General features: G+C 32.9%; 10 protein-coding genes, 1 long non-coding RNA gene, 1 other non-coding gene and 1 pseudogene across 16 annotated transcripts; 5 read left to right on the top strand and 8 right to left on the bottom strand.

Moving 5' to 3' along the window:
* The first annotated feature begins 4,521 nt into the window (after positions 1–4,521).
* Positions 4,522–9,365, top strand: LOC129881960 (transcription factor MYB57-like). The gene is made up of 5 exons (XM_055956071.1): positions 4,522–4,636; positions 4,930–5,059; positions 5,163–5,263; positions 5,858–5,950; positions 9,064–9,365. The coding sequence occupies exons 1-5, from the start codon at positions 4,522–4,524 to the stop codon at positions 9,363–9,365; spliced, it is 741 nt and encodes a 246-aa protein (XP_055812046.1).
* A 1,216-nt stretch (positions 9,366–10,581) lies between these two features.
* On the bottom strand, positions 10,582–16,202 carry LOC129882050 (probable pectate lyase 12). Of its 2 annotated transcripts, none has more exons than XM_055956172.1 (4): positions 15,845–16,202; positions 13,128–14,043; positions 11,953–12,155; positions 10,582–10,849 (listed from the first exon to the last, which is right to left on the bottom strand). In XM_055956172.1, the coding sequence occupies exons 1-4, from the start codon at positions 15,976–15,978 to the stop codon at positions 10,642–10,644; spliced, it is 1,461 nt and encodes a 486-aa protein (XP_055812147.1). In that variant the 5' UTR covers positions 15,979–16,202; the 3' UTR covers positions 10,582–10,641. The 2 variants fall into 2 exon arrangements, with proteins under 2 accessions (XP_055812147.1, XP_055812148.1); XM_055956173.1 differs by having other exon boundaries at positions 10,582–10,846.
* Positions 16,203–26,324: 10,122 nt separating this feature from the next.
* On the bottom strand, positions 26,325–28,383 carry LOC129882048 (uncharacterized). Its single transcript, XM_055956171.1, has one exon. It carries the CDS (start codon positions 28,303–28,305, stop codon positions 26,443–26,445), a length of 1,863 nt encoding a protein of 620 aa, XP_055812146.1. The 5' UTR covers positions 28,306–28,383; the 3' UTR covers positions 26,325–26,442.
* Positions 28,384–33,757: 5,374 nt separating this feature from the next.
* LOC129882043 (protein NUCLEAR FUSION DEFECTIVE 4-like) lies at positions 33,758–35,400 on the bottom strand (annotated as a pseudogene).
* LOC129882044 (uncharacterized) lies at positions 34,263–44,624 on the top strand. Its single transcript, XM_055956168.1, has 13 exons — positions 34,263–34,349; positions 39,785–39,922; positions 40,357–40,438; positions 40,723–40,799; positions 41,714–41,829; positions 42,264–42,372; positions 42,483–42,599; positions 42,688–42,779; positions 42,983–43,049; positions 43,254–43,335; positions 43,478–43,569; positions 43,794–43,937; positions 44,274–44,624. The coding sequence occupies exons 2-13, from the start codon at positions 39,788–39,790 to the stop codon at positions 44,418–44,420; spliced, it is 1,260 nt and encodes a 419-aa protein (XP_055812143.1). The 5' UTR covers positions 34,263–34,349; positions 39,785–39,787; the 3' UTR covers positions 44,421–44,624.
* Positions 44,625–45,642: 1,018 nt separating this feature from the next.
* On the bottom strand, positions 45,643–50,741 carry LOC129882045 (ACT domain-containing protein ACR10). The gene is made up of 6 exons (XM_055956169.1): positions 50,296–50,741; positions 48,641–48,856; positions 48,389–48,494; positions 47,250–47,586; positions 46,571–46,855; positions 45,643–46,042 (listed from the first exon to the last, which is right to left on the bottom strand). The coding sequence occupies exons 1-6, from the start codon at positions 50,447–50,449 to the stop codon at positions 45,905–45,907; spliced, it is 1,236 nt and encodes a 411-aa protein (XP_055812144.1). The 5' UTR covers positions 50,450–50,741; the 3' UTR covers positions 45,643–45,904.
* Positions 50,742–62,383: 11,642 nt separating this feature from the next.
* On the bottom strand, positions 62,384–67,943 carry LOC129882046 (uncharacterized). Its single transcript, XM_055956170.1, has 4 exons — positions 67,827–67,943; positions 67,647–67,724; positions 67,456–67,554; positions 62,384–62,737 (listed from the first exon to the last, which is right to left on the bottom strand). Exons 1-4 carry the CDS (start codon positions 67,827–67,829, stop codon positions 62,657–62,659), a joined length of 261 nt encoding a protein of 86 aa, XP_055812145.1. The 5' UTR covers positions 67,830–67,943; the 3' UTR covers positions 62,384–62,656.
* Positions 67,944–68,234: 291 nt separating this feature from the next.
* On the top strand, positions 68,235–69,316 carry LOC129882047 (uncharacterized). The gene is made up of 3 exons (XR_008765714.1): positions 68,235–68,270; positions 68,477–68,683; positions 69,282–69,316. It is a non-coding gene; the product is annotated as an uncharacterized LOC129882047 (long non-coding RNA).
* A 1,757-nt stretch (positions 69,317–71,073) lies between these two features.
* On the top strand, positions 71,074–82,848 carry LOC129882042 (uncharacterized). Of its 2 annotated transcripts, XM_055956165.1 has the most exons (14): positions 71,074–72,227; positions 74,137–74,212; positions 74,307–74,396; positions 74,468–74,512; positions 75,534–75,614; positions 76,312–76,369; positions 76,473–76,531; positions 77,006–77,116; positions 77,206–77,342; positions 77,491–77,530; positions 78,011–78,073; positions 78,452–78,642; positions 81,600–82,092; positions 82,498–82,848. In XM_055956165.1, exons 1-13 carry the CDS (start codon positions 71,728–71,730, stop codon positions 82,084–82,086), a joined length of 1,938 nt encoding a protein of 645 aa, XP_055812140.1. In that variant the 5' UTR covers positions 71,074–71,727; the 3' UTR covers positions 82,087–82,092; positions 82,498–82,848. The 2 variants fall into 2 exon arrangements, with proteins under 2 accessions (XP_055812140.1, XP_055812142.1); XM_055956167.1 differs by lacking the exon at positions 74,468–74,512.
* Positions 82,849–83,221: 373 nt separating this feature from the next.
* TRNAY-GUA (transfer RNA tyrosine (anticodon GUA)) lies at positions 83,222–83,305 on the bottom strand. The gene is given in 2 exon segments: positions 83,222–83,257; positions 83,269–83,305. It is a non-coding gene; the product is annotated as a tRNA-Tyr (tRNA).
* A 6,965-nt stretch (positions 83,306–90,270) lies between these two features.
* Positions 90,271–93,838, bottom strand: LOC129882041 (probable xyloglucan endotransglucosylase/hydrolase protein 32). Its single transcript, XM_055956164.1, has 4 exons — positions 93,528–93,838; positions 93,344–93,444; positions 92,063–92,280; positions 90,271–91,236 (listed from the first exon to the last, which is right to left on the bottom strand). Exons 1-4 carry the CDS (start codon positions 93,733–93,735, stop codon positions 90,870–90,872), a joined length of 894 nt encoding a protein of 297 aa, XP_055812139.1. The 5' UTR covers positions 93,736–93,838; the 3' UTR covers positions 90,271–90,869.
* A 17,506-nt stretch (positions 93,839–111,344) lies between these two features.
* Positions 111,345–129,660, top strand: LOC129882039 (uncharacterized). 3 transcript variants are annotated; one of them, XM_055956160.1, is made up of 17 exons: positions 111,345–111,459; positions 111,594–111,722; positions 113,426–113,471; positions 113,562–113,731; positions 113,867–113,984; positions 114,083–114,165; positions 116,220–116,279; positions 116,480–116,737; positions 117,726–117,822; positions 118,167–118,217; positions 118,349–118,429; positions 121,813–121,884; positions 123,674–123,736; positions 126,852–127,004; positions 128,897–128,954; positions 129,040–129,092; positions 129,178–129,660. In XM_055956160.1, exons 2-17 carry the CDS (start codon positions 111,622–111,624, stop codon positions 129,253–129,255), a joined length of 1,542 nt encoding a protein of 513 aa, XP_055812135.1. In that variant the 5' UTR covers positions 111,345–111,459; positions 111,594–111,621; the 3' UTR covers positions 129,256–129,660. The 3 variants fall into 3 exon arrangements, with proteins under 3 accessions (XP_055812135.1, XP_055812138.1, XP_055812137.1); XM_055956162.1 differs by having other exon boundaries at positions 111,366–111,459; positions 111,597–111,722; XM_055956163.1 differs by lacking the exons at positions 113,867–113,984; positions 114,083–114,165.
* A 501-nt stretch (positions 129,661–130,161) lies between these two features.
* On the bottom strand, positions 130,162–131,595 carry LOC129881958 (pentatricopeptide repeat-containing protein At2g22410, mitochondrial). The gene has a single exon (XM_055956070.1). It carries the CDS (start codon positions 131,593–131,595, stop codon positions 130,162–130,164), a length of 1,434 nt encoding a protein of 477 aa, XP_055812045.1.
* Positions 131,596–144,179: the final 12,584 nt, after the last annotated feature.

The following is a 144,179-nucleotide window of genomic DNA, read 5'->3' as shown; positions in this document are numbered from 1 at the left end:
ATATTAATGGGCTAATATACACGAAAAATGACAAAATCACCTATTTTCGCTCGTGCAGCCTTAAATGATATGAACGTACCATGGATCATGACGAGGTCGCAATTAATGATTCATCGGGTACCTACAGAGGGTCCTATAATGGTTTCTGAGAAAAATTCATAGGAAACTGGTTCACCAAAATAATCGTGGGCTAACACACACGAAAAAATGGCAAAATTATGTAATTCTTCTTATGCAATTCCTAAATTCTATGACGCATCACAGATCGTGTCGAGGCCGTACGTACTGATTCTCTAGGTACCTACAGAGGGTCCCATAAAATATTTCGAGAAAAATCCATCGAAAATGAGCTCACCAAAATATTCTTGACTAACACACATGAAAAAAATTATAAAATCGTCTAATTCTGCTTGTGCAGCCCTTAAATTCAATGAACGCACCGTGAATCGTGTCGAGGCCACACATACTAATACCTCGAGTATATACGGAGGATCTCATAATGGTGTCCGAGAAAAAATCCACCGGGATGCCAGTTCACCAAAATATTCGTGGGCTAATATACACGAAAAATGGAAAAATCTTCTAATTCAGCTTGCGCGGCCCATAAATGCTATGAATGCGTTGTGGATCATGTCAAGGTCGCAAATACAGATCCTTCAGGTACCTACGGAGGATTCAATAACTATTTCCGAGAAAAGACCACCAGACTTCCACATACGAAAAAATGACAAAATCACATAATGCCGCTTATACGACCCCTCAATGCTATGAACGAGCCATAGATCATGTCGGGGATGCACGTACTTATACCACGGGTACCTACAGAGGTTCCCATAATTGTTTTCAAGAAAAAGTCACAAGAAGTGAGTTCACCCAATTATTTATTGGCTAACAAGAAAAGAAACAATCGCAAAATTCTGTTTGTGCGGCCCTAAATGCTATGAACGCATCGTGGATCAAGATGACGCCTCACGTACTGATATCCCAGGTACCTATGGAGAGTCATATAATGGTTTCCAAGATAAAACCATTGGAAGTCAGTTCACCAAAATATTTATGGGCTAACACACACGAAAAAATGGTAAAATCGCCTAATTCCGCTTGTGCGGTCCCTAAATGCTATGAACGCTCCATGAGTCGTACCCAGGACTCACATTCTAATCCTTCGGATACCTACGAAGATCCCATAATGGCTTTCAAGAAAAATTCACCTGAAGCCAGTTCACCAAAATATTCATAGGCTAACACATATGAAAAAATGGAAAAATCGCCTAATTCCGCTTGTGCGACTTCTAAATTCTATGAACGCGCCGTGGATCTTATCGAGGCTGCACATACTGATCCTTTGGGTACCTACGGAGGGTTCTATATTGTTTTATAATAAAATCCACCGGTAACGAGTTCACAAAAATAATCATAAGCTAACATAAAACAAAATGACAAAATCGCCTAATTCCGCTTGTGCGATCCCTAGATGATATGAACACACCGTGGATTGTGCCGAGGCCACACATAATGATCCTCCAGGTATCTACAAAGGGTCCCATAATAGTTTCCTAGAAAAATCTATCGGACCTCCAATTTCCCAAAATATTAATGGGGTAACACACACGAAAAAATGGCAAAATTACTTAATTCTGATTGTACGACCCTAAATGCTATGAACGCGCCGTAGATCTAGATGAGATCACACATACTGATCCCCTAAATACCTATGGAGGGTTCCATAATGGTTTCAAAGAAAAGTATATCGAAAGAATGGCGAAATTGCATAATTTCGCTTATGCGAACCTTAAATGCTATGAACGCAATGTGGATCGTTCCGAGGTAACACATACTGATCCCTTGGGAACCTACGGAGGGTCCCGTAATGGTTTTCGAGAAAAATCTGCAGCACCGCTAGTTCACCAAAATATTACAGCTAAAACACACAAAAAAATGGGCAAAATCGCATAATTTTGCTTGTACGACCCATAAATGTCATTAATGCTCAATGGATCGTGTCGAGACCACATGTATTGAACCCACTGGTACTTACAGAGGTTCCTATAATTGTTTCTAAGATAAATCCACAGCAAGCCAGTTCACCAAAATATTCATTGACTAACAAACAAAAAAAATTAAAAAACATCGCCTAATTCCAGTTGTGCGGCTCCTAAATGCTATGAACGTATCGTGGATCATGAAGAGGCCGCACATACTAACATCCCAGGTACCTACGTAGTGTGTCATAATTGTTTCTGAGAAAAATCCACCAGAATTCAGTTCACCAAAATATTCATTGGCTAACACACACGAAAAATAGCAAAATAGCCTAATTTTGCTTGTGCAGCCCTAAATGTTATGAACGCACCGTGAATCATGCCGAGGACACACGTTCTAATCCTTCAGATATCTATAGAGGGTCTCATAATGGTTTTTGAGAAAAATCCCTCGAAAGTTAGTTCACCAAAATATTCAAGGGCTAAACACACAAGAAAAACTGACAAAATCGCCTAATTTCATTTGTGCGATCCCTAAATGCTATGAACGCATTGTGAATCATGTCGAGGCCGCACTTACTGATATATGAGGTACGTACGGAGGGTACCATAATGGTTTTCGAGAAAAATCCACTAAAAGTCAGTTTACCAAAATATTCATGTGCTAACACACACGAAAAAAGATAAAATCGCCTAATTCTGCGTGTGCGGCCTCTAAATGCTATGAATGCGACATGGATCATGCCGAGGTCACACATACTGATCCTCTGGGTACCTACGGAGGGTCCCATAATGATTTTCAATAAAATACAAAAAAATTGACAAGGTAAATTTTTTATTTATTTATCAAAAGACGGAAGTCGGTTCACCGAAATAATCATGGACTAACACACAAAAAAATGGCAGAATCTCTTTATTCCACTTGTGCAGCTCGTAAATACTATGAATGCATCTTGGATCGTGTCGAGGCTGAATATACTGATCCCTCAGGTATCTACGGAGGGTTCTATAACTGTTTCTTGAGAAAAATCTACCAGAATACCAGTTCACCAAAATATTCACGGGCTAACACACACACGAAAAAATTATAAAATCACCTAATTTTGATTGTATGGCGCTAAATGCTATGAACACGGCGTGGATCGTGCTGAGGACGCATGTATTGATACCTCGAGTAGTTTCGGAGGGTCCCATAATAATTTTCGAGAAAAATCCACTAGACCGCTAGTTCAAAATATTCCTGAGCTAAACCACCTGGAAAATGGCAAAATCGCCTAATTCCACTTATGCGGCTCAAAAATGCTATGAACGCACCGTGGATCGTGCCGATGCCACACGTACTGATACCTCGGGTACCTATAGAGGGTCTCATAATGGATTTCAAGAAAAATCTAGCAGACCGCCAATCACCAAAAATTCATGGGCTAACATATACAAAAAAATGGTAAAATCGCCTAATTTCGTTTGTGTGTCCCCTAAATACTATGAACGCGCCTTGGATCGTGCCGAGGCCATACATACTAATCCCCTGGTACCTACGAAGGGTCCCATAACAATTTTTGAGAAAAATCCACCGAAAGCCAGTTCACTGAAATAATCGTCGGCTAACAAACACGAAAAATGGCAAAATCGTTTAATTCCGCTTGTGCGGCCCCTAAATGCTATGAATGCGCCATGGTTCGTGATGAGGCCGCATGTACTAATCCCCTGAATATCTATGGAGGGTCCTATAACGGTTTTCGAGAAAAATCCACCAAAAGTGAGTTCACCAAAATATTCATGGGCTAACACACATGAAAAATGACAAAATCGTCTAATTCTGTTTGTGCAACACCTAAATGCTAAGAAAAGTGGTCAGAATCATCTGGAGGCTATGGATATGGTGTACTAGGTCATTATGGATGGTCTTAAAATTATTGGACCAAAAATAATCAGTCGGTAATATTCCCAAAAGTTCATTGAATAAAATAGACTAATAAATTAAAAAATTCTTAATTCATATTTCGTGATCCCTAAATGCTTAAATAATAGGTGTGGATCCTCTAAGGGTTGTGGATATAGTTCACTAGATCATTACGGATTGCTCTAAATATATTGGACCAAAAATAGTCGATCAGTAATATTCTCAATAGTTTATGGACTAATACACACGAAAAACTGGAAAAAAAATACGGAAAGGGTAATTCTATAAGTGAGATCTAGAGAGAGTAAGATGTACACAGACCTTATCCCTACTTTTGTGAGGTAGAGAAACTGTTTCTGGTAGATCCTTGGATAGGCATAATATAAAATGAAAACTGAAAAATCATTTTCTGATGACCTAATATATCTAAATCCAATGGTGCTGTTGCCACAAATTAGCTAGTGTACATTATCCACCTACTTTTGCTACGTAATTAATTTCTGCATACATTTTTGCTATTTTTATGTGTACTGTACTATTACTACTAGTATAGTACTATATAAGGAGTGTCATTTTCTCAAGTTTCTGCAACCATAGCACACATACATTATGTCTTTCAAATTGCAACTTATAACCATGCAAGAGGAGAAATTACGAAAAGGGCCTTGGCTCGACGAGGAAGACGAGAGACTAGCGTATGTTATCGCCATTCTAGGCGAACGTCGTTGGGATGCCTTAGCAAAAGCTTCAGGTAATAATTAATCCAGGCAAATTTCACATCGACAAAATACGTACGTGACAAATTAGGTGTATAAGGAAGTCACTTATATAGACCTTAGTGACGCACTTTAATTTAAAGCCACACCACGTGGTCCTAGTTAGGCCCAAAGGGACATTAATATCAATAGTAGTTCGGATTGTTGCATATATAGCATCAATTTCTTTTATTCGGGATATTTACACAAATAGCATGTTAAACTTACTGTTTATTTTTTCTAGTCGATATATGTAATTTCATGGTGTTCGAAATATGCTTCCATGCAGGGCTGAGAAGGAGTGGAAAGAGCTGTAGATTGAGATGGATGAACTACCTTCGACCTAACTTAAAACATGGTCATATCACTCAAGATGAAGAACATCTAATTGTTAAACTTCAGAAACAATTAGGAAACAAGTAATTAATTCATTAATCTCCTTAGTAAATTTTATGTTTTAAAAAAATATTTTTCTATTTCACTTTACTTATTGAATTTAATGTTTCTAACTTAATTTAACAGATGGTCAAAGATCGCTAAACATTTGCCCGGAAGAACGGATAATGAAATAAAGAATTATTGGAGAAGTCATTTGAGAAAGAAAGCACTTGTTTATGAACAAGGTAAAAAATATTATCCACCCTATCCATCTTTTTATTTACAAAGAATATAAATTATATACAATGATCATGTAAAGAATCTTTACACTATATTGGTGTAATTTAACCTTGGTAATGATAGGTTATTTGTCATTTAATATTTCATATTTTAATTTATGTGATGATGTTTAATCGGCACACAATTTAAGAAGGATTTTTGAGATTGGTGATTTAAAATAAGTTATAAGTATTTAAGTTTGGATATAAATCATCCCATCAAGGATGAAATTGGAACTTTAAAGTTAAATATATTACTAATTGTATAAATGTGTATGCCATTCTCTCAAACATGTTCTGAAACACGACTTTTTTTGAGTCGAGGGTCTATCAGAAACAACCTATCTACCTCATAATGATAAGGACAAGGTCAATATATACTCCATCTTCCCCAACCCCATTTATAATATTACACTGATATATTATATTGTTGTTGTACAAAAAAAGGTTTCACACAAATTAAAATGAAGAAAGTATAAACTACCAAATAATGCTCAATTAAATAGAATTATCTGTCATCATAATGATCTGATTGTATAAATATTTTGTTTTATTTAACAGAATGCTTTGGAAGCAACAGTAATTCAGAACAAATATCAGCATTTGGGAAAGATGATGATGAATCCTCAAGATTATTGGATTGGATAATACCTAGTTGGTCATATGAACAAAGTCAAATGGAACATCACATGTACTTTTGTACAATATTTAACCTATGTTCTTGTAATTCCTCTTCTTCTACTCAAGATGAAAATATTAGTAGTACATGGGATGATACTCCATCATCTTCTATTTGGAAATACTAGTCAATTGAAAGAAAAAACAAAAGAGCTGAAATTGTATAGACAAGTATGTGAATAAATGTAATTTCTTCATTTTGAAGGGGAAAAAAGATGTTGAGGCAAATATATTTGAGTCAATCTAATTATTCATTGAGTTTAACTTCCATATAGAGTAGTAATTGTTTGTTACAATATAATATTGCATCACCTAAAAAATATAGTTAACTATCATGACTAGTGAAACTGAGAAAGTAGTTAATTACTTGGAAACTAAAGCAGGTAATTTGCACTAACATATTAAATCATAATAACAATGTAAAAGATAATTACATATTACTTTCATGACAAGTAAAGCATACTTACTTGAGAAATAAAGCAACATATTTAATTAGCACGACAATAGAGAAAAGAAATCTTTACACATACATAAATTTTGTTGGTTTTCATGTGTAGTACATGTTGATTTTTCTGAATTTGTTTGACAGATTCTGTTTGACTTGAAGTTTGATGTGTTCATCAAAAATTATTTGATAATCAATACTTATCATGTTCGTCATGATTAGCATTATTTATTTTTTGTTATTTCGGGGTCATGAAACCCGAAATCATAAATTTTGTTCGCTTTTCGTGTAGTTCGTATATGTTGATTTTCTTGAATTTTATTGATGGACTCTGTTTGACATGAAATTTGTTGTGTTAATTGAAAACGACTTGATGACCAATACTCATCATATTCGCAGAGAATAATATTGTTTATTTTGAAGTTTTGGGTCATAAAATTTGAATACATGAATTTGATTGTATTTTGTATATATTAGTACATGCTAATTTTCCTAAATTTGGTTGAAGAATTTAATTTGGCTTGAAATTTGATATGCTCACAAGAAACGGACTGATGATCAATAGTACTCACTATGTTCACTATGACTAACATCACTTTTATTTTGGCGTTTTGAGGTAAAAAAAAAGTAAATTCATAGATATAGTCGTTTTTTCTATGTTAATACATGTTGATTTTTCTACATTGTTAGACAGACTCAGTTGGCTTTAAATTTGATATCTTCATCAGAAACGGTCTGGTGACTAATATTCACCATGTCTAACATAACTAATGTAGGTATTTTTGCGTTAGGGTTTAAGAAACCAAAATTCATAAATTTTATCATTTTTCATATGTATTAGTATATGTTGATATTTTTGAATTTGTTTGACGAACTCTGTTTAATCTGAAATTTGACGTATTCATCTAAAATTGTCTGGCGACCAATACTTATCATATTTGTTATGACTAACATTATTTATTTTGACATCTGGAAATCATGACTCTTGAATTTATAAATTTGATCGCTTTTAATATGTATTAACACATTATTATTATTATTATTAAACTCATACTCATATTTCTAGGGAAAGGGGAAAAATGATATCCCACCTTAATAGCTTTGAATAATTAAACAAAATTAAACACTAGTTTAAAATATTCACGTTTTGTTTCTTTCGAAAAAATTGGAGATAATCACAATTTTCTTTTAATATCCCTTCATAGGTCATCAAGTAATGTAAAGTATGCAATCACCACAAATTGAAGATAATGTCATCCCAAAGATAAAGTAATCAAAATATACATAATTTTTTTAAAAAATATCATTTTAATTAAAATTCATTAAACCCATTGGATAATGATTTGAAATCAAATCCTTCCAATTAAAAAAAGTATATGATCTTCTTTATTCCATCTCAGTATGTTTAGTAAGCAAGTTAGACAATTTGGATATAAAGTGCAAAAAACAACTTGATCATGTCATTTGTCATTAACAAGTTATTAATTATTTCTCAAAAAAATAACAATATATAATTGCTGTTAACAATCCATCCTTTTCTGATTATTGCCGACGTAATTGATAACGTTCAATTACACTGATATAGATGATCGTTAGCAGTATATTTTATTCAATTAGGAGTTGTGATCGAACCCACAGAGAATAGGTTGAAACAAGTTTTATTAGCTATCACTATTCAGTCGTAGTTATTACTTCCGAAAAATAAACTTGCATAAAATAAAAGTGGAGGTTTTGGTTTTATTTTAAGAACAAATAACAATGCAAAGATAAGTAAACAAGATTTAAGTTGTAACAATATGAAGACTAGACTAAGGTTGTGTTCCCCATGACTTGTAAGTTAATAGGCTAATCGTATTCATGATATCGTTCAATGTATTGCATGCAAAATCTAGGCGAGTTAAGTAACGTCTAATTCATCTTCCGGTTATTCTTAGATGTATCTCATTCATCTCCTTCCGGTCTCAGAATGTATACTTCACTAACCCTTGCCCTGGAGTCCAGATCAGTACTATCTCCTCCCGGTCTCAAGTAACTTAGACGAAGTTTATCCCTTCTTTAGAAGCCAGACTCTTCGAATTTCTGTTGTGATATTCTTTTCCTAATCACTACCTCCCTCCCAAGCAAGCAATGAATACGGGCAAAATCTTAATGCGTGCACTCACTAAAAAAGACTTTTGAATGAAGAAATCACAATACATGCAAAAACAATTCACAAATCTCAATCCTACATTTGACTATTCTAGTTAAGTCGTCATGGTGACCACAATCCTAGTTGTGGGTTTAGCCTTGCATTATTTTGATGGATAACTCAATAAATAATGCTAAAACATGTATTATAAGGCTTACAAATAACAATGAATCAAACTCACAATTGAAGAATAAGACTTAGATTCAAATCAACAAAACTAAAACTCAAAGAATCTGAGTTGTATGTTCTTCCTCCAAATCTGTCTAATTTCATGTGGTTGATGAAAAATTCTTCAACAATGGAGTTTAGTTCGTGTCATGTACTCTATAAATAGCAGGAAAAATGCGTAAAAAGTATAGAAAAAGTGTACCCTACAAATATAACACAAGAGGGCATTTATAGAAACCTAAAACTAGTCCTAAACCAACTAGGAAAAGGAAACTTCATGGACTTCAGATTTCTCTGAGTGGGAGCCACCACGGCTAGTGGTGGACTTCCTTGGCCTTTTATGGCAGGCCAACCCACCACGGCACCCACCACGGCTAGCGATGAGGACCACGGCTTGTGGTGAGACCCTTGGTGGTTTTCTTGGCCATGTTGCTCTTGCGTTGGCCATGTTGCTCTTGCCTTGGCTCCTGGTGGTTGCCTTGCCCATGTCAAATCTTTCCTTGGCATTTTTATGGCTGGCCACACCACCACGGTGTCCACCACGGCCAGTGGTGAGGACCACGGCTTGTGGTGAGGCTTTCTTGCTGTGAGCCTTAGCCAAGTGATCGCGAAACCTTGCCAAACTCTGTCACTTTATCACTTCTTGTATATTTTATTTTCCTTGTGACCTTACCTCAACACCAAGCTACCAACATCTTTCAAGATCAATCAAATTTCTACATGACCCATGCCAAATACCACCAATCCAAGCGTGCTTCAATTTCCCCGAAAATGAACTAAAAACACATATCAAATTAACAAAATGCGCTTAAGAACTTACAATAACTCCTTGTTTTGAGTGTCGTAAATGCCGTATTTTAGCGACACATCAGTAATCATGAAAAATTAATTTTTTTAGAGACTGAATAAACTTTGATTATCATCCAACTCAACTAATTATCGTAAAACTCTTTTATTTCATAAAAGTAAATTCTTATTCTTAAGAAGCAAGTAATATTTTCTATTAATGTGTTCGCTGGATTGAACCATTCTGATTCTGAATTATCTAAAGCTTAATTGTTTTCGAGGACTAGCAAAAAACATTCTTGAATTACAATATAATAATAAGTTGAACAGATAGATAGTATCACAACTCACAAACTAAGTTGCTTAGAAGATTATTAAAATGGTTATGGAGATTTCCATATCTAGTGATGACATTGTTTTTTCATAGCTAATCTTTATTTTTCCATTTAGGAACCATCTAATTACTACTTAGTTGGCATATAAAACATGTAAAATTTTATACTTATTTAATCCAAATTAATAAATATAAACTAACATATATACAATCGAAGATTGTGGTAAGATAATAAGTATCTCTTTATCCTTAATTAAAAGTGCAAGATTTATAGGGTTCAAACCCTGATAATAAAAGGACCATTAATTATAGAAAACATTGTACCTATCAAACTCAAAGTAATAATTCTCGTTGTAATTCTAAATTAATGAATATATAAAATACCACCTAAGGTGTAGTGAAATTTTACATACTCCTCAATCTTTAATTAGATAACTCAGGTAAAATTAAAACTTGATTAGACTCACAAATTAGGTGATAATGACTCATTATTATTTTGTCCGTCTTGACTCGATCTATATAATATTTGAGCAGAACATTTTAACCAGCTCATTTCACACCCGCCAAAGGGTCATTTGAGGGAATAATGTTGTAAAATTTTCTTGATTAAAGGGTTATGGGCGACAATTATGCCACCACAGATAAATTAAGTACTTCAAAACACATTAACAACAATTTCTAAATAGTTGCAAAAAAAAAGGACAATTTGTTTTCCTTTTTTTAAAATGTCTTAAATTTTTTAAAGACTACAATAAGGCTAACAAGGCCATTAGAAAATTAAATAGCAAGGAAAAATTAGGGTAAATTGTAGAGCTTCTAGACGCTTCATCACCACCGTAATCGTCGTCGGAGTCGCCGGAAATCGCCACGAGATCCTCCCCTCCGCCGTCGTCTCCGGCGGATTCGGTGTCATTGTTAGTGGCAGCAGTCCATTTTCCACTGTTGCTGCCCCTGCTAATTGTCAAAAAAGTATCCATTTTATTAAACTCAAAATAAGAATTATAGTCATAAAAAGCACTAATTCCTCTTACTATTTCTTTAACTACAGTATTCAAAATTTATTGATTATAGGTTTACTGAGTTCATATAAGGGGATTCAAAAAATAATTAGAATGTCATATTTAGAATTTAAACATGTGATCGAAAATAATTTTTGAACCTCCTTTGGTACTTATCAAAAGAAAATCTTATATTAAGGAAAACCAAAAACAAATTCTTTCGACCTATTTTTGTAGCAAAATTTTTTGATAAAAGGGATTAAATTAAACCTCTTTTCATCTTATTTTTATCGATTATAGAAGATATTTATCTTATCTTTAAAATTATATAGATTTCATATTTACAAGAGCTTTATAAATCTATTGAATATTTTGATGGTACAAAAAAATTCTTACACCACCGATATATATAACTTAAACAGTTTTTCAGTAATTTTTTTAGCCATCGCATAATGTAAAGAGTTAATTATCATTTTTTTTATCCTTTTTCAATTTACAAAAATTCCTCTAAAATATGGCAATTCGGATATATTAACTCAATAATCCGGATATATTCATTCAGTTTCAAATACATTAATTAAGTATCAACACATAACATTTAAAGCATGATACATTGAACATAGAGATAATTTAAAAAACAAAATTAATGTATTCGGATTACTAAATTAATATGAATTAATGTATTTGAATTACTGAATTAATGTATCCGAATGGATAAGAAGGAATTTTAAAATTTTTAAAAATGGGTGAAAATAATAAAAAATATGGTAAATAAGGAATTGTAATTAGGTAATTTCTAAAAAGTGGGGAGCATGTTCCATTTGGATTCTTGAAAATTCAAATTGATGAGACATATTTTCTTAGACATAATTCTTGTGTCACTAAGACGATAAAAGTACCCCAAATTATTAGTACTAATAATTATTTAACACAAAAGTCTAAGAGGGGACTATTAAAGTGTTGATTACTCTAATTAACATAAAGACAAAAGTGTACAAAAGAAAAAAAAAAGTGAAGTTTGGGGGGAAAGTGAAAAAGAAGGAAAGTAAAAGGAGTAACCTGTGAATAAGAACACCAGCATTTAAGGTAATTTGGTCAATAAAATCAGCAGATTTGGGCTCCACACTATAAGCTTTTTCATATTTAACTTCAACTTCATCACCAGAGGCCACAAAGTATGCTCCATTTGCCATTACATCCCCTTCACTTCTCCAATTCCAATTTCTCCATTTTCCTTCTTCTGTGTCCACTCTTTTTGTCACCTGTATTCAGTGATAGAGTCAAAAATTTTATTAAAATGCATCAAAATATAAAAAGGTGATTTATATATCAATCGACACCTCTTAGCATAAAATGACTCCACCATTGACTTTCGTTAATCAGAGATGGAAGCAAAAGAATTGGTTTATAGATTATGAATCATAATTTTTATTTATTTATATAACTATATACGAATTATTTGTAGATATTAAATACTTTCATGATTAGAGATAAAAATTATTAAATTCCGTCAAATACACAACTTTACATTGTGGTTCCACCACTCCATGTAGCTGTCCCCACACACATCACATCTCACATTATTGGGTATCCAATGCAACTTGAGCACAAAATTTAACTTAACTATATGAATCCTTAGTTATGTTGTTTGGACTATTTGAAAGTGTTGTTAAATTTATGTTAAATTCCCCAAAAATGTTATTTTTGAGATTTGACATGTATTCATCGATATTTTAAAAAGTTTGAGCACCATAATCTCAAGTTAATAATATATAAAATAAGACCAAAAACAAAAGTATTAGGCGTTTTTATATTTTCTACTGGCATAAAATGACTAAAAGAATGGAGAGCATGGGACCTAAAGTAGAAAAGATAAAATAAAGTATGTAGAAAATTTTAAAATCATGAAGTTGATAACTTTAAACCAAATACACCCAAACTTAAAATTCTTTTCCAAATTAGTACTCTTTATAATTAAAGGCATGTTGGCCTTATTTTATAGCATGAAAAATAGAAAGAAAAAAAAAGGATAAAGTACAATATCAAACCTAATATTACTAAGAAAAAAAAGACAAGCATAATGTTATATTTTGAATAATTAACTCGTTCAATCAATTGCTTAAATTAAAACAAGTTGACGACTACACAATTTACGTATAATATGTATATAACTATGTATAATCAGTATATACCGACTAGAGAAAATAAACAATTTAGGTTAAAAAAAAGTGTACCTCTTTAGCAAAAGGGTCAAAGGGTGCAATATATCTATTTCCTTGACTGTTGATAGTAGGATTTCCACTTCCACCAATTGCATACATTTCCCATCTTGTAAAATCATTATTCACAACATGAATATATCCTCTTCTACACCTTGGCATTCTTTGAATTAATTTCTTCCCAAAATGATTAAATGATATTGTAACTTGCATACCTGAGTCCGGCAAATAATCATCACTATGTCCCAATAACATTACCTCATTATGATGTGAAAAATGATTATTTGATATTGTTATCCCCGTTGAACCCATAACTACATCAATCAATCCATCTTTACAATTGGACAATGAGCAATGGTCTATCCATATGTCTCGGGACCCGAATATCGAGATCCCGTCCCCGTCCGACTTCCCTCGATATCCGAAATGTGACGGGCTTGAACGTACGTTCGTATCGCCCGATTGGTAACAATGATGTACGTGTATGTTGTGTATGATAACGTTGGAGATATATTGTAACGTTATGCAACCCCCACCCGTGATGTGCACGTTGACTCCGCGCCCGTCTAGGGTTTTGTGCGAGTTGAAAATTAACTCTTCCGAGAGTTTAATCTCCATATTAGCCGAGAACACGATCCATAACGGTTCCTCCTGAATGACTCCGTATCGGAGAGTGCCAGGTGGCGGGTTCACGGGGTCAGGGTCCGAGGAAGAGGTGACCACATAATAACGACCGCCTTTGCCACCGAGGGCATATTGCCCGAAACCAATGGCGCAATCGGCTAGTCTTTGGCGATTTAATTGCCAACTACGGTCACATCGCCAACAATCATCGATGGGGTTGCCGGTTTGGCAAGAGGATTGGTCACTGCTTGTGTAGGACAACATTTTTCTTCTTGATTGGAAAATTGAGAGTGATGCATTAACCTTCCTGCAACACATTAATGTAAAGAGTTATGTTACTATAACTTCTTGTCTATAAACGTGAAATCACGACAGTCAATGATGCACGATTTGAAATTCGTTGAATACTAAGTTTGTTCTCTATGATTTAGTGTGTACAAAGGTGAACTCATGACGTGCGTTGAACTCACACGTCGTGTGCCTCCACTATTGTCACTAGACCAAAGCCATAGGGACGAAAGGAGTTTTGACTTTTTACATATTGAAAATATAAATGACACAAGAAGTTACGCTAACAATGTACTTGTTTTTTCTTATGATGTGAGTGTATATAAGTTAAATTCCAACAAAAAAAAATTGAGTAAGAATATGGGATTGCACCTTATTAAAAAAAAAGATTTTTTTATGGACAATGGTGTAAATGAAGAAATTGTTTCCCTCTAGCATTAAATATGTTTGCACAAACATGGTAAAGAGTTATGAAACATTTAAATAAGTCACTAAACAAAAAGAGGAAAGCTATAAGGATTTCTATCTACGGTTGAAAAATAATAATCCAAAACTAGAGTGATTTGAGGGCCTACAAGTAGATATTCATAAAAGGAGAAAGTTATAAAAATAAAAAATAAAAAATAAAAGAGAAAAATAAGCAAGCAATAAATATCCATATTTACCAACATCAAGAACACTTTAAAAAGTTAATTAAAGCTCATAAAGCCAATAAGAAACAAGAAAATCCACAATAAAATACTATAAAGAATTAAAAGAAAAGAAACTCCTTTCTTAAAAGAAATCAAACTCCAACTAATTAAAGAAAAATTTGTTCATTATTTACAAAAGGTTCTTGAATGTTGAGGGTAAAATGTTTCTAACACTTTACTCTAGGAAAAAAAATGAAAAAGAACAAAATGTGGACTAGTAACCTATTCTTTTAATTTTTCACTTGGTGTCTAGTACTCGCACTAAAGTCTCGATTAATTTACCTTTTTACTGCCTAAGACTCATTAAAGACGGAAAACACTCCTTATAAAAAAACATTATGTACTCAAAATTCGAGAGCTCATATCCATCCTACCGCAACCAGTGGTTGAATTAACTAAAGTTCAAGAATGGGGAGTCCTACATTGTGGAAAACAGAACATGTAAAGAACAGAGGAGCAAGCAAACAACAGAGAAAGACATAAACGGCGGGGGCGGGGGGGGGGGGAGGTTATATATTAACCTAAAGGTTTTTCTTCTTCTTTTTTTTTAGTTTTTGGTCCCGTTGTTGGATATCCACATTGAATCCTCAATTAAATCAAATTTGCACTACATAAAACTCATTAAAAGGGAACCTTACTTCTTGAACAATAATAACTGCAACATTGTCATCATATCGTATTATCATGCCGGTTGTCACGCTTCATATGGAAGAAACAAAAGTTACTAAAAATTGTGTTAAATGACTTTCCATAAGCGTCATTCCACGTTCATTAATTGTGTCCTTACCATCACCTTCACCCAAGGACAGAGCCACATTGTGGCTAGGGGATTTGGTACTTCGACGAAAAATTATACTATTTTTATATGATTAAAATATTTTTTTATGTATAAATAGTAGATGTCAAAAATTTCGTGTGTGTACTCTTTCAGATTTTAAAACTCTTTTATTGAAAATCTTGGCACGGCCACTGCTTCAACCCCTCACCCCATAGCCTTCATCCCTACCACCCCCCACACCACCAACCCCACGCCCACCTCTGATTCAAGAATGGGGAGTCCTACATTGTGGAAAACATAACATGTAGCAAATATACAACATAGAAAGACACAAAACAAGAACATGTTACCTGTTAACTTCAAGAGCAACAGCTTCAGGATCAGGATGCTGACCAGGAAGAGTGAGATTCAAGAAATTCCCAAAACCAAAAGGAAAAAATGAAGTTAAAATCAAGAAAACCACAATGCAGCTACTTTGAAACATATTTTCTACAATAATAAACTGTATTTTTGAGTTTTGGGGGGTTAGTGAGTTAGCTGCATTATGGAGAAATTTGAAGTTTGAAGTGTGTTTTAGTGAGAAAATGGAGTGTGTATTGTAGAGTATTTTCTACTTTCTGACATGATTTATAGTACATTGTTTAAGAGAATCTCTCACCTGGATTCACTCATGATTTAATAGTGGAAAAGTAACAGAGTCTATTGAATTTTGAAGGTTTTCTTTCTTTTTCGATTAACGGTAAAGTTCTTTTTGTGTTACCATTTAGAGCAGTAAAATCAGGATAAATTGTTTTGATTATACTTGTATTTGAGCTCGTTTGGATGGGCTTAAAAAAAATAATTTTTATTTATGAAGTGTTTTTAGAACTTTAAAGTGCTGAAAGTTATTTTTATAAATAAATAATTGAGTGTTTGGATAAAAGTGATTATGTTGAAAATAAGTGTTTGAATTTGAAAAGAACTATACAATCTTGACTGCTTAACTGCCTTTCATTCAATCCCCCAATAGAGAATATATAAGAAAACTAATTATTTCCTTACAAATATGCTATCAAATATTAAGAAAAACTAATTATTTCCTTATAAATATGCTACCAAATATTATCAAATAACTATCAAATATATTATACTGCAATACCTCCCTCAAGTTGGAGCATGTGAATCAAAAAGGCCCAACTTGGAAATCAAGAAGTCAAACTGAGTTTTGCCGAGAGCTTTGATTGTATGTCGATTTTCGATTCATTAAAATTGTCGCACAGTCCCCGGATCGGTCTTGAGGGCCGAGAAAATAAGGAGAATTAGACTCAATTTTGGATGGTGGTGGAGGAGGTACGTCTTCACCAGCCATGAAAATTTACGATGAAAAAAAAACTTTGATGGGATGACCTTACTAGAAAATAGAAATTATATGGATAGGATCGGTTTGATGGCACGATCCTACTGAAATAAAAAAATAGTCACCGAAAAGATGGCACGGTGCTACGCAAATTGGATATGAGAAAGTAGTCACCGGAAAGATGCACGGTGCTATGTAAATTAGATATAAGAAAGTAGTCACCGGAAAGATGGCACGGTGCTGCACAAACACTAAGGGATATAGGGTTGACACAAAACAACCCTAGAAAGTCACCGAAAATTGACGCACAGTGACCTGTCTAACTGAATTTTCTTCCCTTGCATATGAGATTCATACATATAACATTGATCCTACTTTTGTTAACATAACCATGGGCCAGACGAGCAACATATACGGGTAATAGCCGTCCGCCAACAACGGAAGCTCTTTGATTCACTACCAAGATCGTAGAGGCTCTGATACCATGAAAAGAACTATACAATCTTGACTGCTTGACTGTCTTTCATTCATTCCCCCAAGAAAGAATATTTATGTGATGCAATATTGAAATAAGGAAACTAATTATTTTCTTACAAATATGCTATCAAATATTATCAAATAACTACCAAATATATTATATTGCAGTAGAATTTTAGGGTTAAAAGAATAAAAAGGGTAATTTGAAAATTTAGTTAAAATATAAGGGATATAAAAATAATTTCTATGGTCAAACAAAATGGCTTTAAACACTTAAAAAAAGTTAGAAATCCTAACATTTCATTTTTGACTAACTTTAAAAACTTTATGGCTTAAAGTTAGCATTAAGCAAACACGTTCAAAAGCTAAAAAGGGGTTTTAAGTTGGTCAAAACCAACTTAAAGTCCATCCAAACGGGCTCTTTATATGTCACATGTTCAAATGTCGTATCTATTTGTGTCATGATAGATAAGTTGTCTACATTTTGCTACTTTTTATCCTTTTTCCGAACTCTACATGAACGCGTGATGCTTTGAGCATCAATTTATATTACCTATCATGTTTGTGTCACAATACTCGATCAATCTATATTACCTTCTTTAGGGGTCGTTTGGTAGAGTGTATTAGAAGAAATGATGCATCCAATAATTTGGCGTATTTGCATATTTTTTCAACATATGTGTAATTAATGTACACTCCATTGTGTATTGTTAAAACAAGAAAATTCATGATATTAGTAATGCAAGGTGATTTAATGCATGCATTAGCATGGTTAAAGACATAATTGTCTCTTAAAATATTTTTACATTTTTGTTCACTATATTTGTAGAGGTTATTTTTGTAAATAAATATATTTTTTTAAAAAAATATATGCAATGTATGTTATTTTTAATACACCAAACCAAACAATACATAAGAATTAATACAAATATTACTAATACACTTTATTTAACATTATTTTTATATACCCTACCAAACAACGGTGATTTATGTTGGGGTTAATTAACAAGCTCTAAACTTTTTTCAAAAACTTTAGAATTACTTGAGAGAAATCTTAGAACTAATAGCTACGTACTCCAATTCCTTTCTTTTGTTTGTCTAATCCAATTTATAGATACGTTTAACATAATTAATATTGACTGGTCTAAATCAAGCTTCTAAGATTCTTCCTAAATGACGTTACACGATTAAGAATATTACTACAGGTTTATTATTTTTATCAACTTCTTATTGGAGATTTTGTAAGCACATTCAAGAAATTCCTCGTTAAACTAAGTTCCACATGGCCAAATCAAGTTAGTTCTTCATAGCTCATAATCTCATAGTCTATCTACAGATTAATTGTGTATTACTCATATTATTCGAGTTTTATAACAATCAAAGCTGGCAATTCACATGCTTCTATTACGTGTGTGGGTCTCCACGCTACAAGTAATGGTAATAAATCGGTTTGTATATGGGTAATAACAGTAAACTGTATCCACACCAACATTCTTTCATTAATAGACTTATCTCTTTTAAACTAACAACTCGATATCAGTTATTAGACTAGTTTAGGTCAAATATACTCTTAACATGATGTAATATTATCTGTTTTGAATTAAACACACGATTTTCTTGAAATCACCTCACATCATTAAAAGTATTACTTATTCACCAACCCAAATAAACCTACCCTCCCCCCCCCCCCCCCTCCCTTCATTAACCCAATCCAATAAAAAGAGTAGAACATAAAAGGATGAAAAAGTGTAGTCTCAACCTTCTTTTACATGAAATTTTCATACTTTATTGTCAATAAAACTGGTTTGGATAATGGGGGAACTAAAAAGTCTTTATAGTGGACAACTCAAAGTCCTAATTTGAGGGCCATGTATAACTGACCTATGTCTTTAACATTATTATTGTTATAATAATAATTTTACTTGTCACTGTCTCTCTAGGGATAGGAGACAGTTATGTACAGCAACTTTCTGGTATCATGGAAGGGTAAAATTCCACATAGTAGCCCATTTTTAGCTTTTATAATTAAAAATAAAAATATTAATATTATAGAATTTCAAATTTTATAAAATTCTATGATATTATTCATAAAATTTATGATAATGACACCTTTTTTTAAAAGTATGGCGGAAAGATAAAGACCACTTACCAGAATAATTTTTAAAATGTGTGATTTTTAATTTTTCATTTTCAGACTATCGATTGATTTACAAAAATAACGAAGGAGGTCGATAATTTTAAATTTTTGACCTCGCTTACATCATAATAAAACTTCAAGTTTACAAGTTTTGAATTTTGACTTTAAAAATTTGTCGTTAAGTAAACAAGGATCAAAAGTTCAAAAACATTCATTTTTAAGTTTCATTAGTTATAATTTCTTTGAAAAATAGGTAGTATGTGCTATATCTTTGTCTCGAGATTCATAGGGTAATTTACAAAAATGACTTTGAACACTTCACAAAAAAGAACCTTCTTTTTCAGCCTTTAGGACCGTAATTTACTCAATTCTTTGGTTAAAACTGAAAAGTTTCCCTAATTTTTGGCTCCATACCTTTTGGGTATTTGCACTTTTTACGTCATTTTTGGACTGGTCTTTAATTTTTATTTCTCTTGTGATAAATAATTTTTTTGCAAATTATAAATTTATATTTTTATATTAAAATATTTTACAATTTAAATTTGTGCTTTTAAAAAACGTATGTCGTTAGACATAAATTTGATTTTTATGAATAAAAATCAAAAATCAACTATTTAAAAGACAAATTATGCAATAAGTTTGTGCCTTTCTTTAAAAAAAATATATAACGTTATAGGGTCCTTATTCTCCCAAGAAACAAATTGATTGTTAACAAATTATGGCTAACACCCTAGCACTAACAGTAATTATTTTTAAAATTACTAACCTCCACGCCTGACATTTTTTTTATATATTAACCTCCCCTTTTTAACTTTCCATTTGTTTTTTTTATAATATTTTAATCGAATTCAGAATTTAAACACCATAAATTTAAATTAGTTTTCTTTAGCACCAAACTCCTTGCACTTTTGTAATATAGTTTTGAACAATGTAGGGTTCGATCGAATCTTTGGTTAGGGTTGAGCTAAGTTTATATAGAGAGAGTGTTTGCAAAAATAAGTAATTTTGATTCAAATTATATATTTTTTTTTAAAAATAATTAATATCTATAAATTATTAATTTAAAATTTGATAACTCTAAATGACTAGTCTGAAGTCTGAACTCATAAATTTTATTTCTCGGCTCTACCTCAATTTGAAAAAAATAAAAATAAATTACATCCGCCATAGAAGACGTTAGGACATTAAGGAAAGGTAATTATAAGTTATAAGATCCAATTTTAGATTAATTAAATCCAAATCAGTGATACTAACATGAAGAATGGATCATATATCCAACTAAAATTTGGAGAAATGAAGAGGAATCAAGAAAAGTGAATATACTAAATATTTAAAAATATTAATTAAATTAATCTAGAATTATTCAATTACATGAAAATTGATGTTTATTTTGTTATAATAATGGGGTGAATACATCTTATATTCACTTGTATTATGTATGATTGGTGCATCCATTTCATTTGTATACATAGTATTCTTAATTCTTCTATAATCTTGAAAATAAGAGTTACCATCTACAAGAAGTAAATATAAATATATTAGTAGTTCGGTTTATTTTTTTAATATTAATGGTGTATATGACTTAAATTAGGCTCGAGATTTAAGTTATGTACATTGTAATTAATTGCGGATTTAGGATTTTGATTAAGAATATTTAAAATTTGAAGTAGGCATATGAACTAGTCGAAGGGGTTCGACATTTACTCTCTCTCTATATATAAAATTATTTTAACCATATATAAATAGTATAATTTTCTGACGAATAAGGTACGAATAAACTCCCTAACCACAAGGTGACTCCGACACTGATTGCAATGTAAAAAATTTTACATTATCAACTCACATTAAACTGTCTTATTTTGAAAATAACAAATCTCACATTTCAATAAAATGTACATGTAATTCTCTTTTATAAGTAATATAATAATATAAATTGTGACTAACATTTCTTTGCATAAAATAATTACATATCCATTTTCAAGCATGAGAGGAGAGGTATATTCTTTTCCTATCAGACATTATAAAGTATCCAAACTTCTTTCTAGAAAACTTTAACTATTACTGGGCCCTTTATTTTCTAATTATTTATCATTTTCAAATCGAAGATATTATGTAGCTATAATTATTTGAGCAAAATTTAAAAATTTAAGTTAAAATATTTTTCACTATAAAGAGATACCTTTTTGTAGGATATACTAAAAAAATGTATCATAAATTAGTACTGGACCAGAATATTAATCCCGATATAGAATTTGATATTACATTTATGCATATATTGATTATTGTATTAAATAAAAACCAATAAAAATCTTATATCAAAATTTTAGTACTCCATCATTTATCACATACAGGATGGAGATTATTATTTAGGTGTCATTTCACCATGATAATTATTCATTTGGAGTTGGATTTCAAATTTGAAAAAATACTTCAAATTTATTTTGTAACTCCAAAATATAACTAAACATAATTTTATCTTAAATTTCAATTTCATAAATTTTAAATAAAATAATAAAAAATTAAAATTTAAGATCAAATAACTATTTAATCTTGAGATATACTTATTCCTAAAGAAACGACTCCCAAAGTATTTTGATAAATATAGTAAGGAAGTAGTCTGTTGTAGCCTCATGGAGCTATTATGACAGCTACTTTTTGAAGAAACAAAAAGAAATTCAATATTTTGTATAAATTAAAATTAATATATTATTTTATATGAGATAAAAATATAATAATGAATATACAAAATAATTAATACAAGTTTAAATAATAAAATTTTGCGAGACGCTACAATGTGAGTGTATTCTTTGTTATGGTTCTTAGACTCTAAATCTTAGCTCATAGCATATTTTTTCCAATAGAAATTTGGAAATCACATAAATTCTTTAGATATATTTTTAAAAAGCTCGAGACATTAAATAATATTTTTATCAAAGCTATCGTCTGACGTTCCAAACAAACAAATATATTGCAAGTGGTTTAAATCATTCTATATTCATAAAATATACTAATAATAATCCTCAAATAACAGAGAAAATTCGGAAAGATCGAATCAACAAAGAAACTTTTATTTCATCATTATTTTATTTGTGATTAGAGGCAATTGTCATCATTTTAACATTTATTGTAAAAACATAAATAACAAATCTCTAACCACCTAACGAACTCCTATGCTTAATTGAATGTGGTAAAAAAAAAATTCAACGTCCTCGAAGGTAGAGCTATTGACCAAATACATTGGATAAACGTAGCAAAAAAGGGTGATTTAGTACAGTGATAAAATTATTTTATTATTAATTAAAAATCTTGAATTTTAATTTTGAATATAAATTTTTTTTTGTTGGAAATGTTATTTTTGAATAGATCCTACAATGCATTTTTCAAATTTAATTGAAGTTCTACAAACTTCAAACACCGAATGAAAAAAAACAGGTAAACAAAAAAAAGAATACTGTATAGGGGTGCAGTACACGAAGACTTTTTGAGCCCAACATAAGACTATAGAACATGCTGTCCATTAATATCTTGGCTCGAAGCTCCTTTTTTTAACTTTGTGTCTTCATGGGTCCCTTCTCCTTTGACATTTTTTTTAATAAGATTTTAATATTTTATTCCTTTTAATTGGTTTATATGATTTTAATTTGATATGAAGTTAAAAGAAATATAACGGGTTAACCCGCTCTCATTAGTGATATTGTCCGTCCTGGGCATAGATCTTCGGGTCTTTGAAACGTGTTATTAGGATATAAGCTAAGATTTGAGTAACATCTTTACTGTATTTTTGTCTCCGCCATCCATTCCAAGTTTAGGAACCTAGGTAATAGTATCCCGATCAAAGAGCTGACGAAGGGGATGAGCGATGTGGGATTCTTATTCTAAGTTAGGGTATTACAAGTATACTTTTGAATTTTGTTGTTTTAATATTTAATATATGTAAAATATATTAAAATGTCCTTTAATCTTATCATTTTTAACATGTCATGCGAAAAATTAAACTAAATGTTAATTATCAAAAAAGAAAAGAGAGATTCTTTTTTAAATAAACTAAAAATAAATATAAGATAAACAAATTAAAATAAATGGAGAGTAGATAGCCTCCATGTGACCTATATGTCACAAATAGTTGAAGCAACCACTAATACTTGCATTATAATAAAATGTCTAGATCACACTTCTTAGAATGAAGAGGCGAATCTAAGATTTATAGAACACGTAGAAGAGAGGACGTAATGATTCATTTGGATTCAATTTTTGCAATCCCTTAGATATTTTTTGCTCTTGTGAGAATGTAGAAGCTTCTGAATATATTACACTTAAAATCAAATTCTAATCAAAGCTTTATAAAATATAATACAAGGTCACATGATACGCTTAATAATGATAAAACCCAAGTATAAATTCATGAGATTTGTTAAACTAAAATAGATAATATGTTACGGGCTTGGACTGTGGCCGTAACACTATCTCGTGACATCGCTTGTGACAAGGTATATATATATATATTCGATCCTGATTACGACCAAACAGATATAAAAGATACTGCAGTGCTCTAGTGTAGACATGACATTGATACATCACTATATTAGTGATGGTTGGAATAATATGTTCACATAAATAAAATTTCAATTCTTAAAAATTCTTAAAATTATAACAATAACTATAAGTGTAATTTATATAAATCTCATAGTGTTAAGATCTACTTTTTTCAAATTATATAAAACAAAAACTTAAAATTTATGAATTTAAGATACTCATTGAACTTCCGGATACATAGGGGAGGGAAGTATCCGAGAGGATAGAGATGTATCGGAGAGGGGATAGAGATGTATTAGAGAGGGGAGAGATGTATCAGAGAGGGGAGGAATGTATCCGAGAGAGGGATATGGATGTATCAGCGAGATGGGAGTGATGTATCCCAGAGAGGGATAGGGATGTATCAGCGAGAGGTGAGTGATGTATCCGAAAGAAGATTTTTAATTTTTTTTTATAAGATAGAGAAATTTTTAAAGATTACGATAAAATAAAATGTGTATTTAAATATTTTTCGTAACTATAATACAACTTAAACGGTGGTCCCAAAATCTAATATTTATGATTTTGTGCACTTTGCCCGTTGAGCCGGCCTTGGTAAAAAGTTCGCAAATATGGAAGGCCCAAAGAATGTCTTGTATTGAACTATGGGCTTTTTCCGGAACTAAAGCCCATTTACAGTCTTGATAGAGTTGGCCATCTTGACAAAAAAAAATGTTTTTTAGGCATTCAGCGGGTGGACATAGTATGGTAGATATCGAATTACTATATCAAAAACAAAAAAATTTAATATCAAGGTTAAATTATTACAATATTTGGTACAATATTCATTAAATTTTGACTATGTTTATCTTGATTGTAATAATTTTAGATGTAATTGATTAACGAATGAAATTGTTTGGTGATATTTACTCATCGAATATTGTTTAGAATTATACATTTTGTGTCCAATAGGTATATATTTCTAAAATACAAGTATTCCTAGCCTTGATTCATGTGTCAAAATGAAATTATCAAACCAAAGTTTAGGGGCGTTTATGTATTTGTCCTTTTTATTAGAATTAGTTCATTTTAAAGAGAGTGCCATATTTTTAAATTTGGAAACAATTTTAATTCTAAATTTTCTATACTTTTTAATCTTTAATGAGAAATTTTTATAACCAGACAAATGTTATGAAATATTTAAGATCACAATCAAGATAACTTTTGTAACCACAGATAAATGTTATAGCATGCTTAATATCATAGCCATAGACCATAGTCCAAGTCAAGAATGACATGTATTGTGCGCTTTGAGTTCTAGACCTACTCGAATTGTCTTTCGAGTTACGCCACATAGAATTTCAAAAGCATACATACTATATAAACTTGACTTATGACTTATAAAATTCTTCATTTTTCTCTCTCATTTTTGATGTGGAGTTTATAAAAGATATCCTATGCGCCTTGTCTACAAAGCTCATCAACTTAGAAACATGTCAATTAACTTGTCTTCATCCGTCTTCCCTTCGTCAAAGACGTTATATTTGATCAATAGGATTCATTTGCTTTTAAAATCAAGTGAAAGCTACTGAAAACAAATAGAAGCATGCATTGAATTGGTTGGTTTGCATTTCTCAGACACTGACATTTTTGAAGGGATAAAATTAAAATTTCTAAGAGAGTCCTTTTTGTCAATTTTTGCTCTATTATTAGCTTTTTTTTTTGGTGGTCATACATATCTTTTGGACAGGTTTATACATCATGGTGGGTGCCCCAAGAAAACCTATTTATACCATAATAATGTGCTCTTTTTTATTTTTCATGATGTATTTCGGTGGTGGCTTTGAAATTCTGATTAATTTATATTTATACTGTATAAAGCTTTTTTTTAAAAACATTTTTTATTAAGATTTTTTAGTGAAAATAATCTAAATAGTTGTCCGCCTAACACTTAAACTAAAAATAACAAATGGAAGTATAATATATAAATAATAAAGGTGAAACATAATGGTGTATGTAGACTAAAAGATGGTCAACTAAATACCCTTCATCAAAAAAAAAGTATATTGTATAAATAGATCAAAAAATCATTTCTTATACATAATATTAAATTTTGAATATTTTACTTAAATTAATGATTTCACTGCTGGAAAAATGTTCTTTATCAGGATTTTTTTGGATTTTTAACTCGGTATTTGTATCCATACGGTTTTGTGTCATACATGTAAGACTAATTAAAGATAGACACTCCTTATTATCTGGTTAATAAAAAGAATCATAGATTTAGAACTCATAAACTTAAAATTCAATCTCTGACTCTGACAGGAAAAAGACAAAAGAAACAAAAAAAAACAAAAAAACAAGAACATGTGAATAATCAGTAGTATATGTCTATTACTGAAAATGATACAACATATAATTCCTATGAGTCAATAATTGCTCATAATTATTTTTTTATCAGTATATCTACATAGTGATAAAATTAATTAAGGATTACCTATCTGTTTAGGATCATCAATAACTATTGCTTGTTCCCTAAACTTCTTATAAATATCACCTTTATAAAATTTCCTTGTTCTAATAACCAAAATTAAAGAAATAGCACAACTTAACAATGTAGCCCCAGTAATTATAAGAAAGGCCATTTTGTAACACTCCACTCCAATGCATGTTAAATCTTGACCAATTTCCCTTTTTAGCCCCTTTGCTAACATTTGCTTTGTAGCCACTTTATCATACAAATGTCCAGTCACTCTAACATTGAGCAAATATGCACCAACAGGGCTAGCACCACCACCAAAATTGTACAATGTTGAGTAGTATTTCAATCCGAATAACTCCGATATAATCGCGAAAATCAAAGGCCATTGAGCTCCGAAACAGAACCCCATTAGTATAGACGCGATGTAGAGGGAATTTGGGACACCAAATGCGATGAGTACATGGCCTGAGCACGAGAGGAAGAGGACTAATGTGAGCATCATAGGGCGCGGGAATTTGTACTTTTTTAGAAAGATTTCAGATACAAATCCTGAGACAACTCGTCCGAGGTAGTTCCAAATGCTTACTAGTGACACAAACGTTGTTATGCTTTTCTCAGGATAACCTAAGGCTTTTCCAATTTGACCTAAGTTATCGATAGCTGTCAATGTCCCTCCCACACCAAATGTGGTCACGGTGAATAGAATGATCATGTCTATGCTAAAAAGCGCTTGCAATATCGTATAATCCTCCCCTCTTGGTGGTGGATTGAACACATTACTAAAGCAAGAAGTTTGTTTTTCCTCATATTCGTTCTGACCTAACTTCTGGGGTTGAGTCAGTTCTATTGAAGATAAATTTTCCTCATATTCAGTCTGAGTTAGCTTCTGGGGTTTAGTCAATTCTACTGATGATGAATTTTCCTCAGATTCACTCAAAGCGAGTTTCTGGGACTGAGTCAGTTCTACTGAAGGCGGATTTTCACTAACCACTTTCAATTGAGAGTCATCCAAGGCTTGCTGCTTAACGTAACAAAGTTTAATTTCTTCTTGAAACACGATGATCAACGGGGCAAAGAGCAAAATCAACACAACGGCTGCACTTCCTGCATACTCAAACCTCGCGAAATTGATCCTGTTTTGTATGATGATGACTAACATGATAAAACCAGCTAGGCCAAGTGAAATGTACAAAAATTTGTACAATATTTTGGTCTCGTTGGCCTGTCTAACGACCTTTAAAATCCGAATGGTACGTAGAAAAATGCAAGAAACAACAGCAGGAAGCCAACCAATTAATAAAATCAATGACTTACCATTGTTACCATAAAAGGCATGGTACAATTGTGTTATAATTGCACCACTTAGACCAACAAATCCTTTTAATAGACCCAATAAACTTCCCCTGCTTTCTGGGAAATTTTTAACACAAGTGACTAATGCGCCAGTATTAGCAAATGTTTGTGAATTTGCACCAATGCAAATGTACAAACACATTTGCCAAATACGTGGTTTGGCTATGTGTCCTGTGACGCATAGCCAAATCATAAAATACCCAAAAAAGTTCATAATTGCACCAATGAATAGTACAACCCATGGTGGAGTTACCTCGTTGATTAGACCCGAAATAATCCCAACATTACCACCTAAATCTTTGAAGAAACTTAACAAATTTAATGTTGTTTGGTCATAGCCTAACGACGATTTGATTTCACCACTATAGAGGCCAAACATGTAGGTTGCACCAGCCATGGACATGATTAAAAGGTTCGCGAATACCATGAACCATCGGCCTATAAAGACATGGTAGCCAAAACTCGCCATGGAGTTGAGGCCACCATGTCCATTCATCAACTTAGTGTTCACCATTTCTTTTGGCTTATGATAAGGAAATGTATTTTGTGTGCTTTGATTTGGTTGAATGTTTTGTTTGTCTAAGTAAATGTTGAGTGCACTGTGGGACTTATATATATATTTGTTTGGTAGTGTTTTAAGGACTTATTTTTAAAAAAATTATATTGAATTTTTGACCCGCTTGCCTTAAAGGCAGATCTTTAAGATCCAGCAAACAAAATGATAAATTTTGTCCGTGGGACAAGTGAGGTCAAAAGTTCAAGATTATCTATCTCTAAGGTAATTTTTGTAAGGAAAAATTATTAGGAAAAACACTTTTTAATAAATAATTTAGCGATATTTTTTATTTATTATCATTTATAGCAATATATAACAATATTATGAAATATCTGTATTAAAAGTGAATTATGCATGCAATATAAATGTATTATAAGTGTTTTAAAATATATTGTACTTGTTTGGTAAGAAATTGACACAATGTATTATAAGTGTATTAAAGTATGTGATAAATATATTATCCATGAATAAAACTTGTATTATATGAGTTTTATAAATTATTCTCGCTAATATGTATTAAAATTATATTATAAGTGTTCAGCGAAAAAAAATATTATTGTTATAAATGATAAATATTTTTTTAATGTAGTACATTTATGTAAATTTTTCTTCTTGTAAATTACTTGTTCGGTACACGCTTTGGGCCTGACTAATTCGAATTCAGGCCACATAAAATTCATTATTTCTATAATTACTTTTATTTCAAGGCTCAAATCCAAAACCTCTTATTAATAATAAAAAAATCTTATTCATCCTATTATAACTCCGAGTGGTAGTGTTTAGGAATGGAATTTCATATCGACTTGATAGTGACCATCCTTTTTATGCTTTTGCAAGTGGAGGGGCCTTATAATAATGAAAATGACAAGCTAAATCTTCTCCATCTTAAGCATGTAAGTTAAAAAGGTGTAGTACAAAATGAGACGGTTCTATGTGTCCTTACACGTAATTATTAATTGTGAGGTGGATTCAAAATTTATAATTCTAGGTCAATTTTATGTTATTTTTATTATTAAATTATTGAATTTTAGAAGTTATGAATTTAAATATTTGTGAATTTTGTGTTGAAAGTATTGACCTCAGTTGAACCTAGTGAACCTATATCCAACCGCATAGCGACTTTTTCTATGTAATTCAGGTCGGGTTCATGGATAGGATATCCCAATTTTGGTTAAAATAGTTATAGGATTTTCTTATTAATTTTCTCGTCTTCAAACATTGTATGTCACAAATACGGAAACAAAAGCCCAAAATAGTCCCTTATCTTTGAGGTAAGACTCAAAGTCATTCTTGAGTTTTTACATGGAGTACTAATAGTTCCTCATGTTTGCAATATTGGTGCACTTTTGGTCCTCCCCCAAATAATAACTCCATGTGAGTGAAGGTGAGAAGAAGAACAGTTTATCATGTTCAGAAGGAATATTATTATAGCTAAACTAAGAAAAACTTGACATAATAACTCTATGAGAGAAGGTGAGAAGAAGAATAATTTATCCTTTTCAGAAGTAATATTATTATAGCTAAACTAAAAAAACCTTGACATATTTCTATTAAACAGAATAAGGAATTTTTCTTCTCACCTTCTCTCACGTGAAATTATTATTTCTACTAAATATATAAAAAGACAATTGAACATTTTATGCATGAAATTGTGGACAAAATCAATGTTAAAAAATAGGCAAAAGTTTGGGAAGGACCAAAAGTGCACTAATATTGCAAACATGAGGGACAGTGCTCTATATGAAAACTTAAGCATGACTTTGAGTCTTAACCCAAAAATAAGGGACTATTTTAAGCTTTTTCTCTCACAAATACACTTTCAGCTAAGAGTATATTTGGTGTGATATATCAATATTAAAGTGATTTTTCTGTTACAAAATAAAGAAAAGTGACTATATTACACTATTTTCAATGGTAGAACAACTTTTTTATTACAAAACTTAAAAAGTTGATTTGTCATATGATTCTCAGTAGTTAAAAGACTATATAAACAACAACAACAATAACAACCCAGTGAAATCCCACATCGTGGGGTCTGGGGAGGGTAGAGTGTACGCAGACCTGACTCCTACCAATGTAGGACGGCTGTTTCCGAAAGACCCTCGGCTCAATAAAAGCATAGAAAAAGGTCAGACAATAATATTAGAGTAAATAAGTAGATGACGAAAATGGTCCAAACAATAGTATAATCAAAGCACAAAAAACAGTAGATATTATTATTGGATAATAACATAAATACCATAAATAACATACATCAGAGTACAAGAAATCATAGTGCGTTAATACGCCTACGAATAAGGGAGAATAAAACCACTATGTACTAGCCTTCTACCCTAATGTGTGTCCTCCACACCCTCCTATCTAGGGTCATGTCCTCGGTAAGTCGTAAATGCGCCATGTCCTGTCTAATCACCTCTCCCCAATATTTCTTCGGCCTACCCCTACCTCTTCTGAAACCATCCATGGCCAGCCTCTCACATCTCCGCACTGGTGCATCTGGGACTCTCCTCTTCACATGTCCAAACCATCTCAGTCGCGTTTTCCGCATCTTGTCTTCCACCGAGGCCACTCCTACCTTTTCTCGAATAGCCTCATTTCTAATCTTGTCACTCCTGGTATGCCCACACATCCTTCTCAACATTCTCATCTCGGCAACCTTCATCTTTTGCACGTGGGAGACCTTAACTGGCCAACACTCCGCCCCATATAACATAGCTGGTCTAACGACCACTTTGTAGAACTTGCCCTTAAGTTGTGGTGGCACCTTCTTGTCACATAACACACCGGAGGCGAGCCTCCATTTCATCCATCCTGCCCCAATACGGTGTGTGACATCCTCGTCGATCTCTCCGCTATCTTGCATGATAGAACCAAGGTACTTAAAACTACTTCTCTTTCGGATGGCTTGGTCCCCGAGCCTAACTTCCGCGCCAACCTCTTGAGGTGTCTCACTGAACTTGCACTCTAGGTACTCTGTCTTGGTCCTACTCAGCTTAAACCCCTTAGACTCCAAGGTGCGTCTCCAATCTTCCAGCTTAGCGTAAAGACTATATAAACAATCAACTCGAAATATAGGATTAGATCTTATATATAGTATTATTAATCTCCTTGCTTTAATGCATCGGACTGTCTTTTTTTGTATGAATTTCTGATTCTGTCACTATTTTTGACATGGTGAGTGGGGTGGGTGGAGGGGGCATATATAATAGGGAAAAGGAAATCTGGTATATCTCTTTTTGAATTTGACTAGACCCTAAATTATATTTATCACGTTTCTTCATTGAATTATCAAGTGGGAGCACTATTAATATGTGTTCTTTTTACGTGTAATAACTAGATGATGGTATTTGGTATGTAGGAAAATTGCATCTCACTTTCCTAATTTGTTGGGTGGGTTTAACTAGATAAGGAAAACCTAATTTGGAGTTTTCATGATCAATCATTTTCCTTTTCCACTATAAAAGTTGTCTTGATAGATGTATTAAAGAGTTTATATTGACCAACAATATAGCATGTTTAAAGTTTTGTAGAGCCAGATCAAGTTGCACTTATTACAACCACAAAAACATAAAGTTGTAGTATAGTAATAAGTAATGCATTATTTTTAATCATAGAACTTATAAGATTTGAGCTTTGATTATGAAGTCAGACTTTCCGAACAAATTCAGATTAAACGAATGTCAAATCAGGTATCTGCGCCGGGTGAGAGAGCAACGAAAAATCGAGTATCCATCGCGATCAGGGGTGGAGTTAAAGGTAAGGAAGGAGGTAAACTGAAATTTCTTTGGACGGAAATCACACCCCCGGCCAACCCAAGCCTGCTACTAGCAAGGGCAGAGCTAGGGTACGAGAAGGGGGTTCATCTGAACCCTATTCATCGAAAAATTATACTCTTATATATACACTCAAAATTATTTTTTTATGTATATATAGTAGATGTTGAACCTATTGAGACAGTTTCTTCGTATGTTTACTTCTTTATATTTTAAATTCCTTAGTAAAAATTCTGATTCTGTCATTGATTGTTAATTTTCCTCATAGCCACATTAGTACGACGTCATGATCTCCTTGAGGTCCCCTCCAACTTAGCCCATTGCGCATGCTATCACTTGGTTTCAACTTTTGTCATATCATAAAAATTGGGACCAACAATAATGCTAATACTATGGTACAAACAATTTTACCAACAAGGATGGTGGTAGGTTTGAATATGATTCTTTCCCACTTAACTAAAACTTTTGGAATCAAGTCTTGTTAGAGAGCGCATCTCATTAAATAGGTCTTATGTGACTTGAATCTAAAATTAGTTGAGGCTCCAATACAAATATCAAATACTGACTTTGAGCTGATATTTGCGCCAGCATGACCTACATCCCACCAAGAGGAACAAGCATATCAAATCAATGTTTTGTATGCTAGTATGAATTTTCAAAATTGGAGTTTAATCGAATTTATTTGATGGGAACTTCCACTCAATTTGATGAAATTATACCTATATGATTTAATATCTGCCAAAAGAAAGAAATAAAAAGTAAAAAGGAGATGAATTTCATTATTCTTTTTCCAATATAGTGTCTGTTTCTCCCCCCCACCCACCCACCCACTCCCCACGCCCCCCCAACCCACAAAATACAAAAGAAAAAACAAAAAAGAAGACAAAGTCGATTTTCGGTAGTAGCATTTCTCGTGTAGTTTGTCTGTCGTATGATTTTTGTTACATCTAGCTAGTTATTTATTATATTTTGATTATCAAATTATTTGTTATTGTTATTACTCTTATTTTCTGAATGTTATGTTATATGTTCCCTATTATTTGTTATATCCTCTTTACTTGTGTATTCTTCTTTTAACTGTTTTGATGTGTGTTAGTTGAGCCGAGGCTCGTTTGGAAACAACCTTTCTACCTCCACAAGGTAGGAGTAAGGTCCACATACACTCTAACTCAATACCCGCTTATGAGACTACATTGGTTTTGTTGTTGTTGTTGTAATGTTAACTATTGAATTTAAGGTTAAAAAAACACGATATCCTACTTGAACACCGCAATCTAATCTATCTTATTTTTAAAAATTATATAACTTGTACCCAATTTTGACGAACATCGTAGATGTGGTGGCTTGAGTTTAGAAATATATGTCTGAAGTTTAGAGAAAAATGGCTAAATAGCAGCCATAAGTTTATCTGAAGTTAAGTTTTGTCAAATTTAATTTCAAAACCTCATATCTAAAATTATTCTAAAATAGATAGACGTACAAAATAAGCAAAAAATTAAGATTAATTGTGTTCACATGTGATGTGTTTGATAAAAATATGTTGCAACACATTTTTTTCAATACATATATCTCAATAATTTAAAACAATGATAATCTGCACTCATTTATTTAAAAATTTTGGATCGGCTTCTGCACGACAACACCACACCATGGTGTTCAATCATTTTCCCTTGAAGTGACAATAGTGTCATGTACTACTTGACTCTCTTCTTTAAATTTCTTGTATATATCACTTGCATAAAAATTTCTTGTTCTCAACACCAAAATCAATGAAACAATGCTACCTACAAATGTAACACCACTAATTATTAAAAATGCTTGTTTATAACATTGTACCCCAACACAATTCAAATCTTCTCCAATATTTCTAGTGAAAATTCCCTTAGCTTCTAATTGCTTCAATGCTTCTTTATCATATAAATGACCAGCAACTCTCACATTGAGTATATATCCACCTATAGGACTAGCCACAGAGCCAAAATTATACAATGTGGCATAGTACTTTAGTCCAAATAACTCAGAAATTATCGATAAAATTAGTGGCCATTGAGCTCCAAAACAGAACCCCATGAGAACAGAGGACAAGTAGAGTGAATTTCGAATACCAAATGCAATGAGAAGATGTCCAATGCATGAGAGTAGGAGGACGAGAGTAAACATCAAGGGGCGCGGGAAATTGTACTTGTTTAACAAGATTTCCGAGGCAAATCCTGAGGATACTCTTCCGAGGTAATTCCATATGCTCACTAATGACATGAACGTATTGATGCTTGAATTAGGATAGCCTAAGGCCTTTCCAATTTGGCCTAAGTTATCGATCGATGTCAATGTACCTCCAACCCCAAATGTTGTAGCTACAAATAGAATCCACATGTCAATGTTGAAAAGTGCTTGCAAGATTGTGTGCTCTTCACCTCTCTCTGGTGGATTAAACGGGCTCTTAAAGCATAAACTCCAATTTATTGTCGATGATGGAGGATTTTCCACTTGAATCGTTACGTTCAATTGTGAAATGCCACTAGGGACTAGTCCTTTTTTTTTCTCTTCCAAATGTCAAGTTCTTCTCTAATGACTAAAATCAATGGTGAAAATATTAGAACTAGAACAACAACACCACTTAAAACATACTCATCCCTATTAAAAGTGAACTTTTTTTGTAAAATGATCATAATGAAGATAAAAATAGCAAGTCCAAGTGAAACAAAGAGGAGATTATAGAACATTTTGACATCATTTTCTTGTTGAATAACCTTCAAAATCCGAATCGATGGGAGGAATATGCATGAGACAAGGACGGAAAGTTCTTGACACAAGTGACAGTTCCTCCAGTGTTTGCAAATGATTGAGAATTTGCACCAATGCAAATGTACACACACATTTGCCATACATGGAGTTTCGAAATTTGCCCCGTTACACCCAACCATATCATGAAATAACCAAAAAAAAATCAAGATTGCACCCATAGCCAAAATTGCCCTAGGTGGTACAATTTCCATGATTAGACCAGAAATTATGGCTAAATTGCCACTCCAATCCTTGAAAAAACTAATCAAATTTAGTGTTGTTTGATCATAACCTAATTTGGATTTTATCTCCCCTGAATAAAGGCCAAATATGAAAGTTGCACCAGACATAAATAGTATCATTAAAGAAGAAAATACCATGTACCATCTACTAGTGAGCAAATGGACGCTAAAATTTGCAATTGACATTACTTTTGCAAACACTAATTTTTGTGTGACTAAGTTAAATGGATTTTGGTTTGGAGTTTGGACTAATTAACATTGTAAAAACATATTATGAGGGCTTTTAATTTTTAATACTAAACATTATGTACAAAAATATTGTTTTAATACTAAACCTATAAATTATAGTCTTTGTAACAATTAGATGTTTGAGAATCTTATGCCGGCAGCTATATAATTGCTTGTTGACTTCTTTGCAAATACAAATTTACATAACTTCTATCCTTAATTAGAGGTGTTAGGCTCAAGTTCTGGAATAAAATCACCTTTGCTAGGAAGTGGTTAACCTTTAAAGTGAGACCTTCGGATATAAGGGCTCGAAAAAGTGAATATCGAACAACGAGCGGGACTTAATAAGAAACAATTTATAAAAATCTTATCAACAATCAGGGTAAGATTATTACGATTCACTCTGTGACACTGCGCATTTAAATTGTGACATCTTGATTATTGAGTAGTTGCTTGATCTAATTAATTAAATTTATTTCTGATAACTAAAAACTCAGAAAAGATTATCTTGTTTAATGCTGTTTGGGCCAATTTTATGGCCTGCAGAAGCAACAAAATATATTTTTCAATTACCAAATATTCAATAACTCTTCATATATTATGTTTGATATGAATAACTTATCATAACATAATAAATTACACTAAATGTACAACAAAATTGTATATTATTTACATGTGAAACATAGGTGCCGTTTGGCCCCAAGTTCCTAAATATTTTGGTAAGTTATTCTTGGGTGAAGTTTCACCATGCGTTTGGTCACAAATTTTTCTAAATTTTGGAGAAGTTGCAAAAAATATTATTTTGTACCTGTAAGTTCTAAAAAGTATTAAAAAATATCCATAAGTTTGTGTTATCATTTTATAATGAACATATTCCGTTAAAAAAAACCTTATAACATAATTGATAACAATCAACAATAACAAAATACCAATATGGGCAAGAGTAATGCATTGATCGAATTAAAAACAAATTATTCTTTTTTTTTCAGTCTTGTCACTCAAACTATTCTTTTCCTGGAAGGTAATAACTAACTATTCTTTTATAAAATCTTCCCACATTGTACGAGCAACCTCTTTCCGACAAACTTTCATTTCTAGATCAGATGACCAAGAAGATGAAGTAATGGAGTAAGTTGGTAGATAAATATTTAGTTGGAATTAATAAATGATTGGTGTTTTTATAAAATACTAACTCTCTTCCTTTTTACTTGTCAATTTTGACTTGGCACACCTATTAAGAAAACAATGATTGGTATAGTGAGTTTATCATTTTACCCCTATTAATTGATAGAGTTTTAAACATATTTATTCACTACATTTTTCAAAGACATTAACTCAATGTTAATAAATTGAGGGTATAATAGAAAAAAAATTGTCCTTTCTTGATTTGTCAAAATTGACAAATAAAAATGAAAATCAAATTAGGAAATATTTGACAAGTAAATAGAAACGGAAGGAGTATAAAAATTTGGAGTGATTTTTAACTTTTTAAAAGTTTCCAAGTTCTAGTTTTTTCTAGAACTTGAGAACTTGAGATTTTTGCCAAATATATTTATCATGTAATAACAAATTATATGAACAAACAGTAATTTTCAAAAAAAATTCAAATTTTTCCCAAAAACTACTTGGATAAAACACTTACTTAAATTCAGATCAAATTTAGCAGACTTTATTAGCTGCATGTGAAAATGGATAATGATCGCTACATAAAATGTCATATATGTTTTAGCTGTAAGTTTTAAAAGTATTTTTTTTTTCCTTTCTAAGACGTTGTGTCCAATAAAACATCGCAACATAAATTGAAATGGATAAAGTATTTTTTAAAAATAAAATAAAATTCACAAATAGTTATTATAAGTATCTTAATTATGCTCTTTAGCTATAAGTTGCCTAATTACGCTCCATAATTATAGTTTCATTGGCTATGGATATTTTTGTTTGTATAATTCGCTGCCAATATACAAACAGAGTAAGTACATATAAATTTTGCATTTGTACATTTTAAAAAATTTCAGAACTTATACAAATCAAATGTATCAACATCATAATTATATACAAGTTAGGGTAAGCATATACAAATTATGAATTTATACAATTAGAAACCGAATTATACGAATTCTTGATTTCTACAATTGGTGCCAAATTATACAAATTCTGGACATGGACCACGTAATTATGATTGTAAGTTAGTGATGAATGATAATTTAATTAAATTATAGTTATATTAACTAATTAACTAGTATATATTTGTTTATTCGCATAATTTTTTTTTATTTTTTTTTACATATATATACACACTTTTGGTCACAACCCCTTTGGTTTGCTCTTTTGTAGTCTATTTTGTTTTCACCCACTTTTTGTAGTCTATTTTGTTTTCGTCCTTTTGACTCTTTTACCAACCATTTAAAAAATAAAATATTGCAAGGACAAATAGATTCAATCACATAGTACAAAATTAAGGTTGATTTTAATGTATAATAATTTGATTACATGTGTTTGACCAACATCCAAAAGTTGTCAAAGAGTTGAAGTGGTTTAAAAATTAAAGTACACATAATAATTTTTGTGATTTTCCATTCGATATTTTAATAATTATATTGAAATCTGATTAAATTTAAATTTGTATCAGAAAGTCTGACATTAGAAAATATAGCTTGCTTTGACTCCATATCAAGAATTCAAATTCAAGATTTCTAATTATAGTGTATTTTAACTTGTCCTTCTAAACCAATGGCATAAAACCTAGTGTGAATTTGATTATGAAGGAATTCATTGTAAATACTAGTTTAGAAGCAGATCATTTGCAATCACGACTTGAATTAATTACCTGTGGTCGTAGAAATTATCACAAAACGAATAAATCCCTTAGTGAAATTCTCTTCATAAACTCTACCCGCCATCTCTTAGTGAAAAACATCACGTTTAATTTCATAACCGACAATCTTTTATATATATATATTGAAATTTTATCTTGAAAGGCGGGCCAAGTAATAAATAAATATGCTAATTAGCACCCCTTATGTGTAAACCCGATCATTTTTTGACTTCATTTATTCCGGAGAAAACTCTTGATTTGTCTAATTGATCCATTTCTTTGATGAATCATCAAACATAATTTAAAAACTTTTTCAACATTGGCACTAGAAAATAAAACATTTTATATAGTAATTTTAACTTTTTTTTGTTTACATAATCCATCCAAGTTAGAGGCTACAAAATTAAATTAAAAGGCCGGCTTGATTTTAGCCTTGTCCATTTCCCCATCAATTTATCTGTATATTTTATTATGGCTACAATTTCAAATAGTATTATAAATTCATGCAAGTTATTTGAAATTTAAAAAAGAAAAAAAAAGAAAAGTAAGAGAGTGAATTATATAGCTTTCATGGAGGATTCCAAGAAGTTAGAAGAAGGATTTGGCAATCAAAAGAAAAATATTAGTGAAGAAAATATTGATATAAATAGAGTTGATATTAATAATCAAGATTTGGTTAGCCATGAAAATGATCAAAAAATATTGGGTCATCCATTGCAAAAAGAGGAAGAAGAACAACCAACAATTAAGAAGGGGGGTAAAAGGGTTGCAACATTGGATGCATTTAGAGGCCTCACTATAGTGGTACATAATTTAATTTATATATGCTGACAGTATAAAATTATTTTTCTATTGTTTGGACATTTTAACGTGTTATAGCACGTAACCTATATTCTCCTTTTTTTAGATTACTTGTTTTATCTTTTTGTGAATTGTTGCAGCATGTCTTGATATTAACTTATGTACCCCCGCTATAATTTATAATTTTATAATGAAAAATCTAAAATATAAAAAAGTAGTCAAAATTTATCTTCGCAAATTCTTGATGATTTTCTTTTTTTAATGAAAGAAAATTTCATTTTAAAATCACTCGCCCTATATCCACCTCCAAAGTATTAACGGGAATTACATAAAGATGGACATATTAGAAGCAGTTCTAATAAAATCCCTGCCCGTAACTTGGCAGATAAAGAACATTACATATTATAGTGTGATTTTTTTCTTCATATTATCAATGTATAGAAGTCAAACTCCTCGACAGAGTACTTTTGAAGTTTTTCTCTTTGTTGTTCTTTTTCATTATTAATTGGCATAATACCATTTAACTTGGCCTCAACTGACATTTATGCCCTCTAATTTTGGTTGTGTACAAGTAAACACTTAAACTTGTACAAAATTGAACAAATAGACACATTCGTCCTACATGGTAATTTTGTGTCATACGTAGCGTCCAACGTGTATTTATGCCATGTAGGACGCATGTGTTTACTTGTTCAATTTTATACAAGTTGAAATGCCTACTTATTTACACCCAAAATTGAACGTCGCTTCGTAACACTAACTTCCCTCGGTAATTTTTTAATTTATTACTATAGTTGATGATATTGGTAGATGATGCTGGAGGAGCATATGCACGTATAGATCATTCACCATGGAATGGTTGCACATTGGCTGATTTTGTAATGCCATTTTTTCTCTTCATTGTTGGGGTTGCAATTGCTCTTGCCTTAAAGGTACTCACAATCTCACAAATAACCACTTTTAAGTTCTTGTAATTAAAAATTAGTCCCTACCATGATATTTCAAATTTCTCACATAAAACTTACTTCACAATAATTTGTGAAATTTAAAATTTTCATAATAATGGCTATTTTTCAAAAACGTGGCCAAAAAATGGTCAATGAATGCTATATTGGCAATTTCAGAAAACTACACATAATGACCTTGAAAATAGACAGTGTTGAACTTTTGATCCCCCATTTATTCCATGAGCAAACTTTCAAGTTTCAAGATCAAAAGTCAAAAAATAATTGTTAACTTGATGGTCAAAAGTTCAAAACAACTCGCCTCCAAAATCATTCTTGTAAATCACCCATTATATTTCGAAAGTGAAAGAAAATATTTAAATCTTGAAGTCAATTTAATGGAGCTATTTCTGAATTTCCAGAGAGTTCCCAAGGTTAGTGTTGCAATTAAAAAAGTAACACTAAGGACATTGAAGCTTCTCTTTTGGGGAATTATTCTACAAGGTATGAACTATAAAATTTGCAACTTCTTGTTTGATCAAACAAATTTTGATAATTTCAAAGACAATTTTTTAAAAAGAAAATTGCAAAAACTTTACATGTATATATGCAAGTAAAGAGTTTAACTTTCCATACATTGATTATGTATAAAGGTTCATGAAAATAAGACAGGTTACCTGCGATAATAAATTACTGTAAAATTCTTTAAATATTAGGTGTATATAAGTTAAGTCCAAACTGGAAAAAAAATTCCCTAGATAATAAGAATTGAGTATGCATTAATGCAGGAGGATATTCACATGCACCATATGATCTAGCTTATGGAGTGGACATGAAAGTAATCAGATGGTGTGGTATTCTGCAGGTAATTTTCAATCTCTTTCATTCTTTCACTCATTAAAATCTTGAGTTGGACCGCCTCTTACTTGGCGTTTATGTTGTTCGGACTCTTCAGAAATATCTTTAGGTGTGTGAAAAGTTCTCCTACATGAGTATAACAATATTTTTAGAGGATCTGAATAACATAGCTTGACGCTATTTTTCAATAGATATTCAATATGTCAGACCTCCATAGTCGATGAGATGTTTAAATAAAAAATGGTATCAAATTTAAGGGGTTGTTGGTCAATTTGGCAAGGGCCCCCCCACTCGGCGCTATCTTTCAATGAAGTGTATATTCAATATGTCAGAACCCATGATGACACATCTAAATGAAAAATTGTGTCAATTTAATGGGGCGTGTTGCTCTATATGGCCTTTGAACTAGGCCAAATGTATCGACAACACCCTATTCAACACTATTTTTTACTGGGGGTTCAGTATGTCTGATCTCACGGTGAAGTGTCTAAATGAAAAATGGTGTCAAATTTAGGAGGGCCGACCGTTGATCTATTTGGCTTTTGAGCTAGAACAAATGCATCAACAACCCCCTATTCAATGCTATTTTTCACTAGGTGTTTAGTATATCTGATACCACGATGATGTGTCTGAATCAAAAATGATGTCAAATTTAGGGGTTCAACCACACATTGATCTATTTGGCCTTTGAACTAGACCAAATGCATCGACATCCCCCTATTCAGCGCTATTCTCCACTAGGTGTTCAATATATCAGATCCTCACGATGAGGTGTTTGAATGAAAATTGGTCTCAAATTTAGGTAGTCGATCGTTGATCTATTTGACCTTTTGAGCTATTGTATATGGAATTGAAAGTCTTTTTTTTTTTTACATCTAATACAATTTTTTTTATTTTTTTTGTTATGTGCAAATTGTACAGAGAATAGCCTTGGTGTACTTGATAGTGGCTCTAATAGAGATCTTAACTACCAAGATGAGGCCAACAACTTTAACTCCTGGTCATTTCTCAATTTTCACTGCATATAAATGGCAATGGTAAGCAAACACAATTTCCTCTTAATTAATTTCATTCTTGAAAATACTTATATGGTTCTTGTTAGGAACTAAAATAATCATCGCGTCGTCCTGTATATTTCGTATGAATGTGAGACTTATAGCTTGATTCTTTACTCATTTCATGTTGTATATATTGCGATAAATGATTCAATAATCGTTCACATTTTTTCAATGATATTTGATGATCAAGAAAATGTGAAACTCTTATATGTCATAGAATTTGTTTAATTGTTTGACAATACGATCATATAAAAGCTTAATTTGTTAAAGAGAGTACGCTTTTGTTTACTTAATATTATTATATCTTCAACACAATCCTCACGTGTTGGCCTGATTATTTTTCATGGTTCAAACACGTGGCCTTTTGATAAAATTAAAGGTGACGATGAGATTGTTGTTATCGTTGTTTGCAGGCTTGGAGGATTCGTTGCATTCGTTGTTTACATGACAACAATATACGGTCTTTATGTTCCTGACTGGAACTTTCTGGTGCACGATGAAGATATATCAAAAAGATACACTGTATGCAACATTATAATAGTATTATAGATGCGTATTCAGGATTTGAACTTTATGAGTTCGTCTAAATCCATTGCTAATGTTGTAATTCCGCCTCTGGTGAAATTTTTTAGGTAAAATGTGGGATGAGAGGGCATTTAGGACCTGCCTGCAATGCAGTAGGTTACGTAGATCGACAAGTTTGGGGTATCAATCATCTCTATAATCAACCTGTTTGGGCACGTTCCAAGGTTCGCGATATAATCAAAGCAAAATTACGATTATTGTACTATGAATCTTAATTTGACATTTCTGAACTATGTTGATAATATTATTTAGGCATGTACATTGAGTTATCCAGCAACAGGTCCATTTCGCGATGATGCTCCTAGTTGGTGTCGCGCTCCATTTGAACCTGAAGGCTTGCTGAGGTTCGTATATATATATCGTGTTTGAATTCTATGTATCGAAATTCATGAGGTAATGATAAGGTCTGCGTACATCCTACCCTCCCCAGATCCCACTTGTGGGATTTCACTAGGTATGTTGTTGTTGTATCGAAAATGTAAGAAATATTTACACAATTTTAAGTTTTAAGCTGAGAACATTTTCTCTGTTTCCTCTGTTTGTTTAGTTCAATTTCAGCTATTATGTCTGGAACAATTGGCATACATTATGGACATGTTTTGATTCATTTTAAGGTAACATCGATCTTTCAACGATTTAACTTATATACACTGACAGCATAAACTAATGTTTATACTATCAAATGCTACACTTGGTTAAAGTACACTTATTAATGTAAAAGTTGGTTATACTGTTAGTGTATATAAGTTAAATCCATTAATCGAGCACGTGACAACAGTTAAGTAACAATGATGGAAATTGGACCAATTTTGTTTCAGGGTCATGGTGAGAGGCTAAAACAATGGATCTCAATGGGGTTTGGTTTATTTATCATAGCATTTATTCTTCATTTCACAGACGGTAAATTCGTCGTTCCTATTCATCTCACCACAATCGATGAAAATAAATAATTTCCGTTCCGTTGCTGATGTCGACAATTTCTTATTTCTTAGACATTTACTCTGTTTTTGTGTTCTGTTTTTTTGTTTTTTTTTTCATGCAGCAATTCCTCTAAACAAACAACTATATAGTTTTAGCTATGTTTGTTTCACTGCTGGTGCAGCTGGAATTGTATTTTCTGGATTATATATACTGGTATAAAAATTGCTGCAACTTTCAAAACTTAAAAGCCTATGTTGCCCGGACTTTACAAAAACGTCGACAGGTGCATGTCAGATCCTCCAAAAATAGTGCATATTTTGAGGATTCGACACAGATGAGAACATTTTTGGGACAGTCCGAGCAATATAGGTTAAAACTAAGAACTCAATCTCCTAATCTAATTCACGATATTTTTATTTTGAGAATTGTATACATAGATTGATGTTTTGGGAATGAGAATGCCATTTTTGTGGTTGGAATGGATTGGTATGAATGCAATGTTGATATTTGTATTGGGAGCACAAGGCATCTTTGCTGGATTCATAAATGGATGGTATTTCAAGAATGAAGAAAACAACCTTGTAAGTACTATCATTTAGTACTTTTTCCCAAAAGTAGTGTCTAATGAGTTGTCATGTGTAAGTGGTGTTAGCTTACACATTTTGTGTGTGTGGATTCTTGAACTAGAAGTCACTAAGCTAGCATCAAAAGTCGTGTCTAACGCAAAATTATTGTGTGAGTGGTGTCGTAAGCCTCCTCTTGTTGTTCCCTTCCTTTTTCTCTGTCATATTGACTATTGACATAGTAAAGTCTAGTTCCATTGAACGAATATTAATAATTTTATTGTGGTGTACCATCTTCCACATTTAGAAAATTATATACTAGAAATCATTTCATTTTCTTCGTCCTTTTTTCAGGTAAATTGGATTCAACATCATGTATTCTTTGATGTGTGGAAATCACAAAGAGTGGGAACTTTATTGTATGTGATATTTGCTGAAATTACATTCTGGGCAGTACTTGCTGGGATCTTGCATAGACTTGGTATCTATTGGAAACTATAAAGAATAATCACACAACAAAATAGGCAAACGAAAGCAGTGGCGGAGGCTTGATTTTCATCTAAGGGGTCCATTTATATATATATATCGGAAAAAGTTGTCTTATATATACAATGTAATTATCTAGCGAAGGACGCTCAGATGAACCCCTTCCTCTTCTATTGTAAAGTGTAATCAAAATCATTCTACCACACTTCATTGCCTTAATCTTTGTTCTTTTATCCACTTCTTTTTAATTCACTTCATCTTGTAGCTATTTTAATTTGTGTCAACTTTAATTGTTATTTTAGAAGGGAGAGTTGGAGCAACAGTTTAGTTGTCTCTATGTCACCTATAGGTCACGAGTTCGAACTGTGGAAGCAGTTATTAGTGCTTGCATTAGGATAAGTTGTCTACATCACATACCTAGGAGTGCGGTCCTTCCTCGGATATTTCTAACGCAAGATGTTTTGTGCATCATACTGCCCTTTTAGCTATTCGCTTGGTCTCAATATAACTATAATCTATATACATTGATAGTGTAATGAACTTTTACACTATGGATAATCAAATAGATTTCTATTTAGATTATACAGATTTTAAAAAGACAGTTTGGCGAACGAAGCATCCCATCGTTCATGCAACAACAAATTCAATCTAAGGACTAATCCAAGAGGTGTATCTACTCTGATGCGAGCATCCATGAATAGATACTTTTCAAATATACTTTTCACATTTTTTTTTACTTTTATTATTTTTTAAAATGGGGGAAGGGAAGGGGAAATAGGGAGGGGGTTATAATATTGGGAATTATCAACTGAGTTACTGAGGTCACCTTTAGTAATAAAGTGATGTAAAAATGTTTCCTAAATTTGGTTTTGTTTTGGGGCCATTTAAATATATATTCATAGTATTCATAGAATAAGTCTGCCCATTAATAGTAGAAGAGATGGGAGAAAATCACCTAACTCTGTCCATTAACAATAGAAGAGATGGGAGAAAATCACCTAATGTTTTTGCTTCCACCGAAACGGTTACTTAACCCCTACTCATTGTAATCCCACAAGTGGAATTTAGAGAGGACAAAATATACGCAGCCTTAACCTTATGAGGTAGAGAGGTGGTTTCCGATTGACCCTCAACAACCCTCCTCCTTTATATGGACTTAGGACTGACAATGTGAGCGAGCTCACACAATAACTTAACACTAGTAAACCTGAAAAAACTTGCAAATGAACAGTGTAGCTGGAGCTAATACTCTGCCAAAAGGTTATGGTACTAGATCATCAGAACATACAACTACAAACACTAAAACTTGAAAAAAAGTCTCTTAACTTCTTGACATTTCTCACATGATTCTACAAGATTACCCTTGCAAAATCTTGCATTGAAACTTGATAGACCCTAGTTTTTTTACCTCTACATTAATACACTTACGTACATTGTATACATTGAGCCAAATGAGGCCTTTTAGCAATGAACACAGGAACTGTACATTCACTAGTTGTTTACTCCCAACCCATCAACATCTTCCAAACAGCTTCCACAATCTTGTTCCTCGGGGGACCCAAGCCATTCCCTTCATCCAGTAAGACACGGTAAATTTCCCATTCTCGATCACCAATCAGATATCTCCCTACTTCAGCCTGAAAATTGCGATATGTGACAAGTTAAGACTAATGCATTTAAAACCTACGATATATCAGCCGAATAGCATTGACACAAGCAACATCTTTTCCTCTTTCTAATTTTCACTCCAACTAAGTTTCCTGCCTGAAGTGGCAAATGGAGTAACAAATTTAGACTCTCGGTTATAGTAAGAAAGATTTGTGACAAATTTATTTCAAACAATTTCCTTTATCCAAGCTATGTTGCTAGGACTCTTGGAATTTTGGAGGATCCAACACGGTTTAGGCTCTACGGGTTTCGGACCTAGCTGCAGAAAAAAGCTTGGTCTTTCAGTGGAAAATGGTAGAGGGGAGGGCTATTATCTACCGAGTTTCAAACAATGTACCACTGGCCCTCTTATCGGTTATCAAAAAAGAAAAAAGTATGTTGTTCTATCAACTTCATGGCATTTTCCCTCTGGCAAACCAGCTTTTAGCCTAGCCTAGCACATGATTATCTCTAGGGTAGAGGGTAATTAAGCCATAGAGTGGTAAATGTTGACTTACCGAAAAGATGCCGATATTGAGCATCTTAAGAGCCAGTGTAATGTCATAAAAGACAATTGGTCGACCCTTGCCGGATAATTCTACAGGGTTTGCGACCAGTAATTCTGCATCAGGACCTCGGTTCATCAATGACACTCTGAGAGGGCGGCATAGTTCCATTTGAAGACGCGAACACACACCATTCAGCTTGCTAGGGTCAACTTTTTTCTTGCCATCAGCTTGCATTATAAACAATTCAAGCTCACATGCTGTTTTGGTTTTTGCCGCGAACCGCCCATATGATATCTGATACAACATTGAAGTAATTGGTGAGAAATAGTTTTACTTCAATTCATTATTGCTGTGGTTGCATGAAGAGAAAACACATCCAAAAGAACATAAAGCGTGATTCAACAGCAAATTATGATGTTTAGTAACATCATAAAGGTGAATATAAATTAAAATTGTTGACCAATATTCTGTTTGATGAAGAAACAACTGACAACAATCAGACGATGCACTAAATCTCATGAAATATGTTTGATCAAAAGTTCACGTTTGAACTTCCAAACTTATATCTTAACAGGATATTGGTGTTCACAATGTAAATAGATTGGTTGTTGAGAGATTTTATTCGCCTTCTGCAGAAAACCACGAGACTTTTTATCAAAAGATATTTTAGAGATAGAGAATTATGCACCTGAATATTGTAATCTTTCAGAGTCCTCATTATGTCATACAGAAGACCTTTGTGATCTTGGCAAGCAATCTTGATGAGAGTATGTCCACGACTCATCATATTATCGATGGTGATAGACGCTTTATTGCAGGCAAGAGATGTACTCAGCTGCTCATTAAGTAATTCGAAGCTAAACATGTCTTCGGCAATTTCTTGAGGAAGGAACGATGGTCCTTGAGAGCACCCGGTGATTTCGGACCCGACCATTTCTATGTCACAACTAATCATGGCATCACCCAGAACAGATTTCAACTGGTAATGTGTGTCTTCTTGTCTCTTCTTTGTATGTAGAAGTTCTCTGATAAAACATTTGAATTATGACTCTTATCACACAGATGTTAAACCAAAATAAGATATAATTTTGTTAAATGAAAGACTTGGAAGACGCTAACGGAGAGAACTTACAATGAAAGATAATCTTAACAGAAATCTGTCTTAAGCATTTCAGAACAAGGTTCACATGAGAAGATGGTGTGACCAAAGGCGGAAAAAAAAAGACTTGGGAAATTTCTGAATTCCCTTTAACTAAAAACTAGCCACTAACTCAAAACTACAACTATAAAAAACGTTACAAAGCACACAGGTTTGACAACAACATACCCAGTGAAAATCCCACAAGTGGGGTCTTGGAAGGGTGGTGTACGCAACCTTACCTCTACCTTGTGAAGGTAGAGAGGCTGTTTCCGAGGTTTGAATCCTTTGAAAATTCAGCGACAGAGTCCCACTGGTAGCACAATTTTTTTATCAGAAGTCCAAAAGGTAGCACTTACTTACACAAAAACTTCACCAAGTAACATATAGGTTTGCTTATGACAGAATTGATCTTGATAAACTGCTACGAGAAGTGCCATAAAAATACAGTCAACTTTCACAGGATAAGCTGCCGTGAGATATGTCAACAATCACAAGAAGCAAGTGGAAGTTTGTAGTAACCACATAAGCATCACTTAATAAAGCATATTAATTTGATAGCTCAAATTACTAAGCAGACATACTTCAGAAAGGAGGGAAGGGTAGAGAGGGAGCAGCAAAAATGGATTTACACGTACGAAACTACAAATGACGGACAGCAACAATAAGAGACCAAAACAATTTTGAACCTTGTGTCAGTAATGAAGAACAGGTCAATCACTTTTCCATCTGGAGTAGTGGATACTTTCACCTTCTTTATAGTAAGCTCAAGCTCGGAAAGTACTGCCGTCACATCTGCCATAATTTAACAAAAAAAACAGAATTACTGCAGTTATGAAGAAGTCTAAATCAATTGAAAAGCTAACACATTCACAAGATTTAGATTAAAATGAAAAAAGGTGATGCACAGCAAGTTTAGAAAGCAGCTTCAAATTAGTTACCGTGCAAAAGGCCCCTTCGATCATTGCAACAGAACGTCAAGAGGAATACATCAGGGGGCCTTGGAGACAACTCAGTATGATAATATGATATGCCGGAGGCAGAAGAACAAGATGGACAAGCTCCCATAAGTCTCTTCTTTAACAGATTCCATCTTGTGTCTGGTCTTCCCACCACCCAAAACACTATGTAGCACCATATCCCGTCTGTCGATACATCTTCAACAAAAGAATCAAAAGTGTAAGATGGCAAATTACATATAATTATAACAGTATTTATTTTGATATCAACTAAACTGTCTGAATTATCTCCAGTCATGTTGAAACAGATTTAAAATTGACAGTCAAAAATACAAGTTCCACAAACACACAAAAGCTAAACTTCATTTCACTAAAAAAAGAAGAAAAGAAACACACATACCGCAAAAGAAACCAGTAGGTTCAGTTCTCCTTTGCATCAATGAATCCCAGTTTAAGAAAACCATAAGCATTCCATTCACAAATTCAAGTAACAAGTTACTCCATTTTAAAAATACAAATTTTTCCACTAATCCTTCCTTAAAACCAGCAGATTCTCACCAAATTTCGAAAACTTAACACTAGTGATTGATTATATAAAGAAAGATTCAATCTTTTCACTCTCTGCCCCCCACCCCCCACCTCCACACACAAAAAAACAAAATGACAGCTAAATTTCTTTAATTGGATGTATATTGAAGTGCAAGAATACAAAGCTAAAAAACTGAAACACAACTACCCAAAAGTAACCAGTAGGTTAAGTTCTCTAATGCAACAAAGAATCCTAGATCAAGGAAATCATAAGCATTCCATTAATCCTCAAAACCAGCAGAGTCTCAACCAAATTTCAGAAACTCAACAGTGACTGATTATATCAAGAAAGAATCAATTTTTTCACACTCTGCCACACACACAAAAACAAATAAACTGATTATATCAAGAAAGATTTAATCTTTCACTCTCAGAGACACATACACACACAAAAAAAAAAATTATATCAAGAAAGATTCAATCTTTTCAATCTCTGCCACAAATAAACTGATTATATCAATTAAGATTCAATCTTTCACTCTTTGACACACACACACAACAACAACAAAAAGCTGATTATATCAAGAAAGATTCAACCTTTTCACTCTTTGCCATACACACACAGATTATATCAAGAAAGATTCAATCTTTTTACTCTTTGACCCCCCCCCCCCCACACACACACTGATTACATCAAGAAAGATTCAACCTCTTCACTCTTTGCCGCACACACACAACTGATTATATCAAGAAAGATTCAACCTCTTCACTCTTTGACACACACACACACACAACTGATTATATCAAGAACATTCAATCTTTTCACTCTCCCTTTCTCCCCCCCCCCCCCCCCCCCCACACTGATTATATCAAGAAAGATTCAACCTCTTCACTCTCTGCCATACACACACACACACACACACACACAGATTATATCATGAAAGATTCAATCTTTTCACTGTCTGCCACACACACAAAAAAAAAATAACACCAAGCAAAATCAATCTTTTTCACACTCTGCCACATGCACTTACACACAATGAGAGCTTCACTATAATCACTTTGCAAGAACACAAAGGGGAGAGAGAGAGAGAGAGGTAAGAGCATACCAACTCTGACAACAGTGAGCCCAAAGAAGAGAATGATTCTACAAAGATCAGAACCTAAACCAGTCTTATCAGGACAATTAACAGTAATCACACTTGGGTCACCTTCTCTTTCTGAATGATTCAATAGCACAACATCATCATACAAAATTCCCATCTCCTCCTCTCCTTCTTCCTCCAAATGGAGATGGAGGGGTTGCCCTTTTTCTCCTCCTTTTCCAATTTTTTCAGTTTTTTCACCAACTAAAACAGAAATAAATAATAAAGATTCAATCTTTCTTTAAAACAACAAGGAGAATCTTCTTCTTCTTCTTTTGTTTTACCTCTATTCCTCCGCCTACACTCAGCTTTGTTTTAAATATTGGGAATTTCTTGGTGGGTATTTGGTTTTATTTTTCCAATTTTATTTTATTTATTTATTTCATTTATGGTAAGGAGGAGAGTAATTTTCACTGACCAAACATGTGGGGGTAGAAAGACGAAAACAAATAAACGTGTAAAGGGTGAAGAAAGGTACAAACAAAACAGCTAGCTGGAATTTCTAGGAAATAAAATTTCCTTTATCCTTGGAAATTTTTTGTATAAATAATTTTCCACTTTTTTGTCCTAAAACTATTAAAACTAGTTTTAATATTATATGCAAATGTATATCAACATAGAAACAAGTTACTTATAAATTGATTTAAGTTTGGAAAATGGTCCGAGTTATGCAATTTAAGTGAATTTCAATGAGAGTCGTGTTATGTCATGTTTAATCACTCTCCTCTTTTTTCATTTTTTGGTCTACCTCTACTTTTTCTAACTCCGTCTATAATCAACCTATCACACCTCGTTACTAGTGCATCCTCAACTCCTTTTCACATGTCGAATTATCTTGGTCTCGCTTTCCACATTTGATTCGCCACGGAGGCCACTTAGATTTTATCTGTATAATTTTGTTTTTAATCATATCTCTCCTAATTAATATGCTCCCACATCCATTTGAGCATCTTAATATCCGTTATCTTCATGGTCTGAATGTGATCATTCTTGACTGGTCAGCACTCTACCTTATACAACAGTGTTAGAATCACCACTCTATAGAACTTACCTTTAAGTCTTGGCGACACATTACTATCGCAAAGTACTTAAAGGTGAGCTTATATTTCTTCTCTACACCGCTCTAATATGATATGTCACGTCATCGTTAATCAACTCATCTGCTCAAATTATAAACCAAAGATATGTATATACTTGAAACTTTCTCTATTAAACATGACTAGTGCATAAATATTTACTTTCACCTCTTCCTAATTTGGCATGTTACTTAACTAGCACTAGTGTCTCGTCAATCAATATTAGGTCATTTGTGAATAACATACACTATGACACTTTTTTTTTGAATAAATTGTATCAATTCATTCATCATTAAGGCAGATAGAAACTGACTAAGGATTATTCCTGATAAAATCTCATCACAGTTGAAAAAATATTATGAATCACCTCTCATTGTCCTAACCCGACTGACTCCATGATACATATCATTAGTATTTCTAATTCAAGCAACACATACACCTCTACACTCCAAACATCTCTAAAAACCTCTCTATTGACTTTATCATAGGAAACACTAACATTTTTATTTATATTCTAATTTCAACCTTAATGTTTTATTTTTAAAACACAAAAGTGCTAATATTTTCTTTTTAAGTTGATTAAAAATAGTTGCAAAATTTAAAAATGTTCAAAATTTCCATTGAGGATAGGAAGCAAAAGCACTACAAAAACCCACGTGGCCAATGACGTGATAAGGAATAGCAATATTTAATTATTTTATTTTATGTTAGTCTGTTTGACTATAAACTTTATTAGGTCAAATACATTAACTTTTTTTTCTATCTCATTTGCGGATAACTTGGAAGTACAATATATCGTGATAAATTGGAGATACCATTTTCTCGTCGCTTTTTTAGCCGCCGGTCACGTGTCTTATTTTCTGGAAGCGGTCCCTACTCACGTGACGGACCTTTCAAGAAAACTGAATAATAAATAAATAAATAAATAAATTTTAAAAAAAGAATACTGGTAATTACAACACTTCAAAAATTAAAAAAAAAAAAAGGGAAAAATTGATCATCATATAATTTTTAAAGTAATTAGAAAACTTTAAAAATAAAAAATGGGACGTGAGGTCATGGTAGATAACATGATTATGTAATTAAAATGGCAATAATTGAATTATTTATTGGAGAAAAGTATGAATGTGATATTGATCTTGATAAAGTTGGAAAAAATAAAAAGGTAGAATATTCAAGTGGAGGTTGGCCCAAATCCTATTTTTAAGGAGTGGGAACCTTCTTTGATTTTTCTTATTTTAAAAAAAAAATTATGTGGTATTCAAAATTTACTGACTCGACTAGTTTGAAAATTTACTATGACACTTTATATTAGGAATTCCTCAATTTTCGAGAAGTAAACTCAAGACTTCTGATTAAGAATGTTACGCTTACAAACTTCTAATAAAGAGGTGTACATAATATCTTAATTGAATATATCACACATAAAAATAAAAGAGAAAAAAATAAAAAGCGTTGTAATGCATAACATAATTTCACATGACATAGACGTTTTTGGAATAGTGTTGTAAAAATCAAACGCTTTATCCCCTTTAAGTCATTAAATGAAGCGAGGAAGGCGTCTTCACTAAAGCAGTAGTGTGAAGCGACATAATGTAAAGTAAGATTGAAGCACTCGATAGTCGATAATGACATAACTTAAAAAATAAATTTATAAAATTTATTACGCCAAAACAAATAATACTAAGTATGAACTTGGATCGTGTCATTTTCCAATACTCCACATTGTGTGAAAGTTAATAAAATGACACATAAATTAAGAGAAGATAAAACTAAAACAAAGTGTGAAGTAGATCTATGTGATATAGTTCATATATGGTGGCTACTAAAAATGATAGTAGTTTGACAATGAGAGATATTGAAACTTAGTATTTTAAAAGCTCCCTTACAAGTGGGGTTTTGTGTCATTGTTATTCACATTATAAAATACAATAAAATAATATGCATGTTTGTAATTTAATGCTATGTTAAAGTGGGAGGACTATATGATTAATTAGATTGATACCCCTTTGCTAATGAAGTAGACAAATCATCTAATATCTTTCTAGTCGATGCATTTTTTTCATGGTTTATACTTTATAGTGTCCTTTTAAAAAAATATATAAATTGGGGAAAGTGGAGTGGGAAATTGGGGAAGAAAATACATAAGGGCATACAATAAAATCACGTTTTCAAGGAAAAAAATTACCTCACAAAATTTCTAATATCTTTTAAGCATGTGTTGGATATAATTTTAATTTTTAAAATATTTTTTTTCAATTTTACTTCAAATACCATATTTTCAAATATCATCAAATTCATGCTTAGACGCCTACTAATAACATCAATTAAAACACATGTTGTTCAAACATTAATATGTTATGTACTCGTACTTTAATTTTAAATATTTAAAATAAATTATCTAGTTTGATATTATAAACATTGAGTTCATTGATTAAAAAAGAAAAAGAGCATATGACAAAGTCTCCAGGGGTTATATGAAAATGTTTGGAGACTAGAGGTAAATTTTTAGCGTATATTAGGGTGATTAAGAATATGTACGATGGAGTCAAAAATCTGGGTAAAAAATATACATCATGGAGTTAACGCGGATGGGTTGAAGTTAAATTTGGAGACAGATCCTAAAGTCTAAATAGTTCAAGTTGAGATGGACTAAGATTGAGTAGTTAGAGTGCAAGTTCAATGAAGTGAATTCCGAGACAAATGTCGAAGTGTGGATTGATACATTACAAGTCATCTCCTTGAAAGAAAGTTTTAAGTATCTTGGGTCAATAATTTAAGGAATTGGTGAGATTAATTAACAATGATGTTACACATTGCATTGAAACGGGGTGGATGAGATGCAACCGTTGTCATGTGTGATAAGAGTGAGTATCGAAACTTAAATGTAAGTTTTATGAAGTGGTTGTTAGAACAACTATGTTTTATGGGTGCAAAGTCTTGATTGATCAGGAACTTTGTACGTCCAAATGATGAAAGTAGCAAAAACGAGAATATTGAGATGGATGTGTGGGCATACTAAAAGAGATAGGAAAAGAATGAAGATATTTGAGACAAAGTGAGAGTGTTCTTGTGGTGCAAAAGATAAGGAAAGCAAGACTGAGATAATTCGAACATTTGAAGAGAGCATGCACAGATGCACATGGTATGTGAGAAGTTGGCTATTGTGGGTCTTAGAAGAGGTGCAGGTAGGCCAGAGAAGAATTGGAGAGAAGTAATTAGACAAGAGATGACATACTTGTAGTTTATCGAGGACAAGATCCTAAATAAGAGGTTTTGAAGGTAGAGGATTAGGGTAGAAGATTAGTAGGTAGTCGAACATTGTCTAGTTTCTCTTATCAATTTTGTTATTATTATTATTAATCTTCTATTATTTTATTCTTCAATATCATTATTACGTTTTGTTTGCTTCCATTATCATATTACTTGTTTTTATTATTAGTCTTTTCTTCATTATTTTTTACACGACTTTTCATCTACCGTATATTATTTTCATACCTAAAATTTGATATGCTTATTTGAGTCGAAAGTATATCGAAAACAACCACTCTACCTTCACAAAATATTAGTAAGATTGTATACATACCACCTTTCTCAGACCTTACTGTTAAGATATAGCGGCTATATTATTATTGTTGTTATTATTAATATATATAAATATCGAGTAAAAATAAGTATACATGTTAGTTAACGAGAACGACATGAAGTATTATTTCACGACAGGATGTTTTTTAAAATCAAGTAATATATTTGTGAAAATGAAAGAGATTTATTTCACCATCTAAATAGTTAAGAAATATTAATTTTGGCCCTACATTATTCAACCATTGAATGCTACCAAGATGAAAGTGACTATTAGTTGAGTTTTGGTTTCGAAATATTACCAAGTTGTCCTTGAATATGAGCACTTGTTAAAGTATAAAAACTTATACGCATCACATATTTATATTTAAGGATGGAGCTAGTATATTAATTATGAGTTCGACAAAATTTACTAGCTTTGGCGCAAATCAATATGTAATTATATATTTTTAAAAATCATGTAATATGTATAAATAATTTATCGAGAATTCAATATTTTTTTATTTTTTTTTAGAATTGAGAACTTATGAATTCAAAATCCTAATTCCTTTTTATGTTTACCATCAAACCAATAAATGCATGACATATGTTTGTGTATTCATATTCATCACTATTCATGGTTAATTAATATATATTATTATTTTATTAAATTATTTAACCACGATGTATTGAATTAATTTGATGTAAATATTTTGTGAAAAAAATGTTTATCCTTTTGAAATTAAACTTCAACTTGTGTATATTAAAAACTAAGATATCTCATGCCTCCAAAGATAGATACAATTCAAGAACAAACAAATGGATGTGTGATTGCAAAAAGCTAGAATTGGGGATAAATATAATCATTATGGTGAAAATGACTTATTTGTCTAACCCTTTGTACACAAAAGAATTTTTTTTAAAAATTGCTCATTCTTTTATCTATACACAATATATAGGAAAAAGAAAAATAGTTTGCTTTTTAGTGATTTTTTCTTCTTCAATCTATTGGTAATTCTTGTTATATTATGTTCTTTGGTGCTTTCATCTACATATAATAAAGTACAACCTTGCTTAAATAATACTTCAATTTTGGCCAATTTCAACTAGTGATACCAACATATAATAAATTAATAATCCACTAAAAATGAATAAAATAAATAAATATCTCATAATACATCACTTACAATTTCAAATATATTATATATTGTGGTAGCTATTTACAAACATACATATGCCTTCTACAATTTGCCTTCAATTTTATCTCAATCTTCCAAGAGAAAATCATTACTAATTTTTAAGCATTTTACAAATATATCTACCACTAAATATATAATTTGATTACAAGTATATATATAGTCAAAAATTTATTATTTATTGCCATAAAAGAAAAGAAAAAAAAAAGAAGAAGAAAAACTCCTAATGTCCCATAAAAAGGTTGCAAGTGCAACAAGGTAATTGGTACAAGGTAGGACACTTTTAAATAATTATTGAAACTTTGTCAATGAACAATAAATCATGTGAACTCACCACTATACTATTACTAAATAATCAAATGTCACAGATTCGAGCCCTAAAAATGATATCGTCTTTAATTAGAAGTAGAGCTAACCAAAATGCTGCAAAGGGTTTGTTGAAAAACTTATATTGTATATATAAGGTTAAGAGTCATCTAAAAAATTATATATACAAAGTTTAAAATATATTTTCTTTATCTATATATAATAGATATTAAAATTTTTTTGATTTCTTCGTGTGTTTACTTCTGAATATTTAAACTTCTTTTAGTATTGGCTCCACGACTGCCTTAAATAGGGAGCACTTCAATTTTAAAAGTAAATTTTTTGACGTAAATCAAATTAATTAGATTTCAAAATAAATATTAGATTAATAAATATAAAAGTTAAAATTATGTGGACCCAAGATATAGACTTTTACCACATAAAATAACTATAAATCTTTGGGATCGCTACAAGGAAACATGTCTACTTTTAGCCATTTGACAAATTACCTACTCATACTATAATGTAGTGTTTCTTTATTTTTAATTAAAATTTTTGAATTTAAACTTTAAAAATGACATCATTTTTAATAGAAAAATATTTTTCTCTTTAAAGTTAAATTTTCTAACATAAATTTGATCAATCAAATCTCAAAATAAATACCGAAAATCATAAAGGAAAAATCATATGGACTCAAGATGGAGACTTTTAACACATAAAATCACTATGAATCATGAGATTGGTATAAAGAAACATGTTCACTTTTAGTCACTGGACAAATTGTCTAATCATATGTGCAAAAGAAAATGAAAGATTATGACTAGCTCACCTATAATAAGGATGTTAGTTGCTTTCACATTGAATATTACTAAAAAATGGAAAATAAATAATCAACTTATGATGCAATATTATGACGTTATTTGTAAGTATATTTATGAAGTTTACTTAGTTACCTAAACAAATTTAATATTTAAACATTTCCTATTGATACAAATTTTTACTAAGGACATATTTCCTATGTTTTTAAGGTTAATTGTACTATACATTCCTATTTCCTATAATATGATTCAGGTTTAAACACTCTTTATTATGCTTACATCTCAAATATTACAAAAATGCTACACTTACACCTCCTTGTGTAATATATCTATAATTAGGTATATTAAAATATAATTACTACGATAAATTAAAATTATAAATAAAAAATTATGTATTTATTTTTTATAAAGTTTTTTAAAAAACACGATAATTATATTTGTTGAAAACCTTTATTCAAGTTTATATATACAATTAATTTGTTTGAAAACTTGAAATTGAACATGGAAAGAAATGTTTGAAAGTTGATTTTTTTAAAAAAAATAATTAAAGTAAGATTTTAGGGAGAAAACAGTCATGAAAGTTGAAAAATTTTAAGCATAAAGTTGAAGATCTAGTTCAAAATTTGGAAAAAAGAGTCTCAAATCTTTTTCCTTTTTTTTGGTGCAAACTCAAAATCTATTCTATTAATAAAAAACTTCTAAAGAAGAAATATTTTGCAAGTTCAAGTTCAAAATTCAAATTAGTAATAAGGTTGTTTTACCTTGTTCATGTGTAAGAACAACAAACATATCTTTTATGAATCAAACACGTGAAAACTATTTGGAACAAAAAAATTTGCAATTTCAAAATAAAAAATTAAACTAGTAATGAATTTTCATCTTGTTTACACGTAAGAGCGACAAACGTATTTTTTATGAACCAAACACGTGAAAACCATTTGGAACAAAAAAAAAATGCAAGTTTAAATAGTAATGAATTTTCATCTTGTTCACGTGTAAGAGCAACAAGCGTATTTTTCATGAACCACACGTGAAAAATATTTGGAATTTTTTTTTGGCAAGTTCAAATTCAAAAATCAAACTAGTAATGACTTTTCACCTTGTTCACGCATAAGAGCAACAAACGTATTATTAATAAACCAAACACGTAAAAGCTATTGAAACAAGAAAAATTGCAAGTTAAAATATCAAACTAATAATGAATTTTCATCTTGTTCACTCGTAAGAGCAACAAACGTATTTTTCATGAACCAAACATGTGAAAACCATTTGGAAGAAGAAATTTTGCAAGTTTAAATTCAAAAATTCAAACTAGTAATGAATTTTCATCTTGTTCACGTGTAAGAGCAACAAACGTACTTTTCATGAATCAAGTACACATGAAAATTATTTGGAAGAAAAACAATTGCAAGTTCAAGTTCAAAAAAATTCAAACTAGTAGTGAATTTTCATCTTGTTCACATGTAAGAGCAACAAACGTATTTTTCATGAACCAAGTACACATCAAAATTATTTGAAAGAAAAATAATTGCAAGTTCAAGATCAAAAAAATTCAAACTAGTAGTGATTTTCATCTTGTTCACATGTAAGAGCAACAAACGTATTTTTCATGAACCAAGTATACATGAAAATTATTTGAAAGAAAAATAATTGCAAGTTCAAGTTCAAAAAAATTCAAACTAGTAATGAATTTTCACATTATTTATAATTTTATATGTAAGAGCCTCAAAAGCTTTTTTCATGGATCAAATACGTGAAAATTATTTTTTGATAATAAATAATGATGAGACTTGAATACAAATTTTTATTTGCTTGATATCATACTGAAATGTGTGATTAATTGATTATCTCATCTAAAAATTTAAGATACTACAAAGAACACAATTTTATTTACTTAATTATATGTGTCATATAGATACATACTTAGACGTCAATGTAGAACCATCGAGGATAGTATTTATTTATTTTTAATTAGAGATTTAAAGTTCGAACTCTAGATATGAAAAATAAAGTGTGTTTCCTCTTAAATGAACCCTAAAGGTCGCAATTTCAAACTTATCAAAATTCTAACACGGATAAAGAATATCGAATTAAAAAAAGACAAATGTATGATCTTTTCATGCTTCTTGAAAGGCCAAATACCTAAAAATCATGTCAATTTGATCAATTATCCCCCAATCCCCTCCTTGTGATAATGAAATATATAGTATCTTACATATGGACAAAGATTTCTTCATCACTCATTTTTTTTATAAAAAAAAACATGTAGATTAGGCGTAGATTAAGGAAATCTAATCCTGAATTAGCACGTGGAACAACCATAACTTACCAAAAAAAAAATATAAAAAATAATTTTCTATTTTCACGGATTAAAATATATTAGGGACCACTGATTTAATACAAGGACCTATTTTGGGTATTTAATTCCCTAGTTAAGATATTTTCAGGTAGGAAGTAGGTTATATTTGGACTATTTTAAATTTGGGAAAAAAATGTCTAATTTACACCTTTACTTTAAAATAATTATGTAGCCAAATTTATTCCTTTTTTAAAACTAAATTTTAAATTTACCTCAAACCTAACGAATTCCCCTAATTCTCATTTTAATTATCCTATTTCATTTCAGTAACCTATAAACTCATAAGTGATTAAAGACTCGTAGGCAAATCTCAAAAATATAGATTCGATAAAATCTAATAATTTTGATCTAAAAATAACTTTCGAATTCATATATTTCAAATTCTACATTCACTTCTGTCAAGACTTACACTTCACAAGTAAGTTTTGGACGGAGTTGTTTCAACTCTTGGATATATTACGAATTGCACCCCTCAACTTGTTACAACTTTCATCCAAAACCACCAACTTTAAAGAACCACAGTATAAGTGAACAACAACAACATACCCAGTGATATCCCACAATTGGGGTCAGAAGAGGGTAGGATGTACGTAGACCTTATCACTACCTCATGGAGATAGATAGACTGTTTCTGGAAGACCCTCGGCTCAAAAATCACAGCCTCAAGTAAGAGAGAAAAACAATATATATAGAATAATGGCAAAAAAATGAAAAGCGAAGCAAATTTTACAAGACAAGAACAATAATGATAGCAAAGTAATATGATAATTAAAGGCAATAACAACACAACTATAATGGCACGCCTAGACCTACCACCAACCCTAATCCAATACAAGGCAAGACACCAGTCTATCTCAAATAGCTTTCTACCTTAATCCGCGACCTCTACTCCTTTCTATCTAAGGTCATGTCCTCGGTGATATAGAGTGTTGTCATATCTTGTCTAATCACCTATCCCCAATACTTTTTCGATCTACCCCTTCCCCTCCGCATAATCCCCAAATCCAACCGCTCGCACCTCCTAACTGGGGCGTCGACACCCCTCCTCTGCACATGCCCAAATCATCTCAGTTTTGCTTCTCTCATCTTGTCTGCCACAGAGGTCACTCTCACCTTCTCCCAAATGACCTCATTCCTAAAATTAGTGAACGGACTAAAATTAATTTTCTAAATTGGCCACACACTTTCAACTCACAACTTTTTTAGTCCCTCGTAATGGAATTTGGCTTTTCATGGAAATTAACTTTCTACAAGGTGATAAAAGTAATATGATATGATATTTATTGTTTGGTTTGGATAAGTCCAACGCAATTTTTACTTTTCAAATTTTTTTTAACAGTATAGAACTTTGTTCGTACACTTGATAATTTCTCCTTCGAATTAATTACCACAAGATTCATCACCCCCATGAACTTATATGAGGATTAAGTATATATCACATACTTCATCTAAGTAATTATTGACACCAAAATCAAAATAATTTTTGTGTAAATGCGTAAAAGTAGTAAATCGATCTGCTAACAGACAAAAATAGTAAATCAAAATATTAAACATCTATTAAAAGAAAAGCTTAAGAGAGTACATCCAAGTAAGAATAAAAGAAATTACTTGGAAAATACCTAGCTTCTTCATCTGATTAATTAATTACACCATCATCACTTAACCATAGTCTTAAAAAGTAAAAAAAATAAACAAATACCAACTAGCTTTTCATTAGAAAAAATAAGAAATATCAAAATATATAGTATAATTTATAATAAGGTGGCAGACTTTGATTTTTTAATAGCAATTTCCAAGAACTTTCTTTAAAGCATTTCTTCAAGAAATATCCACCTAAATTTCAATTAAAATCTTATACACTGAAACATTTCGACCAGTAGCTCACCAACCCATTTATTTATTTAATTATTTTTTTCAACTGAAATCTATTTCTATAACAATTTTGCTAATACACATGGCAGCCCCTCATATGTTTACTTCCTTATATTCTAAATTTCTGGCTTCGTCACAACAGTCACATGACCTAAAAATCGTATTCTCCTAAGAATTGTAATTAACAGATAGCAAACTTAGAATTATCATAACAAAGAAGAGTCGAACGAAACAGTCTCTCTGCACTCAAAAGGTAGGGATAAGATTTGCTTCGATACCACCCTTCTTAGATTCTAAATGTGGAATTACACTGAATATGTCGCCGTTGTACAGAAAACTCAAGCCTATCCCTTTCACCTTGGCAAAAGATAAACTTTTTTTTCCTTAGTAAAATCACATTCAATAAATACCACATGTCCACAACTATTAAAAGACATGGGAAAGAATAAACAAACTAAATTCATTAAAATGGTCCTCAAAAACTGCAGGTACAAGATTGCCAGTTGTAATTGATCCCACAAAAACTTTCATGGTAGATTTTCACTTGCCAGTTATGCAAGAAAATGATGCACAATATACAAATGAAAATAAGATCTTCCTTTGTATATTGTGCATCACTTCCACCACGTCAACGTGACACTCTACTTCTGAGTTATATCCCTTCCCCACCTCATCGAGAAAAATAACTGACTAATCCTAAGTAAAAGAGTGGAGAAACTCAACGCCACTATTCTCAAACAACTTTGCAGATGACTGTACCAGATGACCTCAACATGTAATTTGAGTATTTTAGCTGGAAATTAGAATTTGGAATCTCCAAATTTTCACTTTTATGTGATTAAACATAAGAATGACACTTTCACATACATAGCACAACTGAATAAAGATTATAAAGTTGAAGACACAATCAGATGTCATGTGTGCATCTAAACATAGATTTACAAGTTAACAAGAAAAATGTTTTAAAAAAGATTCAGTTTATATGATCCAAATCTCCACAAACTAAATTATAACCAAGATGATCTTGGTAGCACACAATATCATTTTACCAATGGCTAGGAGAACCTGTAAAGTCTCAAGGAAGACGTAACCAATATTTGATTTGCTGAATACAATTAAAGTTTCCAACTTCAAAAGTTAGTCCTGCTTGGAATCATCCACTCCAACTGCCTTAGGTACAGGATGGGGGGCGACAGAACTTGGTTCTTCTCCGGTAACCTGTTACACACAATGTGTTCTGTTATACTGATTTACTGGTTAATCAAGTTTTCAAGCTCAGACTACATGTACACACTCTATTAGCAAATGGAAAACTTGAATGGGATGTCACCGAAACAATACTGTTCACCAGGATGGTGAAATTGTTGCTTTCTTTTTATTCCATAATTTAGTGACAACGTATGTCATTAGATTCAACTCAAAACAACAAAAATGTACACCATTGTTCTTCATAACACACGCACGCGCACACACTCTCTCCCTCCCCTTCTCTCTCTTAGTGGATTGGTATAAACTTTGTCAGTAATTTACCATTTTAAACCTTTCTCCACCTGTAACTAAAAAAATTACTAAACTATTTTAGTTGCAAATTCTAAAAGTACATGGATCAAATAGTCCTACTCCAGAGAAGCATATCCTAGGAATGCAGAATCTGTTCTAACTCAATATATGAAAGTCATCAACGTCAAATAGCTATGAAAACAAAAGTGAAGGTGCGAGCTTTGAGTTTTTGACTAGCAAGCAATATGTAGTAAAAGCATATCCAGAAACTCGGCTAGCTTTGCCTTAAGCCACCATAAACAGGCCGCTCTCCATAAACTTGAATACAGATTTGAACAAAAGTATTCTCTTTTATCATACTTATGAAAAGTTTTTTACCAAGTTGTGAAAACCCACTTATTCCTCACTTGATATCATATGTTCATAATACCTTGAAATAAAACAGCTTTACGCATAAAGAGTTGTCAATCTGCAGATTTTGATTTTCTTATGATCAATTATGCAATGAACATAAACTATTATCAGTGTGTCAAAAAAAATGCGATGTGACTTAACTAATAACAGGATGTATCAAGATAGTGTAAGGCATAATATATCAATGACTGTCGGTGACCCTGACTCTATACTTTTCTCCACCTAAATACTACACTTCGTTCAGTAAGTAGATTTCAAAATCGTGATGTGCACCAACCAAACATCTCATGGTGTAGTACCTCTGATGTTGAAAAGCCATAAGTGCAATGCAACGACTGTAGTTTCAAGCTAGAAACTTTTCTTGAGGTGCATGATTGATGATACAGTGGTCAAGGTAAATTGTGGTAGTTCAAGAGTAGAGCAAGCAGAGAATACCCATGGCAAATAAACAAAGCACAATGCACAGTTTCAGCCTTATTCCTTAAGATTGGGAAGGTCATTGGTAGCTAATTTGTGACAGATTGATCAGCTCTACATAAGTTGAGGAGTTCCTGCAACAAAACTCCAGCCGGTTTTGTTGAACGTTACACTATGAACTTGGGAAAGAAAATTTGAAGTCAGGGAATTAAATCCATAAATAAACAGGGGAAAGAAGATTTGAACTCAAATGAAAAAGTGAATGAAACAAGAAAGGGTCATTGCAGTGCAGAGTCTCAAATGAAAAAAGTGAGGAAGTTACTTTTCATTTCGATCCACAAATAAAAGAAAAGAGCAATGCGGTGTACTAAGCTCCCATTATGCATGGGATCCACAAATAATAAGGAGCAAAAAAAGTTGAGGTCTAACATGTCTTGGGAGGACATGAACCAAAATGCAGGAGTTCTCTACGTTTTCGGTCAACAGAGTAGTTCTACACTCTCCTCGGAGAAATACTTCAATCACGTTGAGGGTCATATCAACAGATGAATTTCATAAGAACTGAACCCTTAAACCTCATCAAATGCATTGCCAAGTACTGTGCAAAAGCTTAATCTCAAATGATAGATCATTGGAGAAGAAAGTTCCCTTCCATTATCAACCTCAGGCGGACAGGAAATTTTTGACAGAATATTTCAGCATTCTTTTAAGAGCTGATTGGATAAGAAACAAGTCAACAACGACCCAGATTTTCTTTCCAAGTATAAAGTGTGTTTCTTTATTTTTGTATACCATTAAAATGAGAGAAATGAAACAAAAAGCATACTCAAGAACCCCAACTGTGAACAAAGTCAATGATTGAAGTTAAGTTCTTTTGGCGCTTTCTTCATTGTGAGTTAAACGTTTCATTCAACTTGTACTTTGGTTTAATGATACTCACTATCATGAAGATCTGGAAGGGGACAAAAATAGACCACAATCACCTATATACCCTGAGTTCTAGCATCATGTGTGTCAGAATGCCATCAATGGTTCAGCATATTGATTTTTCAACCCATACTTCACACATTTACATTCATCTTCAGAAAAATATCATGTTCAAAATGTAATCATCAAAAAATACGTCAGGGTATTCAGACAGTCACTCTATACTTTTCAGTTGATGCACCATAATCTGATGAATCCCCAAATAAAACAGTATTACAGGTACAAGGAGGTCACTAAGTTCAACAAAAACAGCTCTTCTTGAAGAAAGCTAAATGATTTTGCATTTACTATATCCATATTTCAAACAACTTGTTCACCACATATCCAAACAAAAGATACATCCAACCACCCAAAACACAAACACACACACATTTTTATCAGTCAACTAGCATCGATCCAATATGTTTGGTTGTCTATAAGACTCCATTCCGCTTATTCAGGCATGTTTGTGTAAGCATATACACATGGGGGGCACCTATGAATTTGAATCAAACACTCTAAGCAGCTTATTCAGGTATGTATGTGTATACATATACACACACGGGCACCAGTGAAATTCAATCAAACATTCGAACCAAGATCATCTAGCTCAAATATTTCCCAACAAGAACAAACTTTTCCAAGCAATTCAACAGGTTGAACAAAAGATCATACCCTAATCAAGGGCGGAGTCAAGATATGAACTTTATGGGTTATGGATTCTAGGACATGGCCTAAGTGTTAGTAACTCGGTTTTGAATTTATTTTATGTACATTTTGATGATTTATTACAAATACAGAGATTAGAAGAAAGCTATTGGGTTTTACCGAACCTACATATTATATACTACCACTTAAAGAGGCCCTGATAATCAACCCACTTACAGAATTATTGGGTCCTAGAAAATTACAATATTTTCAAGCAACACTTTGAAACAAAAGATCACACCTTTACAATCAAACAACTTACGTAATTATTGGAGGTTAGTAGCTTACAAGTTTTTCATGCAAGTCAACACTTTGAAACAAAAGATCACACCTTTACAATCAAACAACTTACATAATTATTGGGTCAGTAGCTTACAAGTTTTTCAAGCAAGTCAATACTTTGAAACAAAAGATCACGCCTTTACAGTCAGACAACTTACAACATCATTGGTTCTAGTAGCTTACAAGTTTTTCAAGCAAGTCAACACTTCGAAACAAAAGTTCACGCCTTTACAATCAAACAACTTATAGAATTATTGGGTTATTAGCTTACAAGTTTTTCAAGCAAGTTAACACTCTGAAACAAAAGATCACACCTTTACAATCAAACAACTTGCATAATTTTGGGTTAGTAGCTTAAAATTTTTTCAAGAAAGGCAACACTTCAAAACAAAGTGTACTCTGATTATAAGTTGTCTCTTGTTCTTTTTTCAGGATGTTTTGCCTTGCTTTTTATAGTGTTTTGCCATGATTTCTTCACTTCCGTTATTCTTTTTTCGATTTTCTTTTCCTTGAGACGAGCGTCTAGCGAAAACAGTTTATCTACCTCCCAAGTCATGGGTAAGGTATGTGTGCACTCTACCCTCCCCAAATCAAGTGGGATTACACTGGGTATGTTGTTGTTTGACAACACTTTGAAACAAAAAATCACGCCTTTACAATCAAACAACTTACAGAATTATTGGGTTTATAGTAGCTCACGAGTTTTTCAAGCAAATCAACATATCTAAGCAAAAGATCACGCCTTTATAATCGAACATATTTACAGAATTATTTGGTTTAGTAGCTCACAAGTTTTTCAAGCAAATCAACACATCTAAGGAAAAGATCACGCCTTTATTACCAACAAACTTACAGAATTATTGGGTTTAGCATCTTCCAAGTTTCTCAAGCAAGTCAACACATCTAAGCAAAAGATCAATAGTCCCACAAAGTGCGCTCTCAAGAGTGTAGAGTATACACAGACCTTACCCCTACCTCAGAAGTAGAGAGGCTATTTCCGATAGACCTCAGCTCAACATATCAAAGCAAAAGATCACACCTTTATAATCAAACACTTACAAAATTATTGGTTTCAAGTAGCTTACAAGTTTTTCAAGCTAGTCAACACATCTAAACAAAAGATCACACCTTTACAATCAAACAACTTACAGAATCATTGGGGTTAGCATCTTCCAAGTTTTTCAAGCAAGTCAACACATCTAAACAAAAGATCACACCTTTACAGTCAAACAACTTACATAATCATTGGGGTTAGCATCTTCCAAGTTTTTCAAGCAAGTCAACACATCTAAGCAAAAGATCAACAACAACACCATACCCACAAAGTGAGCTCGGAGGAGGGTAAAATGCACACAGACCTTACCCCTACGTCACAAGTAGAGAGGTTGTTTCCTATAGACCCTCGGCTCAAGAATCTAAGCAAAAGATCACGCCTTTACAATCCAACCACTTACAAAAAAAAATCAAGTCAACACATCTAAGCAAAAGATCAACAATAACAACATACCCACAAAATGACCTGCTCTGAGGAGGATAAAGTATACAAAGACCTTACCCCTACCTCAGAGGTAGACAGACTATTTCTGATACACCCTCAGCTCAACACATCTAAACAAAAGATCAGGCCTTTATAATCAAACAAAACTTACAGAATTATTGGGTTTAGCAGCTGATGGTTTAAAAGGACAAGCAGGAGGTACTCTTTCTGGTCTCTGATACTCCTTCCCCAACATTCTATAAACCTTCGCCTAAAAAAATCCCCAAAAAATAAACATTAAGCAAAAATTAACATTGTAAACATCAAAATTAACCAATTAATTTAGTTTTTTAAGGATCTTACCATAAGAATGTGGAAGAGAACTGGTAATAAATTAACGATCGGGACGAGGAACAGCGGTAATAAACAAGCTACACAAACCTACAAATTTTGCAAAAAAAAATGAAAATTAAGAAAAGGGTAAATATGATTAGTGGAAATTCAATTAAGGATTTTTGGGAAAAATATAGATATCATTCTTACCATTTTTTTCGATTTGTTTCAAAATACTTTCTTGTGTGTGTTCTTGATTTCTCGTTTGTTTTTGTGTTGAAGATGACTTTTGTCTACTTTCCGGGTCAAAGAGTCGACTTTTGAAGGAGATCCGAAAGTATTATGGCAAAGTGCGGATCGAATCGGATATGAGCGGATCGAAAACGTCTTACATAAAGCCCAAGGCCAAGCCCATTTAACAACTAACAAATTTCATGAACTATTTAATTTAGGGAAAATTACCCTTTTACACATATTAAGATGCTATATTTACTTTTATTCCCTACTACACCAAAAAATTTCCAAAATCCCTCTTTTTCCTTTCTCTCTCTCTCCCTCACTGATACATCTGTCTCCTCTTTCATCCTTGCCCTAATTTGCTCTAGTTAATTTGATCATCTTCAACCGTTAATCAATTTCAAGGTTTCAACTAAGGTATATTTTAATCTTTCCTTATATGGAATTTCACTTCATCCTCATTCAATCTGATTTCTCCTAAAATTTGTATCTTTTGATTTCTTCTGTAAATCTTTGAAAAATCTTCTAAAATTTTTATCATTTGCTTTCTTCTGTAAATCTTTCTATTTTTGTTTCTCATACCTTCAATGATACATATGGAATCCGTTCATGGTCTCAAACAGTCCAATAAAAATCAAGGAATTCTTGTTTCACCTGGTTCTAATTCGTCTTGGGAAGGTTACGACGAGGTTAGATCCAAACATCGTAACGATCCAGCAGTGATGAATAACCTACGTGAGAAATTGAAGTCGAAAGCTACAGTTAAACATGCACCCAAAGAAATAGACAACAAGATTGAAGGGGTTACAACACACCCTAATCTCCCAAAGGTATGGGTTCAATTAAGTTTTTTTTTAGAATGGAAATTTTGTGAAGGTTTTAATGATTCTGATACATATCATTTATGTATCAGATACATAATGTCTTTTTCAAATGCAATTTTTTGGAGATTTACTATTTCTGATACATCATGTTTAAGTGTCAGTTTCTGTTGTTTCAAGTTTTAATGATTCTGATACATATCATTTATGTATCAGATACATAATGTCTTTTTCAAATGCAATTTTTTGGAGATTTACTATTTCTGATACATCATGTTTTAAGTGTCAGTTTCTGTTGTTTCAAGTTTTAATGATTCTGATACATATCATTTATGTATCAGATACATAATGTCTTTTTCAAATGCAATTTTTTGGAGATTTACTATTTCTGATACATCATGTTTAAGTGTCAGTTTCTGTTATTTTAAGTTTTAATGATTCTGATACATCTACATTTATGTATCAGAATATAATATATAACTGCTTCTGATACATCTTCTGTATGTATCAGAATCTCATCTCATGCATCAGATATTTTAATGCATATGATACATCATATTTATGTATAAAGTTCAAGTTGTATTTAACCATTTTCATGTCAATGTAGGGAATGAAATACGTCATCAAGAAGATCCCGTCCCATCCATTGAGATTCGGAACTATAAGAGCCAATCATACCTTATCTCAATCTTCTATCCATAAATAGTTGATGTGCATTAACTATTTTATAGCTAAAGTTATGTATCAGATACATAACTTATGTATCAGCAAAAGTGAAAAAATAATTGAAATCAACTTCGGTTTGAATTGATGCTCTGTTTTTTCCATTCGAGACGATGCTCTGTTTTTTGGCTTGAATCTTCATGAACATCACAGTTGCTTTTTAAAACAAATTAATCTCATTAATTAGATCAGTGATTCAATTAAATAACCAATCAAAACTTACATTAAAATACTAACCATAAATAGCTGATATGCATTAAGTATTCTACATCTAAAGTTGATGTATCAGATACATAACTTATTAATCACCAAAACTGGAAAAAAAAATTGAAATCGAATTTGATTTGAATTTATGCTCTGTTTTTTGGCTTGAATCTTCACGTACACAACCGTTATTTTTTTAACCAAATTAATCCCATTAATTAGATCAGTAATTGATTTAAAGAACCAATCATACCTTATATTAAGATACTATCCATAAATAGATGATCTCCATTAATTACTCTATAGATAATTGATGTATCAGATACATCACTAATGTATCAGAAAAGTTGAAAAAAGGGGATATCGGATAATTTTGGTATAATGAGGGATGTATAGTAATTAGACTTTTCCATTATGGGATTTAGGTAAAGTTTACTTTAATTTACGAGTTACGATCAAATTTCTCTATAATAACTATTTTTTTTATAAAAGTATTTAACTATAATTTTTTTTGAAATATTATATTATATATTTTATATAACAGCATTTCGCTATAGTAATTAGACTAATTTTTGACGAACTTCATACAAACTTGTTTCCTCCATTTGTTCAGTTTCTTCTCCTTCTTCTATAAATCATCGTTCAGATTCAATTTTTAGCATATATAATATTGAAATGAATTGATATTTTTATTTTTTTCACACCTAAATGTCATTTTTTTTATGAAAATATTTATTGGATAAGTGAGATAGTAGAAAAATGGGTGTCAATGAGTTATGCATTCTAAACTTTAAAACAGAATATTCCTGATAAACTATTTATATATGTAAGTGAACTTTAAATATAGATATAAAATTTGAGTCGTTGTAATTAAAATTGTAGCCCCGCACAAGTATGAAACTCTCAATACGTAGCTTCAATATCCAAATAACAAATTAAAACAAAGAGATTATAAAAGGAAAAAAAATAATTTGATTTATTTAGTGTTTTTAAGAGTTGTGTTAAACTATTTTGTCTTTCCCTTACGTAAATTGCAAATTAATACCTATGCATATACTTTTTGAGATTACCGATTGTTATTACAAATTAAAAATGTTAGGTTTTCATGTAATTTATGCATGGAGGTCGATGTTTAGTACAATATGTTCTTGCATCGTGTGAGCTAGTCTTCAAATTCGTACAGAATTTCATTCTTTTTAAGGAGAGTAGTCCGAATTAGTTGGATCCTAAAATCGCTAACGAAATTGAATTAAAAAGAAAAGTACTCGCAAATTCATACTTAGGATTAAAAGATCATAAACTAGAAGAAAATATAAATTCACTCACAAATTCAAAAACGAACAGGGAGAATTAATTTTAATCATCTAATCTATATCTATACTATCTTAAAAGCACAAACTTAAAAATTGTAAGTTAAATTACGTAAATACCTCTAACTTTAAACAAACCTTTTACGCTACAAACATCTTCACATCGAAAGGTGGATAAAGAGGAATCAGCTCCTGTTTGTGGGGCAAAGAAAGGTAGAATTGCTGATTCTGATTCTGAGATTGAACATGAGGTTCATGAGAATAAAGTTAGCAGACATATGAGTGAAAGTTCAATGTATACTACTGAGGATGAAGAGGAAGATGAAAATACAAATAAGATTGAGTTGGGTCTTCAATGTACTCTCAAAGAACAATTTGAGAAAGATAAGGATGATGAGAGTTTGAGAAGATGGAAGGAGCAGCTTCTTGGAAGTGTGTGGATATTAATGCTGTTGGAGAGTCACTCGATCCAGAAGTGAAGATCTTGAGCCTTGAAATTAAGTCCCTGGGGGTAGAGCTGATATTGTTCTCCCAATCCCACCCAAAAGTCCATGCTTTGTCCTGAAAAATTAAAATATTACTTTGAACAAATTAAAATATAAAAAATTATTCATACGTTTTCAAATGAATTTTATAATGCTCAATTCTAATTTAGTATAGACGCACGGAGAAAAGCTAAAAGACGTTTCAATTTGCGTATTAAAGAGAGCGTATTCCCTCCCTTTTTTATTTCAGCGGCAAAACGCACTTTGTACCCAAAATTGAGCAAAATTGGGGGAAAAAAGGAGAGCTGAAGCGGTGCATAATTTAACGGCAATGGCCGGCGACAGTGACGGTGCAGATCCCGATTACGAGAGGTTTCTCCGTCACATCGGCGCCGCCGCGGACGAGAGTGAACTCGCCGCCGAAGACATCATTTTGTTAGAAGATGGAGAAGAGTACGAGGAAGAAGAAGAAGAAGAGACGGATGAAGACGAAGAAGAAGAAGATGAGGAGGAGGAGGAGGATGAAGATGATGAAGAAGAGTCGAGTACTGGAAGGAGGACGTTGCGTAGGGTTTTGTATGGGGATCGTGGTGCTACGAGAAGTTCATCTCAAGAGCGGGGGATTAATGTTGAGAATTTGGATAATTCTGCTGTGGAACTGGAAAGTGGAGATGATACGACTAGGAGTAAAGGCGGTGAAGCGGCGTCGCAGAATGTTGATAAGGAAGAAGCTGATGGAGGAGAAGGAGAGTGGAATCGAAGTGAAATTGATGGTTTGTTTTGCTCTATTTGCATGGAAGCTTGGACTAACGACGGTGACCACCAAATTTGGTTAGTAATTTATTTCCATGTACTTCAATCTAAAGCAATTTCTAATTATGGTGACATCAGTAGCATTCAACCATCAAACTGCATATGAATCCACAGTATCTACACCCTTGAATTTGGAACTGTATCTATTTTGAAGAAAAGGGGTATATGCATAGCTAGGGATTGTAGATTACAGTTTATGATAGTAATGTTAAGTTCCGGCTTAGCATAACTGAATGTGTTATGCCTGTGAGTGTAGAACCATCTGTATTCAACCTTATAAAAAAAGAATATCTACATTCAATAGTGAGACAGATGAAATGAAGCCTCAGGGGAATGATATAGCACAATGTATGTTGTTTCTGCCCTAGAAATCTCTGTTTCTGTGCTGTTTTTTATTTGTTGTCAAGATCTTCGAAAGCCTTGTTTAGAAACCTTTATCATTTCATAAAGAGAAAAAAAACAGTTTAGTTCAACATGGAAAAGGGAATAAGATTTGTAAAAACAGCTTCTTTTTCGAAAACTTAAGCAAAGTGATATAACCTCGAAAGAAAAATTAGATGTTGTAGAAAACTTCTATTTAGTTTTCCTTGAAGATGAAAAAAGGTGAAACTAAATTTAGGTCAGTGGGTTGTGTTACAAATTTTAGGAGGTTGTTTCAGTTGGCTTGATTGTAATACATATTCATGCAAATTCGAATAAATACTATATGGCCGTAGCACACGTGTCCTTATGGATAGAAAGGAACAAAGATGTTTTGATGTTTTTTCAGCTCAAGACAACTTTATTAAGTCTATATATGTCTTTTGTATTTATGTAGCTGGCCCAATGTGTCCCCTGTAGATTCCACTGACAAATTTTTGTGTCTTATGAACTTGGTCTTAGAATGGCCATGTACTCAAATGAGCTAAATCAATATCTTTTGTAGCCTCAACCATACTACTCTTTTGCATCTTCTTGATGCTTTCAGTGAAGCTTTTTACTTCATCTAAATCTATCATCACCCTCCCTATTAAAGCACTTGGGTTTTCTGTTCTTTTGACAAGTGACAGTTGAATGATCATGGTTCACATCCCACAAATGGTGCATAAACATAGAGGATGAAATGATGGAAGGTTGGAAGGTTGTTTGTGGATGTTCTGCATGGCAATCCAAATGCATTGGTTAGTAGGTGGACAAATATCACGATTAAAGGTGTCAAAAGGATATGAAGTAGACCTAAAATACATGGAGAGCAGTTGTAACTAAAGTCTTGTCCTCTCTTGAAATCAATGTGGACTTAGCTAATAACATACATTGTAAATAAACGACTTATATAGGTAATGTCAACTAATTAAAATTATGGTTAGAGACTTGCATTTTTTAATCAGGTAATCAGTTTATTAGTAAAATGGCCAAAAATGGCCATATACAAGTATACCAAAAAACAAACACGACATGATTCTCTACAAAAGACGCCCAATCCTCTATACGACCCGGCCATGTTACCCGGCACTAAATGGGTGGGCCAACAATCAATAAGGGATCGGAGACTACTCATCAACTGCCCAAAAGTCAATTCTACCCCTTCAAAATCCCTCTTATTTCTCTCTCCAAATGATCCATATCAACGCTAAAGGAACAATATTCCAAGCTCTGCACTTTCTCCTTCTTCCAGTTTTCCAGCACAACAACATTTCTTTCACAGATCTAGGCGTCACCCAAGTTGGATTCTTACATGTCACTGTAGGGATAATTTTGGTTTTCTTTACAGAATTTTTAGTTTGAGAGAACTCCCGATTTGACGCGAAACATAACTTATTTTAGTACAGTCGACCAAACTAGTGAAGTTGAGGTTTAGCTATTGATTGATAGATATACAACTTATAATTGAAATATAATTTTCAAGTGTTAATACTTCCATTGTTGTCCGCCTTCTAATCTTTTGCAGCTGTCTTCCTTGTGGGCATATATATGGTTTGTCGTGTATCAAAAAGTGGTTGCAACAAAAAGGGAGGTCAGGAAAGGTATTCCTTATAATAGTTTGGTCCTTGTTTTATACATTATTTGAAGATCCTATTTCAGTTCATCCTTCACATTCTCTCTTTTGTTCTTTTGCAGTGCCCCCAATGTAATAAGAAATGCACAGTGAAGGGTATTCGAGTACTTTATGCTTCTCGACTTCATGCTGTTGACGAAGAGCTTCAAAAGGTCTTAGTTTGACGCTTATATCTTGAGTATTGCTTCATGAGATAGTGATCAAACTCCTCCCTCTTTTGCAGAAAATTCGGTCTCTTGAAACCAGTTGTTTTTCTCTTGAAAAAGAGGTAAGGAAAAAATGAAGGTTTTAGATTTAGTCAGTGCGAACTCCTGATAGAATTCAGGTCTAACATCTTAATGAATATTCACAGTGGAGACCTTCAAGATTTTCCATGTAGCCAACACAAACTACTTGAGGAAAACGTATCAGACTGACCTAACCCACCCACCCACCCACCCTTTCATAAAAAGAAAATAAAAACAATATGGCGATGGATTGATGATTATCTTTTCACATCTTCGGGTGTGGTTCTCCTTTGCTCAGTTTAAAACGGAATGATGCAGTTGAAGATATTTGTTAGTTTTCAAATGGACAAAGCTGTTCAAGATTCTAAAAACTTGATGTATGTTTGTGGAAACCTCTTATATAGTTGTTATAGGTAAGGGCAATTTCTCTCGGTTTCTTAGTTGGAACACCAGGAGAAAGATGAATGTCAGAAGTTGCATTAGCTTTTGTCATCATCTAAAATCAAACAGAAATATGTAAGCATCCAAGGGTGTGGTCTAGTGGTTAAAAAAGTGGTTGAGAATCCTTGGGTCTCAGGTCCTAAACTTAGCGGAGACAAAAAAGCTAAGTAATTCTTTCCATCTGCCCTAGCCTTGGTAGACAGAGTTACTTGGTATCTGTTGTTGGTGGGAGGTGGCTTGTATCCCGTGGAATTAGTCGAGGTGCGTGAAAGCTGGCCCGGACACCACGGTCATAAAAAAACAGAAATATGTAAGACAAACATAATTCCTTCCCTCATAACGTTTCCCTTACCTTACTCTACCTTGTACCTTCTTCACTATGTAAAGCCAAAACTGTTTGCTCTAACAGCTAGCTTCTTTTCTCTCTGTGAGGGTATTCAAGTCAACCTGTCACCTCATGCTTGGTCTGGTAGCAAATTCACCCTGGGTTAGCTGCATCAATGACACTTCTGCTTTAACCTGACTTCTGAAAACAATTTTCTCAGCTCTTTGGAGATGCTAAATTACATTTTCCTTTACATGTTCTCATGGTGATTATAAGACTACATTGAATATGTGCAGTGCTCTGATTGGTGTAAGAAAGAAATTGAGTGGAGGAGGAGAGAAGCTGAGTTGCATAAGCAAGTGGAGTACCTCAAAGAGGTATGTCTCAATTTGTGTGCTATTTCTTCTGTGCTTCTTCTTTGCACCGGCCTCCTTCATGCATCTTTTTAGTTTGGTTGGAAATATTGGAGGGCTTCTTATTTTTTGGGTGGGTAGGTGGGGGATTAAATTAAATCTTTTACAGAATCACTTTTCCGGTATGTTGGGTGTCCCCCATGCGTATAGCACTTTTAAAGTGATATGGTTGCTAACATAACCCCCATTGTGAATTTTGTTTAATCTTTTAGTGATGGTTTGCAGAACTAGCTGATTTTGCCTACTTTATCCGCATTTTACTTATTGCTTTCCCTTGTTTGAAAATTCACCCCTTTGTTACAGTAGTTGCATACCTCTTCCTGGAGGACCAGATTGACTTCGGTGCATTTTCTTTAAAACATATTATGGCCTTCTTTTTCCTACCAGCATTTCCTTATAACATTCTTCAGAATATGACATTTTTCAATGCCTTTTTGGCTAAACCAGGTACTTGTTTTGGCTTTTTTAGAAATATTCTTTGATCTGTATGTTCGTTCCCCTTTCCTAGGTTAGTCTTTCTTCTTTGGATTTTTTATTTATTCTGAAGTTTTTTTGGCTTGAGAAAATTGGATAACAAGTTTCAGTGCAATAGTATAGATATCTCTGTTGACCTTTGTTCATCAAAGCAGCATATTGCTTACTGCATATCTGTTCTTTGTAGAGAACAACTGAAGGCTCGCCAACTGAAATGCAAAGCAGGTCATCTGTACGCATTTTCGGTAAGCAGTTGATGAGAAATCTTTGCTTAGGAATATTGAAAATGTTGGCAATGTTGTATCATCATATCAAGCTGATGTTCCAGTACCTATCTATCTTGTGCAGGATGCAATATCAACTCCAAATCTGAAAGATGTGAATATGTGAATAGTTTTCTTTTGCAGGTTTGCCATCTCTCTGCTCTTGTTAAATGTGAAAATTGAGCTATAGGCATTGTGTTCCTTTTTAATGTTGACTTCTTATAGTAGCAACAGAGAAATCATTACTCCTTTATCCATTGTTGCTCCACATCTAGTGCAACTTGTGTACCTGATAATATCAGCAGAGAAATCATTCGTCCTTCATCCATGGTTGTTCGAGTCTTCGAGATGTATTGCAACTTGTGTGCCAAGAAGGACTGGAAATACCGACCTTTGGGTTAACAGTTAGCATCAATAGTCTGTTTGAGACCGAGAAAGTAGTCCAGGCTGGTCTGTCCCCTTCCTGCTTATTGGCCCAAAACATGACCTTTATTTTCTCTCTTACCTCTTTTTTCTTACTGGTTTTTTATTGGGAGTGAACTGGCATATGTTTATCCAATTTGCCCCATTGGCTGAAGTCTATTCGAGTTAGTAACCTTATGTTTTATCTGTTTGTAGAAAGAGATTCAGATTGATGGTGCTCGCCTATTTGATGTGGACATCAATGGTGAGAATTTGCTGATTGCCAGAAGGCTCTCTGGAATGGGAGGACAGCATATGCTTACCAAAGTAAATTTCATAGGTCGCCTTATTGGAATTCTCTGATGGTTTGCGGTCTGCATTTGTTTTTCAACTTTTTCTACTTTTGCATTTTGCAGATCAGTCTGTTGTCTCCACATGAAAGAGAAGACATTCTGCTTCCTGTGAGCATGAAAACTATCAAGGACTTGCATGTTTCTCCTTATGATAGATTCATACTCTTGGCTTCTTTAGGGAAGAAGTTGTCAGTTCTTAGGTTGATAACCTCTCCCAACTTTCTGCTAAATAATTGCTGTATAACAGTAAAATATACTTTACTTGATTGAAAATTTTCTGTGTTAGTTTCTGTATTGTGCTCCCCTCCCCGTAAGTATCTTATTTATTTGTTCTCTTTCTTTTTGCAGTTCTGAAAACAACCATACTGTTCTGACATATGACTTACCGGTAATAACTCTAGGCCTTCTTTTTATAGTTGTCCTTTTGCTTTCACTTATTAAGTTTGTGTAAAGCTAAAATTGCTCAGACTTGTTGGATATTGTAGTAGATATTTTGTTTTGGTTGATAAGCTCTCAAATTCTCTGTTCGGATGATTGTTGATTAGAGTTAGAATTCTTATATGGAGTAATTTTTCTGTACTTTTACACACTTTATGGTAAGTTGGTAATCGTTAAGGCCTCATGAGTCCCTTATTTTCACAGTTAAATTTACAGAGCGACCTATTTTCAGTAATGTGCTTCATGACAATAATCCTTTTGTTACTTTTGTTATTTTCCCCCCATCCAATTTTGTGACTGTTATTTGAGTTTGTATGTAGGAAGCGTTTGTTGCTAATCGATGGAGTATCACTTCTGTTCTGAACTTCTAATGCCATTGGCCAAAGTTAAATTGATTCTTTTTTTTTTTTTGTCTATTTGGAATATGCAGACTGTTCCTTGGTCATGTGCGTGGGATGCCAACAATTCGCATTACATGTATGCCGGTTTACAGGTCCTAACACATAATCCATCTGTTGGAAAATGGTTGCCAATTTTCATTTTTTGTGAGTCAAACAAAGTAATGTTTCACTAATAATTCTGAATGGATTCTCTCAGTATTCATGGCAGAAAATTACAACTTTAAGTACTTTCAATGTAGTTTCTAAATACTTGATGTTCAAAAAACGAATGAATAAATATCTAATATAGCTTGGAAAATTTGCCAAGTAAAGAATCGAAAGTGACAAGCAAGTTGGCATTGAGGGAGTGTTTATTTGTTTTCATTAGTTAGTCTCTCTTTCAGTCTGGAGGCCTCATTGTTATTTATCCAAAAGAAAAATTAGTGTCTCTCTTCTTTTTTCTCTGAGTATTTTTAGTTTTGTGTTTGCAGAATGGCATGGTTTTGCAGTTTGATCGGCGTCAAACTACGAGGCCAGTGGAATCTATGACGGGGTTGACAGGAAATCCTGTTCATACTGTGCATTCCCTTTCATCTCCTACACTTGGTGGTGGCATTAGAAGTGTTCTTTCTGCATCTTCAGTAGGCTTGTGCCACTGGAACTTTGGTAGTAGTGACGAAAGGTGAGTTCTAGTATGTTTACTTCTTTGAAATTTCAATTAGTTGTTGCTTCTTAAGGTGAACAAGTTTTTCCTTAATATCTAATATCTTATGAGCTGCACCATCCCTAACTGTAGCTTTAGAACTGTTAGGATGCGATGACTCTTTGCCGAGTAATTGCCTCAAGAATATTTGTACCTTGGAAAATCTCTCAATAGATTATTATTCCTGTACCTTGAAAATTTTAATCATTAACTAACTGCAAATTTAGATCTCAGGAATATTCTCAAAGGAGCCTAACTGAAAATTTAGATCTTAGGAATGTTCTTGAAGGAGCCTACATTTTCTGGTCTTTGAATATATTTTAGGTACTCATTCATCCTGTTCAAGAGATGGATGTGTGGACACACTAGGAGTGATAAGATTAGGAATGAGGTTATTCGGGAGAAGGTGGGAGTGGCATCTGCGGCAGACAAGATGAGAGAAGCGAGACTGAGATGATTTGGGCATGTGCAAAGGAGGGGTGTTGACGCCCCAGTTAGGAGGTGCGAGTGGTTGGATTTGGGGGTTATGCAGAGGGGTAGGGGTAGACCGAAAAAGTATTGGAGAGAGGTGATTAGACAAGATATGGTGGTACCCTATATCACCGAGGACATGACCTTAGATAGAAAGGAGTGGAGGTCGTGGATTAGGATAGAAGGCTAGTAGGGATAGAATGGTGTCTTGCCGTGTGTCGGTTTATGGTGGTCGTAGGTCTAGGCATGCCTTTATAGTTGTATTGTTAGTGCCTTTATTTATCACATTACTTTGATATTGTTATTGTTCTTGTCTTGTAAAATTTGCATAGCTTTTTATTTTATTGCCATTATGCTATATATTGTTCTTCTCTCTTACTTGGGACTATGACTTTTGATCCGAGGGTCTTTCGGAAACAGCCTCTTTATCTCCATAAGGTAGTGGTAAGGTCTGCGTACATCCTACCCTCCCCAGACTTCACTTGTGGGATTTCACTGGGTATGTTGTTGTTGTTGTATTCATCTTGTTCAAAAGATTGAAGTAGAAACACTAGTGGATGGTATAGAAGAAAGAAATGGTTGAAGGCATTTAGTTGACCATTTTTTCCAGTTTTTGTAGACAGAGATATTGCTTAAGAAGGTGCAGACTGTACACGTTATAATTTTTGTTTATAATAGTTAACATATTGTGGTAAGATTGAGAATGATTGTGTTCAACGCAAATTGTTGCTCACTAAATAGTCCAATTGGTTATTGAGTTGTAGGTTCTTGAGAATGTAAGATTTGTTATGGCAAAGCAGTTAAGTTGCTAGTACGAAATGGTGATCCAATATCTCAAAAGATAGGTCAGAAAATGATCTTATAGATTATCTTTAGACAGCGTCACAGTGATGATACATGGGAGGTAATTGATTATATTTTGTTCCTTGGAGTTGTTTGTTATCACATTTTGCCTTTTCCTGATAGAAATAAACTTTGAGTTCTATGGTTCAGACAATTTGTCAGTCTAGTCTAAGAGATACTCTTAATCGGAACAACAAGCTTCTCGTCTTATGTCAAGGATTTAACTTGGTCATTGATTTCTTATTGACTTAGTTTATTGTGGAGACATCATGAATTTGTGTCTTGATATTTTCACAATCTGAAGCCATGGCAAGGCTGTACTCCTTAGTTTTAAGGGTTGCTACAAAGGATCATTTTTCTTTGATTACTGAAGTTCTCCGTGGACCAGTTGACGGATAATTGGAACTCGTTGGATAAATAAGCCCTTCCCTCTACCCTTCTTCACTTAAGTGCCACGCTTTTGTATGCAACAAGGTTTGAACTCGTGAAGTGTGGTTAGCTCATACATCATGTGCTATGCACTTACCGCTACACCAAAGCTCTGGAATTGGTTTGCTAGGAAGAATCTTGAAGTTGTTGCAAAGAACTTTCACTACTTGAGTTGTCAACAGTACAATCTTAATTTTTATTGTTGAGGACTTGACTGCCTGTTTGACTTAATTTATTTTAAGCAGCTTATAAGCTAAAAAAAAAAGTCAGGGTAGCGAAACAGACCCAATTATTTTTTGGGGGGCTTATTTTAAGCACAAAATGACTTTAAATTGGTCAGCCAAACACTCAAAAGAGTTGAAAACAGCTTATAAGCAACTTATAAGCCAATCCAAACGGGCTCTTAATCTTATTAATCTATTTAGGTCCTTTCTTGTTCATAGTTCAATCAACTATTTCCACAAATATCTAGGGTATATAAAGCTTCTTAGGGGCAAAGTTTACAGCTTTTTTTTACTTGAGAGAAAAGCTCACTGCTTTTTTATGCAGAACTTTTTTGCTCATATGTCAAATGTTTTCTGATTTTCGATGCGCTAGCTCTAGTATTAGAAATGATTGCTTTCCTGATAAATTGTTTGAATGTGCATGGCTATGTCCAGATCATGTTAAGAGGAGTTGAGTAGATAGTTGGCGGGACAGATTTAATTGATAAGAGTGTCTGTTACATGGATGCAAATCGTGTGTGGATATTCACATTTTAGTTTACTTTTAAGTTTTAAAACTGGTCTGAGAGATTGTTTATCGTGATGCTCTATCATATTGTCTGCTAATGATAAGTGATAAGAACTTCTAAATGATAGATGTAGATCATTCCGGGACTAATTGTGTGATTTTAGTTGACTTTTCCCACTGGTCTAAAAGAGTGCTTTTCTTGGAGTTCTGCCTTATTCCCCAGTAGTAGTAGCCAGATCAAAACTAGATTGTTTGAGTGTTTGACTATGCCCAAAATCTTCTTTCTGGAGTTTAGGGGCAGAGTGCATCTGATATATTGAAACAGATTGTGCCTGGATCATCTGTACGGTTTTGGTGACTTTTCAAGCTGGTTTAAAAAGAGTTATCTTGAAGCTCTGTGATATTCTCTTGTAATTTTTACGAATTCCATAGTGATAATAGAGTTTCATTTATCACTGAAGGCCGTGCTTGGTCCCTGAGTCAGAGAATCAAGGAATATGTATATCTCTCGCTTGTGGAGATAGAAATGATGACATAGTTGCCTCTTTCCGTCCTAAACTGGAGATCTCTGGCGATATGGCTGCTTCTCAAATATTGCCCACTCCAGTTTCTACAATAGAGCAAGCAGTAGAGGGTTCTCATGTTCTTTACAGGAGAGTTGGTAGCAGATACCAGAAGTTAGGAGCTTCTTGTGCCAAAGTTAGTGGCATCCGACTTCCAAAAACTGCTATAATTAATAGAGGGAAGAAGAGCCCCATGTTTGCTTCTGGTGATGACGCAACAATGGAACTGGTCTTACAAGAATTGCCATCTTTAAATGTGGCTCAGCGAATTAATTCTCTGAACAGCCCTGTTCGCGATGTTAGGTATGCACGCCTCCAAAGTACGGTATTGCTGGGTTTTTTGAGTGAGGATAAACTGCAGCTTTGCTCACATAAGCTCCAGTGAAAAAAGGTAACTTTTCATAGTGCTTGTTTGCTGTCTTTAATTGTTTTAGTTATGTTTGTGTTTACAGTCCGAAAATGTCTTTCTGTTTCTTTCTTCTTGACATCTCTATGCCTTTGAAGTCTGAAAAGGAGAGAGTTACAGAGAGAGAAATGATTTGGTATTGGGTGCATTAAATTTTTTCCTGCATGTTTCAACTAGTTCATCAGAACTCCAAATTTAGACTCTTGGCGATAGAATGGTTTCCCCAGATCCATGTTTGTAACCTATTTTGTGTACTGCTAGTATTTTGCAACGTCTAGTATTCTTTTCTCGAATTGGATGTTTTGTCTGTTGTCAGTAATGTGATTTATATGCTACTTTACTAAATGATCATATAGTCTTCAGTCAGTTTGATTTTGAAGTTTATTGCAGGTGGCTTCGAAGACTCCTTAAATCATCACCAGTATGCTGGATGCTTCATGTGACCGAAATTTTGACTGTATAGTTTAGCATCTAATGGTGTAGAAATAGCATCTTTTTCTTTTGGTAGCTTTGGACCCTACTGGTAGTTGAGGTCATAGAGCATAGGCAGGTTGTAGAAATGATTATTTAATAAGGAGTGTAAGTTCTGTTCTATACACTGTTAAAGTGTAACTTGTATAATAACATTAGGTAAAAGTTGACCTGTAACATGTAAATCTTCTTTATCAAGTTTCATAGTGTAAAAACTTGCTATAACTGGTTAAATTGCAGATACTATCAATATCTTCAGACCTAAGTTCATGGGCACATATTGTTCGTTGTACTTGTCTTCACTTTCTTCTTTCAATCTGATGTGAGATTTGTTTAAGATGGCATGTGCTTCCCTTTTTTCAAAAGCTTGCCAGTTCATCTAACCTAATACTTTAATCGTGCAAAATAAATTTATATGTAAATATTTACTAAGATCACACAAACAGTAGGTATGAGTACGTTACTTTAGGAATATAATGGGTTTAATTCTAAAATTTTTGGAAAAATGAATTCATAGAATTCAAATCTTGCATTTGCTTTTGATCTTGACCACATTCTAACATTGAAGATGCTCACACTCTCGTTGGACGCGACAGTCAATTGGGGCAATAAAGATATATTTACAAATAATAGGCAAAAAAGCTCCGACCTGCCGGATTCGAACCAGCGACCTAAAGATTACAGCAACAACTACAGTCTTCCGCTCTACCAACTGAGCTAAGGTCGGATTGTTGTATCTATCTCCAAACATTTGTTCTAATGTTAAGATATGTAAATCTTTCAGCTATGACAATTGAAGCTTACTAGTTTCTACTATAAATTTTAGTAGTACATTAATAATTAGATCATCATCAACCTTTTCTTTTTTACTTTTATTCTTACATTGGAAGCACTAACTCACTTAACATTTTGGTGACATTTACCTGTTAGAAGCCAATTGATAGTTTTTTTTGTCTCTTGTGTTTTATAACTCTCAAATATGAAATATCTATTGACTACAACAACAACAAAAAAATTGAGTGAAATCGCATTGAGTGGAGTTTGGAGATAGTAGAATATATGCAAATCTTACTTTTATCTTTTAAAGGTAGAGAGATTATTTTTCGAAAGACTTTTAACTCAAGTGAAACAAATAAAAGTAGTAATAGAAAGGAAAAATGATAGTGGATATAAAACATGACAACTCATAGAAAGTAGTGCAGAGCATATATGCAAGGAAGCGTAACATCAACAACAAGGTGCGAGTTGCGACCACCTAAACTCAGTGAACAACATATGATAACATGTATCAAAAGTCAAAAACGATCTTAATAGGCTAATACTACGACAAGCACGGTACTCTAAACTACCACCAAGCCAAAGACTACATGAATAGGCTAATACTAAGACAACGCTCAACTGTTTAATAACCTTCTACCCTTATTCGCGATTTTCACACCCTCATATCTAAGGTCAATATGTCCTTTGTTGGCTATATATGCGTCATGTTTTGTTTAATCACTTCTCTCCAATACTTCTTCAACCCGCCTCTGCCTCTGCCTCTCCTCGTCCCACTATCTCCAACATCTCACATCTCCTCATCGGGGACATTTACATATTACATTTCTTTTTTATATGTCCAAACCATCTTAGCCTCCTTTCCCTCATCTTGTCCACCACGAATGAGGGCGGAGGACTACCTATTGACTAAAAAAGAATATAAATCGGAGGCAACAATGAATGACACATCTACTACATGCTATTGTATTATGGCCCATACCTAGAGGCAAATATAGAAATTGAAATTTATGTGTTTTTATAATAATTTTAAAATAATTTATCACTATAGTTGAATTTACTATAATAAGATATTTAGCAAATTTTTAATACATATATAAAACTTTGGATTCTCCCTAAGCATATATACCCCAAACAAGAAGGGATAGTAGACCTATCATTTCAAACACAATTATAAGCTCATTCAGCTTTTCCCTACATGGATAGATTCTTTCAACTCCACCACACATTATTGGCAAAATAATAATAATAATATAAAAAGGGATAAATTTGTTATGTTGAATAGTATCAAATTTTAGGGGTACTCACTCGAGGTAATATATAATCTTTTCATCAAAAGTTGTGTTGTAAACTCATAGGGTCTCACTTCATCATAATTCATAGACTAGTCATATAGCATTCACGGACAGTCAAAGATTGTGATGGATTGAAAAGTATTTTTTTATTTTTAATTAGAGATTTTAGATTCGATAACTAAGTATCATGAAGTTGTCTTTAGTCGAGAATGTTGTGTCCTTAAAGTGGAACTATATAGCATAAATCCATATTAATTGAGTTCAAAAGCAAATATCAGACACCGGATGAAAAATCAAAATAAAATATATAGGCATCAGATCATATCAAGGGGCAAACAATCCTTTATAAGGAATTGTCCTTAGGAGCTTTCAAATTAAAGAGTTACAAAAAAGGGAGTGAATTCGCGCTACGATTGATTTGCCCTCAACACGAAATAATATGTGATCAGGCCTAGTTCAAAACTATTTTTACAAATTAGCATTATTTAGTCAATGTAATATAAAATAAAATTTTACAAAATTCCAGCCTAAAAAATGATATGATAACTTATAATAGTCTGTTTGGATTGACTTATTTTAAGCAACTTATAAGTTATTTTTAACTTATAAGTCAAAAAAAATAAGTTGGGCATCTACTTATTTTTTTTAACTTACAAGCACTTTTCAACTTATAAATTGTTTAAAATAAGTTCATCCAAACAAACCTTATTATTTATTAGGGCTTATTTTAAGTACAAAATGACTTTAAATTGACCAATCAAACACTCAAAAAAATTAAAAATAACTTATAACAAGTTTATAAGTCAATCCAAACGAACTTTAAGTGTTTCCAATAACCCCAAACTTTAATTAGTATAGAAACAAAGACTGACAAGAATTTGAGTTCAGAGTTTTCTTTTATTTTTTAGTGAAATATGATAAGATGATATATATTATTACGTATGATATATGGTCTACACATCTCTTCTTTTTCTTGAAACATCATATCATATCATTTTAATTGACATAGGAGCACTTTTAGTCTATTATAGTGTGATTTTTACTTTAATTCCTTTTTTTATTTTTATTTTTTTTATTTAGTATTTAATATTTATATTAAAACTTATTAAATGTGAATTTGTGCTATAAATAGTCCCATATTAGTAGATAAAACTCTCCTTAATAATTCTCGTACCCAAAATTCAAATTTGAGAACTGTAATTAAGGATGAAAGAATATTTATCATTCTACCACACTCTCTTTGTTAGTCCTCACTCCACATGATATTCGATAAATTAAGCACATATAACCTTTATTAATTGAGATGTGTATTTTTTGTTTAGTCATATAGAAAATATGTTATATTTATACTATTTTTATCCTTAATTATATTACTATCAAATATAAAGCAACAAATTAAAATTTATCAATAAATAAGATACAAGAATGCTATTAATTTTAAGTTTGCAAATAAAAAAAAATATATATCCATAAGATGATAAAATAAGGAAAATTCCGAATTATTGAATTGATAATGAATGCTATTTTTGTGGTGTTGACTTGTCTATAACAATATCTATATGTTTTGAAACATTCTATCTTTTACATAATTTATTTTCAATTATTAAATATGAATTAATTAAAAAACCTCCCACCATACGACCCTATTTGTTTGATTTATTCCCAAACATTTAAATTATTGATAATATGGACGAAATTATTGATAATATGTATTAGAATTATTTTATATCCAAAAATTAAATCTGAAATCTCTAATTAAGACTGAAGAGATTTTATCCATCCATTAGAATCGTAGTTTCCTGTTTAAGTAATGATTTTATTTTTTTTACTTGATATCATGATATTTGTATGAAAGCTCGATTCAGATTCGCTCAACATAAGATTCATTAAAGAAAAAACGCTACTAAAAAAATTTCTTGTTCAATAGTCCAACCTGAGCCTCTACTTAGTTTTAATAACTAACATATGGGGTCTTAAAAAATATTGTCCATAGAAAGGGTGCTACCATAATAGGGTTTTAGATATAAGTTAAAAGGAAAAATTACTTAATTGAGTATTTTTTAAAAATTAATTACTGATTTTAGTGATATTTTTTATTTATTACAATTTATAGCAATACATAGCAATATTATGATAAATCTACACTTGTATTAAAAGTGAATTATGCATACAATATAAATGTATTATAAGTGTTTTAAAATATATATTATGCTTGTGTAGTAAGAAACTGACATAATGTATTATAAGTCTATTAAAGTATGTGATAAATGTATTATCCATCTATAAAACTTGTATTATATATGTTTTATAAATAGTTCTCTGCAATATGTATTAAAATTGTATTATAAATGTATTATAAGTGTTCAGAGAAAAAAAATTATTGCTATAGATGGTAAATATTTTCTTAATATTGTATATTTATGTAAGTTTCCCTAAGTTAAATTAGTCCTTACTGGTTTAATTTGGTACTGAAAATTCATTTAATTTGTCTTTGGCCCCTCAAGTAATTATAATATATAGTTGGAATAATAGATTTGATATATGCATAGGGTTTCAAACTAATTTGAATATTTATTGTATAAGGTCTATTAAAAAAATACTTCTTACTAGAATTATTTTTTTATTCAAAACTTAAATTTGAAACCTTTAATTAAGACGGAAAGATTTTATTCATCTACTGCACTTATAATTTCCTGTTTAAGTAACTTTACTATCTTTTACTTGATATCACTATACTTGTAGTTGGGCACAATTCAGATTTATGCATTATAAGATTTATTAAAAAGGCAAAACTGCTTAGGAAGATTTCTTCATATTGAAAATTCAAATCTATACCTCTAATTAAGAGTGGAAAGATTTTATCCATCGACTTTGACTGTAATTTCATGCTTTGTTCAATTAACTATCATATGAAATATGCTTGATTTTTAATAATTAACATTTGGGGTCCTTAAAAATATTGTCCATAGAAAAGGTGCTACATATAAGTCAATTAAATTAATCCTTGCTGGTTTAATTTGGTACATCTTTTTTTCTCTGATTTTCTACTGAAAATCCTTTGTCTTTGGCCCCTCAAATAATTATAAAGTTAGAATAATAGATTTGATATTAATTTTAAGAGTATCAAAAATTTTAATATCTTATCTATTCAAGAATTTCTATAAAAATGACATTTTATTATTACTCCATCTATCTTTACTAGTAATTACTATTATAATTGTCGCAGTCCATTATTATCAACTATTACAGCTATTTACACTCTTTATTATCATTTACTACCACTCACAATCACCATCCACGACCATAATTACCATCACCGATAATCCTAATCACAATCAGTCGTCACTACTAATAGCCACCAATTTTCATTATTACCACCTATAACCATTACTGTAATAGCCATATATATTATCACTGACTATCATCATTATTAACCATCACTATAGATATCGTAAGTCATGTTATCTGCCACCTCTAGCATAATTAGTTGGCGCTATTATTCATCATAATTATTAACCACTATCACCATCTACATATCACCGTTGATCACTACTGCCAGAAACAATCATCACTAGCTACTATCTGCAGCTAATGCCATCAATCAACAACAACACCAATCATCGCCGTCAGTCATCATCCACAACTAGCTATTACCATCACCAATTTCATCATATAATTTTTTTAAAATATTTTATTAATATTATATTATATTAATTAGTATTTTGTTTAAACTTTATTTTAAAATAATGGACATAGGATGCATACTACTATACAAATGCAGTGTAGATTCATGCAAAAGTGGAAAAGTAACGGTGGGAAAACAGAAGATACAAGAAAATTAATGCCATGATGTAATTTTAATGGTACTTTCCAATAACTTTTTCAACTAATTATTAGAATGCACTATTAAAAGATAAATAATAAATAGTTACATCCCATCATATAAGACACATTGCTCAAAATAAAATCTTCCCCTTTTTCTAAGATACTTTATTTAATCAATCATTAGTCATTTGGTGTAGTAAAATCTAAGTAGATTCTTTTGGAGGAAAAAATAAAATCAAGAATATATGCTTTTGAATTATGAGAAAAGCTGGGTGGAAAATAATTAAATCAGGTGATATGTTGAAAATAAAAATTAATCATGTCATACACTTTTTCACATGACTAATAATGTATTTATTAATCACCTAAAATTGCGGTGAGATGAATAGGATATCTTCATTTTTTATTAAAGATCTCAATTTCAAACTTAAAAAATGATTTTTTTTATAATAAAGAGCATTTCCCCTTTAATGAATCTTACACGACGCAAATTGCATTAACGGAGACCCCAATATAAATATCAGATATTGAATGCGAAAACAAAAATAATGAATTGTTATAAAGCTATGTGAATATGTACATGTACTTTATTGCCTTCTCAAATATGCTTCTTTAAATGTCCTTTATTGATTTCTTCACAATATGTTCTCCTTTAACTGTTCTTTAGATCACTTCATTAGTAGTGTTTAGAGACACTAATCACATCATTTTGAAAAGAAAAATATTATGATACTCCCTCCGTCCATCTTTACTTATTCACTATACTATTTTATAATATTCAATAATATTTGTCTAGTTTTTAAAATAAATGAATAATTTATCGTGATGTGTCAATTTTTACTCTTGATGTTAAATACCATTCATTTTTCAATGTTTAGATGACTTGTATTTAATAAGGGTGATTTGATAAAATTACCATATTATTTATTACTTCTTAATCCTTGTTTTAATAGTGGACAACTATTATTGGACAGAACTAGTAATTATTTGGAGGTGTAAAATGAGTTGTAAGAAATAGTTGTAGGGCCACATTTAAAGACATACTAATTGACTTGGTTTGCTCTTAATTATTTGAGAGTTTTAGGGGATCTAAGAAAATATACTATTTCCAAAAGGATTAATGCTTGGAACAAAATAGTTTTTGAAGAAAGTGCCTCAAAATTATTTCAAAATACCAAAAACTTTGAATGTACAAACACCGATCAGATTCAGAAGGATTTAAATTTAATGAGTTCAAATCTTAAGATTCGTTTTAGCAGTGAATTTATTGTATTTTAATCTTAAAAACTTATTGAAACTTGTTTATATAGAATCACATTTGTTTATTATGGTGAAGTGATAAGTAGAGACGGATATACATGTTAATTTACCATGGTCGGGCCCTTCCCCGGACCCTGCGCATAGCGGGAGCTTAAGTGCACCGGGCTGCCCTTTAATTGTTATATGTAAGAAAATATAATTATAAAAATGACCCATATGGATTGAGCAAAGTCGAGATTTGGTCCCCCATTTTGCATCTACTTTAATTTTCCCTCTCTAATTTAGTTCCCTAGTAACTTATGTACTCTACTTTTATATATTTTGAACTTTAATAGTCCTCTCCTTTTTTAAAAAAATAAAATAAAATTGTACATGTGAAACCACAAGTTTGGATGTTTGATATCTATAGAGGGGTCTAGTCAATTCAGATTTGTATCGTGTAAAGCTAAAACTGCGAAAAAGACTTTTTGGGTAGCCGTCCTTCCATGCCAAGCCAGGAGAAGAAAAAACTGATTCCTACCAAAAAAAAATCATATCCAAAATTTCAACATGAAATCTTTTGATTAAGATAGAGCGATCTGATTGATCACAATACAACTCTGGAGATTGGTATAAACAAAAATAAATTTCTTGAGATGTGAGGTCCAAAAAGGGACTAGACAACAAAAATTAAAGGAAAAGAAATAGAGACACAAAAAACTTTCTTTATTGAGAAAAATTAAATAAACAAAGTGAATGCACTCATTTCATACCCCACCATCCATGCATAGTCCTAAATTGTCCATGACCCTCTTTTATGAATTTCTTTTTTAAATCCTTTGGGTAATAAAAATAGTAAACTAATGTTTGCACAAAATTTCATAAATAAAAGGACAAACCATTTTCAATTATTTTTTGTTGTATTATTAATTTTTCATTTTGGAATCTATAGGCTTGGATGCTCAACTACTCTTGCAATTGCTATTGACAAGTGGACCCATCACAAGACACCTACCCCACCCCACCCAACCCATACCCAATAAAAAGGAAGAAAAAAAAAAGGATAGTTCACATAAAATAGGATATTAATCCTATGAAAGATTGACATGTGTATCATTGATGTACTTTTACATCCCACAGCTTCAACAACTCGCTTTAACGCCAACATTCCGGTGTAAGGGAGTGATCTCTTTTAAAGTCCCTGCAATAGTCGTATACCAAATAGTGCCTTTGAACCCAATTCATGGCCTGGTGTTGATGCCTACTAAGGCCACCGGATCGATAGGGTGAGGCGGACACAGGGTGACACCATCGAGGCGAATAGGCGGTGCAACCACTCGCCTTGAAATTCGTGAATTTTCCGAAGAATGGTTGATACCTATAATCAGCTTTGTATTTTCCATTTTCAGTAGCCCATGAAGATGCATCCCATATGGATCCATATAACCACATTGGCCTTAGTGGAAATGTTGCAACACTCTTTCTTACATACCTCCTTATTGGCACATCATCCACCAAAAATCTAAATAAAAACCAATCAAAATAACAACATGATTAGTTTTTAAATGTACTCAAAGTATTCTATGTTCATGCAAAATAATATAACTTATTTTTAAACATACGAAATTTATATAGCACGAAGTATTTCATAGTCATACATGACGCATCCCAAGAAGGTGCTATATACGCATCATATTCTAACAAAAGCATCAACCGTTAATTCTATAACTTAAATTTATGATTGATAGGTCGTATGAAAATAAATTTATAATTGCTCCAAAGCTCTTCTTCTTCCTATATATATGTTGTTTTTTTTTTTTGGAGGGAGGGGGGTTAAATGTATTTTGGACATATATGCAATCTATTTGGGTGAAAATGGTAACTTTTTTACTACTATTGGGAAAAGGACTACAACATGAATTATCCTCTTAATTGACATGGTCCCCTCTATGCAAAATAATAGAAAAATGAAGTAACCAAAAATACAACATATATATATATATATATATATATATGTCCTTAAATTTATTTGGTGGAAGCCACGATTAAACTCATTAAAGGACAACCATACTGTAGTGTCAAATGATTTTTGTCGGTAGAATATTTCCTTATCATTAACTTACTTAAATGAAGTAAATAATAAGGACTCATATACCGGCATATCTCGTTATAACAATCATCTTCTATACTAGTATCTTATTATACTGATTAAGTTTTATTTTTAAGTCTATTTTCATGTCATGCTATATTATATATTAAATAATGTATCAAGATAATAACCAAAAATCATTCAAATTAACGATATTATTATAGAGATGTTTGACTCTCTATAATAAATTAATACTTACATGATTTCTCTAGGACTCCACAAAATAGCATACTGATGAAAATCTTTTGTGGGATCAAACCACAAATGAAATTTCATTTCCCTTCCAATAATTTTTCCATCTCCACTTCCTCTAATATAAACATTTGTTTGTAATGTGTATGGTTTTCCAAATGTTGTGCCAAGAAATTCTATGTCCACTTCATCATGGAACCCTGGATGTGCTTCATTATTTGAAAGCTGCCAAATATTCAACAATTAATGAAATTTAATCAACTAAATATACACAAAACTAATTAAAAATCAAGCATATTAAAATAATAGTAAGAGAATTTTTGGTACACTTTTCTTTCTAATCTGTTAGAATGTCATCTTTATGTATTTAGAAATAATTAACCTTAAAATTTTCATTTTGTCATCACTGAGATGATTTATAGTCACAGTACTACTACTCATACAAATGTCTAAAACTTATATTTGACTATAAATTAAAGTAATATCTTTTTCTTTCTTAAACTTTGTGTCCAATCAACTGTAGCACATGTATTTTCCGCCATCCATTTCAAATTTAGGAACTTAGGTAACAGTATCTCAATTAAAAAATTGTCAGAAATGGAAATACACAATCAGAAATATTTAAACTGTCAATCTATTTTACCCGGTTCTTCAAAAATATCGACATGTGTGTTAGATCAAAAAAGTAATTTTTGTTAAGAATCTCATAGGAATACAACTATCCTTGAAGAGTCCGAACAACATAACCACTACAACAAAAAAATAAATTAATGACAATAAATATGCACATTAATAAAGAGTGCTAAAAACTTTACCGGTATTAGTTAATTGACATTAGATTCAATGTCGCTATAGGTTTTAACGACATTTACAAAGAGCGTTAATTGCCTCTAAAAAGACATTTTTAGTAGTAATTAAGTTATTTTCGTTAATTAATTGCTGTTAAATATCATTTTTGGCGTAGTGAATTCTTCAACATAAATTGAAACAAAAATATACAATAAAAATATTTACACTCTCAGTCTATATTGCTTGGCTCATCAAAAAATTCAATGTGTGTACCTGATTCTCAAAAAAAGTGTATTTTTAAAGAATTCAATATGAGTACGATAACATTTTGGAGAGTACCAGCCAGATATTGATATGAAAAAATATTTAATAAAGATATCAAAAATGGCGTATCGATTTGTCGTATATTACATTTTTTTAGAACTCAATAAAAATACAATAACATATTTATAGAATCCAAACAACATAACTACGAGCGAAAAAAATAAGAAAATCTTACGTAGAAAGCTGTAATGACTCCAGCCGTATAACCGGGTTGGAGTTTAATGGATGCCCCAAAATACCCGGATCGAAACGGTTTAACCGACTTGAATCCACTTCCTATACAAAATCATCATTAAAAAATCAACAGAATATTTTAAAAAAATTAAGTACTAATCAAGTATAATTAAAGAAAATTAAACCTGAATTTCTATCAAGCCAAATATTAATGCCATTGTTATCTACACTGAGATGATTAGGACCCCAAAGATTTTTAAATCCTTGATAAAAACTCATGGACTTAAATTTTGTACTTGGATAATAACCAGGTGATAGTGGCCAATAGTTAGCATTAGTTGAATGGAGGAAAATGAAAGAAAGGAAAATAGGAAGGAAAAAACTTGTTGACATTTTTTAAATTTTTTGAATGAAGAAAAGAAAGTGAAGGAAAATAACAAAATGAAGAAGGGAAAAATGAAAGGAAAATAGTTGAAGGGAGAAAATTAATGAATGGAAAAGAGTTGAGAGACAAGAAAGAGTGTTGAAAGGAAGGTGGTGTTATATGCAAGAGGGGAAGAAAGCATGGTAGTACATTTTGATATAAATAACATGATGAGTGGACCCCAACATGACATATTATATATATATATAAAAAATTTTATTTTATTTTTCGCTCGATATTCGATATCTACTTAATAACTAAAAGTAGAGAGAATTAGCTGTGAAAATTGTCGTTAATATGTCACTGATGGATTTTGATGATTTGTTGATAATTCGTCAGTAGCAACAGTAATATACTCAATGTCACTATAACAAATAAACATTTAGCGGCATTAATAAATATTCAGTATTTATAACTAACACTCTATATAAATATCATTAAAGACTTTAGCGACTGTGAATGCAATGACATTAATTTAATTGTCGCTAAAAATAATAATCTATTGCCACTATATGTCTCATTTGTTTCTGCGTGTAATCCCACAAGCGAAGTTTGTAGAGGGCGATGTGTATGCGGTTTTGTCCCTACCTTGTGAAGGTGGAGAAGGTTGTTTTCGGTGGACCTTCAGCTTAAGTAACGCATATAAAAATAGTATGAAAAGAAATTATGATAATAGAGAAGTCATATACTATAATTCATCATCATTATAGTATTTTTTTGATTTCTTATCAGGTGTTCGATCAATTCTGCTTAATTATAAAAATATGAATTATATAGCTATGAAATTCATCATTAAGCTATAGCTAATCATGATTCATGTTAGAAAATCGCATTTTAAGAGGTAAAATGTTTCACATCAAATATAATTATATTTTAAAATTCGAATCTAAAATCTAAGATTAAATATAGAAGGTAGTTCTTATTAACCCCATATCAGCTTTTGGTGGTATGTATAGTAGTTACATGTAGTTGTAGTAAGACTTACTTCATTGGTTCTTTTTCTTTTATTTTTCACTTGATTTTACAGTAAGATATTCTCTTTTTGTCTAAAAGTAAGATTTGTATAATGATCTTTGAACATGTGAGTAAGTTAGTGTCAGGGTCAGTGGCAAAGCTACATGTTTCAAGGAATTCAGTTGAATTCCTTTCTTCTGAAAATTATATTATTCATATTTATAGTAATAAAATGATTTTTTTTTATGTATATAAATAATTATTGTCTTCTTTTATATGAAAAAAGCAACTTCTACCTATTATAATGATAAAAGGTGATTTAAAAATTGCTTTAAGTTGAGAGGTTCAAATAATACGTGTGGTATTTTGATATTATTTATGAGTCTCGTTATTAAAAATTCAGACTCTACCGTTTGTTAATATATATCTTTAATTGAAAAAAATTAGCAATTGAAAGATGAGATGAAACCAATAAAAGCTACATTTTAGTTAGTAGTCTCAAACTTGAGTACTCTGGACATGGGTACAAAATCGCCTTTGTAAGAGAATATTTTATCCATAATACAGGACTTTCAGGCACGGACTTAAATTTAATGAAATTCAAATACAAATATTGAACATCGAGTGAGTAAGTGAAAAAAGACAAGATAAGATCTGAGAATTAAAGGGGGTGAAAATTGAGAGGTGGATGAATTAGAGTCACATCTATTAAATGTGCCCCTTTCTCTATTTGTCTGTGTACTTTTTTTTTTCTATATATAAAAAATGCACATGGTGAAGAAAGAAAAAAATAGTTTGATACACAAAATATCATACGTTAATAGGATATATTTAAGGATCGCATTCTAAAGAGTGTGATGTTGACAATTTATTTTAATATAAATATTATTATCTGGTTTTATGACTTGAATCTATGACCTATAAATAATATAGAATCAATTTTATCATTTCTTTAAGACTCCGTATTGCTAGAGAAAAAATAAATAATACATTGGCTCTAGATATTCAATGATTTATATCTTGTCCCTAAATGAAAGCAACATCAACAATAGGCAATATTGGTATATGAATGAAGCACTCTTGCCTTTAAAGCAAATATAAATTAGTGAAATACTACTCTCTCTTTTTTTAATTTCTTTTTGCAATTTCAGTTAGATTAATTTTACCTTTATTTTTTACTATTTTATGAATGTCAGTGTACTAAAACTTAAGGACTAATTGTGGGTCCAATTTCTGATTTTAGCCATGGTGATGTAAATGGTGAATAATGATCATGTCTTTTGATAGATAGTAATGGAACCTCTCATTCTTTTGTTTTCCCTTCTATATCCGATATCAGTTTTGAAGTCCGATTAGTCCGAATTCATACCCAAAAATCTTATTTTGAAGGGTTAAAACACTTCTAAGTAAAGGTGATATGAACTCAATCGAAATCTGATGATCAAAGATGAAGGAATACTTAATTACCACCTATATATGTTGCTCGTATTCTCCAAAATTGCTATCATGTAGGGGTCGAGCTATAGTTTCGCCTCCTTGTCAATAACTTTACTTTAAATCTTGTATTTATGTTTAAACATTCACTTAATATGTATAAATAATTTATCAAGGACTTAGTAAGTTGCGTTTTTCAAAATTCAGAACCCATAAACTCAAAAATCTAGTTTCACCTTTATACACTAACGTTGGATCCTTCAAAAATACACTACTTTCAAAAGATCCAATACATATTCATCGACAATTTTAAAAAATCCGAACACCATAACTAATTACCACTTCACCATAACTTTCGTAAATACCTTTGTTATATGGTCAGGGGCGTATATCTAGGGGGTTCCGTGGGTTCGCATGAACCCATGCTCCCCTCCCTAGATCATATATAGTAGTGTTATATTTTTTAAAAAACTATTTAAATATAGATGTGTGAATCCACATTCAAAGTATCATATAACGTGATGATAATTGGGTATACCTCTCTAAGTGAGATTAGCAGTTTAAATCTTATATCTATCTTGTTTTTTCTCTTTCTAAAGTTTAGTAACACCCTTCCAAGTGGTTATCAGTAACTCTTTTGGTGTTTCAATTTTCAATTAATTTTTCTTTTATTTTTTTTGTTTTAATCTTTCAAAAACTTTAATTGTCACATTGAATATTACTAATATTTTTTAGCACTGTAATAGGTTCAGTGTTAAGAACCTAAAAGTCAAATGGATCAAATTTTTATCTTACATTCATCTGTTCTTAATAGTGCGGTGTTAAGAACCTAAAAGTCGAATGGATCAAATTTATATCTTAGATCTATCTTTTCGTAATAATGCATTCATACTCTCGAAATCCTAGATACGCCTCTGTCTATGGTATCCCTAGTGAGTGCTCATTGGTGAAATTCATTTTCTTTGAATACATATTACATATTTATTTTAAAATACATATCACTTATTCATTTCATTTTGCTAATAAAAGCAGGAATTTATATAACGGGATCTAAACAATATTAAAATGTAAGAGATTAGAACTTATAACCTAAAACTAACTTTATACCTTTGTACTAATATGTCCGATTTTCTTTGTATATGTTAAAGTGGATTTAACAATTTATAAATTTTATAATATTTTATTTTTATCCTATTTGACAAAATGTAAGACTGATTTCAACAAATCATCACAAAAGAAAAACCCTTTCTATACTAAAAATTGCAAATCCAATATAGAAGAAGAAATGTCAGAAAAATTTGTCCAATTCACATCCAAGAAAGCTGTAAAGTTACAAACTTTAGGAATTCTTTGGTTGGGGAATATTTTTTTTTATTTAGGGTCTAAAATTAAATTATTATGAAAATTTGATTTAATAATATTAATAATTGTGGGAGGAGGAAATTGGAAACCTCATAATTCATATTGATTGATGGTGGAAGCTTGACACAATAAATATTAATAATAGAATAGAATATATAAAATTATTTACTAACAATTGCTTTTATCATTTGCTACTCAACGAAAACGTCAAATTTATTTGACAAATGAAAAAAAAAAACAGGCAAAACAAAATAAGATGTCATTAGCAAACATTTATTGTCATAATAATGGATTAATGGATTAGACTCAAAGAAGGGAGATGATTAGCAAGAATTTCCACTTGACATTTGACATAGACAAAGTTTTTACTATTAAAAGTCCAGAAATCCGCAATCACGATCCTCTGGGTCTACATTGTAAACTCACTTCGATGCAATTACTCACAAATTACACAAAAAATGTAAACTACATTAGACAAGTTCAATACGATGAGCTCGATTGAAAATACGTTAACAGGAAGAATCGATCATTAACCACTCTCATGGAATATTATTTGTCGCACTAATAAATCACCTTTACAGGTAAGTATATTAGGATTTCCACTTGACAGTTGACATAAACAAAGTTATAAAATAAATAATTAAAAAAAGTCACTTTTTTTTTTAATCCAAATATTTTTTTTTGTAACAATTAATGTTGATACGTCCTTAGACTTTATATAATATTTATATATTGCATATGTATAAATCATGTATGTACGTTATAACTTTTGTTCAAAATAAGACGTCCAACATTGTCAATATGCAATATATATGAGAAGTTACTTAATTATCTTTCAAGTTATATACGATATGGACCTATTAGGGAAAGGATTAAAAAATTGTGAATCATTTTAATAATAAGCTTGAATTAGGTAATTGAAGTGAAAAAAAATACGTAAATTGATAAATATTATCTTTAGAAAAAAAAAGTGAGATCAGATGTGTGATATATTGTTGGAAATAAATGTTAAAAACCTACCAATTAATGAGCAATAAATCTCCAAGCATGTCACCTCCACATTTTTATTATTTTATTTTATTTACATTTTTATAAACCAACACCTCTATGAAGATTTTATTAAATTTGTGAGGTCTATCGGAAATAATTTTCCTAACTCACAAGATAGAGCATGCGAATATCATAATTAACCAATGAAATCATGATCCACTCAATCTGTTTGTGTTTGGGCGATTAATTTCATTAACTGGGTTTATTTTGACCCATTTAATTCAATCCATTTTAAAACCGAATAGATATACAACCCATATTGATTCATTCAAAATATTTTTAAAAAGATATTTTTTGTTTGATACATTAAGTTTTATTAGATACTCAAATTAAATTACAAGAAAATAAATTTTTCATTTAAAACTTGGTAAGAATCGATGAGTTGGATTATAATTCAATTTTTAGCTCATTTTAGCCCTATCCACTTCTATCCAAAATAAACATTTAAGCGCATTAATAACATGTCTATGTTAACTCAACTCATTTCGACATTCTCAAATTCCGTCCAATCAACTTATTTAACATCCTATAAATAAAAATATAATCGGCATAAACATCACCCTCCCTAGATCTTGGTATATGGGATCATACTAAATTTTGTTGTTGAATTTTTGAATAGGAAAATAGAAAAAGGTTGACTGTTTAGTTGTTGATTTTTTACATTTATTAGTACCTAGTATATGTAGGGTTGTACTTTTTTAGACAAAATCTTGGACAATTTGTGTTCCACTGTTTTGTAGGTCGTTGGATTAGATTATACGGAAAATGGTTTAAAATGTTCTTGAACGTTAAAAGCTCGGAAAAAAATTGTATCATTAATATGATTTTTGAACTATTTATGATATGTTAAGAGTGTTTTGACCATTTTTCGTGAATTATATGTAAATAGAAAATTACGAAAAAAAATTCACAAATAGCCACCTTTTTATTTCTTGTAATTAAAATTAGACGCTATTCAACTGTTTCAATTTTTACGAGTGAAATTCCATGATATTAACTAGCTACTCTATTGCTATAAAAACTACTAAACCGTCAAAGTTTATATATATATATATATATATATATATATATATATATATATTTATGTAGTTAGTGTAATTAACGTGTTATAAGGAGTTAGTTATACCTTTTTTAAATTAGGTTATCAATTATGTTTATCATAGAGATTTAATTGTAATTATCTTATTATTTTACTCGTATAATTTTTTATTTTTAATAAAAACGTAACTAAATTGGTCTTAGTTATTTTCCATGCAGAGTGGAAAAAGAGGAAGGCAAATTCTGAGAAGGATTTAATGAATTCGAAAGAATAAAACGAGGAATCATATGAAGAAGGTTATATTACCAATATGTTTACTTTTATTGTAAGTCAGATAACTTTTTATTACAAGTCTAATATGATAATCGGTAAAATATTAAAAGTTCTTATATATGCTCCAATTGTGCTATTTTATTTTATTTTTTACACAATTTAAGAAATTTTTTTTAAAAAAAGTTGAATAGTGGGCCCATTGCCGACAGATGAATAGGCCCAAAATAACTTTTGGGGTCGTGGGAATATGGGCCCATTTGAGTTAAAACTTTAATACTTGGGATTCTTGTGATAATATAAATAGGACTTTGGACTATTTTAAAAGATGCTTCTCATATCAATGATACAAATCTTTCAAGGCTTTCACATTCACAACATACAAATCTTTAATATAAAAAATGTTGTCTATTTTGTTTTTTTGTGATATATTATGTATATTTTATTTTCCATTAATGGCTAGAACTTTAAATTGGTTAGAATTTTGAAAGTATTGGATGGCCCACACTTTAAGTCTTGATGTCTTTGGGAGGGATTTATTTGTCCAAAAATGCAAAGTGGACATTTTCTTGAAATTATTTGCATTATTTGTTATAAAGTAGAGAAAGACTCACTTGGATGTATTAGATGTTAGTGAATCTACCTAGGTGTTGCAAACTCCATCTGAATTTCCTAGAAAAAAGGAAAAAAAAATTTCTACTATTGCAGAATACCGATGGTTAACTAGTACAAAATTATATGTATATGAAATAAAGAAAACCGATTTGGGGCACTGAACACGAACAGAAAGTGAAAACCTGAGATAATTCTTAGCTGTTGTGAAAGTTAGCGTCTTAAAGAAAGTAAGTGCTTGCTGCTCCTGCGAAGAAGTAACATAAAGATTTGTCAAGATTCACTAAGTAAAGAGGATTTCCACTATAAAAAAGACAAAACACTATAATACTTTTGATCCCAATTATAATACCTTTAAAATCCGTCAATTATTTCGTAAACCCTTAAAAATAGACGAAAAAATATCATTATTCGAATTAAGAAACATTATAGTACTTTAGATCCCCAATTATAAATTTATAATACCCTTAAAATACGTCAAGAATTAATTAACTAGTGTTTCAAATGATATAATACTGGTAGTAAATTGAAAGTTGGGGGGGGGGGGGGGGGGGGGGGATTAAGAAATTTGCATGCATCAATCAATTTTGGTAGTGACTTATAACTTAAAGATGATGGACATGGACACAGTGATGTCAATTACATGCAACATCATATTATACAAAAACATCAATTTTCACGTGTCTAAAGATAAATTATTAAAGTGAAATGGTATTATTGATAGCAAAGGTGTGATGGTGCCAATTTTATACCCTTTCTATTCAGTGAAATCTCATAAAGTGAGGTTCGAGCAGGATAAAATGTACGTAAATTTTATCACTACCTCATGAAGGTAGAGAGGTTGTTCTCGAAAGACCCTCGGCTCAAGTGCATCAACTCAAATAAAAAAAATAGAGAAAGCATAACAGTTAATAAGAAAAACAATGTAAAGTCTACCAAAGAAAAAAAACATCACCAACAAAATAGTGTGATAATCGAAATATGTACTCTTCCCAATCACCATTTAAATTTTGTTCTTATTTTTTAAAATTACACAATTATACTTTTTGAGAAATTACGCTTTCGGGTAACATTACATTTGATTCTAATATTTTCTCATAACTTTACCGACAAAACACTAGATTATCGTCTAATATTTGTAATAATTTACAAAAATTTAAATCGTAATTTAAAATTTTCAGTTTGCTTAAAAGGTTCTTTAGATCCATGTAGTCTAAAACTCTATAAGTAATTACAAAAAAAATTATGAAAGAATCATTTACTAAACAATTGTTAAAAAAAGAAATAGACGGCAAAAATTAAATTTTACCATTTTTTTTAAAAGAAAACTACTAGCAACATATATCATTCATATGGTGGCTGTTATAAAACAAAATATTAAAACTAAAGAAAGAAAGGAAGAGGAAAAGTGGCAGTAGAAGAAATAGGCAGAGAGTAATGTAATATGCTTATCCAGTGTATCTTTCATTGAAGTATTTTGCCCCTTTTATAGGGATATATTTCACAACATAAATTAGTAGCGGGTCCCTAATTTTATGGACATCCACCCACTTAATATTTTAACACTCCCCCTTGGATGTCCATGTGTAATGTGCCTAATTAAAATTTTTACAAGAAATAATGTACATAGTTATCCTGAACACCCATAGATGTTGTGCCTCGTTAAAATCTTACTAGGAAAAACCCAGTGAGAAAAATTCTAGTGAAGGAAAAATAGTACACACATCTGGTAATACGCCTTGAGTGTTGCCTCATTAAAAACCTTACCATGAAAATCTAGTGGGACAAAACCTTGGCTAAGAAAAAAAGAGTACAGCGCGTATTTTACTCCCCTTGATGAAAACATCACTTAATATCTCGAAGACGACGCATTCCAATTTTGTATCTCATTTTCTCAAAGGTTGAAGTAGGTAATGCCTTGGGTAAACATATCTGTTAAATTGTCACTTGAACGAACTTGTTGGACATTTATTCCACCCTTCTTTTGAAGATCATGAGTAAAAAAGAATTTTGGTAAAATATGTATTGTTCTGTCTCCTTTGATGTATCCTCCCTTCAGTTGAGATATACATGCAACATTGTCTTCATACAATATTGTTGGAACGTCTCTTTTCAAATATAGGCCACATGTTTCTTGAATGTGTTGAGTTATTGATCTTAACCAAACACATTCTCGACTTGCTTCATGAATGGTTATTATCTCTACATGATTTGAAGAAGTGGAAACCATAGTTTGCTTTGTTGAATGCCATGATATATCTATACCACTACATGTAAATAAATAGCCTATCTGCGATCGATCTTTATGGGGATCAGACAAATATCCTGCATCTGCATAACCCATCAATTCTGACTTAGATTCATTTGAGTAAACAATCCCATATCTGTGGTCCTTCAGAGTTATCTGGATATATGCTTAATTTCATTCCAATGTCTTCGCGTTGGGAAGACTAAATCTTGCTATCAAGTTACTGAGAAAGCTATATCTGGTCTAGAATTGTTGGCAAGATACATTAATGCATCAATTGCACTAAGGTATGGTATTTCAGCACCAATAAGCTTTCATCATTTCAATGAGGTCGAAATGGATCTTTATTAATATGAAGAGATCTCACAACCATTGGGGTATTCAGTGGGTGTGCTTTATTCATGTAAAATCTCCTTAAAATATTTTCTGCATATGTTGATTGATGGACAAATATCTCATTTACAAAATGTTCAATTTGTAGACCAAGATAAAATTTTGTCTTTCCGAGGTCTTTCATTTCAAATTCCCTTTTCAGACATTTTACTATCTTTGAAAGTTCTTAAGGAGTTCCGATAATATTCAAATCATCAACATATATTGCTATTATGACAAATTCAGATCCAGACCTTTTCATAAAGACACAAGGGAAAATTGGATCATTTTTATAGTCTTCTTTTAGCAAATATTCGTTAAGACGAATGTACCACATTCGCCCTGATTATTTCAGCCCATATAAAGATTTTTGAAGTTTTATTGAACAAGTTTCCTGAGAATCTTTATATATTTCAGGCATTTTAAATCCTTCAGGATTTTCATAAAAATTTCATTATCCAGAGAACCAAATAAATAGGCTGTAACGATATCCATCAGATGCATGTCAAGTTTTTCATGAACTGCCAGATTTATAAGATACCTGAAAGTGATTGCATCCACCATAGGAGAATATGTTTCCATATAATCAATGTCGGGTCTTTGCAAAAATTCTTGTGCCACAAGTCGTGCTTTATATCTTATGATTTCATTTTTCTCATTTCTTTTTCGCACAAAGACCCATTTGTACCCCACTGGTTTTATACCTTCAGGTGTTCGAACTATCGGTTCGAAAAATTTACCTTTTTCAAGCGAAGCTAATTCAACTTGAATTGCAATTTTCCATCTCAGCCAATCATTCCTCTTTCTACATTCATCGACATATTTTGGTTCAAGATCTCCATTTTATTGCATTATTTCAATAGCAACATTATAAGCAAAACTATTGTCGATAATTACATTATTTTGGTTCTATATTTTTTCTAATGAGACATAATTTATTGAAATTTTTTTATCATTTTCAGGCGTCTTAACCTCTTCCAAGGTCTTATCAATTGTTATGTTTCCTCGATCTTCTTGATCAGGTTCTTTCATATCATGACCATCTTGATTGTTTGCTCATTTTCTTTTTCGAAGATTTTTATCTTTAGAACCGACCGATCTACCACATTTTAAATGTGGTATAGACTCATCTGCATTAATTAATTGTCCTACTGGGACATCAACTCGAATTGGAGCATTAGCAGCTGGAATATGAGATTTAGTAACTCCTGATAAGTTAGTGAATGTATCTGGCAGTTGATTTACAATATTTTGCAAATGAATTATCTTTTGAATTTTCAGTTCACATTTATTTGTATGAGAATCTAAATGAGATAGTTATAATGCATTCCAATCTATTTCTCTTTTCAGCTGCTTATTTTCTCCCATAATGTTGGGTATACTGATTTATCAAAATGACAATCAACAAATCTTGTAGCAAGTCATAAGTTCCAAATATTTATGATGGAAGGATATTCATACCCAACATCTATCCCATTCTTCTTTGAGATCCCATTTTTGTGTATTGTGGTGGAGCAATTGAAACATATATTGTACATCCAAATATTCTAAGATAGGAAATGTTCGGCTCCTGACCAAAAGTCAATTGTAATGGGAAGACTTTATGATAACTTGTGGGTCTGATCCGCACAAAACTTGCTGCATACAAAATAGCATGACCCCATAATGAAATGGGAAGTTTTGTTCTCATAAGCATTGGTCTAGCAATTAATTAGAGACGTTTAATTAATGATTCTGCTAGACCATTTTGAGGATGAACATAAGCAATCGGATGCTCAACTGTTATTCCACTAGACAAACAATAATCATTAAATGCTTGAGATGTGAACTCGCCAACATTATCAAGACGCATTGTCTTTATTGCATAATCTGAAAATTATGCTATTAACTTGATTATTTGAGCAAGTAATCTCGCAAATGTCATATTACGAGTTGATAATAAGCACACATGTGACCATCTTGTAGATGCATCTATTAAAATCATATAATATTTAAATGGTCCATATGATGGGTTAATGGACCCACATATATCACCACGTCCAAAAATGTTCGGGATTCATTTCCCACTTTGATTACTGACGGTCTAGTAATCAATTTGCCTTGAGAACATGCAGCACAAGAGAATTCTTTAAATTGAAGAATCTTTTGGGTTTTCAAAGAGTGTCCATGTGAACTCTCAATTATTTTGCGCATCATATTAGAACCGGGACGACCCAACCGGGTCATGCCAAATAATAAAATCATTTGAGTTAATAAACCTTTGATTTACTATGTGTTTCAACCATGCTAATACTTGTGAAGTATAAGTCGGATGAAAGAGCGGGTAACTTTTCAAGTATAAACTTTTTGTCCGACATCATTGTAGTAATGTAAAGATATTCATTCTTTTCATCATTTGTAGTTTCAATATGATAACCATTTTGACGAATGTCTTTGAAACTTAATAAGTTTCTTTGAGACTTACTACAATATAATGCTTCATTAATTGTTAAATTTATTTTCTCCGACAAGAACAACTTTAGCTTTTTCGGATCCTTCAATTAATCTTGTACTACCAGATATTGTATTAACATTTGCTTCTTTCATAATCAAATAAGAGAAATATTTCTTATCTCTTAAAATAGTGTGTGTTGTGGCACTATCAATAAGACATATATGATCATAATTGTTTTTGGATCCAACTGATGTCTGAGAATTTTCATATTCTTCATAAACAAAAAGATACATGATAAGAACGTGAAAAACTAATAACATAAGAAATTTTAAGAAACTGTATTGCCTTAAGAAACATTTTACGAAGTACAACATAATATCAAACATAATAAAAAAGTTAACTATTTTTATCCCTAGTTAGATGATCAATTCTTCAGTCAACATTCATAAAATATTTAGCTTCCAAATGAGTAATATTTGGTAGATCTTCGAAAACATCATCTTTATAAGCAAGATTCACCTCAATATCTTCATATTTATTTGAGGGAGTTGCTTCATTATCATCATTCCGAAAATTCAAGTGTGTCTTTACATTATTATCTCTTCTTTTGAAAGAGGCTTGATAAAGTTTCACAAAATGATCGGGGTACGACATTCACGTGCCCAATGACCCTTCATACCACACCGGTGATAAATATTGGATTTACCTCTGAAAAAAGATTATTTTGAGGAACTTTATTGTTCTCATGTTTATTTCCATCATGATGACGATTATTGTTTCGTCCTCTTTCACGTCCACGATCACGACCGCGGTCGCGATAATTATTTTGTCTTGATTCAGACTGATTATTTGCTGTTACAACATTCGCTTTAGAGAATGGAGTAGACCCAGTGGGACGGGCTTCATGATTTTTTATTAGCAAAGTTTTATTTCACTCAGCCACAAGTAGACATGTAATTAATTCAGAATACTTCTTAAACTCTTTTTTATGATATTGTTGTTGTAGTAACACATTTGAAGCGTGAAAAGTGGAAAGAGTTTTCTCACGTAAGTCATCATCAGTGATAGTATCTCCACACAATTTTAACATGGAACTTACCCTGTGGATAGCAGAATTATACTCTGTCACATTTTAAAATCTTGAAATCGAAGGTATATCCAGTCATATCGGGTTTTTGTCAACACCGTAAGTTTTAAGTGGTGATATCGATCCTTCAAATTAATCCATAATTCAAGGGGGTCTTTCACAGTTAAATATTCAGTTTTTATTCCTTCATGAATATGATGACGGAGAAAATCATGGCTTTTGCTTTATCTTGGCTTGATACTTTAATTTGTTGTTTAATAGTATCACCAAGACCTTTAGCGTCAAAGTGAATTTCAGCATCAAGAATCCATGATAAATAATTTTTTTCGAAAATGTCAAGTGCCACAAACTCGAATTTTGATAAATTTAACATGATGACAACTGATATAGAAATTAATTTAGAAATAATAAAGACAACTAAAATAAAATTTCTTCAGTATATATACCTGATATAAAAATTTATTTGAAGAAAATTAGAGTTTCGTGCTGATAACGTGTTATAAAATAAAATATTAAAACTAAAGAAAAAAAGGAAGAAAAAAAGTGGGAGTAGAAGAAATAGGCAGAAGATTAATGTAATATGCTTATCTAGTGTATCTTTCATTAAAGTATTTTGCCCCTTTTATAGAGATATATTTCACAACATAAATTAGTGTTGGGTCCCTAATTTTATGGACATCCACCCCTTATTGTGACTTTTCATGAATATATTTGGAGAGATGCAACGTATGTGATATTGTATCCTATTAATTAATAAGGTAACCAAATGAGAACAAATTTCCAATTTTCTCTCAATTTAATTTGATTGTGATGTTATGTCTTTTTCCACTTTCATTGGGTGAACTCACCTCATCTCCAAGCAAAGGTGAATAAAAATATAACATATTTATGCATACGTTTCTCTTTTTTTTTTTTTTTAAAAAAAAATTGTGTTCAAGAATTTCCTTTTTATTTTTTTGTGCTTCTTAGAATTCTTATCATATTAGAAAATAGAGTATGATGAGTTTGTTTTTTTCCTTTATCTATTTGGGTAGGATTACTATAAGTTTGTTACTCAATCATTATCTATTCAATATTTGGCCATTTTATTTTTCATAAATATTAGCTTTTATGAATTAGGCTTGGTGATAGAATGGAGCATTGTAGTTGTCGCGGTATTAGCCTTATTCTTGTAGTTTCTTGTTTTAAATTATGTTGTTTATTATGTTTTGGTTATTGCACTATTTTGTTGTTGTTACTATTCTTTTTTTGAATGCTATGTATTTTCCTTATTAGTTGTTGTATTTTTTTTAATTGTCATTTTCCTTTTCATAACTACTTTGTTTAGTTACACTTGAGCCGAGGTTCCATCGAAAACAACTTATCTACCTCCACGAGTTAGGAATAAGGTATGCGTACGCTCTACTCTCCCCAATCTCCACTAGATATGTTATTGTTGTTATAACTTATAAATACTACATTTCGTCTTCATCATCTTTGAAAAAGAGTTTCATTTATCAACAAGATACAAAAATATCTTTTAAACGGTCTATAATTTAAATTTTCTCTTGCTATCAGTATATACATATCACAATTCAGACTTGAAGTTCGTTTACACAGTATGAGAAAGACAATTATAAAGAATGGGACTAAGCAACTTTTTTAGATTTCATTCTTAAATATAACATCAACATAACAATAACATTATAAAGCAATATAGGCATTTATCCCATCCATCCACCGAGAAAAACACCTGCCTTACACTAAAAGTTCACGCGCTTCTTAAAAAAAAAATAATTCTAAAATGAACCCACATATAAAAGTGGGCTGGTCTGCTCATTATTTGTGTTCGTACATTTTTTCATTATTGCAATACAAGTAAGACCTCCACTATACTAGTTATGGAGAGGATTCGAGCCGGATGGAACACGGCGCTTCGAACCATATATAAGTCAAATCATCACCTTCAACTCCAAGATGTGATGATCATTGAGATCAACGTGTCAAACGACTCTGTCAATAAGAGCTTTTGGGAGTAATCAACATGTTATCTGCGACTTACCATTGATCTGTTAATCGCGAGGCCTTCCACACATGATTCCCAAAGGACTATGCCAAACTTTCGTCTCTATTCCACCGGTCGACCTCATAGTTAGGCAGACTTGTACCATTACAAAAAAAACTTTTTTACTACAAGGCCATGTCCATGAAAGCTCATATAACAACTTAATTGAATCCTTTTTGGTCTTGAGACCTTTACTGCTTTTCTGAATTCAAAGCCCACCAGCTGCAACAGATGGGAAAAGTGCACAAATAGCCAATTTTGGATAACCTTTTGAGTCATAGCCATCTTGTATAAAAATTTGTAAATTTAAATATTTTGGTATAACTTCAAGCATTCGCGTATTAAGTTTGAAAAGGCCAAAAATTTCGACATTTTTTGACTAAAGTTTAGCCGTGACAAGGCCAAAGCTTTTGGCATTTTTGCTTGAAGTTCGGCTTGTCAAGACCAAAGTTACGACAAAACTTCATACATTTTTAACCGAACTTCAAGTATATATGACCGAACTCCAAAACTTTATGCAAGAAGTTTACGTGAACAAATTTATTAATTTTTTAATAAATAAATTCTTCAAAATTAGACAAGTACAAAGATCTGCAGTTTAATTTTAGAACAGTAAAAGAACATCTAAAATATATTATTACATAAAGCAAGTAAATGTTTGACTGTTTGACATATGTAGCTATAATTGAACAAACAAGTATATTTAATCAAAATCTTAATAAGTAGCAAAACCAAGTATCGGCAATTAGCGCACATAAATTTAAATACCGTCCACTACTTAAATAGTTGCATACAAATAGTCTACGCAATGAAGTTTTTACGCAATAAACAATGGAAAATTTACATAAATGTACTATATTAAGAAAATATTTACCATTTATAATAACAATATATATATTTTTTCACTGAACACTTATAATACAATTTTAATATATATTAGCGAGAATAATTTATAAAACTAATATAATACAAGTTTTATTTATGGATAATATATTTATCACATACTTTAATACACTTATAATATATTGTGTCAATTTCCTACCAAACAAGTATAATATATTTTAAAACACTTATAATACATTTATATTGCATGCATAATTCACTTTTAATACATGACAGATATATCATAATATTGCTATAAATGGTAATAAATAAAAAGTATCGCTAAAATTAGTAATTATTTATTAAAAAGTATTTTTCCTAGTAATTTTTCCATAAACAATGTAGATATTAAATAGGACCAATAGTATTAATACCACTGATAAGAAAGAAGGTTCAATTACGACCACCAAACCTATCCCTACAGGAAAGCGAGAGAACGGTCAACTACCAACTAACCTTCTATTCTAATTCACGATCTCCAATTTTCTTATATCTAAAGTCGTGACCTCGGTAAGCTCAAGATGTATCATGTCCTGTCTAATTACCTCATATCAATATTTGTTCGATCTTTCTCTACCTCTTATGATACCCGCCAAACCCAATAACTAAAAAGTCATATTTCACACTAGAACAACATCAAGAATTAGTAATTGAGTTATTGAAGTTAATTTTTATATCATACTTTTCAAAACTCGTTTATTTAAGCCTATATATGTACTTACAACGTTATAGATATTTGATATTTTTCATAATTTGAACAAATTATTAAATAATAAATATCTCATAAAATTAATTGAAATGCACGTAAATTGATCTCCATGAAATTGGTAGATTAAAAGTACACTAATCTCAACCATTCACGAACTAATATTGGTTGTTATAAAAGTCATATAGTGTCATCTCATGCCAAATATTCATAGTCCAAAATATTAGTACAAGAGAAGAAGGAAGAAAAAGAAAGCAACAAAAAAGACTATTCAATGTTATGTAATAAAATAATCAAAGTGTAGTGGAGTACTTTGAATTGTGATCCTGACCATTACCATGTGGAAAAATAGGAAGAAAATTATTATTTTGCATAGTCCAAAAATTTAAATAAAAAGAGGAAAGAGAAGAAAGCAACAAAGGAAATATTGTTTCATGGGTGAGCACAATGTCTCAAGTTTAAATTTCAATAAAAATAAAATATTAGTTATTTTATTTTGTATATATCCAATTGAGAGTATCAAAATCCAAGTTAATGTCACATATTATTCTCTTTAGGTCTAGACGTGCACAAATTTATCTATCGCGGTGCACGTCATATTGAGTCCAATGTGAATTTGTGTCATAATACCCTTATAAAACCCTTTAAGTTCTTCCATTTCGCGAGATTCACTTTAATGTGTCACATGCTCTTTATCTTTATAAATTTTGCTTGACCCATCATTATCAATGTAAGATTCACTTTAATGTGTCATATATGTCTTATCTTCAAAATATTGTTTAACCTTACTTTAATATATTATGTATGCCTCATCTTCAGAATTCTTGTTCGACATACTATTATTAATCTACAATATTCTATATTTTTTTTTGACTTATATTTATATGAAATAACAAGTAACTAGTCATATACGTTCAAGTTATCCCAAACACCAAGATTAGATGGAAAAGCACTATTCAATGTATAGTGGAGTGCTTTGAATTAGAAACATTACTCATTAAGCAAAATCCATTTGTCTTCTCTTCTCTGTCTTTTTATTAAAAAAAAACTTCTAATTCATTTGGTTTACTTTGTTTTTTTCCCCTATAAATAAAGAAAACATATGTAGATATATATAATCTGTGGAGCTCATTGTTTTATACTGAAAAAAATTCTTCAATCTCCAAAATCTCATTTCTGTTTGAGCCCTTCAAACCCAGGTAAAAGTTCTACTAAACCCAGAAGTTTTCTTGATCTAAATTTTTTTTTTTTTTTTGAATCTGGGTTTTCATATTTAATTGAAATTTTGGGGATTTTGATTTCTGGGTATTTTGTTTTTTGTTTTTTTTTTCAGTAGAAGGGTTCAAAATTTAATCTTGTAGATGGAGATCGATAAAGCAATTAGAGAATGTGATGATCGAAGATTGAAGACAAAGTATAATAATGCCATTTACGTTATTAAAAGAGCACTGTCTCTTTATTCGTAAGTATCCAAATTCATAGGCTTTGATCCTTTTGTGTTGTTTAATACACATTTTGTCAGTATAATTAGACCCAAAAAAGTATTGAGGAGGGGTAATTAGATTGGACATGATGCAGTTTCAGCTTACTGAGGATATGAAGTTAGATAGGAGGGTTTGGAGGTTACGAATTAGGGTAGAAGGATAGGAGGTAGTGGTGCATTGTCTTGGTGTCCATTTATATTAGTAGTCATAGTATTGCTTGTGTAGTTTCTCTGTCCTTCGATTGATGTTACTATGTGTTGATTCCTTGTACCTTGACTATTGTATTGTTTTGTTGTAATTTTTGTTACTATATGTTGTTTTTGTTATTATCTGTTGTTTCTTGTATTTTGTTACTTTTTTTTTTCTGGATTGCTTTGGATTGTGTTTACTTGAGCTTTGGGTTTATTGGAAATAACCTTTCTTCGTCTAAGTAGGGTAAGATCTGCATACACTCTATCCTCTTCAGACCCCACTTTGTGGGATTACAATGGATATGTTGTTGTTGTACCTTAGTCAGACTAACTGATTCAACTGCATTATTAGATTGTATGCTCACGAATATAGAATTAGGGAAGTTCTCAGCGAATGTGGATTCACTTTATCAATGTGAATTCTTTTGCTCTGGATGGGAGTATAGCATATAATTCATTTTTTTTATCAATATGCTCGCTCTATCTTTCCCTGTATATATATATGCATTTATTTATTTCACTTATGTATTTATTTACTTATTTTTACTTATACCTGGGAATGTGTCTTTTGAGCCGAGGGTCTTTCGGAAACAACCTCTTTATCTCTATGAGGTAGTGGTAAGGTCTGCGTACACCCTCCCCTCCCCAGACCCCACTTGTGGGATCCCACTGGGTATGTTGTTGTTGTTGTTGCATTGTGATATTAGAGCATATTATTTTCGTAGAACCTTATATTATGCTGGCTGAGCAATAAATGCATACTCAAGGTAGGGGTAAGGTGTGCGGATACTCCACCTTCCCCAGACTCCACCTGTGGGATTACACTGGGTTTGTTGTTGTTGTTGTTGCTGAGCAATAAATGCACATAATTTCACTTTTTATTCGAAGTTATTGAATTATTAATAAGTTATACTTACCTTTTTTTTTAATAATGGTGGTGTTCGGGCTAGCATGTGCGCATCTCAACTATTCCACTTTGTCCTTGCATCCTCCTACTAGTATAGTAACTTTGGTCTCCCATGGTCTTTTGTTCAGCTTCATCAACAGCAAGTTCACACCCTTGAATGCATAAGCTATACACCTTCTATCCTTGCTGTATTGACCTAGCTGAAATTTCTCAGATATTAAGGGAAGATAATTTGGATGAGTTATTGTATTTGGATTTGGCAGAAACATGTGAACTTATTTCACGATTGAGAAAAGGTATAGAAGTGTCACATAAAATTCAAAAATTATATAGAATAGCGTTATTTATAACTTGACTTTTGGAAAATGGTATTTTTGTCTCTTAGAGAGAGTGGTCCTTTTATTTTTTTCCTTCGAAAGATAGGCTAGACAGTGGGGTAGCAAAACAGGAAGGAGGGACTTGTGTCTAAGGTAGAGGAGTTGATATGAAAGCAATCACTATTACTCTTCCCTTTTAAGGTGAAGTTTGCTAAGCATTTTCCGATTTCCTCTTTTTGATATTGCTTATGTCCTTCACTTAACAGTGTACAAGAGGTTGCTTTAAGCTTTAACGGAGGGAAAGATTCTACTGTAAGTTCTTTATGCGTTTCTTGGTGTTGAAGGTTTAAATAGTTCGTTTTTCATAATATTTGACCAAATATATGAACTTTTTTAATTCAGGTTTTGCTTCACCTGCTGAGGGCTGGCTGTTTTCTACATCAAGCTGAAGAATTCAATTCAGGAGGAGATGCAGCTGATGGTGGAAAGACATTCCCAATAAGAACAATATATTTTGAGAGTCCATCTGCTTTCCCTGAAATCAACTCATTTACTTATGAAGCTGCATCCATGTATGTGAGAAATGCTAGTTTACCTTGATCCCTTCCCCTACAAAATTTCATAGAGAGAAGCTGGTACAATGGTGTCCCCATAGATGATGCCATTTCCTTTATTAACCATTTGACCTGATTACCCTTCTCTTGCAGTTACGACATACAAATGGATATTATTAGACTCGATTTTAAATCAGGTCTAGAGGCTCTGCTAAAGGCTAATCCAATCCGAGCTATTTTTCTTGGTGTCCGAATCGGAGATCCTACTGCAGTAAATATTTAGTTAATTATTCCAGCTAGTCAATGATCTTCTAAATCTTGGTCAGTATGATTTGTGGCTAACCACTGCTTATGGAACCTACCTTTCAGGTAGGTCAAGAGCAATTCTCACCTAGCTCACCTGGGTGGCCACCTTTCATGAGGGTGAACCCAATTTTGGACTGGTCATACAGGTTAGACGATGCCTCATATACACTCCATATACATGCAAAAAAGAGCAGTAAATGGTGTATTATAAATTAAGTGAGTAATACAGTAAAATTGATGGTTCATCAAGGTGGCGAATCTAGGATTTCTCGAACATGTGCACCACAAAAAAAGAAGGAAAAAATGTATTTAGTGGGAATTGATCCCTAGTCTAGGTAAATAACTCAAACCTTCAACTAAGTGAACCATTTAGTGTTCTTGTAGCATGGGTGCCAACATATAATATTATACTAATTGAGAAAATATATACATAATATACTTGGTCTTACGGAGAGACCACGGGTTCACGTGCCCCAAATTTTCCCTATAAATTCACCCCTGATAGTGAACATTATAATGAAGAATGGATGAACTAAGATTCTTCACCAGATGAAGGTAAATAATCTTTAACCTCACCAAATGCAAATAAAAGAGGAAATAAAAGAAAAATCTAGCTGTTCTCAATCTTACTCTTTTAGGCTTTAAAACGTGAACCAAAGTAGGATATAAATTATCAGCATACGTCACCATTTTCATCTGAAAAGAGATAAAGACAAAAAGCTTTTAAAGATTAATGTTAATATACTGTAGATATTGACATTCAAGTGAACTCCATGATTTTTTCATGGAGACACTGTTAGAAGTATTTGTAGCCCTAGAATTGAAGGATTTGAAGAGCAAATACTAGCTTTCAAGTCCATTGAAAATCGGATTGAGATTAAAGCTTATTTTTTCAAGGATTATGGTTATATATATGTACAAAACAGGATTTAAAACCAATTAATCCAAATGGAGTTAACACGTAAATGTTAAAAGTAGACAATGATTGACTTGAACTATTTTTGTTATTTGTTGGTTGACTCCAACTATAGGAGAATAATTCATGTACTTTAGTGTTAATGATAGCACTTTTGAGGTATTGATGCACAAAAGAACTGCTTTTCTGATGAAATGCATGAAGACCTAAGAAAGGCAACATGCCACGGGGATTAGGGAGGAAAAAGAGGATTAGCTTGTTGATTATCAAGCATGTTGCTCCTTGTCTAAAAAGGAGCTGAGGAGGGTCATGATAGATGCTAAGTCGGTTAGCTTTAGCAGTACTATAAAGATACTGGACTTGTGGACATAGCTTTTGGAATTGGCAGTTCTTGGGTTGACTTATTTGATGTATGGCCTAGAAAATCAAGGAGTATAAAACATTTATTCTTCGTTACAAATTATGGCTTGAACTAAAACAACTCAAACAAATTTTGTCTTTAATTTTTTTAAATGCTTTGGTTGGCGATGAATGTTGCCTCAATTGTTGATCATGGCAAGTGCTGAATGTGTGGTTTCCATTATATTTAATTGATTAATTATGTCAATGCAGGTACACTGTAGATTATAACATTTTGCTGATCAAATAGTTCTATTGAATGTTCTTTCACTATCATTTTGAAGCATTACATGTGATTTTGTTTGCAATTATCCTGGCACCAAGAAATAATAAAGAAAAGTTTAATCTTGGGAACAACTCATAAGGTTTGAAATTCACTATAATCCAGCTAAATATAGGGATGGCCAAACTTTTAAAGCCTGTTTGGATGGACTTATTACTTATGGCTTATAAGCATAAGCCATAAGTTAGAAATTCTAACTTATGACTTTTGACTTATTTTTGTTATTTTAGCTTAAAAACTAGTGCTTCAAAGCACTTTCTTATCTTACCCAAACACTACAAAAGTGCTTAAAAGCTATTTTGGCTTAAAAACACCTAAAGATGAGTCAATCCAAACAGGCTCGTAGTCATTATCTCATTCTGAACAAACTATTTGGCTGATTTTCTCTCAATACTCACCCTTGTTGAATTGGCTACATCACTTATTTCACCTTTTCAGGGTTTTGTATGCCGTTTCAATGGAAAATGTTCATTTAGCAATTTTTTTTTGATTTGATATGCCATGCTTCTGTGTATTTTTAATGATCTCGATCATCCATTTTACTGTTTGTTTCTCCTTTTGGATGAATTAAAATGACTAACCTGCAAAATTTGTTACGACAGAGATGTATGGGCGTTCCTATTGGTATGCAAGGTTCGGTACTGCATTCTTTATGATCAGGGGTAATTTTCTGTTGTTTTACTTCAAAATTTATCACTTGGATTCATCATCCTGCATTACACAAAAAAGATGACATTAATGGGATTTATATATTGGTGCTGTGATTCCTGCTACTTTATACTCATAAATTATACTTTTGAACTCCAATTTCCAGAGGCGCTCTCATTGATTTGAGCATCTATTTGTTTTACTGCTCTTGTAGGTATACCTCAATCGGCAGCATTCATGATACTGTGCCTAATGCCCTTTTGTGCACTAGGAAGTCCGCCAGTAGTGAAGAGAAGTTTAAACCTGCCTATTTACTCGCTGATGGAAGATTAGAAAGGGCTGGAAGAGCAAAGAAGAACCCTTCTGTGGTTTGCGGGAAATTATCTTCTATTAGCAATGGACTGAAAATGGAGAATTTGAATTCCGGTAGCATGCTTACTGCCTCCATTATTACTGTGGGGGATGAAATTTTGTAAGTTATTGTTGCTTGACAGTTGTATTTGATGATTCTTGTATCATGCTGATATGCTCTTTTCTAAATGTCTTTTTCTCGTTATTTGTAACATTTGTTGGATTTGTGCTATATTTTTATCCTTCATATTCTCTTCTAGTGTGTGTTCGTCTTTTAAATTTTCAATTGATCTGTCATGATTACATATTTTATCTGCTGGTTCTTTGTGATCGGATAGGGTATTTATTATAAGAAGTAAATTGATGAACCTGAACGTACTTTAGTTGTTCTTGAAACAAGATTCGAATTCTTGACATTTCAATTCTCTTGTCAAAAAAAATAAAACACAATGAATCTCTCGGGGAACTAGATTTCCTGCAAGTAAATCGAATTCTGCAAGCACATAGTTGTTCCTCATCCAGTTATCTGAGCTGATCTTTGCCAAGTTATCCTCTACAACAGAAGAAATTACCCCCTCTAAATTAAACACCTCAGTCCTCAGTCTATAATCCAGAAGGAATACAGCAATCTTATTGTGAAGTGTAAAGGACATTGGCTTCTCATATTACAAAATTTCATTTTGAATTTTCTAGTATTTTCTGATTAAATGGATATGATTTTTCTATAGTCATTAGTCAAGACAGTGACTTGAAGGGCTGAGCTTGGTCTTGGGTTCATTTTGATGGGTCTCATTAACAATTTTTGACATACTTTTTTGGCAATCGGATGGACATAAGGAGACTGTCAAATTTCTATGCATTTGTCTAAGCAGACGTTTTCTTTGATTGGTAAACTATATCAATAGGAAAAGTTAGTCTGCGCTTACATGTAATGCATAAATATAGTCTTTATTTTCAGTTTGGTCTATGTTAACCTCTCCCATTTGAAGAGAAAGCTAATAAGATTGGAGTCAAGTGAATGTGTATTCACCTGAACCAAAAATCTAGTTTTTGTTGCTCTCTGCATCTGCTTGCTTATCATATATCTTTCTCTTGGTTCCATAGCTCAGGTTTGGCACTGTAGAGGACAAGTTGGGTTCTATGTTGTGTAAAAAGCTCCATTCTATTGGTTGGGCAGTATCGCGAGTTACTGTGACTCGAAACGATGTAAGTAATATGTATTTGGAAGCTTTTGCAATGTCTGCTTGAATTGTGCAAACAGTTAAAAAAAAAAGTCCAACGCTAGAAATAAAAATCTCAAATTTTCTCTAATAAGTTGCTAAGAAGAAACCTATAGCCTAATAAAATATCTCCCTAGTAATTGGAAAAGATTCATTGGACCATTCCAAAGCCAATTGTTAGCTAGAACAGTCCATTATAATTGCTTTCTTGAAGCAGCATCTTTTTCCTTTGTTTCCCACCTCAATAGTTCAACACTTGAGGAACCTTAAACATTTATAATGTGAATGTTATTTTAGTCCTCATTTGTAATCTCATCCTCTCAATTTCAGATAGATTCTGTAGCCGAGGAAGTAGAGAGATGGAAGTCCACAGATGATATGGTAAGCATTTGTCAATCGTGGATTATATTGTGGACCAGTCTGCAAATAGTTTTGTATGTCTGCACTCGTTGGTGAGAAAATATTGCCAGCTTCTTTAAGCATAAGGTTTTCAAATTGTTGTCCTCCTACAGGTATTTATATATGGTGGGATCGGACCATTACATTCAGATGTTACTGTAGCAGGAGTGGCAAAAGCTTTTGGTGTTCGCATGGTACATGATATAGATTTACTCAGTCCTTTGCGTGCTTTTGATTTCATTTCTTAGCCTGAGCAATAGCTTCTGAATGATTTGGCTCTGTAACATGCAAATTGATTCCCATGCCTGTTTGACATGGCATATGTCGCAAACTTGATGGCCCATGTGTGTGATATTTCAAAAGAACTTCCGTCATTAGCTTTTGTTGTGTGTCTGAGAGAAGAATGTTTGAAGGTGAAGGTCAAATGAACAAGTCTTATAAGTTGAGAAGAAAATAATAAGGGAAAGATGATTAAACATCTAATCTTAGATTACCATGGTAAAGTCACCTAGATATTTTATTGGTAAATGTATGCATAGATGTCTATGATTATGTGTTCTTATAGCTGCACATATGATTTTTTTTGTAGTTTTAATTATGTAAATGTCAGGCCCCAAACCTGGTGCGGACCGACACTCGGTGCCTCAACTTTAGTACCAGAACTTCACCGAGTGAACCAACTTAACCTGAACATATACATGCAATCGACATGAAACAGTGCCTTGGACCTTTTCTAACATGAAAAGATACAGTTGTTATACACATGGAAGCTGTTAGTACAAAATAATAAGTCAGTGGGCCTCATAGGCAATAGTGGAGAGTTAACTCAAAATTCATGAACATGACTTGTACATACTATGCAAGATCCCGTAAATTCGAAGCTTGAAAATCACACCAAAACAAGAGCATGGGGACCCCAAGAGGATTTTAAAGTCAAAAAGTAATTATATGAACTAGGACAACTGGACGAGTGTGGAAGTATTTTGGCAAAAAGATGAAGGCCCAAAATGATTCATGTCTTTAAAGTACGGACATCAATGACAAGAAATAATGTTTCCGTGCGCCAAGATAGGCTACAGACTAGTACCATATCGTATGGTCATGATAATAAGTATGGTAAGTGTGTTGGAAGTGATTTAAGGTCTAAAGAGAGCTCTAGCACAAAGTCGACTTGGAAGCTAGGCTATGGACAATTATCCCAAATAAGCTTGCACTTGGTCCCGTCTTCAAACAATCATATCTCTTAGATTATTAAGTGTTATGAGGTGAATTACTTGTCAAATTAAGGTCTTCAAGTCTAGTTTCCAATGTATTAAACCGTTTGTCTATCCAAAATTTGTACATGAAGTTTTGAATATTTTACTAAAAGGTGTTTGTTAAAGTACAAATTGCGTAGCGCGAAGTGCAATTTATAAAGCAGTTAAGTGTGTATATGTCACATGGGGGTTAGAACCCATGTGATGTAAACATGGGCAACAAATGCATAAAGGTCAACACCTTTCTTGACTTTTTGGGCTATGATCAAGAAGACAAATGAAAAGTGAAAGTAGGTCCACCTAGGCAAAGGATTTATAATACCCCAGATTAATTTTTTTGTGCTCATTTTCTCATCTCTCTTATTTGGCCCAAATCTCCATAACTTCAGTTCTCACTCTCCTCTCCTCCATTTTCATGGTAAGAGATCAACCATGATTTATTCCTTTGTCCGTTACGTGATTCTAATGTTGATTTCTTGTCGGATTATAGCGAATCGAAGGATTTCGTCCAAACTCCAAAGCATTCAAGTAAAGAGTTTCTAAGGTTTGATTAATAAAGGTAAGAATCTTCTTCCAACTATATCTATGGATTTATGTAAGGATTTTTAGTATGTTCTATAGTTGGGACTCACAGGACAGTGATTGGAAGCTGTGAGTCCAAGTCTTGATTTTTGTAAGAGATGAATTGAGGAAGATTGTGTGTAGGGGCTGGTTTGGTTGTTGTGGTGATTGGGAAGGTGTTGGTTGGCCTCGTAAGAGGTTTGTGTGATGTTGTGAACTAGGAGAAATGATGGGTGTGGAGTAACTCCATTGTTAAAGTACCTTGGAGCTCATCTATTGTTCGGCAAGTTGCCTAAATGGCTTGAGCGATGTTTGCTCACTAACATGAGTCCCAAAAAAGACTATTATTGTAGATTAAAGTTGTAAAGGAGTATCTTGATTGTCGTAGTACCTAAGGATTGGAATCAAGGTATGAAAGGCTAATTCCTCTCATTATCCTCCTATGACATGACTTCCTATTCGAAGTTTTCATCTACAAGTCTGAACTTCGTTGATCATGTAGGAATTCCATATTATGTACTCCCATGATCATGTATGTCTTTATTGCTTCTTCGTTGCTATATGTTCACCATGTCTCCTCGTCAAGTTCGTAATTCCTCTATTTGAGATGTCTAACATCATGAATGTCAAAATGAGACGTTATGGCATGACTTCCCAGTCAATATTTCCTCTTTAATCCTTTGGACGAAATCTTTCCATTCGCTATAATCCGATGAGAAATCGACATTAGAATCGCGTAATCAAAGAAGGAATAACCATGGTTGATCTTAGGAATCGCTTACCTTGAAGATGGAGAAAAGACTGAGAATTGGAGCTATATAGCTCTGGTTCGAAATGAGAGCGAGGAGAAAATGAGCTCAATTTTTTTTAATTTGGGGTACTAAAAATCCTTTGCCTAGGTGGATCCCACTTTTACTTTCATTTGTCTCCTTGATCTTTGCCAAGAAGGTCAAGAAAGGTGTTATACTTTATGCTTTTTGGTGCCTATGCTTATATCACATGGGTTCTAATCCCTGTGACATTTTATATTAATACACACTCAACTGCTTTGGGGGTTGTACTTTGCGCTACACAAATTTGTACTTTATCAAATACGTTCAGTAAAATCTTCGAACCTTCGTGTACAAATTTCAGATTGACGAACGGTTTGATGCATTGGAAACTAGATTCTCAAACCTTTAATTTGATAGGTAATTCACCATATAACCCTGGAGATATTCTTGTTTGAAGTTGGGGCATGTGCGAGCTAGTTTGAAGTTTTAGTCTGTGACATTGCTTCCAACTCGACTTTGTGATAGGGCTATCCTTAGCCCTTAAATCATTCCCAGTACACCAATGCAATATGGTACTAGTTCATAGCTCCCTTGGCACACAAAGACATTATTTTTAATCGTCGTCGTCACATTTTAAACTCTTAAATCATTTTGGGCGTTCATCCTTTTGCCCAATGTACTTTTCACACTCATCTTAGTCCATTTAATTATTTTTTGACTTTAAAATCCTCAGGTGGTCCCCAAACTTCCAATCTTGGTCCAACTTGAAGGTTTGAATTTTCGGGGTTTTACAATAAACACAACTATAATCTGTTAAAATACTCTGAATAGTCATAACTGTTTTAAAATTTTTAATCCTTGTGTTATTTTCCATGTTTAACAGATACAACAGTTTCGTCAGATTCTGATATTTATGAAGTATTTTCAGATATGATATTTGATATTCCACTTCTCGCTGATGTTTCAGTGTCAAATCTTTCTTTTCAGGCTCCTGATGAAGAATTTGAGGAACATCTGAGGCACCTCATAGGAGAAAAATGCTCTGGTGACAAGAATGAGGTTAGGGCTTTTATTTAAAGTAATATTGTTGAAAAGAATGACAGGATCGTCTTACTTCTTGTTCGAGTAGGATCATTTTGGTTTACCTGTGCTAATAGAGTAAGTTTGGTGCTTCAGTCTTACCTTCTGATGCACTGGTATTATGAAATTTCTCCTTACATTCTGTTAGGAATTGATTGAAAGGTAAAGGGTATAATTCCTTGGGATCTGCCTGAACTTGGTTCAATTTGTTCAATGCACATCTAAACTATTGTGAGTCAAAATAACCCCGCTGGACTTGACAATTTGACACCTTCGGCTTTTACCCCTTGGGGTGTTCTCACCTGATGAAGGCGAGAGACACACCTGCCATGTTTTTTTTTGTCCACATGGCTTTTATAAAAAAACAAAACAACTTTTTATACCTTTTTAAATCCATCAATTTTTCGGATCATCTTCTATTGGCTAAAAACTTGTCTGGAACTTCATTATTTTGGCTGAAACCATTTTTAAATTGGCTTAAATGATTAAATTCCAGCCAAGCTTTTTCTTGGATTTAGCCCGAAAAAGAACTACACAATCGGAACAGTCGTTGCATCTACGGAAGGAATAAAAAGAAATACATTGTTGGAATTTCATTATTTTGGCTAAACCTTTTCTTATTTGGCTTAGAATGATGAAATTCTAGCCGAACTTTTACAGATTTGGCCCGAAGAAGTACACAGTTGGAACAAATAATCATTACATCTAAATAAGAACTAAAACAGAAATACACAGTTAGAATTCCCTTATTTAGGCTAAAACTTTTGTTGTTCGACTATAAATAATGGAATTTCAGCCATTTTTTTCCACAGTTAAAACAAATAACTATTGCACTAAAGAAGAAATAAAAAATAAACACACAGTTAGGGTAAAATCTGCAATTTATATTGAATAAGAAGAAATACACAATTGGTACAAATAAACAATTGTATAAGATCACGTGGCAAGTAATGTTTGGGAAAACCCTACTTGGAAGGGTATTTTTGCCTTTTCGTCACTCCCACATGCCTAAAAGATGTTATAGCCACGCTCTTTGCCATGTAAACCGCTGGGTTGTGGCGGGGTGTGTGTGTGGGGGTGGGGAGAGGTGACGGTATCAAATTGCCAAGTTCAGGGCTAATTAAGACTATCGATAGTTTAGGTGTGCACCAAATAATGGAGGCAAGTTTAGGGATCCCAAGGTTAATGAAAGAGCTCTGTGTTAGGCTGGTGAATCCAGTTTACATGACCAGAATTTATTTTCTTCTTGGGACTTTGAATTGAGTTTCTGTATCTTGATTGCTAAATTAGCTGAATAATGTTGTCTTTTCAGTATAGTTCTCATACACGATATATTAGACATCTGAGGCACCTAATAACCTGAACTTCTGATTTAATATCTGATACAAATTGGAGAATAGAAGTTTGGAGATATCACTTTTCTAAGTTCTACAGGATGCATCAGTATTTCAGATGCATTTAATGAGATGATAACGTGCACCTTCAAAATCCTGACTCCAAAAGTTTCAAGTCCTGATACTTTTCTCCAAGGCTCTTCTGGAACTCTTGTCAATCGAGAGATTGTTTCAAAAACTGTAGTTTGAACTTATGCACCATCTTGTTGCCCATGAACTGAATCTGTTAAGATACAAATGAAATAAGTGCAAGGAAGATAAATACTTATTTATAAATTTTTTTCATTGGATGTATGATTATATTTGTGAACAATTTTAGCTACACTACCGGAGTACCAGTCACAGTTAAACTGTTGTTTCTTTTCCTATTCCAGATGGCACTGTTGCCTGAGGGTATTACAGAATTGTTGCATCATGAACAGCTGCCTGTGCCTTTGGTATGTTGGCCATTATCTGAAATATAATGGTTATTTTAAGTTCTTTCTTGCTTCATCACAGAAAAAAAGTTCTTTCTCTATGCTGCTTTCTTTATCTCAGAGAATTTATAATGCTATCCAACTTATGCTTTGAATCATTTCTACTTTATACTTATTGCAAAATATCCAACAAAAAAGGTCCAAACCGGCTGAATGTATCAAGCTATAAGATGAATTTTTCTTCTATATAAAGAAGACTAGTGTTACAGCAGAGCTGTCCAATTGGGTCGACATGGCTGAATTATTTTATTGGTGAAACTGTCTAGATCTTCTTTTGACAAATCGAAACATCTATTAGATCCTGTTTACTTTTCCCCTTGTAAAAAAAGAACTATGTTTGAAGTGAAGGAAGCAGCAACATGTATAAAATGCAAATCTCTCATCTTTGATTTTCATAGTTTTCTTTGTATAGTTCTTTATCATCTTGTCTTGATAAAAGTACTCTTACATCCAGCCAACGATGTTTTTAAATCTTGACACTATTACATCCAACTAGGCACAAAGATATACTCAGCTTTCCTCTTCTTTTTTTTTTTCTGTTCGCAGGAGGGGGCTTGAGACTTGTTTGGTTTTACCCACAAACTATTTTTTGCTCATGTCATTTCTTTCATTATCTAACGTATAAATCTTCTAAAGATTCTTCCTCTTGTCGGCAAGGTTTGGCCAGCGACATTTTCAAGTATGAGTCTATACACCTGAATAGGCATACGTCTATAATTTTACCTTCCTTTCTTGTTCTCTGTTGGGAGGAGAGGGCTTGGGACTTGTTTGGTTTGCCTACCAAGTATATTCCTGCTTGTCCATTGAAGTCATTACTTAAAGTATGAATCTCCTAATGATTCTTTCTTTTGTCACCAAGGGTTTTTATGGTGATGGTTAATTTCTAATGAGGAAAGCATCTATTTCACAAGAATTTCTATGTAATAATCCACAGGCCGTTGTCGATTGAATTCAGACAAAGGTATGCAATGACACTTTCCTTAGGCAAATCCACATTGGAATGGGATGCTATTTGGATTCCTAAAGTATCGAGAAGGTGTGTTTTTGTGTTTAGCAGCAAGGGGTGTGATCTTGATAGTGGAAAATTTGAGAAAGAGGAGGATCATTGGTGTTTTATGTGCAAAAACTCCAGTGAAGATGTAGACCATCTACTATTGCTTTGTAAAGTGGCAAATCGGTTATGGCGGGTGGTGTTTAATGTGTTTGGAAAGCAATGGGTGATGCCGGGCACAGTGAAGGATGTGTTGCAAAGTTGGACTCACTGGAGGGGGAAGAGAAGTCCAAGGGCATGTGAGTTCAGGATTCAATTGTCTAGGTAAAAAAAAAAGCCCAGAGGGGCAAAACCGTTGGGTCCAACTGCCTTGAGGGGGCCTAGAAGAGTCATGTCAAAGAGAACAACACTTTGGTAGTTGGGCCTGGGCTGTGGCATTCTATTTTAGTATGTTGTGTTGACATTTCTGTTTGGATTAAAAAAATGAAGGTTTGGTAATTTTTTAATTAAGTTGTCAATTTTTTCTTATATACAACAACATACCTAATGAAATCCCACAAGTAAGGTCTGGGGAGGGTAGAATGTACACAGACCTTACCACTACTTCGTGGAGCTAGAGAGGAATTTTCTTAGATGTTCCTTTCAAATCCTTCAGTCTCTGTGCGTTGAGTATATCGTAAGTCTTTTACTTCAACCAATGAGCTCTAAAATTATTTAATTTCTCTTGAAGAAAAGATTTCATCACTACTTTGTCAATTAAATTTTTCTACGCTATTATTCTTTTGCATTTTTGTGCATAAAAGTTTGAATTCTAGATAATGGAATAATAGATAGAGATGTAAGTTGTAACACAAAATAAATAGGATCGATACGTAGTAAAGGGAAAGGCAAGTTCTATAGAATTGTTGAGAAACCAACAATGTTACATGAGAATGAGTTTTGGGCCTAAAAGGTCCAACAAAACCCAAAATGAGTGTCATATAAATTCAGTTTTAAGATGGATTGTGACAACCCAAAATTAAACAAGCTGAGAACATATCACATCATGAGAAGATTCAAGTAGCACACAGAATAAAAATGATAGAAGATTGCTCTTGGAATCTTTTTCTGAAAAAGAAGGAGAATCCTCTGTGAATCAGTCCTCCGCAGATGGTTTGTTCATGTCATATGCAGATCTTAAATGTACCCATCAGTTCATGCGACAATATGATGATTGCATTTATTAACCGGAATGAGGTGGACCTAAAATCACAATAAGAGAAATTTTGAACTCAAAATTTCTACATTTTTGGAATTCATGTGAATGTAGCAAAGAAAAAACACAGTATTGGATTCATATAAAGCGAGAATCCATTACTTAGCTGTGTTGTTTTATTTACCTTAAGTCTGGCATTTATCAGTGATATTTGAAGATTTGTATGTTAGTGTATAAGAATAAGTATGAGATTAAGAGAACCTTTAGTTTTAGAAAATATCTAATTCATCTTAAAAGTCAAATTATTGAGTATTTGAATGAAAAAAGGCTCAAATAGAGGCAAATAGATATGGGTGATTCATATAGACGAAGGCTAAAATAGAGCAGAATGGATGTGGGTGATCATATGAACTATTTTGGAATTGAGGCATAGTTTTGTTACTGTTGCAACCTTTCCATTCTAGATAATTCTAGTGCTGCTGCTTGATTGTAATTTTCCTTCTCCTACGTTACTTATTTTCCTTTGAAGTTGTTAGAAAATAGATTAATTTTATTAAAGAATAAGAAAATAGGAAACCCTAATATTTTAAGAAGTGAAGAAATTGGATCACTATAAATGACAGGTAAATGAATGTTCTTACGTAGCACTAGTAGTTTTGTTGGCTTATTCAAAGTTGTCAATGTGGTTAACAAAATCAAAAAAGCTGATTACTGATAGTGAACCTACCTTTTCTTTGCCTCGATTTCCTCTATTTTTTCTCCCTCTCTAATCTTTTAATTTCATGGGGCTGTTTTATGTCTTTGTTATATTGTTGCTGATGCCTCTTTACCTATTTGTTTAAGATACTTACGAAGTAGAAACTTTTTGACCATGTGCATTACCTTTGTAGATCAAGTGCCATAATGTGATTGTTCTCACTGCAACAAATGCTGTAGAGATGGATCGGCAATGGGATTGTCTGATTGAATTGGCAAAATCTAATGACATCCTGGAACTGATAGATCCATTTGTATCAAAATGCTTTGCAACAACTCTTTCTGATGTGAGTTCTCAGGAACCCTTTCTTAGATTCTCCTTTTGCTTCTTTTTTTAACTTTCCTTGTTGGTGTGTGATATTGTGAACTACAAGAGTCATTTCCTTTGATATACCATTAGTATTCTTGAATCCTTTTTCAGCATGCGCTAATAAGTGCCTTTCCAAGTTTCGTTTCTTCCACAGTATTCTTGTTAGGAAAAGATGTTTGATGGCATCCCAGAGTGATCCAGAAGACTTCTGGCCCTTCTTATGGGGACTCTTCTTGGTGTTTTGGAAAATGATGGTCTCTATGTTTCCTGAGAAGTTATTAATTATTCCTGACAAATTTTAGATTTATTTCTGAGATCCTAGTTCTGAAAAGTGAATTTAAGTTTCATGTCAGCTAGTCTTCGTGAAGAATGTACAAATCTCTAGTTACCTATATTCTTTTGTTAAAGTAATAAATTTTATGAATTTTTGGGCAAGAAACATGTCCGTATACAAGCAGTATAGCAAAAAACCTACAAAAGAGATGATTTTCTACGAACAACATTGAATCTTCTATACATAAAGGAACCAATATGGTGCACCAAAAAGAAATTAGAGATAAAACTACTTAACTACTGTTACCATTTTTAAGTAAAAAGACTTATTCCTCAACCGAACAAAATTCATCTCTATGCCAGCAAAACCCTGTATAGAATCTCCTAATTGTTCCAGAGCAACTAGAAAGGGATTCGTTTTCCGCCCCCAATGAGATGGGGAATTTTGCACCCCCTATTTAGACTTTTGGGCCCTTCATCTTTCTGAATCGAGACCCGGCCTGGCTCGCGTCGTTCCAACAACCGGCGGGGAGCACTTCCCTTTTTTCGGAAGAAGGGTGGGATCCGGACAAAATCGATGAAACGGAAGAAATCCGAGTGAATGGAAAGGACAAAAGCGTTCCTCTTTCTTTGGCACAAGCTTCCATTGCTCTTCGTCTTCTCCTTCTACCATAATTCCAGCTGAACATTACCTCTCTCACTGTGCTTAGCATCACTGAAAAGGTACCAAATCATGTAGAAACAATCTAGGATTTCCCACCATAGTATCGATGCTACCGGCAATGAATGAGAAGGTGGTCCGTGGTCGACATCTTCACCCAAACCCTTTTACTTAAACACCAACTTACATAAGTAATGTTCCCCTTCCTGAGATTCTTAGCCGTCAAGATCATGCCTCTTGCTGCTAAATTGTTAGTGTCCGGGATGATCTGATGATACCGTAGATATAAGAGAATGTTATGTCTTGGGCATCAATCTGATTCCATCTGTCACATGTACATATGTAGAACTGATATTTATATCTTCATGATGGATTGCTCACAAGTCATAACCAATTGTAGCATGTATGTAAAGAATTTGGAAGTGAACAAAACAGCTTTCCCCAGAAAGATACATCCTACTTGAAAGTTTTTTGCATTTGTAAAGGCATAGAGAATATTTTTTGATCATGGAAAGCACTTGCAGATCTTTGCTCATTGTATGGCAGTCACCTGGATACAGACATTTGGGGTTGGAGTATGCTATAAATAGAAAATGCGTGCCTGCATAACTTTTATCTAATGTGCTGCCAACATTCTACACAAATACATAAATGCAAGGAAACCTGCTCCATATTTTAGTTATCATGCAATCATCATTACAGATACTGTTGGTAACAATATACAAATTCGCTCATCAATATAATTTCTATTAATTCTTCCTAGTTAACCTTCTAGAATAGTTGGGCGCAGTTTATTTATTCCGTTGTTCTCTTTTCTTCATTTTGAGTGGGTCATTATGATTAAGTTTTAAGTTTCAGTTATAACATAATGACATTACAAATAATTATTTACTCTCTTGTATTTTGTCCTATTGCATAATCACTTTGTATTGCAGGTTGAAGTTGCTCAACCTCTGTCAAAGCTTTGTGCTCAGTTTCCTGATCTTTACATTGGTAAATTGATTGTTTCCCCTGCTGCCCGTCCAGTTTTTCTCTCCGTCCAATTATAATAACTTTACCTGTTTTCTTGGATATGAAGGAGGCTATCGCGAATCAAGAGAAGGCCCTCTTATAATTACATTCGAAGGAAAGGTAAGTAACCTCTTACCGAAGATGTCACATGGTTTTGAAGCATGTTCTTTCGATCAAGTTGAATGAATTTGTTGTGTTGCTGTAGGATCTATCAAGAATAGAAGCTGCTTCTCAGTCATTGTGCAAAATATTTCATCCAGGTGCATTCTCTGAAATTGAGTGACCTCCCTAGTTGCCCTGGTTGTTGCTCTTGGCTTGCATATCCAAGTTATATGGGCCTAAAATGGCCTCTAAATTTTGGACTTGCAAATGCCAAAAAGGAGATTGAAGGTACAACGAGGGAGAAGGATGCGCTGAACGAAAAGAAAAGACCCAGGAAACTATGGTCTTAAAGAGGAAAGAAAGTGTAGTTTCAATATCAGCTCAACTGCAACTCTTGATACAAATGTTTACTATTTCATACAGTTTAAGGAACACAATTACTTGAAGCTTATTTGTAACTCTGGGATCAAACAGCCTTTCTGTTGCACAGAATCTCTTATATTCTGTACTACTAGTCTATCATCTGCAATTTACTTGGTTACATTATGTTACTATCAATCACATTTTCTTAGCTCCTTATGAAGCACCTCATTGGTGTTACTTATAATGCCTGCTTATATTTTATACTCGGTTGGCTCGGTTGAATCATCTCATGTCTCATTGAAAGAAGAATATTACAAGGAACAGAAGTCGAAATACAACGTTTTCTGTGTCATTTTGTTAGCTCAAAGCTGTGTATCCACAGTGGACTCCCCTTTTTTTTTGTACATTGGAAACAAACTAAACAAAGATCTTAAAATCTTTCGTAAGCACCATAGTTTAAGTCTACTAGGAGAAGAAACTCTTTACCCTGAAGTGCAATACTCAAGTATTTTCCTTCGAGCAGATAGATCTTTGCTAGGGGAGATTGGTGCCCCTTGAGGTATGCTCTTCCATTGGGTTGTTCCTTTATCTGTCTTTTCCATCTAGTGCTCGCACAGAGTCAGAAAATCTTTGTCTTCGATCTCTCTTTGCTAACACATATTAAGAGCTAAGACTTGTCAAAGTGTGTCTTTAGTACATGCATCATAATTGGCAAATTTCCTCATTAAGAATGATTGCCTACTATGAATTGGTGCATTTCACCTTTCATCTCAACCAAACTGAATCCTGGTGTTTTGTGTATACCTTCAGTTTTCATCTTCTTCCTTACTTTTTCAGCATCAAGCCATCTGTTTTCTGCAGCATAAATGTTGGAGAGAAGAATGTAACGTCCTGAGTGATACGGGTCCATTTGTGTCACAATCTTGGCTATCTTTTCACCCATTTGAACCTCACCATGCATCCTACAAGCCCCTAGTAAGGCACCCCAGATGCCAGCATCAGCCTTTTCAGGCATATCATGAATAAACATCTCTGCTTCTTTAAGCAAACCGGCCCGGCCTAGAAGATCAACCATACAACCATAGTGCTCAGATCTTGGTGTAATGCCATGTACTTTACTCATAGCATTGAACAGCCATTTGCCTTCTTTAACTAAACCTGCATAGCTGCAAGCACATAAAACACCTAAAAATGTTATCTCATTAGGACCTGTTCCTTCATCACACATTTGATGGAACAACATAAGAGCTTCATTTGCAAGACCATTCATTGCTAGTCCGACGATCATGTTAGTCCAAGCCAACACTGATTTTCTACGTATCGCGTAAAATACTCTAAGAGCTTTCTCAGGATCACCACTCTTGCTATACATATCCAACAAGGCTACTTCAACTTCTTCTTCCTTTATGTTCTGTTTTTCCATGAAAGAATGGATGGCTTCACCGATAAACAGTACACCTGCATATCCACACACTGAGAACAACCCAACTAATGTTATCCGATCAGGTTTCAGTCCAAACCCGAGCATTTCTCTTAGCAACTCTAAGGACTTCATATACATCTTGTTCTGAGTATAGCCAAGAATCATAGTGTTCCATGAGACTAAATCTCTATCTGGCATTGCTCGAAAGATTGTCTCTGCTGAACTCATATCACCTGCCTCGGAATACCCACTAAGCATGACATTCCAAGCAGTAGTATCCTTAGGCATCTGATGAAAAACAACACCAGCTCTTTCTAGTTCACCCTTTTGTATAAAACCATCAAGAAGTGAAGTCCATGAGAAAACCGTCTTCATCTGCATCCTATCGAACAACTTCTCAGCAGACTCCATATCTCCAAACTTCGCATACATATCAATCAACCCATTAACAAGATTTTCACTCATGTGTATTCCTCTCTTCATAATATACAAATGTACCAACTTACCTAAACCAAAATCCCCCATTTTCAAAGAACACGAAACAAGTCCAAGAAATGTAACCGCGTTAGGCTCAACCCCATTCCAACACATCTCATTAACCGCAGCCAAAACCTCATCAAAACAACCATTTTTACCAAGATCATCAATAATCACATTCCAAGAAACTACATCTGGTTCAGGCATTTCATCAAACAGATACATGATCTTGGCGAAAAACCCAAACTTTGCATACATATGTAGAAGTGAATTTGCTATATGAAGGTCCAAAACATGCCCAAATTTTATCACAGAACAATGCAATGCTTCACCAAGAATGTAACTTTGAGTCCTACACAATGCTTTAATCACAAAAGGGTAAGTATAATGATTAGGAAAAAAACCATATCGCAACATTTTGATGTAAAAACTCATTACTTTTCTTGGATTAGAGCTAGAACCATAACCTCTAATCATAGTATTGAACATAAAAGTATTGGGTGAATTAATTTGGTTAAAAACCAAATGGGCATATGCTAAATTTCCAGTAGGAGAAAGTGCTGTAAAAGAAAGAATGGCACTGAGGAAAAGGGTGTCATTTGAAAGGCCATTTGTGATGAAATGGGCATGAAATTTCATGAGATGTTTCATATTTGTACAGTTTTGTATAAGGAAAAGGTGTGGATTGGTAGCTAGTTTTAGAAGCTTTGTAATTGGGGTTGAACACATGGGAGCTTGAGGGGCGTAAAAGCTTCATCTGAAATCTCCTCGAAGGAAAATTATAATTGTGTAAATATAAAATCAATTATTTGTTTTGTTCGTTTGCTTTCTTACATTTGCTTGAGTCAAAATTCTCCTTAAGTTACTGTCACATAATATCTATTAGTCAAAACTTATCCGATAAGGAATTTTGCTATATTAGAATTGTTATGATTACTATTCACCAGACCACACGTATTGATCCCTAGGTACTTACGAAGGGTTTCAGAAAAAAATTGATCGAAAGTCAGTTCACCAAAATATTCATGGGCTAACATACATGAAAATGTGAAAATCGCTTAATTCCGCTTGTGCGGTCCCTAAATGTTATAAATGCGTTGTGGATCGTGCCGAAGCTACATATACTGATCCCCGGGTACCTAAGGAGGCTCCCAAAAGGGTTTCGAAATAAAATTGAACGGAAGCCAGTTCACCAAAATATTTATCGGCTAACACACACGAAAAATGAGAAAATCGTCTTATTCCGCTTGTGCGGCCCCTAAATGCTATGAATACGCTGTGAATCGTGCCAAGGCTACACTTACTAATCCATCGGATACTTACGGAGGGTCTCATAAGGGTTTCGCAAAAAAATTGACCAGAAGCCAGTTCACCAAAATATTCATTGACTAACACATATGAAAAATAAAAAAAATCACCTAATTCTGCTTGTACGACCCCTAAACGCTATGAATGCACAGTAGATCATGTCGAAGCTACACATACTGATCTCTCGGGTATTTATTAAAGGTCCTATAAGGGTTTTGGAAAAAATTTGATCGAAAGCCAGTTCACCAAAATATTTATGGGCTAACACACAAAAAAAATGAGAAAATTATCTAATTCCTCTACTGGGCCCTTAAATGCTATAAACGCACCGTGTATCGTGCCGAGGCTACATGTACTGATCCCCGAATACTTATGGAGGGTCCCATAAGGATTTCGAAAAAAATTGACTGGAAGCCAATTCACCAAAATATTCATTGGATAAAACATATGAAAAATAAAAAAATTCCTTAATTCCGCTTGTGCGACCCTTAAATGCTATTAATGCATCATGGATCGTGCCGAGACTATACATACTGATCTCTCGAGTACTTATGGAGGGTCCCATAATGGTTTAGGAAAAAAAATGATCAGAAGCAAGTTCACCAAAATCTTAATGGGCAAACACATATGAAAAATGTGAAAATCGCCTAATTTCACTTATGCGGTCACTAATGCTATAAATGCATCGGGTATCATGCCGAGGCTACATGTAATAATCCCCTAGGTATTTATGGAGGGTTCCATAAGGATTTCATTTTTTTTTTGACCAGAAGCCAGTTCACCAAAATATTCATGGACTAACATATACAAAAAATAAAAAAAACCACCTAATTCTGCTTGTGTGTTCCCTAAATGCAATGAATGCACCTGAGATCATACCGAAATTACACATACCGATACCTTGGATAGTTACGGATGGTACCATAAGGGTTTTGAAAAAAAATGAACCGAAAGTCAGTTCACCAAAATATGCATGGGTTAACATACACGAAAAATGAATAAATCGCCTAATTCCGCTTGTGCGGCCACTAAATATTATGTATGTGCCGTGGATCGTGCCGAAGCTACACGTACTGATCCTTCAGGTACTTACAGAGGGTCCCATAAGGTTTTCAAAAAATAGTTGTCCAGATTCCAACTCACCAAAATATTAATGGCCTAACATATACAAAAAATGAGAAAATCGTCTAATTCCACTTGCGTGACCCCTAAATGCTATGAATGCGCTGTGGATCGTGCCAAGGCTACATGTACTTATCCATCGGGTACTAACGAAGGGTCCCTTAAGGGTTTCAGAAAAAAATTGATCGAAAGCCAATTTATCAAAATATTCATGGGCTAACACACACGAAAAGTGAGAAAATTGTCAAATTCCGCTTGTGCGGCCCCTAAATGTTATGAGTGCACCGTAGATCATGTGAAAGATATACGTACTGATCCTCTGGGTACTTACGGGAGGTCCCATAAGGGTTTAAATTTTTTTTATCGAAAGTCACTTCACGAAAATATTCATGGCTAACACACACGAAAAATGAGAAAATCGCCTAATTTCGATTGTGCGGCCTCTAAATGTTATGAATGTGCCGTGGATCGTGCTAAGGCTACATGTACTGATCCTCCGGGTACTTATAGAGGGTCCTCTAGTGGTTTTGAAAAAAATTGACTGGAAATCAATTCAAAAAAATATTCATGGGCTAACACATACGGAAAATGAGAAAATTGCCTTATTTCGTTTATGCGACCTCTAAATATTATCAATGCGTCGTGTATCTTGCCTAGGCTATACATACTGATTCTCCGGGTACTTACGGAGGGTCCCATAAGGGTTTTAATTATTTTTTTATCAGAAGTCAGTTCATAAAAATATTAATGGGCTAACACATAAGAAAAATAAAAAAAATTGTCTAATTCTGCGAAATGCTATGAATGCACCGTAAATCATGGTATGGTTACTAGTATTGATCCTCCGGATAGTTACGAAGGGTACCATAAGAGTTTCAGAAAAGAAATTGACTGAAAGTCAATTCACCAAAATATTAATGGTCTAACGCACACAAAAAATAAGAAAATCGCCTAATTCCTCTTGAGCGGTTCCTAAATGCTAGGAATGTGCCTTGAATCGTGCCGATGCTACACGTACTGATCCCTCGGATACTTACGAAGGGTCCCATAATTGTTTCAGAAAAAAATTGATCAAAAGTCAGTTCATCAAAATATTCATGGGTTAACACTAATGACAAATGAAAAAATTCCTAATTTCGCTTGTGCAACTGCTAAATGCGATGAATGTATCGTGGATCATGCTGAGTCTAAAGGTACTGATCCCTCAGGTAATGATTTCAGAAAAAACTTGATCGAAAGCCAGTTCACCAAAATATTAATGGGCTAACACACACGAAAAATAAGAAAATCATCTAATTTCGCTTGTGCAACCCTTGAATGTTATGAATGCGTCATGGATCATGTCGAGGCTACACGTACTGATCTCCCGTGTACTTAAGGAGAGTTCCATAAGTGTTTTGGAAAAATTAATCGAAAGCCAGTTCACCAAAATATTGATCGGCTAATACACGCAAAAAATAAGAAAATCACCTAATCCCGCTTGTGTGACCCTAAATGCTAAGAATGCGTCGTGTATCATGCCAATGTTACACGTACTGTGTATCATGCCATGGATACACGTACTGATCCCCCAGATACTTACGGAGAGTACCATAATGGTTTCAAAAAAAAATTCAGAGGTAGTTTACCAAAATATTGATGGGTTAACACACACGAAAAATGAAAAAATTATCTAGTTCCACTTTTGCAATCCCTAAATGATATAAATGTACCGTGGATCATGCCGAAGCTACACGTACTGATCCTCCAGGTACTTACAGAGGGTCCCGTAAGGGTTTTAGAAAATTTTTTACTAGAAGCAAGTTCACTAAAATATTAATGGTCTAACACACATGAAAAATTATAAAACCACCTAATTTTGCTTATGCATTTCCTAAATGCTATTAATGGGTCGTGGATCGTGTTGAGGCTGCACGTACTAATCCCCGGGGTACTTAAGAAGGTTCCTATAATGGTTTCGGAAAAAAATCACTGAAAGCCAGTTCACCAAAATATTTATGGGCTAACATACATAAAAAATGAGAAAATTACCTAATTCCGCTTGTGTGACCCTTAAATACTATGAATGCATCGTGGATCGTTCTAAGGTTACATGTACTGATCCCTAGGTAGTTACAGAAGGTCCTATAAGGGTATTGGAAAATAATTGATCGGAAGCCAGTTCACCAAAATATTCATGGGCTAATACATATGAAAAATGAGAAAATTAACTAATACAGCTTGTGCGGCCCCTAAATGTTAAGAAAGAGCAATGGATCGTGTCGAAGCTACACATACTGATCCCCCGAGTACTTACGAAGGGTCCCACAAGGGTTTTGGAAAAAAATTGACCGAAAGCCAATTCACCAAAATATTCATGTGCATTATTGCTATGAACGCACCTTGGATCGTGTAGATGCCATACGTACTTGTCCCCCGGTACCTACGAAGGGTCCCATTATGATTTTCGATAAAAAATTACTGAAATCCAGTACACCAAAAAAAACTATGGGCTAACACATACAAAAACATATCAATAAGCTAAAACACACGAAAAATGACGAAATCGCCTAATTCCTCTTGTGCAACACCTAAAGGATATGATCGCGCCATAGATAGTGCTGAGGCCGCACGTACTGATCCCTCGGGTACCTAGGGAGTATCCCAGGATGGTTTTCGAGAAAATTCCACTGGAAGCAGTTCACCAAAAATTATCATAGGCTAACACACACGAAAAATGATAAAATCGCTTAATTTCGCTTGTGCGGCCCCAAATTCTTTGAAAGCACCTTTGATAGTGTCGAAGCCTCACATACTAATTTTTCGGGTACCTACAAAGGGATCCATTATGGTTTTCAAGAAAAATTCACCGAAAGTCAGTGCACCAAAAATATTAAAAAGGCTAACACACATAAAAAAATTATAAAATTGCCTATTTTCGATTGTGCGACCGCTCAATATTATGAATGCAGCGTGGATCGTCCCAACGCCGCATGTACTACTCCCTCGTGTACCAACGAAGGGTTCCAAAACGGTTTCAAAGAAAAAATTGATTGAAATCCAGTTCGCCAAAAATATCAATGGGCTAACACACACGAAAAATGACAAAATCGCCTAATTTTACTTGTGCAGACTTAAATGCTATGAACGCATTGTGGATAATGCCCAGGCAGCACGTACTCATCCCCCTGATAACTAAGGAGGGTACCATGATGGTTTCTGAGAAACTTCCATTGAAAGACAGTTCACTAAAAATATCTATGGATTAACACACAAGAAAAAATAACAAAATCACTTAATTCCGCTTGTGCGGTCCTAAATGCTATGAACGCATTGGGGATAATGCCGAGGCTGCACTTAATGATCCCCCGATTACCTACGGAAGGTCTCATTATGATTTTGGAGAAAAATCCACCGAAAGCTAGTTCACAAAAAATATTCATGGGCTAACAAATAAGAAAAAATGGCGAATTTGCCTAATTATGTTGATGCGACTTCTAAATGCTATGAACACATTGTGGATCGTATCGTGAACGCACATACTGATCTCCTAGATACCTACATAGGGCCCCATGATAATTTTCAAGAAAAATCAATCGAAAGCCAGTTCACCAAAAGTATCCATGGGCTAACACGCACAAAAGAATGACAAAATCACATAATTACATTTGTGCGGCCCTTAATGATATGAATGAGCTGTGGATATATGTTGAGGCCACACGTACTGGTCCTTTGGGTACCTATAGAGGGTCCCATGATAATTTTCAAAAAAATTCACTAGAAGTCAGTTCACCAAAAATATCCATGAGCTAACACACATGAAAAAATAGCGAAATCCCTTGATGTGAATCGAGCCGAGGCCACACGTACTGATCCTCTGGGTACCTTTGGAGGTTCTTATAACATTTTTCGAGAAAAATCCACCGAAAACCAACTCACCGTATACACAAAAAATAGCAAAATTACCTAATCTCGCTTGTGCGGATCCTAAATGCTATTAACGTGTTGTGGATCGTGCTGAGGCTGCACATACTTATTCCTCAGGTACCTACGGAGGGTCCTATGTAGGGCTGGGCATAAAATACCAAAAACTGAATTATCGAACCGAATCGGCTATTTTGATAATTCGGTATTCGGTAATTCAGTTCGGTATTCGATACCGAATATTGATTTTTTATTATTTTTTATTAATACAAAAAAACTGGAAAAACAAAAGAAAAATTACCTAAAAGAGAAGAGTTTAGTAAGAGAAAACTATCCCATTTTTTATTTTCCTTACCATTTTCATTTCAACTTTCCCACGTTTACATCATACTATATGCACACTTTCAAATACGTACATTATGGATAATTGCTAAAATTTAAATTCATGTACATGTAAAATTATAAATTCTAATTTCAAATTTATGCAATTGGTTAAAAATTCTAATTTTACTTTGCATGATTAACCACGTCAGTTATCTAAATAAACTGTTTGGTAGTTACATTGAAAACGAAAGATTCCAACTTTTTCATATCTTTGCAGGAACTAATTAATAATTAGTGCAGTGATGTAGAGTTTTTGGAAAAATCAAAGAAAAACATATGTATAAAAATTATGTGTGATATATTAGAGATTTTTATTTTCACCTTTTTTCATTATTTTTATTACATGGTAATATTTTTTTATTCTGTATCTATTCATAAATTATTTTCTCTTTGTTTATGATGTATGATTTCTCCTCCGTAGAATGTGGCTTCAGAGCAATTTCGGTTTCGATATTCGGTAAGTTAAAATACATATATTACTTAATTATAGTGTAGTAATAAAAATATAAGTTAAGATATATATTCTTTAGGTTAATGTAAATATTAAATGAGGATAAATTTTTATTGTACATTAACTATTAAAAAAATATGGTATTACCGAATATCGTATCGAACTGAAGTTTGATTTATCAATTACTGAATTACCGAACTGAAGTTTGATTTATCGATTATCGAATTGCCGAACCAAAGTTTGAAAGTTCGATATTTGGTATATATACTTTGAACTACCAATTACCGAATTACCGAACCCGAACTTTGAAAATATCAAACGAATATCGAACGCCCAGCCCTAGTCCTATGAAAGTTAAATATAAAATTCCATCGAAAGATTGTTCACCATAAATATCCATGGGCTAACACATGAAAAAAATGCGAAATTGCCTAATTTTGCTTGTGAGTCCACTAAATGTTATGAACACACCGTGGGTTGTGCCGATGATGCATATACTGATACCTCGGGTACCTAAAGAGGGTCCCATGATAGTTTTTAAGAAAAATTCATTGAAAGTCAGTTCACCAAAAATATTAATGGGCTAACACACGCGTAAAAAAATTAGAAAATCACTTAATTCCACTTGTGTGGCCCCGAAATGCTGTGAATGCATCATGGATCATGTCAAATTCGCACGTAACGATCCCTTGGATACCTACAAAGGGTCCCATAACGGTTTCTGAGAAAAACCCACTGAAAGCCAGTTGTCAAAAATATCAATGGACTAACACACTTGAAAAATGGCAAATTCGCGTAATACGCTGAGGATCGTGTCGAGGCCGCACATACTAATCCTGAGGGTACCTACGAAGGGTTCTATAGTAATTTTTGAAAAAATTCATTAGAAGCTAGTTCACCAAAAATATCAATTGGCTAACACAAATGAAAAAATGACGAATACACCGGGGATATTTGCCTGCCTTTCTCGACTTCAGAGGGAGAATCTACCGCTGCGGGAATCATGTCGAGGCCACACGTACTAATATACGAGTACCTACAGAGGGTTCCATTATGGTTTTCAAGAAAATTCCACCAGAAGTCAGTTCACTAAAAGTATCGATAGCCTAACACAAACGAAAAAAATAGTGAAATCACTTCATTCCGCTTGTGCGGCCCCTAAATGCAATGAACGCACTGTGGATCATGTCAGACCTTACGTAATGATCCCCAGGATACCTACGGAATGTCCATAATGGTTTCTCAAAAAAATCTACTGGAAGCCACTTCACCAAAAATATTCATGGCTAACACATACGAAAAAATGACAAAAAATCACTTAATTTCTCTTGTGCGACCCCTAAATGCTATGAACACGACGTGGATTAGGCCGAGGCCACACATACTAATGCTAGGAACGCGTCATGGATCTTGACAAAGCCACATGTACTTATCCCCTGGGTACCCACAGAGGGTCCCATGAAGGTTTAAAGGAAAAATCCACCAAAATTTAGTTCATCAAAAACATCCATGAACTAACACACACGTAAAAAATCAAAAAATCGTCTAATTCTATTTGTGCAGCCCCTTAATGCTATGAATGCATCATGGATCGTGTTGATGCTGCACGTACTAATCCAATAGGTACCTACGGAGGGTCCCATAATGGTTCCCGATAAAAATCCACCAGAAGCGAGTACGCTAAAAATATTCATGGGCTAACATACATGAAAAAATGGCAAAATTGCCTAATATGCTTGTGTGGTCCCTAAATGCTATGAATACGTCGTGTACCGTGCCGAGGCCGCACCTATTGATCCCCTGGGTAGTCCATATTAGTTTTTGAGAAAAATCCACCGAAATCAGTTCACAAAAAGGATCCATTAGCTAACACATACGAAAAAAATTGTGAAATCGTCTAATTTTGCTTGTGCGGCCCTCAAATGTTATGAATGCACCGTCGATCATATCGAGGCCGCACATGCTGATTCCTAGGGTACCTACGGAGTGTCCCATTATATTTTTTGAGAAAATTCCATAGAAAGTCAGTTCACCAAAAATATCAAGGGTCTAACACACATAAAAAGGGCGAAATCGTCAAATTCTGCTTGTGCAGACCTTAAATGGTATGAGCGCGCAGTGGAACGTGCCAAGGCTGCAAGTACTGATCGTCAGGGTATATCTAGAGGGTCCTATGATGGTTTTCTGAGAAAAATACTCCAAAAACCAGTTCTCTAAAAATATTCATGGGCTAACACACACGAAAAATGACAAAATCGCCTAAATGCTATGAACGCGCCCTGGATCATGGCAAAGCCGCATGTACTGATCCCCCGATATCTACCAAAGGTCCCATAATGTTTTTGGAGAAAAATACACCAAAAGCCAGTTCACCAAAAATATACATGGGCTAACACGCTCGAAAAAATGGTAAAATTGCTTATTTCTGCTTGAGCGGCCACTAAATGCTATGGACACAATGTGGATCATGCCGAGGCCACACGTACTAATATCTCGGGTACCTACAGAGGGGACCATAACAGTTTTTAAGAAAAATCCACCAGCTAGTTCACCAAAAAAATTCATGGGCTAACACACATGAAAAAATGGCGAAATCGCTTAATTCAACTTGTGCGACCCTTAAATGCTATTAACGCATGATCCATGCGATGAAAGCGTTGTGGATCGTGTCGATGCCACATGTACTGATCCCCTGGGTACCTACAAAGTGTCCTATAATAGTTTATGAGAAAAATCCATAAGAAGTTAGTTCGCCAAATATATCTATGGATTAACACACATAAAAAAAGGTAAAAACGCCTAATACGCCGTGGATTATGTCGATAGTGTACATACTGATCCCCTGGATACCTACAGTGTCCTATAATGGTTTTCAAGAAAAATCAATCGGAAGCCTGTTCACCAAGAATATACATTTCCTAACACACACGAACAAATGACAAATTGCCTAATTCCGTTTGTGCGGCTCGTAAATGCTATGAACAAGCCGTAGATTATGCTGAAGCCGCACATACTGATCCCCCGGGCACCTACAGAGGGTACCATGATGGTTTTTGAGAAAATTCCACCGAAAGCCAGTTTAACAAAAATATCCATTGACGAACACACAAGAAAAAATAGCAAAATTGCTTCATTTCGCTTGTGCAGACTCTAAATGCTATGAACACGCTGAGATAATGCAAGGCTGTATGTAATGATCCCCGGATACCTACTAAGGGCCCTATTATGGTTTCCAAAAAAAATGCATCGGAAGCCAGTTCATCAAAAATATTCATGGCTAACACATAAGAAAAAAATGATGAAATTGCCTAATTACGCTTGTGCAACTTTTAAATGCAATAAACCCATGGATCATGCCTAGGCCGCATGTAGTCATTCCTCGGGTGAAAATGGAGGGTCCCATGATGGTTTCCAAGAATAATCAATCGGCAGTCAGTTCACCAAAAATATCTATAGGCTAACACACGCTAACAAAATGGCGAAATCAACTAATTCTTCTGGTGCGGCATCTAAATGCTATGAATGCGACGTCGATCGGGATGAGACCGCACGTACTAATACCTCAGGTACCTACGGAGGGTCACATGATGGTGTCTGAGAAAAATCCATCGAAAGCCAATACATCCAAAATATCCATGGGCTAACACACACGAAAATATGGCGAAATCGCCTAATTTCGCTTATACGGCCCATAAATGTTCTGAACGCGCCGTGAATTTTTTATGAGGCCACACTTATTGATATCTCGGGTACCTACGGAGGGTCACATGATGGTTTCCAAAAAAATTCCACCGAAAGACAGATCACCAAAAATATCAATAGGCTAACACATAAAAAAAATAGTGAAATCGCCTAATTCTTCTTGTGCGGACCTTAAATGGTATGAACGTATCATGAATCATGCCGAGGCGGCATGTACTGATCTCATAATACCTACGTAGGGTTCCATGATGATTTTCGAGAAAAATCTATCGGAAGCCATCTAACCAAAAATATCCATGGAGTAACACACATGAAAAATTGAGAAAATCGTCTATTTCCTATTAGTGACCCCTAAATGCCAAAAAAAAAGTCGCGTAGATCATTGCAAGACTACTGAAATTCTTCCCCAAATTATTACGGATGGCTTTGTAAAACTTTTGGAATAAAAAATGTCCGGAAGCTATATTACTGAAAAATTTATGGAATGACACATACCAAAAAATTGAGAAAATCTCATAATTCCTGTTGAGTGGCCTTAAATACAAAAACAATCAGCATTGATCATGGCGAAGCTATTGAAATTCTTCCTTATGTCATTACGAATGGTTCTGTAAATGTTTTTTAAAAAAAGAACTTACCAGAAGTCATATCACCAAAAATTTCATGGCCTCACACATGAAAATTTGAGAAAATCGCCTAATTCCTATTGAGTGGCTCCTAAATGCAAAAATTGTGTGTGGATCATGGCGAGGCTACTAGAATGCTTTCCTAGGTAATTATCGATGGTTTTGTAAAGATTTTGAAAAGTTGACCGTAAACCATATCACCAAAAAATTCATAAACTAATAAACATGAAAAACTGAAAAAATCTCTATCTTCGTGTTGAGTGGTCCCTAAATTTCAAAACAAATTGTGTGGATCATGGCAAGCATTCTAGAAATCACCCACGGTCATTGTGATGGTTCTGTAAAGGTTTTGGAAAAAAAATTGATCGAAAATTATATCACTAAAAAATTCATCGACTAACACATATCAAAAACTGAGAAAAAATCACCTAATTCCTGTTGAGTGGCCCCATAAACGCCAATAAAGTTGTGTGGATCATGGCAAGCCTACTAATCCAAATCATTACCAATGGTTCATTAAGGATTTTTAAAAAAAATTAACCGGGAGCCATATCATAAAAAAAGTCATATTGTGTGACCCCTAAATGCTAAAAAAGCTGCATGGATCATCGCGAGGCTACTAAAATTCTTCACCGGGAATTTATGGATGTTTCTGTTAAGATTTCAAAAAAAAAATTGATCGAAAGTCATATCATCAAAATAATTATGGACTAACACACACGAAAAATTGAGAAAAATTATCTAATTCATGTTAAGTGGCCCCAAAGTATCAAAAAGCCGCTTGTATCATGGTGAGTCTAATGGAATTCTTTCCTAGGTCATTACAGGATATTCTATAAAGGTTTTGAAAAAAATTGATCAAAAGTTATATCATTAAAAAATCATGGATTAACACACAAAAATCTGGAAAAAATTGCATAATTCCTGTTTTGTGGTCCCTAAATGCCAATAAAATCCACGTGGATCACGACGAGGCTACAGGAATTCATACCTAAGTCATTACAGATTGCTCATTAAAATTTTTTAAAAAATATTGATCAGAAGCCATATCAATAGAAAATTCATGGACTAACACATACAAAAATTTAAGAAAATCGTCTAATTCTTATTGAGTGGTCCCTAAATGTCAAAAAAAGCAACTATAATCATGGCGAGGCTACTAAAATTCTTTCCCAGGTAATTACAGATGGTTCTATAAAAATTTTGGAAAAACATTAACTTGAAACAATAACCTAAAAGTTCATTGAGTAACACACATGAAAAATTGAGAAAATCGCCCAATTCTATTGAGTGACCTTTAAATGCCAAAAAAGTCGAGTGGATTATAGCGAAGCTATTGAAATTCT

The sequence above is a fragment of the Solanum dulcamara genome, chromosome 3 (genome assembly GCF_947179165.1).
Source record: "Solanum dulcamara chromosome 3, daSolDulc1.2, whole genome shotgun sequence".
NCBI classification, from domain to species: domain Eukaryota; kingdom Viridiplantae; phylum Streptophyta; class Magnoliopsida; order Solanales; family Solanaceae; genus Solanum; species Solanum dulcamara.
Note: the sequence above shows the minus strand (reverse complement) of the source record. Positions and strands in the feature narration are given on the sequence as shown.

Excerpts from the sequence above, each read along its gene's own strand:
- LOC129881960 (XM_055956071.1), top strand. The coding sequence starts at position 4,522 with ATGCAAGAGGAGAAATTACGAAAAGGGCCTTGGCTCGACGAGGAAGAC. Across the intron at positions 5,264-5,857 it reads AGCACTTGTTTATGAACAAG|AATGCTTTGGAAGCAACAGT; the intron begins GTAAAAAATATT and ends TTTATTTAACAG. Across the intron at positions 5,951-9,063 it reads ATTGGATTGGATAATACCTA|ATTTCTCTGAGTGGGAGCCA; the intron begins GTTGGTCATATG and ends CATGGACTTCAG.
- LOC129882050 (XM_055956172.1), bottom strand. The coding sequence starts at position 15,978 with ATGTTTCAAAGTAGCTGCATTGTGGTTTTCTTGATTTTAACTTCATTT. Across the intron at positions 12,156-13,127 it reads TTGACCCTTTTGCTAAAGAG|GTGACAAAAAGAGTGGACAC; the intron begins GTACACTTTTTT and ends CACTGAATACAG. Across the intron at positions 10,850-11,952 it reads GCTGGTGTTCTTATTCACAG|CAGGGGCAGCAACAGTGGAA; the intron begins GTTACTCCTTTT and ends TTTGACAATTAG.
- LOC129882048 (XM_055956171.1), bottom strand. The coding sequence starts at position 28,305 with ATGGTGAACACTAAGTTGATGAATGGACATGGTGGCCTCAACTCCATG.
- LOC129882044 (XM_055956168.1), top strand. The coding sequence starts at position 39,788 with ATGATATTGGTAGATGATGCTGGAGGAGCATATGCACGTATAGATCAT. Across the intron at positions 40,439-40,722 it reads TTGGGGAATTATTCTACAAG|GAGGATATTCACATGCACCA; the intron begins GTATGAACTATA and ends GCATTAATGCAG. Across the intron at positions 43,050-43,253 it reads ATGTTTTGATTCATTTTAAG|GGTCATGGTGAGAGGCTAAA; the intron begins GTAACATCGATC and ends ATTTTGTTTCAG.
- LOC129882045 (XM_055956169.1), bottom strand. The coding sequence starts at position 50,449 with ATGGGAATTTTGTATGATGATGTTGTGCTATTGAATCATTCAGAAAGA. Across the intron at positions 46,856-47,249 it reads TGAAAGATTACAATATTCAG|ATATCATATGGGCGGTTCGC; the intron begins GTGCATAATTCT and ends ATGTTGTATCAG. Across the intron at positions 46,043-46,570 it reads TCAATATCGGCATCTTTTCG|GCTGAAGTAGGGAGATATCT; the intron begins GTAAGTCAACAT and ends CGCAATTTTCAG.
- LOC129882046 (XM_055956170.1), bottom strand. Across the intron at positions 67,555-67,646 it reads TTCTCTTCCACATTCTTATG|GCGAAGGTTTATAGAATGTT; the intron begins GTAAGATCCTTA and ends GGATTTTTTTAG. Across the intron at positions 62,738-67,455 it reads CTGCTAAACCCAATAATTCT|GTTACCGGAGAAGAACCAAG; the intron begins GTAAGTTTTGTT and ends TGTGTGTAACAG.
- LOC129882042 (XM_055956165.1), top strand. The coding sequence starts at position 71,728 with ATGGCCGGCGACAGTGACGGTGCAGATCCCGATTACGAGAGGTTTCTC. Across the intron at positions 74,213-74,306 it reads AAAAAGGGAGGTCAGGAAAG|TGCCCCCAATGTAATAAGAA; the intron begins GTATTCCTTATA and ends GTTCTTTTGCAG. Across the intron at positions 76,370-76,472 it reads GTCATCTGTACGCATTTTCG|GATGCAATATCAACTCCAAA; the intron begins GTAAGCAGTTGA and ends TATCTTGTGCAG.
- LOC129882041 (XM_055956164.1), bottom strand. The coding sequence starts at position 93,735 with ATGTCAACAAGTTTTTTCCTTCCTATTTTCCTTTCTTTCATTTTCCTC. Across the intron at positions 93,445-93,527 it reads TTGGCTTGATAGAAATTCAG|GAAGTGGATTCAAGTCGGTT; the intron begins GTTTAATTTTCT and ends GATTTTGTATAG. Across the intron at positions 92,281-93,343 it reads GAGTCATTACAGCTTTCTAC|CTTTCAAATAATGAAGCACA; the intron begins GTAAGATTTTCT and ends AATATTTGGCAG.
- LOC129882039 (XM_055956160.1), top strand. The coding sequence starts at position 111,622 with ATGGAGATCGATAAAGCAATTAGAGAATGTGATGATCGAAGATTGAAG. Across the intron at positions 111,723-113,425 it reads AGAGCACTGTCTCTTTATTC|TGTACAAGAGGTTGCTTTAA; the intron begins GTAAGTATCCAA and ends TTCACTTAACAG. Across the intron at positions 113,732-113,866 it reads ACTTATGAAGCTGCATCCAT|TTACGACATACAAATGGATA; the intron begins GTATGTGAGAAA and ends CTTCTCTTGCAG.
- LOC129881958 (XM_055956070.1), bottom strand. The coding sequence starts at position 131,595 with ATGTATGCAAAGTTTGGGTTTTTCGCCAAGATCATGTATCTGTTTGAT.